The sequence below is a fragment of the Oncorhynchus keta genome, chromosome 21 (assembly GCF_023373465.1).
Source record: "Oncorhynchus keta strain PuntledgeMale-10-30-2019 chromosome 21, Oket_V2, whole genome shotgun sequence".
Taxonomy (NCBI): Eukaryota; Metazoa; Chordata; class Actinopteri; order Salmoniformes; family Salmonidae; genus Oncorhynchus; species Oncorhynchus keta.
Window position 1 is genome coordinate 50,968,269 of NC_068441.1, and position 144,179 is coordinate 51,112,447.

Below are 144,179 nucleotides of genomic sequence, written 5' to 3' on the forward strand. Positions count from 1 at the left end.
AGACTCTCACTGGAGATCCTCTCAAGCTCTGTCAAGTTGGATGGGGAGTGTTGCTGCACAGCTATCTTCAGGTCTCTCAATAGATGTTTGAATTGGGTTCAAGTCCTGGCTCTGGTTGAGACACTCAAGGACATCCAGAGACTTGTCTCGAAGCCACTCCTGTGTTGTCTTGGCTGTGTGCTTAGGGTCGTTGTCCTGTTGGAAGGTGAACCATCACCCCATACTGAGGTCCTGAGAGCTCTGGAGCAGGTTTTCATCAAAGATCTCTCTGTAAGTTGCTCTGTTCATCTTTCCCTCGATCCTGACTAGTCTCCTAGTAGCTGCTGCTGAAAAACATCCCCACAGCATGATGCTGCCACTATCATTCTTCACCGTAGGGATGGTGACAGGTCTCCCCAAATGTGATGCTTGGCATTCGATCCAAAGAGTTCAACTTTGGTTTCATCAGACTAGAGAATCTTGTTTCACGTGGTTTGAGAGTCTTTAGGTGCCTTTTGGCAAACTCCAAGCGGGCTGTCATGTATCTTCTACTGTGGAGTGGCTTCTGTTCGGCCACTCTACCATAAAGGCCTGGTTGGTGGAGTGATGCAGAGATGGTTGTCCTTCTGTAAGATTCTCCCATCCCCACAGAGGAACTCTGGAGCTCCTTCAATGTTCAATGTTTTGGTACCCTTCCCCAGATCTGTGACTCAACACAATCCGGTCTCGGAGCTCTATGGACAATTCCTTCAACCTCACGGCTTGGTTTTTGCTCTGACATGCACTGTCTGTTACATCTGCCCCTGCCACACGCCACACCCTCTACTTCTCATCCTGTATCTCCTTAACCTGCTGCCACTCCCCCAGTGCTCTCTCCCTCCCTCTGTGTGTATGTGGTTGTGTGAGCGGAGACAGGTGTGCTGGAGACAGAGCAGATCCCCACCAGCTGCAACCTTTTCCATAATCAAGACCTCTAAAAAAATACTCAGCCCTGCCACTTCCACGCTGCCAGATCGTAATCTCTGCTCAGTCAGTCTACGTTTCAAGCCATTTGTTCATGTATAGAGCTTGCTATCCTGTTGTGCCTGTGTTCCCTAGCCCGACGCTTCTTTTCTCTCCATTACAGTTCCATCCGCTCTGCCTCTGGTCCCTATCAGCAGTCCCTCGTCTCGTCAGTCCTGCTTCTCTGCCCTCGACCCCTGCTCTACGGCTTCCTTGGATTCCGCTCCGGACCTGCTCACGCTGCCCTCACAGGGGAACCTGTTTTCGCTTTGTCATTACGGGTACATTGATAAGAAAAAAATATTTATTTAATACATTTTTTTAATAAGGCTGTAACATAACAAAATGTGGGAAAAGTAAAGGGGTCTGAATTCTTTCATTGTGCACTGTACAGTCTTCTATCCAATAACTTGCCTGCCACTGTAATCTGTCAGCTTTCTATGCATATTGATGAACCATTAGCCACTGTTACCACCAAAGACCATGTGACTTCTGCCTACACATGGAATACTATGTCATGTCATTCTGGGCACAGATTACTTCCCTTATAAGCACCTCCCTCCCTCCCTCGCTCGCTCTCCCTCTTTCTCTCTATCTCTCCCTCTTTCTCTCCCTCTCTCCCTCTTTCTCTCTCTCTCTCCCTCTTTCTCTCTATCTCTCCCTCTCTCCCTCTTTCTCTCTATCTCTCCCTCTCTCCCTCTTTCTCTCTATCTTTATCTCTCTCTCTCCCTCTTTCTCTCCCTCTATCTCTCCCTCTCTCCCTCTTTCTCTCTATCTTTATCTCTCTCTCTCCCTCTTTCTCTCTCTCTCTCTCTACTCCCTGCTCCCTCCATTCCCCCTCTCTCCTTGCTCCCTCCATTCCCCCTCTCTCCTTGCTCCCTCCATTCCCCCTCTCTCCCTGCTCCCTCCATTCCCCCTCTCCCCTGCTCCCTCCATTCCCCCCCCCTCCCTGCTCCCTCCATCCCCCCTCTCTCCCTGCTCCCTCCATTCCCCCTCTCTCCCTGCTCCCTCCATTCCCCCTCTCTCCCTGCTCCCTCCATTCCCCCTCTCTCCCTGCTCCCTCCATTCCCCCTCTCTCCTTGCTCCCTCCATTCCCCCTCTCTCCCTGCTCCCTCCATTCCCCCTCTCTCCCTGCTCCCTCCATTCCCCCTCTCTCCCTGCTCCCTCCATTCCCCCTCTCTCCCTGCTCCCTCCATTCCCCCTCTCTCCCTGCTCCCTCCATTCCCCCTCTCTCCCTGCTCCCTCCATTCCCCCTCTCTCCCTGCTCCCTCCATTCCCCCTCTCTCCCTGCTCCCTCCATTCCCCCTCTCTCCCTGCTCCCTCCATTCCCCCTCTCTCCCTGCTCCTCTCTGTGCTCCCAGTTCCCCACCTCCCTTCAGTGTTTTGTGTTCCATTTTTATGAGGTCATGATGAAATATTAATAAGGGGGACAAGCATCTTAACTGAGATGTCCTGGGGAGGCTATTTAACTACTGATGGGGTTAATAATGTTTTGCGGTGCAAAACACACTGTACATATATTTGGGATACATTATGATTTGTAGCAGAACCCCTCAAACGCAATAAGTTACATCAGGGGCAATGATCAGATATTAAATGTAGCCTTAATGTACACCATGTGGCTATAATCTGCTACACATGAGATTTGGGACAATTAAGACAAATTATCAGATGTCCATGGCCTATTTCTGTCCTAATATACTGAACCTATAGCTTTGTCTGAGTATGTACATGTTATATAGTCATATAGTTAGAATTGATAACTTCACTATATGCTTAGAATAGCTTCCATCCAAGAAGTCCTCATGTTTGTAACATTTCTTCCAATACAGTGTTATAAGCCCCCTTTTCCCTATTGGGAATGACAGAATGGAAGAACTATTCCCTGTTGGGATTGACAGAATGGAAGAACTATTCCCTGTTGGGATTGACAGAATGGAAGAACTATTCCCTATTGGGATTGACAGAATGGAAGAACTTTTCCCTGTTGGGAATGACAGAATGGAAGAACTATTCCCTATTGGGAATGACAGAATGGAAGAACTATTCCCTATTGGGAATGACAGAATGGAAGAACTATTCCCTATTGGGATTGACAGAATGGAAGAACTTTTCCCTGTTGGGAATGACAGAATGGAAGAACTATTCCCTATTGGGAATGACAGAATGGAAGAACTATTCCCTATTGGGAATGACAGAATGGAAGAACTATTCCCTGTTGGGAATGACAGAATGGAAGAACTATTCCCTATTGGGAATGACAGAATGGAAGAACTATTCCCTATTGGGATTGACAGAATGGAAGAACTTTTCCCTGTTGGGAATGACAGAATGGAAGAACTATTCCCTATTGGGAATGACAGAATGGAAGAACTATTCCCTGTTGGGATTGACAGAATGGAAGAACTATTCCCTATTGGGATTGACAGAATGGAAGAACTTTTCCCTGTTGGGATTGACAGAATGGAAGAACTTTTCCCTGTTGGGAATGACAGAATAGTAGACCTTTTCCCTGTTGGGAATGACAGAATGGAAGAACTATTCCCTATTGGGAATGACAGAATGGAAGAACTATTCCCTGTTGGGATTGACAGAATGGAAGAACTTTTCCCTGTTGGGAATGACAGAATGGAAGAACTATTCCCTATTGGGAATGACAGAATGGAAGAACTATTCCCTATTGGGATTGACAGAATGGAAGAACTATTCCCTGTTGGGAATGACAGAATGGAAGAACTATTCCCTATTGGGAATGACAGAATGGAAGAACTATTCCCTATTGGGATTGACAGAATGGAAGAACTTTTCCCTGTTGGGATTGACAGAATGGAAGAACTTTTCCCTGTTGGGAATGACAGAATAGAAGACCTTTTCCCTGTTGGGAATGACAGAATAGAAGACCTTTTCCCTGTTGGGATTGACAGAATGGAAGAACTTTTCCCTGTTGGGAATGACAGAATGGAAGAACTAGAATGACAGAATGGAAGAACTTTTATTGGGATTGACAGAATGGAAGAACTATTCCCTGTTGGGAATGACAGAATGGAAGAACTTTTCCCTGTTGGGATTGACAGAATGGAAGAACTTTTCCCTGTTGGGAATGACAGAATAGTAGACCTTTTCCCTGTTGGGAATGACAGAATAGAATACCTTTTCCCTGTTGGGATTGACAGAATGGAAGAACTTTTCCCTGTTGGGAATGACAGAATAGAAGACCTTTTCCCTATTGGGAATAACAGAATAGTAGACCTTTTCCCTGTTGGGAATGACAGAATAGTAGACCTTTTCCCTGTTGGGAATGACAGAATGGAAGAACTTTTCCCTATTGGGAATGACAGAATATAAGTAATTTTCCAAATAGGGCACTACTTAGGGAATATGGTGCAATTTGGCACACAAACATAGTTTTTTCCCTTAATACCTCCAACTAAAAAAATACCAAAATAAGCAAATAGGATTTGAAGCCTGGCAAACTGGAATACTCTCTGGGAGTCTCCCTGGTCACTTTTCATTAGACACACTCTGATGGATTGCCCCCAACGTTCACAGTGTCATACTGAAAGACCTGCCATTCTTATTATTCTCTTGCTCCAGTTATTATACTATATTCTCTACATATCTCTTTCCCAGTCCCAGATAGTGCCTTTCATGTAAATTAACATTTAGTACAACCTCAGAAAATATCCCTATACCAAGATCACGGATGGGCAACTTCGATGGGGGACGCAAAAAAAAAACGAAACTCATCATGCGCAACCACAGTGGCTCATGGGTATTTAAAATGTTTATTTTTTTATTTTTTTTATGTGTTGGTCTACCGGCCTACAAAAGCAGGCATGCGGCCCGTGAGTTGCCCATCTCTGACCTAGATGATATGAACAAAACGGACCCTGATTATATATGACCGATACTGTAACTAGAATGTTAAAAAATACAGGCTCTATCTTCAATTACATTACATTATAATGTAATCTAGAATAAGAAAATGAATTATCACAGTGTATCACTATGGTATAGCACACCCAGTAGCCTATGTCAAACTACAGGCAGTACCCAGCTGTAGGGTATGCATCACACTATAAAAAAAGAGTTCAGAGAACATACCAAATTATTGCAGATTGCATTGCATTACTTTGAACCACATACGGAGTTCTTGACACTCCCATCAGAATTCCCATCAGACACCAGAAAATATTCATTTTTACTGTATAGTCCTCACATGTGCTAATCAATGTCCACTGGCTACACGTTAATAACACAGCCTAGCTAGCAAGAAACACATCACAGCACCAAAACAAATAGACACCAGATCAAATCTAAGTTTATTTTTCTCGTGTATACAGATTTTCAGATGCTATGCCTGATCTATTCAATCAAATTCTATTCTACTCTATTTTGTGTTAGGCTATTCTAGGCTAATCATGTTCGTGTGTGGGTCACTGAGGTAGCTTTCTGGAATTATACGCATATTTCTCAATCCACTACCTGTATGTGGACAATTTAACGCAATATGTATTGAATTCAAAACAATATACATTTAGTTGAGAATGTAAACATTATATTTTAGAGCGGGTGAAGTAATGGATGTTGATATCAAAAACCAAACAATTGAAAGCAAAATGTATAGAATTGTTTAAAAAAATCATTTTAAAGCGAGAGCAAAACTCTATGAAAATCTATTCAATAGGATTGGTTGCTGGGAAAGTTTAACCGAAAACGATTTTTGCATTCGTTTTCAAATATTTTTTTTGTAACATTTGTCATAGAGTTTTGCTTTCGCTTTAAAATGATTTGCTTACAAGTTATTGGGTTTTGCTTTTGATGTCTTATTTTTGTTTACAATTCTATACATTTAGTTTTCAATTGTTTGGTTTTTGATTTCAACATCCATTACTTCACCTGCTCGAAAATACAATGTTTACATTCTCAACTTTATTTTTCATGTTCACGATTTATTTTATTTCGACTTGAATCCATACGGCGTGATATTGACCCCATACACAGTGAATTTGAGAAGGTTGTAAATAAATGAAGAGAGAATGTGGAGGCGGAGTAATTCGAGGCGCTGCCCACCATCCGTCCCTCCCTCTTCAGACCGGGGGACGGGAATTCATTCCTACAGGCTCTCTTCTCAGACAGAGCTCAAAGACCTCGCTAGCAGACACTTAGTGTGCGCATCGGGGAGAGAGAGCGGGATAAATGGCTGTAATTATACCTCTCTAGTTGATCCGGAAGGTTGTTTTTGCCACCTAGCTCGTCATGTGATTGCCCCTGGCTTCATATGCTTCGGTTTTTTTGTTGTAAACTTGATTTCCAGCCCAGCAGTAGCCTACATACCATCGCAGAGAAGCCAAGTAGGACTTGTAATCTAATACCAGTGGCGCGTTTTTTAGTAGGTTGGGGCTGTTGCTTTCCAAAAAGGTGGTGGACCCGACACAAGCCTCGTGTGGAGACTGTCACTTTAACTCAAGGTCCAAGGAAAAAGGCAACAGCCGAACGCAAGTAGACCTGACACCTTTGTTTTTTTTAGTCGGAGACGTCCCGAGAAGGAGTGTCTCACTCCCAAACCAGTCTGTTCCCGTAGTGATCTTTTCAATCCCGCTACAAAGAAGAGGATTTCAAGGAATATAATATATGCGCAGATTAAAAGGTCAGTTTCCGATATAAGGGCTTTATATTTTTAAAATATCTTATCTTGTCTTCTATGTGACATTTGATTCTTGGATCCACTGATCGAGTCTGCCTGCTCCGTCAGTGAAAGTGTTCCATTTCAGGATAAAAATACTTTCAAGGAGATGGAGAGAGTGATAATTATTCCCCTCCCCTCTATGGATACAAATATGAGGGTACGGGCAACACACGACTGCGTTTGATATATATATATATACACACACGCCATTTAGCTTGCCAAACGAGCATGGATCGGGCAAGTGTCTCAGTGTAGCGACCTACTTCGTGCCATTAGCTACAGAATGGCAAACTTGCCAAAGTCATGAGCAGAGATCTGGCTAGCGATCCAGCGTTGTCCGAGCTGGGTCCTCCTCGGCAGTGACCTAATCATTCCGAGCCTTCTGCCTGCTGTTAGCTCGCTTCTATTTCAGACTTGTTTTGCCCCTTTGCAGCTGCTGGTGTCAGTCAAGTCGCTGCTGGTCGTTTCCTGGCTTTCAAAACGGGACTAAAAACAGGTGCATTGCAAGTAGATATGTGGTGACTGTTCGATATGGTGTTCGCTAGCTAATAACATGAATTGACTTTCTTTATTTCACCTAATATCATGGGTTTCGGGCAGTGCTTGACTTGGACAGGAGCTCACAGGAGCTTGAGTACTGGCACCTAAAATGTTCTACTGCTTGAGCTCCTGTTCCTCGAATAGAATATTAGCTCAAATGTATCGTGGAGCTCCGGAATACCGGAACCTATTTTAGTCCAAATCAGGCACTGGTTTCGTGGGTGAATTGGCTAGTTAATGTTTTTTAAAGCTATTGACATCACTTGCAAGGAATGTACAGAGAGATCTGCAAGGGCTATAGCGAGAACTGTGTTGTGTCAACATTATTACAATGGTTTGCTACTTTTCAGGGCCTACCTTGCAAATGGTCTGAGGTGTTGTTGTTGTTGAATAGTTTATTAGATCACATTACAGTCACCAGAACTTATCTAATGTTGGATAGGCTGGGTCTCTAGACTTATTGCTTATTTTCTCTTATAGGTAGAACATATAGATGGGTTTTGTTGAATAAAGCCTACTGGTTGATGTTACCCAATGTTGTTACACGGTTGCCTCTGACATGCTGAAAACATGATTTATCTAGCTCGATCCAATTCCACATTATGACAGGCTAGTGGGAGGCAGTAGCTATTTCTTTCATGTAGGTTTACAGCTGTTACATTGCCTTGCGTTACGCGAGAGCGAGCCCCTTTTGAAACCACCCAATTTAGTAACATTGTATCAAAAAATGACAATACATCTTATTACGTTCATCACCGCTCTGTAAAGTCATACCGCAATGTTACAATGTAGCGCAATTATCTCGCTACAGCTTGGCTATACTGTTTGATTTACAGGGAAAATAACACTGGTGTACGATTGTTTCAATGGTAAGAGTGTGTTGTAATGTTACCGTGGGATGTGTTTTAATATTTTACTCACGTACCAGTTCTCCATGGAGACGTTTGAAACCTTCCAGTTGGGGGATATCTATATTATTTCTATTGACCTAACGCAAAATGCTTTCTCTCAGTCTGAGGCTGAACGTACAGCAGGGAAACATTTATGGAGGATATCAAATACACGTTCATTCTGTTTTTTTTATTTTTTTTACTATTTTTAAATATTGTCTTGATAACCTCACACTGTTGTAAGTGGATAAACTATAATTTGTTTGCTTTTCAAGGCATTGGTGTGGGAGCGTAGGCTGCTATTTTTAGGTTCCTTCTCAGAAGTGTCCCCCCCCCAAGGTGCACTTAAACACTTAGGAAGAGCAATTGATTTGTGTTTTCACTGAACCCAATAGACACCCAATAGATCAGTGTGTGTGTTTGTTTAGTGTTCTGATTCATGAGGGAATCATTCACATTTTATCATAGCTATTTAGATACTGTTTAAGTCCATCAACCTTGGCTACTGGCCTGCTAGGAGTGGCATTGCATTCTGAAGCCTAAACTGTTTCTAATAATGAACAACAATGGCCCATATCGAGAGACAAGAGCTTTATACAATTATGTCTCAGCGTGTCCTATTTTCAAAAGTGTTGTTTAAAAAAAATTGGTTTGTGGCTCTCTACTTTCGGTGGTTTCACTATTGGAGCCTATATATATATATATATATATAAATAAATAAAATGATTTGGCTTGGCCAATCATTTCTATGCCTTCACTATTTCATGAAGCAACAGTGCTGTAGTTTTGTTCTGTAATTATACAATCCTTAAGTGCTTATAGTATAAACATGGAATTCCTTCTGGAAACTGAAAACAATATATGCGTCCCGAATGAAGCCTTATTACCTATGTAGTGCATTACACCCTTAGAAAAAAAATGTGCAATCTAGAACCTAAAAGGGTTCTTTCGGCTGTCCCCATAGGAGAACCCTTTGAAGATCCCTTTTTGGTTCCCAGGAGAACTCTTTTGGGTTCCATGTAAAACCCCTTTCACAGAGGGTTCTACATGGAACCCAAAGGGATTGTACCTGGAACCAAAAAGGGTTATCCTATGGGGATAGTCGAAGAACCCCTTTTGAATATGTTTTTTTTTCTAGGAGTGTACTTTTGACCAGGGCCCATAGAGGGCCCATAGAGGGCCCATAGAGGGCCCATAGAGGGCTCTGGTCAAAAGTAGCGCACGATGTATGAGCGCATAGGTTGCCGTTTGGGTTGCAGAAATGTCATGTTTGCACACAGCATAGACTAGTAATATAGTAGTAATATATGCCATTTAGCAGACGCTTTTATCCAAAGCGACTTACAGTCATGTGTGCATACATTCTACGTATGGGTGGTCCCGGGAATCGAACCCACTACCCTGGCGTTACAAGCGCCATGCTCTACCAACTGAGCTACAGTAGGACCAGTAGTACCACCTCTCCATGACCTAATACATCATGGAGTACCACCTCTCCATGACCCTAATACATCATGTAGTAATATAGTAGTACCACTTCTCCCTTACCCTAATACATCATGTAGTAATATAGTAGTACCACCTCTACATTACCCTAATACATCATATAGTACCACCTCTCCATGACCCTAAGACATCATGTAGTAATATAGTAGTACCACTTCTCCCTTACCCTAATACATCATGTAGTAATATAGTAGTACCACCTCTCCATGACCCTAAAACATCATGTAATAATATAGTAGTACCACCTCTCCATGACCCTAAAACATCATCCACCTCTCCATGACCCTAATACATCATGTAGTAATATAGTACCACCTCTCCATGACCCTAAGACATCATGTAGTAATATAGTAGTACCACTTCTCCCTACATTACATCATGTAGTAATATAGTAGTACCACCTCTCCATACCCTAATACATCATGTAGTAATATAGTAGTACCACCTCATTACCAATACCATAAGACATCATGACCCTAAGACATCATGTAGTAATATAGTAGTACCACTTCTCCCTTACCCTAATACATCATGTAGTAATATAGTAGTACCACCTCTACATTACCCTAATACATCATATAGTACCACCTCTCCATGACCCTAAGACATCATGTAGTAATATAGTAGTACCACTTCTCCCTTACCCTAATACATCATGTAATAATATAGTAGTACCACCTCTCCATGACCCTAAAACATCATGTAATAATATAGTAGTACCACCTCTCCATGACCCTAATACATCATGTAGTAATATAGTAGTACCACCTCTACATTACCCTAATACATCATATAGTACCACCTCTCCATGACCCTAAGACATCATGTAGTAATATAGTAGTACCACTTCTCCCTTACCCTAATACATCATGTAGTAATATAGTAGTACCACCTCTCCATGACCCTAATACATCATGTAGTAATATAGTAGTACCACCTCTCCATGACCCTAAGACATCATGTAGTAATATAGTAGTACCACTTCTCCCTTACCCTAATACATCATGTAGTAATATAGTAGTACCACCTCTACATTACCCTAATACATCATATAGTACCACCTCTCCATGACCCTAAGACATCATGTAGTAATATAGTAGTACCACTTCTCCCTTACCCTAATACATCATGTAGTAATATAGTAGTACCACCTCTCCATGACCCTAATACATCATGTAGTAATATAGTAGTACCACCTCTCCATGACCCTAATACATCATGTAGTAATATAGTAGTACCACCTCTCCATGACCCTAATACATCATGTAGTAATATAGTAGTACCACCTCTCCATTAGCCTAATACATCATGAAGGTGTTTATCATTATAATCGTGTGAACATGACAGAGTACTTCCATGGACTCTTCGGTTCAGTGTTGATTCATAATTGTAGTGCTCTCAGGTGAACCTTGTCACAGGGGTTTGAACTCTCTCTGTTTGTGTACAAGTGTGTGTACGTCTTTGTGTCTGTGTGTTTGTGTGTCTCATGGGGTAACGATGAATACCCATACTCACACTACAGACACTCAGGACCCTGGTCTAAAGTAGTGCACTATAAAGGGAATAGGGTGCCATAGTCCTACTGACCCTGGTCTAAAGTAGTGCACTATAAAGGGAATAGGGTGCCAGAGTCCTATTGACCCTGGTCTAAAGTAGTGCACTATAAAGGGAATAGGGTGCCAGAGTCCTACTGACCCTGGTCTAAAGTAGTGCACTATAAAGGGAATAGGGTGCCAGAGTCCTACTGACCCTGGTCTAAAGTAGTGCACTATAAAGGGAATAGGGTGCCAGAGTCCTACTGACCCTGGTCTAAAGTAGTGCACTATAAAGGGAATAGGGTGCCAGAGTCCTACTGACCCTGGTCTAAAGTAGTGCACTATAAAGGGAATAGGGTGCCAGAGTCCTACTGACCCTGGTCTAAAGTAGTGCACTATAAAGGGAATAGGGTGCCAGAGTCCTACTGACCCTGGTCTAAAGTAGTGCACTATAAAGGGAATAGGGTGCCAGAGTCCTACTGACCCTGGTCTAAAGTAGTGCACTATAAAGGGAATAGGGTGCCATTTGAATGCAGGCCTTTGTCTGCATCAGCACACAGGACGGTATAGTAGTTCCCACTTCAGCTGGAGCGTTGGAGCCTAACCTACATACTCTGATGGTTGTAAATAACCTGCGGTGGGGTTGTCTTAAAGGCTATGGGCAAGGTTTGGGAGGGAGCCGTGATGATCAGTCAGGGGTGCTGCACTGAAGCACTAGAAAGCAACAAAGGTATACACGTTACACACTTTTTAAAAAAAATAATTAAAATGGTTAAAGTCTGTATTGTAAAATATATGTTCTCGTTGACTTAGGCTTCCTGCTTAGGCCTAAATAAAGGCAAAATAAAAAGGTTATTTGGGGGTTATTTTGTTTGCTGTTCCTCCTAGAACTACAAAGTGTTTTGTTTTTTTACCTACAAGGACAAGCTGATTATGGTTCTTGGTAGGCATAACTTTGGTATTGGGTCCAAAAGGAATATCTAAAGTTCTATGCTGGAATTGTATAGAATGTTAGAATGTCTCTTTAGAAGAAAACGACATTCTGATTCATCTGCCTTCGAGGTCTCTCCTGAGATGAGACTCCCTGTTGAAACTTAGCTGGTTCTCAAATGGTGCACAGATAGACTTGTTTTACAAGGCCTGATGGAAGCATTGTGTGGTTTACTTTGTTTCTACTGTAGGCTAAAACGTTGATGTTTTTTCTGTCGCTTCTAATCGATATTCCTTCGAAGGCTTTTAATTTTTTACCTTAGCTTATTCAATACCTTTCAAAATGTTCATGGTTAATGTAGTTGTATAGGCAGACTAGTCACAAAGGCGGGATAGATATTGGCTGAAAACACAGCATTAGTTAGCCTGGACTTCCAGACAGTGTGCATTGTAGCAGTAGAAGTAGAGCTACTGAACCACTGTTGACACTTTAATCTGACAGAGGACATTCTCTCTCTCTCTCTCCCACGGATCATAAATGTGGATGAAGCATTTTCACAGTCTTTGGTTTCTCTTGTTTTCATGAATCATCCCACATCTTTATAGAATAAGAAACCAGGGCTCCAGACTGTAGTCACATTTTCCCTGTGCAAGTTACATTTTTACAAATGCTATAGCTTGTTGAAGCACAAAACTCTGAATTACAGCCAACACTCAAACCAACATTTGGCAGGAAACAATTAGACCTGGTCTAGCAACTAAACCTCCACATAGTATCTGTAAGAATTGTCAGGTTGTTAGAGCTGTGTTATTCTCCTCTGTTGTTGTTGTGTCTTTGTGTAACGTCCTGATTGTGTGTTTAGGAGTCATTACAACCATGTTATCCTATATTATCTGATCTCATCATTCTCTCTACAGATAATCCTCCGTCACTAATATTCTTAACTGAGAGCAGCTTTTAGCCCCGAGCCGCTCTGTCCGCAGTGAGAAGCAGTAGCTCGACAGTAGTAGTATAGTGAGATGCTTCGTTCTCCAGCACTGCACAGCCAGTGGATAGAGGTGCTCTTTGACATCTGTGAATGGTCATTTTTGGAGAAGTGTGTGTGTGTGTGTGTGTGTGTGTGTGTGTGTGTGTGTGTGTGTGTGTGTGTGTGTGTGTGTGTGTGTGTGTGTGTGTGTGTGTGTGTGTTGTGATCTAGGTGAGAGGAGGTGGGTTTCGGGTAGCAAGAGGGTAGTTGTGTGTGATTCTGAGCCTGATGTTGTAAGAAACACATTGTTTAGGTCTAGGGGCTCTTATGTTTACTACTAGTGAAGGTAGCCAAGTGAATGGCCCGTTTTTACAATTGTAAAACTAGGCTTAGTTCTAAATCAATCGAGTAACAGCACACTGAGTTATCCAATCATTGTCTGCCCATATGCGGCAGGTAGCCTATTGGTTAGAGCGTTGGTCCAGTAACCCGAAAGGTTGCTAGAACGAATCACCAAGCTGACAAGTTAAAAATCTGTTAACCCACTGTTCCTAGGCCGTCATCGTAAATAAGAATTTGTTCTTTAACTGACTTGCCCAGTTAAATAAATAAAGGAGGAGTTTACATAGTCGGAAATGAACCAGAGCATCACATTGATAATTAACTGAAACTCCCCTATATCCGGTAGCCTAGCCTATAGTAGATGAAAGAGTTCTGATAATAGCCTATATCCGGTAGCCTATAGTAGATGAAAGAGTTCTGATAATAGCCTATATGAGGTCAGATATTGTTTCCAGGGTGATCGTTTCATGTTGTGTTCAACATGAAAGGGTGCCTGCTATGTAAGGAGTGGATCCCAAAATGGCACCCTATTCCCTATATAGTGCACTACTTCCCTATGGACCCTGGTCAAATGAAATGCACTGAATGGCAATTTGGGATGCAGGCAAGGTGACTCTGGGTGAGGCTATCATTAGTACAGCTACATTAACACAACACCACTGGGACAACTTTATTACCCTGAATGGTTTCAATGGTTAGCCATTTTAACATCATGGAACCCTTTGTGTTTTGGGGTGGGGTACCATCAGTAACTTACTGGTTAGCTATTTTAACATCATGGAACCCTTTGTGTTTTGGGGTGGGGTACCATCAGTAACTTACTGGTTAGCCATTTTAACATCATGGAACTCTTTGTGTTTTGGGGTGGGGTACCATCAGTAACTTACTGGTTAGCCATTTTAACATCATGGAACTCTTTGTGTTTTGGGTGGGTACTATCAGTAACTTACTGGTTAGCTATTTTAACATCATGGAACCCTTTGTGTTTTGGGGTGGGGTACCATCAGTAACTTACTGGTTAGCCATTTTAACATCATGGAACTCTTTGTGTTTTGGGGTGGGGTACCATCAGTAACTTACTGGTTAGCCATTTTAACATCATGGAACCCTTTGTGTTTTGGGGTGGGGTACCATCAGTAACTTACTGGTTAGCCATTTTAACATCATGGAACTCTTTGTGTTTTGGGTGGGTACTATCAGTAACTTACTGGTTAGCCATTTTAACATCATGGAACCCTTTGTGTTTTGGGGTGGGGTACCATCAGTAACTTACTGGTTAGCCATTTTCACATCATGGAACCCTTTGTGTTTTGGGTGGGTACTATCAGTAACTTACTGGTTAGCCATTTTAACATCATAGAACCCTTTGTGTTTTGGGTGGGTACTATCAGTAACTTACTGGTTAGCTATTTTAACATCATGGAACCCTTTGTGTTTTGGGTGGGTACTATCAGTAACTTACTGGTTAGCCATTTTAACATCATGGAACCCTTTGTGTTTTGGGTGGGGTACTATCAGTAACTTACAGGTTAGCCATTTTAACATCATGGAACCCTTTGTGTTTTGGGGTGGGTACTATCAGTAACTTACTGGTTAGCCATTTTAACATCATGGAACCCTTTGTGTTTTGGGGTGGGGTACTATCAGTAACTTACAGGTTAGCCATTTTAACATCATGGAACCCTTTGTGTTTTGGGTGGGTACTATCAGTAACTTACTGGTTAGCCATTTTAACATCATGGAACCTTTTGTGTTTTGGGTGGGTACTATCAGTAACTTACTGGTTAGCCAGTTTAACATCATGGAACCCTTTGTGTTTTGGGTGGGTACTATCCGTAACTTACTGGTTAGCCATTTTAACATCATGGAACCCTTTGTGTTTTGGGGTGGGTACTATCAGTAACTTACTGGTTAGCCATTTTAACATCATGGAACCCTTTGTGTTTTGGGTGGGTACTATCAGTAACTTACTGGTTAGCCATTTTAACATCATGGAACCCTTTGTGTTTTGGGTGGGTACTATCAGTAACTTACTGGTTAGCCATTTTAACATCATGGAACCCTTTGTGTTTTGGGTGGGTACTATCAGTAACTTACTGGTTAGCTATTTTAACATCATGTAACCCTTTGTGTTTTGGGGTGGGGTACCATCAGTAACTTACAGGTTAGCCATTTTAACATCATGGAACCCTTTGTGTTTTGGGTGGGTACTATCAGTAACTTACTGGTTAGCCATTTTAACATCATGGAACTCTTTGTGTTTTGGGTGGGTACTATCAGTAACTTACTGGTTAGCCATTTTAACATCATGGAACCCTTTGTGTTTTGGGGTGGGTACTATCAGTAACTTACTGGTTAGCCATTTTAACATCATGGAACCCTTTGTGTTTTGGGTGGGTACTATCAGTAACTTACTGGTTAGCCATTTTAACATCATGGAACCCTTTGTGTTTTGGGTGGGTACTATCAGTAACTTACTGGTTAGCCATTTTAACATCATGGAACCCTTTGTGTTTTGGGTGGGGTACTATCAGTAACTTATTGGTTAGCCATTTTGTTGCTACATCTGGTTTGTTTTTGTGATCCTTTTTCATTCTTGTACAGTGATGCCAAATTAAAAGTTGAAGTTCCGTTCTGTTCTATTATGGTACTAAGGTAGAGGACTCGGTTGTATATAGGTCTGTCTCACAGCATAGATTTGATCTCAATGAGAATAACCTGTATAACTAAAGGTTAAATGAAGTATGGAGGACATTTTTATTTATTTATCTAGACAAGTCAGTTAAGAACAAATTCTTATTTTACAATGGCTGCCTACACCCGGCCAAACCCGGACGACGCTGAGCCAATTGTACGCCGCCCTATGGGAGTCCCGATCACGGTTGGTTGTGATACAGCCCGGGATCGAACCAGGGTCTGTAGTGACACCTCTAGCACTGAGATGCAGTGCTTTGGACCGCTGCGACACTTGGGCTGTTGGGTATTTACAGCACACAACTGTTAGCCTATATGACAGGAGTTGTTGAACTAGAGCTAACCTGTTTGATGGAGACAAACAATGACATCTTCCACCTGGCTATTGGTATTGAAGCCATGATTTTCTGGAATGTGTCTTAAATAACACCCTATTCCCTATATAGTGCACTACTTTTGACCAGGGCCCATAGGGAAGTAGTGTACAATGTAGGGAATAGGGGGCCATTTGGTGTGTTGTCTCTGTCAATAGAGCGGTCCAGAGGGGAAGCAGAAAACATGGCTATGCTACTTCTCACAGTTAAACAGCACAGCTCTGTTTTCACACTGACCAGTGTCTTTACACTTAAATAGAGGACATTGTTCCTGGTTGGAGGGTTTTACTTTACTCACTCACTCATCGTCACCCCACAATACACACACACAGGCTATGCATGCATGGACAGGCATGCATATATGCACACACACACACAAACACACACACACCCTCTACTAGTTCAAACACACACACACACAGCCTTTAAGTAAAGGCTTTCTGTCACACATTTCACAAGGCTGCAGGAATGTAAGCACTGGGAGCACAGAGAGACTCAGTGTCCCCCATTTTTTTTTTGTTGTTGTCTCAGTTGAAAGAGCTAGTGATGGTGAGACAGAATGGGCCCTGTGTTTTACTGTGAAGCCCATCGTCACTGAACACCAACGACAACACGCATTCCTTCAATCAGAACGTTAACAGTCACAATGCCGCCAGCGATGACTAACCCAATGGCGTCACACAGCGTCAGGTTAAGGGCTTGCCTCGCTTTGCCGTTGGAAAGACAGGAATTAATTGTCTGATTGATTTTCATCGGGCGTGGTAAGGAGGTTGGTATATTGGTCTAATGTGTAAATCTTAGAAAAAATACTAAAGTGGTTCTATGTAGCCTACACTACCAACCATTTATGAAAAGACAGAAAACATTCAAAGAAGGTAATCAATCAGTTTATTTGTCACGTGCGCCGAATACAACAGGTGTAGGTAGACCAGACCTTACAGTGAAATGCTTACATACAGGCTCTAACCAATAGTACAAAAAAGGTATTAGGGCTAGGGGGGTTTGGAGGCCAGGGCTAGGGGGGTTTGGAGGCCAGGGCTAGGGGGGTTTGGAGGGCAGTGCGAGGGGGGTTTGGAGGCCAGGGCTACGCGCCAGGGTTTGGAGGGCAGTTTGCGTGCGAGGGGGGGTTTGGAGGCCAGGGCTAGGAGGGTTTGGAGGGCAGCGCCAGGGCTAGGGGAGTTTCAGAGGGGGTTTGGAGGGCAGCGCCAGGGCTGCTCGGGGTTTGGAGGGGGCTAGTTTCAGTGCTAGGGGGTTTGGAGGGCAGTGCTAGGGGGGTTTGGAGGGCAGGGCTAGGGCTAGGGGGCTTTAGAGGCCTGTGATGTTTTATCTATTTCTAACATATGGCTTATTGACCATCCAGGAAACAACTGTTTCTAAGCTGGTATAGAGAGGGGGAGCACCAGCTAAGACATCTGTAGTCGGTTCAGATATGTTAACCAGCTAGATGCTATCTGTAGTCGGTTCAGATATGTTAACCAGCTAGATGCTATCTGTAGTCGGTTCAGATATGTTAACCAGCTAGATGCTATCTGTAGTCGGTTCAGATATGTTAACCAGCTAGATGCTATCTGTAGTCGGTTCAGATATGTTAACCAGCTAGATGCTATCTGTAGTCGGTTCATCTAACCAGCTAGATGCTATCTGTAGTCGGTTCATCTAACCAGCTAGATGCTATCTGTAGTCGGTTCATCTAACCAGCTCGATGCTATCTGAACCCGGTTCAGGTTGTGGCATTTGCCAGTTCCAGCAAACCAGGTGTGTCTGCATTAAAACGCCGGCTTCTCCACTTCCACTGAAACCACGTCATGCCTTGACTTGTGATATTTTTCTGAAGTGAAGGCTAACATGTTTTTTTCCCCCCTAGGTCCTTGTGGAAGATAGCTTAGCAGCCTAGCAGCACTCACAGACTGGCATTCTCCTTGAGGCAAGACCTTGGAAATGTACAGCTTTGGGAAAACAAAAAAAATACTTTCAAAGAAATATGATTGAGTTTTCAAAGTAGACAGTTTGTTTTGTGTTTTCTGAGAGGGAGAGGAAGAGGAAGAGAGAGAGAGGTCACAACACTCAAGGGAGTGATTGAAAAAGCTTCTTCCACTTTTACCAATACAAAAGTGGTTATCTCCACCCTGCTACCACGAAAACACTTTCCCCCCTACAACCGTAAACAGATAGCACCTTACTGGTGAATGCAAGCATTTCCCGTGACTGTGGCCCATCACTCCACCCTGGACTTGGACAGCCTTTATGACCAGGTCCATCTTTACAGGGCAGCAGTTCCCACCTGTGCCAAGACCCTGAAGGACATCACCCTCAACCGCAGACCCAGCACTTCACACAGGAGCAACGACACCCCTCCCAGACTGGAGAGACCCCCAAACGCTTCACCGTCTGGTAGTCCGACCAACTAATCTGGATTTGGCGGATTCCAGGCAAACTCTACCTGCCAAAATGCATAGTGCCAACTGTAAAGTTTGGTGGAGGAGGACTAATGGTCTGGGACTGTTTTTCATGGTTCGAGTTAGGCCACTTTAGTTCCAGTGAAGGGAAATCTTAATGCTACCACATACAATGACATTCTAAACAAGTCTGTGCTTCCAATTTTGTGGCAACAGTTTGGGGAAGGCCCTTTCCTATTTCAACATGACAATGTCCCCGTGCACAAAGCAAGGTCCATACAGAAATGGTTTGTCGAGATCTCTGTGGAATAACTTGACTAGCTTGTACAGATCCCTGATCTCAACCCCATCTAACACCTTCGGAATGAATTGGAATGCCGACTGCGAGCCAGACCTAATCAGTGCCCAACCTCACTAATGCTCTTTTGACGAAATGGAAGCAAGTTCCCGCAGCAATGTTCCAACATTAGTGGAAATCCTTCCCAGAAGAGTGGATGCTGTTATAGCAGCAAAGGGGGGACCAACTCCATATTATTGTCCATGATTTTGATGTGCAGGTGTCCACATATTTTTGGTAATGTGGTGTTTTTGACCGATCAGCTTCCCTGTCAAATGTAATAATTTTAGTTAGACTACCTAAGACAACCTAATAAAAACAACATTGACCACCGGTTTGATGAAGATAGCACAAACCTGAGAAAGGATTTGAGTAACTTATCCAACCATAAACACCCTAAACATCCGATCGAACATCTCCGGAGAGACCTGAAAATAGCTTTGCAGCAATGCTCCCCATCCAACCTGACAGAACTTGAGAGAATGTGCAGAGAAGAATGGGAGAAACTCTCCCCAAATACAAGTGTGCCAAGCTTGTAGAGTCATACCTAAGAAGACTCGATGCTGTATTCGCTGCCAAAGGTGCTTCAACAAAGTACTGAGTGAAGGCTCTGAATACTTATGGAAATGTCATATTACAATTTTTAGCAAAAAGAAGTCGATGTCTGAGTAATTTCCAGTGTATAAATCAATGAATTGGCGAGCGCACTGGGACAGTCTGCCGCACCCGGGCACTGGGACAGTCTGCCGCACCCGGGCACTGGGACAGTCTGCCGCACCCGGGCACTGGGACAGTCTGCCGCACCCGGGCACTGGGACAGTCTGCCGCACCCGGGCACTGGGACAGTCTGCCGCATTCAGGCACTGGGACAGTCTACCGCACCCGGGCACTGGAACAGTCCGCACCCGGGCACTGGGACAGTCTGCCGCACCCGGGCACTGGGACAGTCTGCCGCATCCGGCCACTGGGTCAGTCTGCCGCACCCGGGCACTGGGACAGTCTGCCGCACCCGGGCACTGGGACAGTCTGCCGCATTCAGGCACTGGGACAGTCTACCGCACCCGGGCACTGGAACAGTCTACCGCACCCGGGCACTGGGACAGTCTGCCGCACCCGGGCACTGGGACAGTCTGCCGCACCCGGGCACTGGGTCAGTCTGCCGCACCCGGGCACTGGGACAGTCTGCCGCACCCGGGCACTGGGACAGTCTGCCGCACCCGGGCACTGGGACAGTCTGCCGCACCCGGGCACTGGGACAGTCTGCCGCACCCGGGCACTGGGACAGTCTGCCGCACCCGGGCACTGGGACAGTCTGCCGCACCCACTGGGACAGTCTGGCATTCGGGCACTGGGACAGTCTACCGCACCCGGGCACTGGAACAGTCTGCCGCACCCGGGCACTGGGACAGTCTGCCGCACCCGGGCACTGGGACAGTCTGCCGCATCCGGCCACTGGGTCAGTCTGGGGACAGTCTGCCGCACCCGGGCACTGGGACAGTCTGCCGCACCCGGGCACTGGGACAGTCTGCCGCACCCGGGCACTGGGACAGTCTGCCGCACCCGGGCACTGGGACAGTCTGCCGCACCCGGGCACTGGGACAGTCTGCCGCACCCGGGCACTGGGACAGTCTGCCGCACCCGGCCTCTCCCTAGTAGACTTTGAAGTCAAATGTCTACTGTTTGCTGTTTCTGTCCTCAACCAAGGAGGGCCTACAGCAGCACCAAGATCTTCTGCACAAATTATGTTAAAATAATGGTGTTCCAAAAAAAGGTCCAGTTGCCCAGGTCCAGAAATGCAAAATTCCACCTAGACACCGTTGCCCTAGAGCACACAAAAAACTATACCTACCTTAGCCTAAACATCAGCGCCACATTTAACTTCCACAAATCTGTGAACGATCTGAGAGACAAGGCATCAAAAGGAACATACAATTAGGATCTGGCTAAAAGTACAGGAACACCGGCAGGTGCAATTAGGATCTGGCTAAAAGTACAGGAACACCGGCAGGTGCAATTAGGATCTGGCTAAAAGTACAGGAACACCGGCAGGTGCAATTAGGATCTGGCTAAAAGTACAGGAACACCGGCAGGTGCAATTAGGATATGGCTAAAAGTACAGGAACACCGGCAGGTGCAATTAGGATCTGGCTAAATGTACAGGAACACCGGCAGGTGCAATTAGGATCTGGCTAAAAGTACAGGAACACCGGCAGGTGCAATTAGGATCTGGCTAAAAGTACAGGAACACCGGCAGGTGCAATTAGGATCTGGCTAAAAGTACAGGAACACCGGCAGGTGCAATTAGGATCTGGCTAAAAGTACAGGAACACCGGCAGGTGCAATTAGGATCTGGCTAAAAGTACAGGAACACCGGCAGGTGCAATTAGGATCTGGCTAAAAGTACAGGAACACCGGCAGGTGCAATTAGGATCTGGCTAAAAGTACTTGAATCAGTTGTAGAACTCATTGCCTTTATATGGTTGTGACGTCTGGGGTCCGCTCACCAACCAAGAATTCACCAAATGGGACAAATACCAAATTGAGACTTGCTTGCAGAATTCTGCAAACAATATCCTCAGTGTACAACGTAAAACACAAAATAATGCATGGAGAGAAGAATTAGGCCGATAAACGCTACTTGTCAAAATCCAGAAAAGAGACGTTAAATTCGCTAACCACCTAAAAGGAAGCGATTTCCCCAACCTTCCAACGATGCCATCACGTACAGAGAAATTAACCTGGCGAAGAGCCTCCTAAGCAAGCTGGTCCTGGGGCTCTGTTACAAACACAAACACACCCCACAGAGCCCAAGGACAGCAGCACAATTACACCCAATCAAATCATGAGAAAACAAAAAGACAATTACTTGACACATTGGAAAGAATTAACAAATAAACTGAGCAAACTAGAATGCTATTTGTCCCTAAACAGAGAGTACACAGTGGCAGAATACCTGACCACTGTGACTGACCCAAACTTAAGGAAAGCTTTGACTATGTACAGACTCAGTGAGCATAGCCTTGCTATTGAGAAAGGCCGCCGAAGGCAGACATGGCTCTCAAGAGAAGACAGGCTATGGGCTCACTGCCCACAAAATGAGGTGGAAACTGAGCTGCACTTCCTAACCTCCTGCCAAATGTATGACCATATTAGAGAGACATATTTCCCTCAGATTTCACAGACCCACAAAGAATTTGAAAACGAGAGAGAGAGAGAGAGCCTTTGAAGTTTCAGTAATCCATCCATTCGTAGACTCAGATGTTTTTCTCCAGGCCTCTTCACTCTTCCATGTCCAAAACCTTTCCTCTTGATTTGTTTTTAGACCTTGATATTGGATAGTACTAACACAGAACTGTTGTTTTTAGACCTTGGTATTGGATAGTACTAACACAGAACTGTTGTTTTTAGACCTTGATATTGGATAGTACCAACACAGAACTGTTGTTTTTAGACCTTGGTATTGGATAGTACCAACACAGAACTGTTGTTTTTAGACCTTGATATTGGATAGTACTAACACAGAACTGTTGTTTTTAGACCTTGATATTGGATAGTACCAACACAGAACTGTTGTTTTTATAGTTATTTTAGCAGAAAGCCTCCCACCTGGTTGGTTTACATGTGCTGTTTTTAATCTATATTATATATTTTTTTAGATGGCTTTGATTAGGCAGGTCAAAAATATATGATTTACAATGACGACCTGTCAAGGTCAAGAGGCTGTGGGGCAGGGGTGCCAGTGATGCCAGGGGAGCTAGTGATGCCAGGGGAGCCAGTGATGCCAGGGGAGCCAGTGATGCCAGGGGAGCCAGTGATGCCAGGGGAGCCAGTGATGCCAGGGGAGCCAGTGATGCCAGGGGAGCCAGTGATGCCAGGGGAGCCAGTGATGCCAGGAGAGCCAGTGATGCCAGGAGAGCCAGTGATGCCAGGGGAGCCAGGGATGGGAGGAGAGGGTAGATGGGAGGAGAGGGTAGATGGGAAGAGGGGTAGATGGGAGGAGAGGGTAGGGAAGAGGGGTAGATGGGAGGAGAGGGTAGATGGGAGGAGAGGGTAGATGGAAGGAGATGGGGAAGAGGGTAGATGGGAGGAGAGGGTAGATGGGAGGAGAGGGTAGATGGGAGGAGAGGGTAGATGGGAGGAGAGGGTAGATTGGAGGAGAGGGTAGATGGGAGGAGAGGGTAGATTGGAGGAGAGGGGGAGAGGGTAGATGGGAGGAGAGGGTAGATGGGAGGAGAGGGTAGATGGGAGGAGAGGGTAGATGGGAGGAGAGGGTAGATGGGAGGAGAGGGTAGATTGGAGGAGAGGGTAGATTGGAGGAGAGGGTAGATGGGAGGAGAGGGGGAGAGGGTAGATGGGAGGAGAGGGTAGATGGGAGGAGAGGGTAGACTGTCGCCTGGGCCGGCCAGGCTGGGGTGGGCTGGTTTCTTGTACAGTATTATGTCTCTGATAAGAGAGTAAGAAGAGGATTTTACAGACCTGGAGCCTGGGGAAACAGTGATGTATAATCACCCTGCCATCTGTCCTTGCTCAATGGTTGTGACAGCCAGGCTGAGGAACTTGTAACACCTACACCAGCATTCTGTATGGCAAGCAGGTAAGGGACCGGAAGCTATGCAGATTGTCTGATACAGTGATAGGTTAGGCCACACGTAGAAATTTGGTCATGGTGTAAGTATTGTGAAATCATAGTTGTCCTATGATTACAGCTATTGCTGCAGGACGCAGCGTTGTTCTCGGTCATGCTGGTCATGTAAGGAAATTCAATATCTTAAAGGATTGAAAGAATTTCAGCAGTGAGCTGCTCCAGATTTGAGTTGATCAGGGTTTAGCAGGGTGTATCATTGTTGTAGATGTGAGGTTAGCTTGGGTTTAGCAGGGTGTACCAATGTTCTAGTGAGGTTAGCTTGGGTTTAGCAGGGTGTACCAATGTTCTAGTGAGGTTAGCTTGGGTTTAACAGGGTGTGTCAGTGTTCTAGTGAGGTTAGCATGGGTTTAGCAGGGTGTATCAGTGTTCTAGATGTGAGGCTAGCTCTGGTTTAGCAGGGTGTATCAGTGTTCTTGTGAGGTTAGCATGGGTTTAGCAGGGTGTATCAGTGTTCTAGTGAGTTTAGCTAGGGTTTAGCAGGGTGTATCAGTGTTCTTGTGAGGTTATCTCTGGTTTAGCAGGGTGTATCAGTGTTCTAGTGAGGTTAGCTAGGGTTTAGCAGGGTGTATCAGTGTTCTAGTGAGGTTAGCATGGGTTTAGCAGGGTGTATCAGTGTTCTAGTGAGTTTAGCAGGGTGTATCAGTGATCTAGATGTGAGGTTATCTCTGGTTTAGCAGGGTGTATCAGTGTTCTAGTGAGGTTAGCTAGGGTTTAGTAGGGGGTACCAGTGTTCTAGTGAGGTTAACTACGGTTTAGCAGGGTGTATCAGGGTGCTTTAGCCAGCCGTAGGGGCGTTGTCTGGGGGGTAGTGGTGCTTGGCGGGAGGCTGTGCCTGCTGTGACAGAAGAGGCCAGCTGTCAACCAACTGTCTCCTACCAACTGTGTGTGTGTCTGTGTGTGGTCAAAGGACCACCAGCCATGCCCTCAATGCTGAGACAGACAGACAGCTGGGGGCAGTTGGCAGGACACACAAACACACACACACACACACACACACACACACACACACACATATATATGTGGGGATGTAACAGTTTGTTCACTCTTTCAAGATTGTATTTTTTTCAAATTCGGTCCTACTATCGGAATGTAATTATTGATTAGATGGATCATTTGATTAGCTCCTAGGCCTACAACATTTCAAATCAAATTGTATTTGTCACATGCGTGGAATACAACAGGTGTAGATAACGATAACAGGTGTTATTGTGAAATGCTTAACCAACAAAGCAGTTAAAGAAATGGAGTTAAGAAAATATTGACTAAATCAACTAAAGTGAAAAAAATAAATCATTCTAAAATAAAATGACAAAACAATGACGAGGCTATATACACGGGGTACCGGTGCCAAGTCAATGTGCCGGGGTACAGATTAGTCAAGGTAATTTGTAAAGTGATTATGCATTGATGATAAACAGGTGGTGGGGGGGGGCATTTGATGAATTGTTCAGCAGTCTTATGGCTTGAGGGTCACTGTTAAGGAGCCTTTTGGTCCAAGACTTGGCGCTCCGTTAAAACTTGCCTTGCGGTAGCAGAGAACAGTGCATACTGGAGTCTTTGACAATATTTTGTGTCATCCTCTGACACCGCCTGGTATAGAGGTCCTGGATGTTAGGATGCTTGGCCTCAGTGATGTACTGGACCGTATCCACTACCCTCTGTAGTGCCTTATGGTCAGATGCAGAGCAGTTGCCATACCAGGCGGTGATGCAACTGATCAGGATGTCCTCGATGGTGCAGCTGTAGAACATTTTGAGGATCTGGGGACCCATGCCAAATTTTTTCAGTCTCCCGAGGGGGAAAAGGTGTTGTTGTCCCCTCTTCACAACTGTCTTGGTGTGTTTGGACCATGATAGTTTGTTGGTGATGTGGTCACCAAGGAACTTGAAACTCTCGACCCGCTCCACTTCAGCCCTGCCGATGTTAATGGGGGCCTGTTCTGCCCTCCTTTTCCTGTAGTCCACAATCAGCTCCTTTGTCTTGATCACGTTGAGGTAGAGGTTGTTGTCCTGGCACCACACTGCCAGGTATCTGACCTCCTCCCTCATCGTTGTTGGTGATCAGGCCTACCACTGTTGGGTCGTCAGGAAACTTAATGATGATGTTGGAGTCTACTGTAACTAGCGGATCCTAGCTAATCCTAGATACTGTGTCTAGCTGATCCTAGATACTCATATCTCACATTGAGGAGATCTAGATGACTGTATGTCTGTAGTCATGGCAGCCGTCATATCTCAGATTGATGAGATCTAGATGACTGTATGTCTGTAGTCATGGCAGCCGTCATATCTCACATTGATGAGATCTAGATGACTGTATGTCTGTTGTCATGGCAACCGTCATATCTCACATCGATGAGATCTAGATGACTGTATGTCTGTTGTCATGGCAACCGTCATATCTCACATCGATGAGATCTAGATGACTGTATGTCTGTTGTCATGGCAACCGTCATATCTCACATCGAGGAGATCTAGATGACTGTATGTCTGTTGTCATGGCAACCGTCATATCTCACATTGAGGAGATCTAGATGACTGTATGTCTGTTGTCATGGCAGCCGTCATATCGTCTCAATGGAGAAACAAATCAGCTGAAATGGCCATTTTTCTTCCGTTGCCTTGGCGCTCTGGAATATTGCATTTTTGATATGTACTGCAGCCTATTTCAACAAGAATCATTTTAACAATGCTTTTTTCTTCCCATTGCTTGAATATTACATTGACGATATGTAACATTGAAGGCGTTGAATAAGGCATTTTTCTTTCCATTGTCTTTATAGAATATTCCATTGATGAGATCTAGCCTATTCTAGTGTTGTCTGTGTGTATTATTCAAGGATTTGGTCCTGCTTAGACCCTCCACCCTATTCAAGGTTGTCACGAATTAGCCTAAACTAAACAGCTCAGTGGATATCCCTAGTGGTCCTAGTCCTGTAATCTTCAGAAACTTGACCGTTGGGCAGCATCATGTTTATTTTAAGCCTTGTTACATGTCTAAATTACACACTAAAAATGAGGGTTCCTCAAAAGGGTTCTTTGGAAGGGTGATGCTTCTATGAGTAACCGTACTGACCCTAAAGAACCCTCGGAGCCCTTCAATGGTTCTTTGGAAGGGTGATGCTTCTATGTGTAACCGTACTGACCCTAAAGAACCCTCGGAGCCCTTCAAGGGTTCTTTGGAAGGGTGATGCTTCTATGACTAACCGTACTGACCCTAAAGAACCCTCGGAGCCCTTCAATGGTTCTTTGGAAGGGTGATGCTTCTATGAGTAACCGTACTGACCCTAAAGAACCCTCGGAGCCCTTCAATGGTTCTTTGGAAGGGTGATGCTTCTATGACTAACCGTACTGACCCTAAAGAACCCTCGGAGCCCTTCAATGGTTCTTTGGAAGGGTGATGCTTCTATGAGTAACCGTACTGACCCTAAAGAACCTCGAACTTTGGAAGGGTGATGCTTCTATGACTAACCGTACTGAGAACCCTTTCAAGGGTTCTTTGGAAGGGTGATGCTTCTATGACTAACCGTACTGACCCTAAAGAACCCTAGCCCTTCAATGGTTCTTTGGAAGGGTGATGCTTCTATGACTAACGTGACCCTAAAGAACCCTAGCCCTTCAATGGTTCTTTGAAGGGGTGATGCCCTTCTATGACTAACCGTACTGACCCTTCCCTTCAATGGTTCTTTGGAAGGGTGATAACCGTACTCCCTAAAGAACCCTTGAGTGATGAGTAACCATACTGACCCTAAAGAACCCTCGAGCCCTTCAATGGGTTCTTTGGAAGTATGCTTCTATGACTAACCGTACTGACCCTAAATGGTTCTTTGGAAGGGTGATGCCCTAACGGAGCCCTTCAATGGTTCTTTGGAAGGGTGATGCCCTTCTAAGGTGATGTAAACCGACCCTAAAGAACCCTTGACCCTTCAAAGAACCCTTGACCCTAAAGAGCCCTTCAATGGTTCTTTGGAAGGGTGATGCTTCTATGAGTAACCGTACTGACCCTAAAGAACCCTTGGAGCCCTTCAATGGTTCTTTGAACAGTTCAATGGTTCTTTGGAAAAGGGTTATTTCCTTTTTCTTTGGAGTGATAATTCAAATGTTCAATGGTTCTTTGGTGGGTGATACCCTAAAGAACTATTTTCTTTGGGCTGTAACCGGTTTGGAGCTTCATTCAAAAAAAGTGGATCTAATCTGTTATTCACATGTTATTACATGTTATATGTGATCATGGCCAGTGTCTTGTGAAACACTCTTGTATGGCCTTGTGTCAATTGACAACGGTTGTGTCAGTAATAATAATATAATAATATATGCCATTTAGCATCTCAATTCTCTCCTGATTCAACATGTTAACAAACACAATATTAAAACCTAGGGAATTTTAACTATATATTATGGCTATTAAAACAGAATAAAAAAAAAACCCGTATGGTTCTAAAAAGAATGTTTGTGATTGAGAAACGGTCTTTTATAGAACTATTCTCAATAAAGTTTCTATATAAACCATAAAAAGGGTTCTATATAGCCCCAAAAAGGGTTGTAACCATAATGGAACCCTTTTTTGGTCCTATGTAGAACCTTTTTTAATGGTTCTTTATAGAACCTTAGGAAACGGTTATTTTATAGAACCATGCAGGTTTTCATTTAGAACACTATGATCATGGTTCTTTATACAGTGTATTCTGAAAGTATTCAGACCCCTTGACTTTTTTTCCACATTTTGTTACGTTACAACCTTACTCTAAAATGTATATTTGATAAATGTTTTCCCTAATCATTCTACACACAATACCCCATAATGACGAAGCGAAAACAGGTTTTTAGAAATGTTTGCTAATTTATTAAATAGAAAAAATAGAAATACCTTAATTACGTAAGTAATCAGACCCTTTTCTATGAGACTCGAAATTGAGCTCAGGTGCATCCTGTCTCCATTGATCATCCTTGAGATGTTTCTACAACTTGATTGGAGTCCACCTGTGGTAAATTCAATTGATTGGACATGATTTGGAAAGGCACACACCTGTCTATATAAGGTCCCACAGTTGACAGTGCATGTCAGAGCAAAAATCAAGCCATGACGTTGAAGGAATTATCCATAGAGCTCCGAGACAGGATTGTGTCGAGGAAGGGTACTAAAACATTTATGCAGCATTGAAGGTCCCCATGCCCACAGTGATCTCCATCATGATTCAATGGAAGAAGTTTGGAACCACCAAGACTTCCTAGAGCTGGCTGCCCGGCCAAACTAAGCAATCGGAGGAGAAGGGCCTTGGTCAGGGAGGTGACCAAGAACCCGATGGTCACTCTGACAGAGCTCCAAAGTTCATCTGTGGAGATAGGAGAACCTTTCAGAAGGACAACCATCTCTGCAGCACTCCACCAATCAGGCCTTTGTGGTAGAGTGGCAAGATGGAAGCCACTCCTCAGTAAAAGGCACAAGACTGCCCGCTTGGAGTGTGCCAAAAGGTACCTAAAGGCTCTCAGACCACGAGAAACATGATTCTCTAGTCTGATAAAACCAAGATTGAACTCTTTGGCCAGAATGACAAGCATCATGTCTGTAGGAAGCCTGGCACCATCCCTATGGTGAAGTATGGTGGTGGCAGCATCATGCTGTGGGGATGTTTTTCAGCGGCAGGTACTGGGAGACTAGTCAGGATCAAGGGAAAGATGAACAGAGCAAAGTACAGAGAGATCCTTGATGAAAACCTGCTCCAGAGCTTTCATAACCTTAGACAGGATGTCACCAAGCACACAGCAAAGACGATGCAGGAGTGGCGTCGTGACACTGAAGCATGGTGGTGGCAGCATCATGCCGTGGGGATGTTTTTTTCTGAATGTCTCTGAATGTCCTTGAGTGGCCCAGCTGGAACCCGGACTTGAAACCAATTCAACATCTCTGGAGAGACCTGAAAATAGCTGTGCAGCAACGCTACCCATTCAACCTGACAGAGCTTTAGAGGCTCTGCAGAGAAGAATGGGAGAAACTCTCCAAATACAGTTGTGCCAAGCTCCTAGCATCATAACTAAGAAGCCTTGAGGCTGTAATCACTGCCGAAGGTGCTTCAACAAAGTACAAGGGGTCTGAAAACTCATGTAAATGTCATATTTTCGTTTTTTTATTAAATCTGTTTTTGCTTTGCTTAACTATGGGTATTGTGTGTAGATTGATGTGGGGAAAAAAACAAAACAATTGAATACATTTTAGAGTAAGGTTGCAACGTAATAAAATGTTGGAAAAAGTCAAGGGGTCCGAATGCTTTCCGAATGCACTCTAGAACCTTCACGAACGTCTCCTTATAGGCTAGTACCAAAACGGGTTCCGCTATGGTTACATGCCAAAGAACGCTCGTTTGGCACAGTGTCGAACCATTCGTTTTTTTTTGGTGTGTAGGATGTGTATACATATAGCCTAGCCCGCGCTAGCTGTCAAGGTTAAACACAGTAAAAACCCTAACGTTGCTCTTGGTTGCTGTACATATACATTAGGCTAGCCCTGTCTGCTCCTATTTGATTGAAGTTCGCTAGAATCCCCAACGTTGCTCTTGGTTGCTGTACATATACATTAGGCTAGCCCTGTGTGCTCCTATTTGATCGAAGTTCGCTAGAATCCCCAACGTTGCTCTTGGTTGCTGTACATTTACATTAGGCTAGCCCTGTGTGCTCCTATTTGATCGAAGTTCGCTAGAATCCCCAACGTTGCTCTTGGTTGCTGTACATATACATGAGCCCTGTGTGCTCCTATTTGATCGCGCTAGAATCCCCAACGTTGCTCTTGGTTGCTGTACATATACATTAGGCTAGCCCTGTGTGCTCCTATTTGAATCCCCAACGTTGCTCTTGGTTGCTGTACATATACATTAGGCTAGCCCTGTGTGCTCCTATTTGATCGAAGTTCGCTAGAATCCCCAACGTTGCTCTTGGTTGCTGTACATATACATTAGGCTAGCCCTGTGTGCTCCTATTTGATTGAAGTTCGCTAGAATCCCCAACGTTGCTCTTGGTTGCTGTACATATACATTAGGCTAGCCCTGTGTGCTCCTATTTGATCGAAGTTCGCTAGAATCCCCAACGTTGCTCTTGGTTGCTGTACATATACATTAGGCTAGCCCTGTGTGCTCCTATTTGATTGAAGTTCGCTAGAATCCCCAACGTTGCTCTTGGTTGCTGTACATATACATTAGGCTAGCCCTGTGTGCTCCTATTTGATTGAAGTTCGCTAGAATCCCCAACGTTGCTCTTGGTTGCTGTACATATACATTAGGCTAGCTAGCCCTGTTTGATCGAGTGCTCCCCAACGTTGCTCTTGGTTTGATTGAAGTTCGCTAGAATCCCCAACGTTGCTCTTGGTTGCTGTACATATACATTAGGCTAGCCCTGTGTGCTCCTATTTGATTGAAGTTCGCTAGAATCCCCAACGTTGCTCTTGGTTGCTGTACATATACATTAGGCTAGCCCTGTGTGCTCCTATTTGATTGAAGTTCGCTAGAATCCCCAACGTTGCTCTTGGTTGCTGTACATATACATTAGGCTAGCCCTGTGTGCTCCTATTTGATTGAAGTTCGCTAGAATCCCCAACGTTGCTCTTGGTTGCTGTACATATACATTAGGCTAGCCCTGTGTGCTCCTATTTGATTGAAGTTCGCTAGAATCCCCAACGTTGCTCTTGGTTGCTGTACATATACATTAGGCTAGCCCTGTGTGCTCCTATTTGATCGAAGTTCGCTAGAATCCTCAACACTGTTCACGGCTGCTTTTTCATCATCATCACCCCCCCACATGTTTAAATTAACATTGGCACACAGCCTGCTGTGTAGGATCCTCCTCTTTGTCTAGTTAGATAAGATACAACCCCGCCAGCCCTGCGTGTGTTCTCCTATTTATCTAGTATCTGTACCCCTCTACTGTGCTCCTGGCTCTTCTTCCTGTATCACAAACCAATGTCTTCCTCTCTCTGTGCAGGAGTCAGTCAGTCCTATGCTCTGCTCCTAACTGTGGGTGTCAGTCTGTGTCACAGTATCTCTTCATGTTTAAAGTTAAGATCCACATAGCCTGTGTCCTCCTATTTGTCTAGTGCCACCCTGCCTTTGGCTCCCAGGTCCTACTCTGCTCGTGTGTGTCAGGCTGTGTAACAGTATCTCCACTACGTGCTCATGAGAGGCCCATCTCAGGGAGAACTAGACATGAAGTATTCTAATTTCTGCTAAATGTAATTATCCGTAGCTACCTTACCATTCTGAGGGTTTTATTCTGCTAAATGTACATATCCACAGCTCCCTTCCCATTCTGAGGGCTTTCTTCAGCTAAATGTAAATATCCACAGCTCCCTTCCCATTCTGAGGGCTTTCTTCAGCTAAATGTAAATATCCACAGCTCCCTTCCCATTCTGAGGGCTTTCAGTAAATATCTAGCTCCTTCCCAATGTAAATATCCACAGCTCCCTTCCCATTCTGAGGGCTTTCTTCAGCTAAATGTACATATCCACAGCTCCCTTCCCATTCTGAGGGCTTTCTTCAGCTAAATGTAAATATCCACAGCTCCCTTCCCATTCTGAGGGCTTTCTTCAGCTAAATGTAAATATCCACAGCTCCCTTCCCATTCTGAGGGCTTTCTTCAGCTAAATGTAAATATCCACAGCTCCCTTCCCATTCTGAGGGCTTTCTTCAGCTAAATGTAAATATCCACAGCTCCCTTCCCATTCTGAGGGCTTTCTTCAGCTAAATGTAAATATCCACAGCTCCCTTCCCATTCTGAGGGCTTTCTTCAGCTAAATGTAAATATCCACAGCTCCCTTCCCATTCTGAGGGTTTTAACAATCGTTGCATTGTTTCCTCCTTCCATGCCTTGTTTTGTTCCTTCTATTTTCTTCTCCTGCAGCGTTGCAGTGATATAATTCCAGAGATTTGAAGAGGAGAGTGATCATCAGCAGAGAGAGAGAGAAACACACGCTACTTCACAACCGCCCCATGAGCCCTATAATTGTGGCAGAGAGAGTAGTGAAAAAGCTGACTGCTGGTTTTAGTCCAGCTTTAATCAAAGCGAACACGTGTTTGGTTGTGTTCTCAGTTCTCCAACTCGATTCCCAAGACTGTTTCCCACACTTCATTTTTCTTTGCCTCAAATTAAAACCTAATTTGAGTGTCTTAAAGTGAAAGGCCTGGGTAGACTCTTTCACATTGATGGCCTAAACCACTAATGGAGACTCAACCCGAGGGCCTATGAGAAGTGGAACAAAACGTGAAGTATGACCTCAGCATGTTGGACTGTTTGATCCAACATTAAAACATGTTTTGATTGTTGGAAACCACATTTTTCATTCCTGGGTAGCCTTTTGTTTTTTTTTGCCTATATCAACATTCAAAAACCTCATGTATAAGAAATCAAACATGTACTGGCCCTACTAGGACCTATACTAAATACCAATACATCTACTGGCCCTACTAGGACCTATATTAAATACCAATACATGTACTGGCCCTACTAGGACCTATATTAAATACCAATACATGTACTGGCCCTACTAGGACCTATATTAAATACCAATACATCTACTGGCCCTACTAGGACCTATATTAAATACCAATACATGTACTGGCCCTACTAGGACCTATATTAAATACCAATACATCTACTGATCCTACTATGACCTATATTAAATACCAATACATCTACTGGCCCTACTAGGACCTATATTAAATACCAATACATCTACTGGCCCTACTAGGACCTATATTAAATACCAATACATCTACTGGCCCTACTAGGACCTATATTAAATACCAATACATGTACTGGCCCTACTAGGACCTATATTAAATACCAATACATGTACTGGCCCTACTAGGACCTATATTAAATACCAATACATCTACTGGCCCTACTAGGACCTATATTAAATACCAATACATCTACTGGCCCTACTATGACCTATTGTCACGCCTTGGTCTTAGTATTTTGTGTTTTCTTTATTATTTGGTCAGGCCAGGGTGTGACATGGGTTTATGTTGTTGTATTTCGTATTGGGGTTTTTGTATTATTGGGATTGCGGCTGAGTAGGGGTGTTGTATAGGCTTGGCTGCCTGAGGCGGTTCTCAATCAGAGTCAGGTGATTCTCGTTGTCTCTGATGGGGAACCGTATTTAGGTAGCCTGGTTTCGCTTTGTATTTCGTGGGTGATTGTTCCTGTCTCTGTGTAGTTTCACCAGATAGGCTGTAATTAGGTTTCACGTTCCGTTTGTTGTTTTGTATTTTGTATCGTTATTTCATGTGTCACTTTTTTCTATTAAAGTCATGAGTAACCACCACGCTGCATTTCGGTCCGACTCTCTTTAGACAAACGAAGAACGCCGTTACACCTATATTAAATACCAATACATGTACTGGCCCTACTAGGACCCATATTAAATACCAATACATGTACTGGCCCTACTAGGACCTATATTAAATACCAATACATGTACTGGCCCTACTAGGACCCATATTAAATACCAATACATGTACTGGCCCTACTAGGACCTATATTAAATACCAATACATCTACTGATCCTACTAGGACCTATATTCAATACCAATACATCTACTGGCCCTACTAGGACCCATATTAAATACCAATACATCTACTGATCCTACTAGGACCTATATTAAATACCAATACATCTACTGATCCTACTAGGACCTATATTAAATACCAATACATCTACTGGCCCTACTAGGACCCATATTAAATACCAATACATCTACTGATCCTACTAGGACCTATATTCAATACCAATACATCTACTGGCCCTACTAGGACCTATATTAAATACCAATACATCTACTGGCCCTACTAGGACCTATATTAAATACCAATACATCTACTGATCCTACTAGGACCTATATTCAATACCAATACATCTACTGGCCCTACTAGGACCTATATTAAATACCAATACATCTACTGATCCTACTAGGACCTATATTAAATACCAATACATCTACTGGCCCTACTAGGACCTATATTCAATACCAATACATCTACTGGCCCTACTAGGACCTATATTCAATACCAATACATCTACTGGCCCTACTAGGACCTATATTAAATACCAATACATCTACTGATCCTACTAGGACCTATATTCAATACCAATACAAGTTTGTATATTTTGATCAAATATAGAAAACGTGTTTTCACTGTTTTATTTCCATCTCCAAAGGCTTTTGTTTAGATTTGATTACGCCCTGTCATATTACATTAGCCCAATAATAAAGTGTTTTAAACAAAGCTCAGAGGGGACCGGTGTGGGTTTACAAAACAGTAACACAACCCCTGCTCTTCTCTAAGACGATAATTTAATACATGTCCACTGCTAGTCTTCAGTAACACAAGCTGTCTAAACTTCATTCTATGAATCAAAAGTGTCCTATTTCATCTAGAGGTCAAGATGGCTGTCACATCCTATTGAATCTGGAGGTCAAGATGGCTGTCACATCCTATTTCATCTGGAGGTCAAGATGGCTGTCACATCCTATTTCATCTAGAGGTCAAGATGGCTGTCACATCCTATTTCATCTGGAGGTCAAGATGGCTGTCACACCCACATCTCAACTATCACCCTTACTTTCATATGCCCTGTCTTCAGGTTTTCAGTCCAGAAGGGATGAGAGGACCGGGCTATTGACACAGGGACCTGTAGTAACCTGTTTTCAGTCCAGAAGGGATGAGAGGACCGGGCTATTGACACAGGGACCTGTAGTAACATGTTTTCAGTCCAGAAGGGATGAGAGGACCGGGCTATTGACACAGGGACCTGTAGTAACATGTTTTCAGTCCAGAAGGGATGAGAGGACCGGGCTATTGACACAGGGACCTGTAGTAACCTGTTTTCAGTCCAGAAGGGATGAGAGGACCGGGCTATTGACACAGGAACCTGTAGTAACCTGTTTTCAGTCCAGAAGGGATGAGAGGACTGGGCTATTGACACAGGGATCTGTAGCAACCTCAGGTTATTTACAGGGCAGGTTGTTTAATCTCTTATATCAAAGCAGTAATTTTAGAAGGAGAAAACATATTTTCATTTCCCCTGTCTTCATGTTTTCACTCAGGAGGAATGATGTGACCGGGGTATTGATGTAGGGACCTAGGTATGTACAGGTCAGGTTGAATAAGGACCTGCTTGTTTACAGACCAGAGCAGGTCGAAGGTTGAATCTCCCATATCAAAGCCATGATTACAAGAAGAAAAATAACACTTTATTGATCCATTTTCTGAACAGTCTCTGTAACGTCTTCAGCTCTTTAACCCCCCCCTAAGACACAAAAACACACCCCCAACAGGTTGGAAACACAGTTTAGTGAGATGAGCAGCAGTTTCCATCAGATTCTGTTGTTGTTACAACAGTTATGTTGTTCCTATAGCCTAGTTTCATCGGTTCTACAGTTCCTCAGTTCTACAGTTCCGCCACCAACTGTGTTAATTTATTGTGTTTGTGTTCCAAGATTCGCTGCTTGGTCCATCCTCTCCCATTTTCTCCTTCATAATTCACAGACTCATTGGAGTGCTGCTAAGAATAGCTTGTTATTAAGTTTATTGGCATGGAGATACACACCACATTATGGTGCACACATGGTGGAAGGATGCTCTCATCCTACACCCTCCTATAGTATGCTCTGTAGAACTGGAAGGATGCTCTCCTCCTTCAGTATGCTCTGTAGAACTAGAATGATGCTCTCCTCCTTCAGTATGCTCTGTAGAACTAGATGGATGCTCTCCTTCAGTATGCTCTATAGAACTAGATGGATGCTCTCCTCCTTCAGTATGCTCTGTAGAACTAGATGGATGCTCTCCTTCAGTATGCTCTATAGAACTAGATGGATGCTCTCCTCCTTCAGTATGCTCTGTAGAACTAGATGGATGCTCTCCTTCAGTCCTTCAGTATGCTCTGTAGAACTAGATGGATGCTCTCCTTCAGTATGCTACATTATGCTCTCCTTCATAGAACTAGAATGATGCTCTCCTCCTACATTATGCTCTGTAGAACTAGAATGGATGCTCTCCTCCTACAGTATGCTCTCCTCCTTCAGTAGAACTAGAATGATGCTCTCCTCCTTCAGTATGCTCTATAGAACTAGATGGATGCTCTCCTCCTACAGTATGCTCCGTAGAACTAGAATGATGCTCTCCTCTCTGTAGAACTAGATGGATGCTCTCCTCCTTCAGTATGCTCTATAGAACTAGAATGATGCTCTCCTCCTTCACTCTATACCCTCCTACAGTATGCTCTGTAGAACTAGATGGATGAGTACTCTGTAGAACTAGATGGATGCTCTCCTCCTTCACAGAACTAGATATGCTCTCGTAGAACTAGAATGATGCTCTCCTCCTACAGTATGCTCTGTAGAACTAGAATGATGCTCTCCTCCTCTGTAGAACTAGTGGATGCTCTCCTCCTACACCCTCCTATCAGTAGAACTAACTAATGGATGCTCTCCTCCTACAGTATGCTCTGTAGAACTGGAAGGATGAACTAGAAAGATGCTCTCCTCCTATACAGAACTATGGATGCTCTCCTCCTTCAGTAGAACTAGAATGATGCTCTCCTACATCTATGCTCCGTAGAACAAGATGAAACCCTCCTACAGATGCTCTGTAGAACTAGAATCCTCCTCCTACACCCTCATATTCTCTAGAACTAGATGGATGAACTCTGTAGAATGATGCTCTCCTCCTACAGTATGCTCCGTAGATGCTAGTATGCTCCGTAAACTAGATGCTCTCCTCCTCCACAGTATGCTCCGTAGAACAAGAAGAATGCTCTCCTACATTATGTATGCCATAGAACTAAAATGATGCTCTCCTCCTACATTATGCTCCATAGAACAAGAATGATGCTCTCCTCCTACAGTATGCTCCGTAGAACTAGAATGATGCTCTCCTCCTACAGTATGCTCCGTAGAACTAGAATGATGCTCTCCTCCTACAGTATGCTCCGTAGAACTAGAATGATGCTCTCCTACAGTATGCTCCGTAGAACTAGAATGATGCTCTCCTCCTACATTATGCTCCGTAGAACTAGAATGATGCTCTCCTCCTACAGTATGCTCCGTAGAACTAGAATGATGCTCTCCTCCTACAGTATGCTCCGTAGAACTAGAATGGTGCTCTCCTCCTACAGTATGCTCCGTAGAACTAGAAAGATGCTCTCCTACAGTATGCTCCGTAGAACAAGAAAGATGCTCTCCTCCTACATTATTCTCCATAGAACAAGAATGATGCTCTCCTACAGTATGCTCCGTAGAGCTAAAAGGATGCTCTCCTCCTACAGTATGCTCCGTAGAACAAGAAGAATGCTCTCCTACAGTATGCTCCATAGAACTAAAATGATGCTCTCCTCCTACATTATTCTCCAAGAAAAATGATGCTCTCCTATGCCTAGAGCTATTATGCTGCTCCGTAGAACAAGAAGGATGCTCTCCTACAGTATGCTCCTTAGAACAAGAAAGATGCTCTCCTCCTACATTATGCTCCGTAGAACTAGAATGATGCTCTCCTACACCCTCCTACATTATGCTCCGTAGAACAAGAAAGATGCTCTCCTCCTACAGTATGCTCCGTAGAACTAGAATGATGCTCTCCTACAGTATGCTCCATAGAGTTAAAATTATGCTTTCCTCCTACAGTATGCTCCGTAGAACAAGAAGGATGCTCTCCTCCTACATTATGCTCCATAGAACTAAAATGATGCTCTCCTCCTACATTATGCTCCATAGAACTAAAATGATGCTCTCCTCCTACATTATGCTCCATAGAACCAGAAGGATGCTCTCCTCCTACATTATGCTCCATAGAACCAGAAGGATGCTCTCCTCCTACATTATGCTCCATAGAACTAAAATGATGCTCTCCTCCTACATTATGCTCCATAGAACCATAAGGATGCTCTCCTCCTACATTATGCTCCATAGAACCAGAAGGATGCTCTCCTCCTACATTATGCTCCATAGAACTAAAATGATGCTCTCCTCCTACATTATGCTCCATAGAACTAAAATGATGCTCTCCTCCTACATTATGCTCCATAGAACCAGAAGGATGCTCTCCTCCTACATTATGCTCCATAGAACCAGAAGGATGCTCTCCTCCTACATTATGCTCCATAGAACTAAAATGATGCTCTCCTCCTACATTATGCTCCATAGAACCATAAGGATGCTCTCCTCCTACATTATGCTCCATAGAACCAGAAGGATGCTCTCCTCCTACATTATGCTCCATAGAACTAAAATGATGCTCTCCTCCTACATTATGCTCCATAGAACTAAAATGATGCTCTCCTCCTACATTATGCTCCATAGAACCAGAAGGATGCTCTCCTCCTACATTATGCTCCATAGAACCAGAAGGATGCTCTCCTCCTACATTATGCTCCATAGAGCTAGAATTATAATTTAGCCTTCCCTGTTTGTTGTGTTCTAAAACCATGTCAGTTGTCCTGTGGAGTTAAGTGCTGATTTCCCTGCCACAGATTCAGTTTAGGCCGAGTTTTGTAAAATCTATTTTAGCTGGAGACTCTCCATTGAGCATGCTTTTTAGTCCAGGAGTAGAGTCTCAATCGGGATCTGGGAAACTATCCCTACATTCCCTTGAGGAGATGGTCTCTGTGGCCCTGTCACCAGTCTGCATAGCCTTCTGTCTTCCACATTCTCTCTCTTTGGCCCTGTCACCAGTCTGCATAGCCCTCTGTCTTCCACATTCTCTCTCTGTGGCCCTGTCACCAGTCTGCATAGCCCTCTGTCTTCCACATTCTCTCTCTGTGGCCCTGTCACCAGTCTGCATAGCCTTCTGTCTTCCACATTCTCTCTCTTTGGCCCTGTCACCAGTCTGCATAGCCCTCTGTCTTCCACATTCTCTCTCTGTGGCCCTGTCACCAGTCTGCATAGCCCTCTGTCTTCCACATTCTCTCTCTGTGGCCCTGTCACCAGTCTGCATAGCCTTCTGTCTTCCACATTCTCTCTCTGTGGCCCTGTCACCAGTCTGCATAGCCTTCTGTCTTCCACATTCTCTCTCTGTGGCCCTGTCACCAGTCTGCATAGCCTTCTGTCTTCCACATTCTCTCTCTGTGGCCCTGTCACCAGTCTGCATAGCCCTCTGTCTTCCACATTCTCTCTCTGTGGCCCTGTCACCAGTCTGCATAGCCCTCTGTCTTCCACATTCTCTCTCTGTGGTCCTGTTTTAGTCAGCCTCCCTTCCTCCCAGTCTTTCACATTCTCTCTCTGTGGTCCTCTCTGTGGTATCAGCTGTGTCTGGGTCTAGTGTTAATAGCAGAGGTATCAGCTGTGTCTGGGTCTAGTGTTAATAGCAGAGGTATCAGCTGTGTCTGGATTTAGTGGGGGACGTTGAAGGGCAAGTGTGTCGACTGGGCCCTTACAGGACAGGAGGGACCTTTCCCATTGGCTAGTAGAGGAATTCCACCAATGATATGATAGCTGCAGTCAGATATTCTCCAGTCAAACTGTCAGTAAACCTGCTTAGATTAGCATGGTAGCTACATAAACAGACAACCCAGGCAGATATTCTCCAGTCAGTCTGTCAGTAAACCTGCTTAGATTAGCATGGTAGCTACATAAACAGACAACCCTGGGTAGGTTGGCGGATGGGGTAGCTTGCCAAAATAGGCCTGTGGTGTCATCTCCTCCTCCTCTGGGACTACTAGGGTCCAGACTACCAGCCTGATATCCATAGAAACAGCATAGGCAATGTAGAGATGTCATGTTATGTTTAACTATATAGATGGAGTCTGTTGATGTTAGGTTTAGTGATAGAGATGGAGTCTGTTGGTGTTAGGTTTAGTGATAGAGATGGAGTCTGTTGGTGTTAGGTTTAGTGATAGAGATGGAGTCTGTTGATGTTAGGTTTAGTGATAGAGATGGAGTCTGTTGATGTTAGGTTTAGTGATAGAGTCTGTTGATGTTAGGTTTAGTGATAGAGATGGAGTCTGTTGGTGTTAGGTTTAGTGATAGAGATGGAGTCTGTTGATGTTAGGTTTAGTGATAGAGATGGAGTCTGTTGATGTTAGGTTTAGTGATAGAGATGGAGTCTGTTGATGTTAGGTTTAGTGATAGAGTCTGTTGATGTTAGGTTTAGTGATAGAGATGGAGTCTGTTGATGTTAGGTTTAGTGATAGAGTCTGTTGATGTTAGGTTTAGTGATAGAGATGGAGTCTGTTGGTGTTAGGTTTAGTGATAGAGATGGAGTCTGTTGATGTTAGGTTTAGTGATAGAGATGGAGTCTGTTGATGTTAGGTTTAGTGATAGAGTCTGTTGATGTTAGGTTTAGTGATAGAGATGGAGTCTGTTGATGTTAGGTTTAGTGATAGAGTCTGTTGATGTTAGGTTTAGTGATAGAGATGGAGTCTGTTGATGTTAGGTTTAGTGATAGAGTCTGTTGATGTTAGGTTTAGTGATAGAGATGGAGTCTGTTGATGTTAGGTTTAGTGATAGAGTCTGTTGATGTTAGGTTTAGTGATAGAGATGGAGTCTGTTGATGTTAGGTTTAGTGATAGAGTCTGTTGATGTTAGGTTTAGTGATAGAGATGGAGTCTGTTGATGTTAGGTTTAGTGATAGAGTCTGTTGATGTTAGGTTTAGTGATAGAGATGGAGTCTGTTGATGTTAGGTTTAGTGATAGAGTCTGTTGATGTTAGGTTTAGTGATAGAGATGGAGTCTGTTGATGTTAGGTTTAGTGATAGAGTCTGTTGATGTTAGGTTTAGTGATAGAGATGGAGTCTGTTGATGTTAGGTTTAGTGATAGAGTCTGTTGATGTTAGGTTTAGTGATAGAGATGGAGTCTGTTGATGTTAGGTTTAGTGATAGAGTCTGTTGATGTTAGGTTTAGTGATAGAGTCTGTTGATGTTAGGTTTAGTGATAGAGATGGAGTCTGTTGATGTTAGGTTTAGTGATAGAGTCTGTTGATGTTAGGTTTAGTTTGTTTCCTCCTTATAGAGTCTGTTGATGTTAGGTTTAGTGGATAGAGTCTGTTGATGTTAGGTTTAGTGATAGAGATGGAGTCTGTTGATGTTAGGTTTAGTGATAGAGTCTGTTGATGTTAGGTTTAGTGATAGAGATGGAGTCTGTTGATGTTAGGTTTAGTGATAGAGTCTGTGTGATGTTAGGTTTAGTGATAGAGATGGAGTCTGTTGATGTTAGGTTTAGTGATAGAGTCTGTTGATGTTAGGTTTTCAGTGATAGAGATGGAGTCTGTTGATGTTAGGTTTAGTGATAGAGTCTGTTGATGTTAGGTTTAGTGATAGAGATGGAGTCTGTTGATGTTAGGTTTAGTGATAGAGTCTGTTGATGTTAGGTTTAGTGATAGAGTCTGTTGATGTTGGAGGTTTAGTGATAGAGATGGAGTCTGTTGATGTTAGGTTTAGTGATAGTCTGTTGATGTTAGGTTTAGTGATAGAGATGGAGTCTGTTGATGTTAGGTTTAGTGATAGTCTGTTGATGTTAGGTTTAGTGATAGAGATGGAGTCTGTTGATGTTAGGTTTAGTGATAGAGTCTGTTGATGTTAGGTTTAGTGATAGAGTCTGTTGATGTTAGGTTTAGTGATAGAGTCTGTTGATGTTAGGTTTAGTGATAGAGTCTGTTGATGTTAGGTTTAGTGATAGAGATGGAGTCTGTTGGCGTCATGTTTCTAATATATTACCTCAGACGGTATACCATGTTTTTAATATATTACCTCTGTGTTTTATTTTGTTTCCTCCTTATTCATATACCAGGCTGGACCAGTACTTTTCATCTGTTATCAACTGGACCACCTGTGTTCATTACTTTATATAGTTTCCTCTGTGTTCATACTGTTATATAGGCTGGACCAAGGCTGTGTTCATACTGTTATATAGGCTGGACCAAGGCTGTGTTCATACTGTTATATAGGCTGGACCAAGGCTGTGTTCATACTGTTATATAGGCTGGACCAAGGCTGTGTTCATACTGTTATATAGGCTGGACCAAGGCTGTGTTCATACTGTTATATAGGCTGGACCAAGGCTGTGTTCATACTGTTATATAGGCTGGACCATGGCTGTGTTCATACTGTTATATAGGCTGGACCAAGGCTGTGTTCATACTGTTATATAGGCTGGACCAAGGCTGTGTTCATACTGTTATATAGGCTGGACCAAGGCTGTGTTCATACTGTTATATAGGCTGGACCAAGGCTGTGTTCATACTGTTATATAGGCTGGACCAAGGCTGTGTTCATACTGTTATATAGGCTGGACCAAGGCTGTGTTCATACTGTTATATAGGCTGGACCAAGGCTGTGTTCATACTGTTATATAGGCTGGACCAAGGCTGTGTTCAGGCTGGACTGTTATATAGGGCTGGACCAAGGCTGTGTTCATACTGTTATACAGGCTGGACCAAGGCTGTGTTCATACTGTTATATAGGCTGGACCAAGGCTGTGTTCATACTGTTATATAGGCTGGACCAAGGCTGTGTTCATACTGTTATACAGGCTGGACCAAGGCTGTGTTCATACTGTTATACAGGCTGGACCAAGGCTGTGTTCATACTGTTATATAGGCTGGACCAAGGCTGTGTTCATACTGTTATATAGGCTGTGTTCACCACCAGGCTGTGTTCATACTGTTATATAGGCTGGACCAAGGCTGTGTTATATAGGCTGGATGTGTTCACTGTTATATAGGCTGGACCAAGGCTGTGTTCATACTGTTATACAGGCTGGACCAAGGCTGTGTTCATACTGTTATATAGGCTGGACCAAGGCTGTGTTCATACTGTTATATAGGCTGGACCAAGGCTGTGTTCATACTGTTATATAGGCTGGACCAAGGCTGTGTTCATACTGTTATATAGGCTGGACCAAGGCTGTGTTCATACTGTTATATAGGCTGGACCAAGGCTGTGTTCATACTGTTATATAGGCTGGACCAAGGCTGTGTTCATACTGTTATACAGGCTGGACCAAGGCTGTGTTCATACTGTTATATAGGCTGGACCAAGGCTGTGTTCATACTGTTATATAGGCTGGACCAAGGCTGTGTTCATACTGTTATATAGGCTGGACCAAGGCTGTGTTCATACTGGACCAAGGCTTATACAGGCTGGACCAAGGCTGTGTTCATACTGTTATATAGGCTGGACCAAGGCTGTGTTCATACTGTTATATAGGCTGGACCAAGGCTGTGTTCATACTGTTATATAGGCTGGACCAAGGCTGTGTTCATACTGTTATATAGGCTGGACCAAGGCTGTGTTCATACTGTTATATAGGCTGGACCAAGGCTGTGTTCATACTGTTATATAGGCTGGACCAAGGCTGTGTTCATACTGTTATACAGGCTGGACCAAGGCTGTGTTCATACTGTTATATAGGCTGGACCAAGGCTGTGTTCATACTGTTATATAGGCTGGACCAAGGCTGTGTTCATACTGTTATATAGGCTGGACCAAGGCTGTGTTCATACTGTTATACAGGCTGGACCAAGGCTGTGTTCATACTGTTATATAGGCTGGACCAAGGCTGTGTTCATACTGTTATACAGGCTGGACCAAGGCTGTGTTCATACTGTTATACAGGCTGGACCAAGGCTGTGTTCATACTGTTATATAGGCTGGACCAAGGCTGTGTTCATACTGTTATATAGGCTGGACCAAGGCTGTGTTCATACTGTTATATAGGCTGGACCAAGGCTGTGTTCATACTGTTATATGGACCAAGGCTGGTTCATACTGTTATACAGGCTGGAAAGGCTGTGTTCATACTGTTATACAGGCTGGACCAAGGCTGTGTTCATACTGTTATACAGGCTGGACCAAGGCTGTGTTCATACTGTTATATAGGCTGGACCAAGGCTGTGTTCATACTGTTATACAGGCTGGACCAAGGCTGTGTTCATACTGTTATACAGGCTGGACCAAGGCTGTGTTCATACTGTTATATAGGCTGGACCAAGGCTGTGTTCATACTGTTATATAGGCTGGACCAAGGCTGTGTTCATACTGTTATATAGGCTGGACCAAGGCTGTGTTCATACTGTTATATAGGCTGGACCAAGGCTGTGTTCATACCAAGGCTGTGTTCATATAGGCTGGACCAGGCTGTGTTCATACTGTTATATAGGCTGGACCAAGGCTGTCATACTGTTATATAGGCTGGACCAAGGCTGTGTTCATACTGTTATATAGGCTGGACCAAGGCTGTGTTCATACTGTTATGGACCAGGCTGGACCATAGGCTGGCTGTGTTCATACTGTTATATAGGCTGGACCAAGGCTGTGTTCATACTGTTATATAGGCTGGACCAAGGCTGTGTTCATACTGTTATACAGGCTGGACCAAGGCTGTGTTCATACTGTTATATAGGCTGGACCAAGGCTGTGTTCATACTGTTATATAGGCTGGACCAAGGCTGTGTTCATACTGTTATACAGGCTGGACCAAGGCTGTGTTCATACTGTTATATAGGCTGGACCAAGGCTGGACCAAGGCTGTGTTCATACTGTTATATAGGCTGGACCAAGGCTGTGTTCATACTGTTATACAGGCTGGACCAAGGCTGTGGTCATACTGTTATATAGGCTGGACCAAGGCTGTGTTCATACTGTTATACAGGCTGGACCAAGGCTGTGTTCATACTGTTATATAGGCTGGACCAAGGCTGTGTTCATACTGTTATATAGGCTGGACCAAGGCTGTGTTCATACTGTTATATAGGCTGGACCAAGGCTGTGTTCATACTGTTATATAGGCTGGACCAAGGCTGTGTTCATACTGTTATACAGGCTGGACCAAGGCTGTGTTCATACTGTTATATGGACCATGGCTGTGTTCATACTGTTATAAGGCTGGACCAAGGCTGTGTTCATACTGTTATATAGGCTGGACCAAGGCTGTGTTCATACTGTTATATAGGCTGGACCAAGGCTGTGGTGATACTGTTATATAGGCTGGACCAAGGCTGTGTTCATACTGTTATACAGGCTGGACCATGGCTGTGTTCATACTGTTATATAGGCTGGACCAAGGCTGTGTTCATACTGTTATATAGGCTGGACCAAGGCTGTGTTCATACTGTTATATAGGCTGGACCAAGGCTGTGTTCATACTGTTATATAGGCTGGACCAAGGCTGTGTTCATACTGTTATATAGGCTGGACCAAGGCTGTGTTCATACTGTTATATAGGCTGGACCAAGGCTGTGTTCATACTGTTATATAGGCTGGACCAAGGCTGTGTTCATACTGTTATATAGGCTGGACCAAGGCTGTGTTACATACCAAGGCTGTTATACTGTTAGGCTGGACCAAGGCTGTGGTGATACTGTTATATAGGCTGGACCAAGGCTGTGTTCATACTGTTATATAGGCTGGACCAAGGCTGTGTTCATACTGTTATATAGGCTGGACCAAGGCTGTGTTCATACTGTTATACTGGACCAAGGCTGTATACAGGCTGGACCAAGGCTGTGTTCATACTGTTATACAGGCTGGACCAAGGCTGTGTTCATACTGTTATACAGGCTGGACCAAGGCTGTGTTCATACTGTTATATAGGCTGGACCAAGGCTGTGGTGATACTGTTATATAGGCTGGACCAAGGCTGTGTTCATACTGTTATATAGGCTGGACCAAGGCTGTGGTGATACTGTTATATAGGCTGGACCAAGGCTGTGTTCATACTGTTATATAGGCTGGACCAAGGCTGTGTTCATACTGTTATATAGGCTGGACCAAGGCTGTGTTCATACTGTTATACAGGCTGGACCAAGGCTGTGGTCATACTGTTATATAGGCTGGACCAAGGCTGTGTTCATACTGTTATATAGGCTGGACCAAGGCTGTGTTCATACTGTTATACAGGCTGGACCAAGGCTGTGTTCATACTGTTATACAGGCTGGACCAAGGCTGTGGTGATACTGTTATACAGGCTGGACCATGGCTGTGTTCATACTGTTATACAGGCTGGACCATGGCTGTGTTCATACTGTTATACAGGCTGGACCATGGCTGTGTTCATACTGTTATACAGGCTGGACCAAGGCTGTGTTCATACTGTTATACAGGCTGGACCAAGGCTGTGTTCATACTGTTATATAGGCTGGACCAAGGCTGTGTTCATACTGTTATATAGGCTGGACCAAGGCTGTGGTCATACTGTTATATAGGCTGGACCAAGGCTGTGTTCATACTGTTATACAGGCTGGACCAAGGCTGTGGTGATACTGTTATATAGGCTGGACCAAGGCTGTGGTCATAGTGTTATATAGGCTGGACCAAGGCTGTGGTGATACTGTTATATAGGCTGGACCAAGGCTGTGGTGATACTGTTATATAGGCTGGACCAAGGCTGTGTTCATACTGTTATATAGGCTGGACCAAGGCTGTGGTCATACTGTTATATAGGCTGGACCAAGGCTGTGGTGATACTGTTATATAGGCTGGACCAAGGCTGTGGTGATACTGTTATATAGGCTGGACCAAGGCTGTGTTCATACTGTTATATAGGCTGGACCAAGGCTGTGGTGATACTGTTATATAGGCTGGACCAAGGCTGTGGTCATACTGTTATATAGGCTGGACCAAGGCTGTGTTCATACTGTTATATAGGCTGGACCAAGGCTGTGGTGATACTGTTATACAGGCTGGACCAAGGCTGTGTTCATACTGTTATACAGGCTGGACCAAGGCTGTGTTCATACTGTTATATAGGCTGGACCAAGGCTGTGGTGATACTGTTATATAGGCTGGACCAAGGCTGTGGTGATACTGTTATATAGGCTGGACCAAGGCTGTGTTCATACTGTTATATAGGCTGGACCAAGGCTGTGGTGATACTGTTATATAGGCTGGACCAAGGCCCTCTATATGATGATCATGTTGGGGTAACACTATTGATAACCCTATAGGATCTCTGTATGGAACGGAAACCTATACATAGGATGGCAGAAAGATTAGCCTTGATGAACAAATTTAAATAAACAAACTTAACTGAAGCATTACATTTACATTTAAGTGGACCATTTTCATACGCTATATATGGACCAGAGCTGTTATATTGGACAAATTGGTGCTGTTATACACCAAGGCTTATGACAACCAGGCTGGAACAGCCACTTGCATCTAAATCTTGATCATGGGGGGAACACTATTGAACCTATAGGGTATGGAACGAGAAAAGCAGGAAGCCCTTTCAATCACGGGTCATAGACATGATGACCAATGCATTACAGTCCAGACCCACTAAATGCCCCTGCACAGGCCAATGTAACTAACCGTTTCCAGCTCCGATTCAGGCCTTTGGCTGAACCTGTATAGTGTACTACACCACTTAACCAGGCCTTATATGGCTCAGGAAGTGTACCATAATCTAACCTTTATTTAACTAGGCAAGTCAGTTGAGAATAAAAATCTTATTTACAATGACGGCTTACCGGGGGTTAACTGCCTTGTTCAGGGGCAGAATGACAGATTTTTTTTCTACCTTGTCAGCTCAGGGATTTGATCCAGCAACCTTTCGGTTACTGGCCCAACACTCTACCCACGAGGCTACCTGCAGTCCAAAGGGAATAAGGTTACCATTTCAGATGCAGCCGTTGAAACATTTTGAACGTTTTGGGGGAGGAGGGTGATCATCGATGCCTCTCTGACAACCTGACTGGGTCTTTTTTTAGCCGATCTTAGATGACACGGTCTCAGGGGTGTCTCGGTGACGGGTCGGCTGATCACGAGATGTGATGACGGACCGTTTACCCTCTGAATAGCCCTCCTCACTTCTCCGAGTGCTGAAAGGAACTCTTTATCTATCGGCCAGTCTACCGGAGAGGGAGAACCGTTCTGGCATGCGTCCCAAATGGCTCACTATACAGTGCACTACTTCTAACCAGAGCCCTTACTTCCCTATCAAGGCCCCTTGTCAAAAGTAGTGCACTATATCGGGAGAAGAGTGTGATTTGGGATGTGAATTTGAAGTCCCTGTTCCATCAGGCTGAATACTGGATGGACGTTCTGAATGAGGAGAAAGGGTTTGTACCTTCATGACCACAGACCTTCATGCTTGTCAATCAACAATGACAGGTGATCAGGGTCAGCCAGGGGATTCTGAATGTGGAATGCTGTATAGTTCCATCTTCGAGACATAGAGGTTTCACTGCAGTTATCGTGTATCTTTCAGCGACAGGAGAGGCTACTTCTTTTCAGGTTGTTCTCTTTAATAATAGGTATTATTATTCATTAGTAGTATTTGTCACTTTCTGCCGAAAATAACGTTGTTTTTTTTTTTGCTGGTATTTTCTTGAGGTCTGCACTGTTTTTGACCTGATGTGAAATGTAATATTTACAGTCCGTTGATTAGCTTAGAAACTGTGGCTACATGCAGTAAACTGGTGAACAGTGCTGATGAAACAACATGGTAATCTAGTGTTGTTTAGAAAGGACTCCAGTTATGTTTAACCTGAATCACTTTCTCCTCTCCTCTGGGGAGTGATCAACCCCCTAGAGCATCTGTCCCCTCTCTCTAACCTCTCCTTTCTCCTCTCCTCTGGGGAGTGATCAACCCCCTAAAGCATCTGTCCCCTCTCTCTAACCTCTCCTTTCTCCTCTCCTCTGAGGAGTGATCAAGCCCCTAGAGCATCTGTCCCTCTCTCTAACCTCTCTCCTTTCTCCTCTCCTATTGTTCCCTCTCCTCTCCACCTTTTTTCTCCTTTCCTTCCCCACCCCTCTCCGCCTCTCCATCCTTCTCCACCCCTCTCCCTTCCTCCCTCCCTCCCCTCCCTCCCTTTCTATCCCTCTCCAACCCCCCCTTTCCCTTCCTCTTTGTCAAATGTCTGCCCTGCTAGAGTTTCCCCGGTCAACAGTAAGTGCTGTTATTGTGAAGTGGAAACTTCTAGGAGCAACAACGGCTCAGCCACGAAGTGGTAGGCCACACAAGCTCACAGAACGGGACCGCCAAGTGCTGAAGCGCGTGAAAATCGTCCGTCCTCGGTTGCAACACTCACTTCTGAGTTCCAAACTGCCTCTGGAAGCAAAGTCCGCACCAGAACTGTTAGTCGAGAGTTTCATGAAATGGGTTTTCATGGCCGATGAGCTGTACACAAGCGAAAGATCATCATGCTCAATGCCAAGACTCTGGAACAGTGGAAACGTGTTCTCTTGAATGATCAATCACACTTCACCATCTGGCAGTCCGACGGTCAAATCTGGGTTTGGTGGATGCCATGAGAACGCCACCTGCCCCAATGCATAGTGCCAACTGTAAATTTTGGTGGAGGAGGAATAATGGTCTGGGGCTGTTTTTCATGGTTGGGTTTCAGTGAAGGGAAATCTTAATGCTACAGCATACAGTGATATTCTAGGGTTCCAACTTTGTGGCAACAGTTTTGGGAAGGCCCTTTCCTGTTTCAACCTGACAATGCACAAAGCGAGGTCCATACAGAAATGGTTTGTTGAAATCAGTGTGGAAGAACTTGACTGGCCTGCACAGAGCCCTGACCTCAACTCCATCTAACACCTTTGGGATTAATTGGCCGACTGTGACCCAGGCATAATCTCGCCAACATTAGTGCGCAAACTCACTAATGCTCTTGAGGCTGAATGGAACCAAGTCCCTGCAGCAATGTTCCAACATCTAGTGGAAAGTCTTCCCAGAAGAGTAGAGGCTGTTAGCAATGTTCCAACATCTAGTGGAAAGTCTTCCCAGAAGAGGGGAGGCTGTTATAGCAGCAAAGAGGGGAACAAATCCACATTTCCATGATTTTGGAATGAGATGTTATACGAGCACGTGTCCACATACTCTTGGTCTTGTAATCAATTAACATAAATATGGGTTGTATTTACAATGGTGTTTGTCCTTCACTGGTTTCCCTTTTCTTGTGGCAACAGGTCACAACTCTTGCTGCTGTGATTGCATGCTGCGTTATTTCGCCTAACAGCTATGAGAATTTATCAATGTTTGATTTGTTTTTCAAATTCTCTGTGGGAAATATGTGTCTCTAATATGGTCATACATTTAGCAGGAGGTTAGGAAGTGCAGCTCAGTTTCCACCTCATTTTGTGGGCAGTGAGCACATAGCCTGTCTTCTTATGAGAGCCATGTCTGCCTTCGGCGGCCTTTCTCAACAGCAAGGCTATGCTCACTGTATATTCAAAGCTTTCCTTAAGTTTGGGTCAGTCACAGTGGTCAGGTATTCTGCCACTGTGTACTCTCTGTTTAGGGCCAAACAGTTAGCATTCTAGTTTGCTCTGTTTTTTTGTTAATTATTTTCAATGTGTCAAGTAATTATGTTTTTGTTTTCACATGATTTGGTTGGGTCTAATTGTGTTGCTGTCCTGGAGCTCTGTGGGGTGTGTTTGTGAACAGAGCCCCAGGACCAGCTTGCTTAGGGGACTTTTCTCCAGGTCTCTCTCTCTAGGGAAATCAATAACTGTTTTATATACAGATATGGAGCTGTCCCCCCCCCTACACACAGACGCACACCCCCTCTAGCCTTCTTTTACACAGCCTCTCCTCATCAGTGTAGCTCTTTCTCTCTGTCTCTCTTCTGCCCTGAAAAGACCTGTATGAATAACAACTGTGAGTTCAGCTTACCAGCCCGGCCCCAGACAATGTTGGATGAGTGCATTCATCTCAGCACTCCCAGGAAAGGCTCCAGTTCAGCTGAGCTAGTATTGTTGCCTGACCCCGTCTCACTAGTCGGTCGGAGGGAGGCAGGGGCCCGGGACTTGCTGCCATTGGAGTGGCTGCTCCCTGCAGAGTGGATGATAGGCCTGTTCTGGCAGTTATGGTTTGGGGAATTCAAAGAGAGAAAGGGGGAGAGAGTGAGAGATGGTTAGGAAAAAGAGTGCTAGATAGATAGATAGATAGATAGATAGATAGATAGATAGATAGATAGATAGATAGATAGATAGATAGATAGATAGATAGATAGATAGATAGATAGATAGATAGGGGGAGACCGATATGAGAGAGAGAGTTAAATGCTTTTTTGCGTCCTCCTCCCCTCTTCTCCCCCTCTTCTCCTCCCCTTCTCCCCCTTCCTTGAGTTGAAAGTAGTTTCTTTCCTTTTGAATGTTAATATGATTATGTTGCTATACACCTGTGAACTGACGATACAGAATCTTGCACATCGTTGCCTGGAATGTTATTGACATTTGTGTAGACTAAAGAGAGTTAACCTAACTTGAGAGAGAGAATTACGACGGTTTTAAGTTGACGATTGTAAATATTGAACGGTCTAGCAGTTTTAAGAATGCTGGTATTTAAAGCCATGTCCTAGTGAATCCCTGTTTCTTCTCTTTCTACAGGTCTCAAAGGCTGACTTGACAATGGGATCTACAAACCACTGAAGTGGCTCTGACAAAAGAACAGGGGAAACAGGAGGAAAGTAGAGGAGAAAAGGAGAAAAACACTAAACAACAAAAGGAGAGTGGACTCTGAGAGAGAGAGAGAGAGAGAGAGAGAGAGAGAGCCCTTATTGAAAAGAAAAGAGGAGGTCGGCTCGGGGAGGATCAGCTTTGTCCATCGGTGTGGGGTTGGGGGTGCATGCTTGTCCTCTCCAGTGGGCTTCCTCCTTTGTGAGAGAGACAGAGTTAACAAAAGACAAAGAATGTGCAATAAACAGAGAGGAGAATGTCGACCGGCGGTGGAGGCTGGAGCGGGGATGCCTGGTCTGGGGAGGAGAACCAGTGTGGTACTACTACTGGCTCTCCTGGTAGCCATGGTCCAGGGACAGGTGGAGGTAATGGGGGACATGCTGCAGGATGGACCCGGGAAGCTGGAGGCCTCCATGCACTCCTCCATACTGTCAGACTTCCAGGAGGTGGAGGCCTTGAAGCCAGTGGCGGCTACAGTTTATCAGGCTGAAGTAGGAGCAGCAGAGGGGGAGTCAGGAATCCCCGACTCGTCTGCTGTGGTGGGCCGGGTGTTTCAGATGAAGGTCCCGTTGAAGACGGACCACACCAGCAACACTAAGGTGTGTGTGTGTGTGTGTGTGGTGGGGGAGGGGCCTGTTCAATTCTAAAATGTAATCCTATGTAATTTTTACCTGTTTTCAACACACAGAAAAATTCCTGTAGTAAAAGGACATAGCTTGTAGGCCCTAACTAGGTAACTATTTATCTGTCCATGTCTTTCCACGAGGGCCACAGACACTGGTCCCAGGGTGGCCACCCCACAGAAACTGGTCCAAACCGGTCGGGGGTTGATTGTGAAACATACCAACTGTTTGAAATGCACGAACCCAGCACTTATTCCAGCATTGTGTTGCCTAGTCCCATGATGGCTATCTGAGTCTCCCAGGCTGTGGGTGGAGTCCTATGTCCACAGGATCCTTTCTGCCCTGTCAAACGCATGTTAAAGGCCCTAGTACCAAACACCAAACCTTGAGCCCTTTGTGCATATGGGAAAATCCACCCTGACAGCCGGGCTAAAAGAATGCTAACACCAAGCACTTTTAGAAGAGAAGAGACACACACAGGGCGGGGTACAGCCGTTCATTTCCTCCACAATATTTACGCTAGAAAGTGATTATTTCTCACATCAAGTAGATGTCAGATCTAGGTTATGGTTGGTCTAATGGTAGTCTAATGCTGTAGAGTAAAGCCAACGTCAAGCAGATGTCAGATCTAGGTTGTGGGTGGTCTAATGGTAGTCTAATTATTTTTAGGGTGTCAAATCACAGATCCATGATAGAGTGTGTGTGTGTACACATTCATGCTTGCGTGCGTGTGACAAACACAAGTATTTGATTTAAACATGTCATATCTACACTGAATATACAAAACATTATGAACACCTGCTCTTTCCATGACTGACCAGGTGAAAGCTATGATCCCTCGGTGTAGATGAAGGGGAGGAGACAGGTTAAAGAAGGATTTTTAATCCATGAGACAGTTCAGATATGGATTCTGTATGTGTGCCATTCATATGGTGAATCGGCAAGACAAAAGATTGAAGTGCCTTTGAACAGGGTATGGTAGTACAGTGGCAAGAAAAAGTAGGTGAACCCTTTGGAATTACCTGGATTTCTACATAAATTAGTCATACATCTGATTCTAGAACATGTAGGCTCTATAGAAGTCTAGATGATTCTAAGGACATGTAGACTATAGAAGTCTAGATGATTCTAAGAACATGTAGGCTCTATAGAAGGCTAGATGAATCTAGAACATGTAGGCTTTAGAAGTCTAGATGATTCTAGAACATGTAGGCTCTATAGAAGTCTAGATGATTCTAGAACATGTAGGCTCTATAGAAGTCTAGATGATTCTAAGAACATGTAGGCTCTATAGAGGTCTAGATGATTCTAGAACATGTAGGCTCTATAGAAGTCTAGATGATTCTAGAACATGTAGACTATAGAAGTCTAGATGATTCTAAGAACATGTAGACTCTATAGAAGTCTAGATGATTCTAGAACATGTAGGCTCTATAGAAGTCTAGATGATTCTAAGAACATGTAGGCTCTATAGAAGTCTAGATTATTCTAGAGCAAGTAGGCTCTATAGACGTCTAGATGATTCTAAGAACATGTAGACTCTAGAAGTCTAGATGATTCTAAGAAAAATATAGGCTCTATAGAAGTCTCTAGGAACATCACCTCCACTCTGCTGATCCTCAACACTAGGGACCCACAAGGGTGCGTGCTCAGCCCCCTCCTGTACTCCGTTCACCCATGACTGCGTAGCCAAGCATGCCTCCAACTCAGTCATCAAGTTTGCAGGCGACACAACAGTAGTAGGCTTGATTACCAACGATGACGAGACAGCCTACAGGGAGGAGGTGAGGGCTCTGGTAGTGTGGTGCCTGGAAAACAACTTCTCACTCAACGTCAACAAAAAAAAGGAGATGATCGTGGACAGGAAACAGCAGATGGAGCACCCACCTATCTACATCGACGGTACCACAGTGGAAAAGGTGGAAAGATTCAAGTTCGTTGGCGTACACATTGACAAACTGAAATGGTCCACCCACACAGACAGTGTGGTGAAGAAGACGCAACAGAGCCTCTTCAACCTCAGGAGGCTAAAGAAATTTGGCTTGTAGGCTTAGACTAGAAATCACTGGCCACTTTAAGGAATGGAACACCAGTCACTTTAATAATGTTTAAATATCTTGCATGACTCATCTCATGTGTATATACTGTTTTCTATGCTTTTCTACTGTATCTTAGACCTTTCCGCTCTGACATCGCTCGTCCAGATGTATATAGTCTTAATTCATTCCTACTTAGATGTGTGTGTATTGGGTATATGTTGTGGAATTTGTTAGATATTACTTGTTGGATATCACTTCACTGTTGGAGCTAGAAGCATAAGCATTTCGCTACACCCGCAATAACATCTGTTAATCATGTGTTTATGACCAATAAAATTTGATTTGATTTCGATGATTCTGAGGAACATGTACAGTTGAAGTCGGAAGTTTACATACACTTAGGTTGGAGTCATTAAAACTTATTTTTCAACTACTCCACACATTTCTTGTTAATAACAAACTATAGTTTTGGCAAGTCGGTTAGGACATCTACTTTGTGCATGACACAAGTAATTTTTCCAACAATTGTTTACAGACAGATTAGTTCACTTATAATTCACTGCATCACAATTCCAGTGGGTCAGACGTTTACATACACTAAACAGCTTGGAGAATTCCAGAAAATGATGTCATGGCTTTAGCTTCTGATAGGCTTAATTGCCATCATTTCTGTCAATTGGAAGTGTGCCTGTGGATGTATTTCAAGGCCTACCTTCAGACTCACTGGCTCTTTGCTTGACATCATGGGAAAATCAAAATAAATCAGCCAAGACTTCAGAAAAAAAATTGTAGACCACAAGTCTGGCTCATCCTTGGGAGCGATTTCCAAAGGCCTGAAGGTACCACGTTCATCTGTACAAACAATAGTACGCAGGTATAAACATCATGGGACCACGCAGCCGTCATACCGCTCAGGAAGGAGACGCGATCCTTCTCAAATCAATCCCAGAACAACAGCAGAGGACCTTGTGCAGATGCTGGAGGAAACAGGCAAAACGAGTCCTATAACGACAAAGACCGCTCAGCAAGGAAGAAGCCACTGCTCCAAAACCGCCATAAAAAGGCCAGTCTACGGTTTGCAACTGCACATGGGGACAAAGATTATACGTTTTGGAGAAATGTCCTCTGGTCTGATGAAACAAAAATATAACTGTTTGGCCATAATGACCATCGTTATGTTTGGAAGAAAAAGGGAGAGGATTGCATGCCGAAGAACACCTTCGCAACCGTGAAGCAAGGGGATGGCAGCATCATGTTGTGGGGGTGCTTTGCTGCAGGAGGGACTGGTGCACTTCACAAAATAGATGGCATCATGATGGAAAATTGTGGATATATTGAAGCAACATCTCAAGACATCTGTCAGGAAGTTAAAGCTTGGTCACAAATGGGTCTTCCAAATGGACAATGACCACAAGCATACTTCCAAAGTTTTGGCAAAATGTCTTAAGGACAACAAAGTCAAGGTATTGGAGTGGCCATCACAAAGCCCTGACCTCAGTCCTATAGATTTTTTGGGGGGTCAGAACTGAAAAAGCATGTTGCGAGCAAGGAGACCTACAGACCTGACTCAGTTACATCAGCTCTGTCAGGAGGAATGGGACAAAATTCACCCAACTTATTGTGGGAATGTTGTGAAGGAACGTTTCACCCAAGTGAAACAAATAAAGGCAAAGCTACCAAATACGAATTGAGTGTAAACATCTGTAAACTTCTGACCCACTGGGAATGTGATGAATAATAAATAAAAGCTGAAATAAAATCCTTCTCTCTACTATTATTCTGACATTTCACATTCTTAAAATAAAGTGGTGATCCTAACTGACCTAATACAGGGGATTTTTACTGGGATTAAATGTCAGGAATTGTGAAAAACGTATTTGTTCAATGTATTTGGCTAAGGTGTATGTAAACTCCCGACTTCAAACTGTATGCTCTATAGAAATCTCTAGATGGTTCTAAGAACATGTAGGCTTCTAAGGCAAGGGGCGGCAGGTAGCCTAGTGGTTAAAGCATTGGGCCAACCGAAAGGTTGCTGGATCGTATCCCCGAGCTGACAAGGTAAAAATCTGTCGTTCTGCTCCTGAACAAGGCAGTTAACCCACTGTTCCCGCGTAGGCTGTCATTGTAAATAATATATTTTTTAACTTACTTATCTTAACTGACTTGCATAGTTAAATCAATTAAAAACTGTACTTCAGTATATTTAATTGTTGCAGTGCTTCTTTAGATTGCAAGGAATAGAACTGTTGTGAGGTTCTTGTTGTTTTCAGCCCCACTACAATACTAGATACAAACTGTTTCTGAATCTCCTTTTCAACTACTCGGAAAGATAGAGAGAAACACGTTCAGTCTGCTTGAATGTCCTGGCAAGTGGATCTGTTACAGTGAAATCAGCCTGTCTCTGATAAATGGAGAAAGATATCCCTGTTGTCTATACTTCCCCGGTGGTGCTCTACTCCCCTCCTCTCCAACGATGGCAACCAGGCAGCAGGACTCTATTATTCCTCTCTGTTTCCCTGAAACCCCTCTATTCGGACACACAAAGACTCACATTGAAACCTAATTAGGCTTGGCAGTGTGGCAGCAGAAAACTTCTATTAGTAGGATGGATGAAGGACCCAAGATAAAAATGGAACATTTGAGTTCTCTCAGTTCTCTGGTCAGATGTAGCCAAATCATTCCATCCAGAGTGGCTCGTACCAGTCAGAGTCCCTCACTCCCTCCGTCCGTCCTTCCATCCATTCTCATTTGTTAGGTTTTGATTCCCCTCTGCATAGAAACTAAGCTGGGTACCTACCACTGGTGTCATGAAGTTCAAACCAGTCTTGGTGAGACTCTTTAGGGTGCACTCTCAAGCTACTAATTTCTTTCCAGCTTTCAAATCGGAACATTCTTATCTTCTCCTCTACCCTGCAACTCTTACACTGGTCCTTAGTGCACTACTTTCTACTCTATTAGTGTACAAAGAAGGTAGTGCACTATGTTTCCTGTCAATATACCTGGTAAAATAATGGTTAATAAACAACTTTAAGCGTGGAGGGGCGTATAAAATCTCTGATTTTCCCCCAAATTCTGTTTTATATTTTCCCAAATAGTTTTCTCAGTTTTATTTTTTTTACCAAGTTTTAGATTTGGTTTTATTTGTCAAGTCTCAAAATTACAATTGTTCATAGCCAAATAATAGGATGTTCCGAGTCCATGTCAATGGTTAAATCACATTTGAATACCTTTTTTTAGGTCTGGAAGAACACAAACAAATTGGGCATCTGGCCCTTTTTAATTGGGCATCTGGTCCTTTTAATTGGGCATCTGGCCCTTTTTAATTGGGCATCTGGCCCTTTTAAATTGGGCATCTGGCCCTTTAATTGGGCATCTGGTCCTTTTAATTGGGCATCTGGCCCTTTAATTGGGCATCTGGCCCTTTAATTGGGCATCTGGCCCTTTAATTGGGCATCTGGCCCTTTTAATTGGGCATCTGGCCCTTTAATTGGGCATCTGGCCCTTTAATTGGGCATCTGGCCTTTTAATTGGGCATCTGATCCTTTTAATTGGGCATCTGGTCCTTTTAATTGGGCATCTGGCCCTTTAATTGGGCATCTGGTCCTTTTAATTGGGCATCTGGCCCTTTTTAATTGGGCATCTGGCCCTTTAATTGGGCATCTGGACCTTTTTAGTTGGGCGTCTGGCCCTTTTTAGTTGGGCATCTGGCCCTTTAATTGGGCATCTGGACCTTTTTTAGATGGGCGTCTGGCACTTTAATTGGGCATCTGGACGTTTTTAGTTGGGCATCTGAACCTTTTTAGTTGGGCGTCTGGCACTTTTTAGTTGGGCATCTGGCCCTTTAATTGGGCATCTGGCCCTTTTAATTTTTTTAATTGGGCATCTGGCCCTTTTTAATTGGGCATCTGGCCCTTTTTAATTGGGCATCTGGCCCTTTTTAATTGGGCATCTGGCCCTTTTTAATTGGGCATCTGGCCCTTTTTAATTGGGCATCTGGCCCTTTAATTGGGCATCTGGCCCTTTTATTGGGTGTTGAGTGAGTGAGGAATGTGTCGTCTAATGTGCCTGTCTTGTGATGGTGATATACTGCTGCTGCTCATTTCAAGTTTGCAAATAGCAGATACAAATGATATATTCCTCATGATAGCCTAGTGGTTAGAGCGTTGGACTCATAACCTAAAAGGCTGCTAGTTCAAACCCCCGAGCTGACATGGTACAAATCTGTCGTTCTGCCCCTGAACAGGCAGTTAACCCACTGTTCCAAGTCCGTCATTGAAAATAAGAATTTGTTCTTAACTGACTTGCCTAGTTAAATAAAGGTAAAATAAAAAATGTATACTTCTGTCTGGTAAGCTAAGTAACTTTGCAGTTAACATTTAATGAATCATGTGAGGAAATTCACACTTTGATTATCATGTCAACTGTCGACACTCAAATGTTGTGCACAAATGTGTCTTCATCCCTGTTAGTGAGCATTTTATCCTTTGCCAAGATAATCCATCCACCTGACAGGTGTGGCATATCAAGAAGCTGATTAAACAGCATGGTCATTACACAGGTGCACCTTGTACTGGGGACAATAAAAGGTCACTCTAAAATGTGCAGTTTTGCCACACAACACAATGCCATAGATGTTTCAAGTTTTGAGGGAGCTATTGGCATGCTGTCTGCAGTAATGTCCTCCAGAAATGTTGCCAGATAATTTAATGTTAATTTCTCCGGCTCCCAAGTGGGCTGGGCCTGGCTCCCAAGTGGGCTGGGCCTGGCTCCCAAGTGGGGTGGGCCTGGCTCCCAAGTGGGGTGGGCCTGGCTCCCAAGTGGGGTGGGCCTGGCTCCCAAGTGGGGGGGGGGCCTATGCCCACCCATGGCTGCACCCCTGCCCAGTCATCTGAAATCCATAGATTAGGGCCTAATGAATGTATTTCAATTGATTGATTTCCTGATATGAACTGTAACAGCAAAATATTAGAAATGGTTGCATGTTGCGTTTTACATTTTTGTTCAGTGTACTTTCACTGTGTGTATCCGTGTGCGTGTGTGTGTGTGTGTGCGTGCCTGTGTGTGTGTGTGTGTGTGTGTGTGTGTGTGTGTGTGTGTGTGTGTGTGTGTGTGTGTGTGTGTGTGTGTGTGTGTGTGTGTGTGTGTGTGTGTGTGTGTGTGTGTGTGTGTGTGTGTGTGTGTGTGTGTGTGTGTGTGTGTGTGTGTGTCCTTGAATGTTGTTGTGGTACACCTCCTTCCACTTACATCACAAAGGTAAGAACATCTGGTTCAATTCTTTATTTGTTGTTTATCTGCTCCATAGCTATTCGCCAATCTGTATTGGCACTGTGATGATGCAACCACTCTGAGAGAGAGAAGCATTTTATTTACACACACACACATACGCACTCTCTGTCTCTGTCTTTCTCTTAGAAGTCTCTTATTTACTGTACAGAACACAACAGACCAGAACAGAAAGAGTTTCACTGACAGTGAGTCATTCCTGAGGCGAAGCTGCATTAGTCTGTGGGTCTGACAGGATGGGTACACTGAAGGGGAGTTTAGTTTACTCCAGTCATCTTAGTTCACTCTGTGTTTGTGTCCCAAATGGCACCCTATTCCCTATATAGTGCACTACTTTGATCAAGAGCATATGAGCCCTGGTCAAAACTAGTGTAATAAATAGGGAATAGGGTGCCATTTGGGACGATATCAGTGACAGGGCCAGCTAGCAGAGAACAGGACACAGACCACTTATAACCCACTATTATTCTGTGTGTGCTATTCTGCAGACGTCAAGCTCTAACGTCTTCAATGTACTCAGTAGCTTTTCTTTCTCCTTCCCTATTATTCTTTCTCTCCTTTCTCCTTCCACATTGTCTTCCTCGCCCTTCTCCTTCCCTATTATTCTTCCTCTCCCTTCTCCTTCCACATTGTCTTCCTCTCCCTTCTCCTTCCCTAATATTCTTCCTCTCCCTTCTCCTTCCACATTGTCTTCCTCTCCCTTCTCCTTCCACATTGTCTTCCTCTCCCTTCTCCTTCCACATTGTCTTTCTCTCCCTTCTCCTTCCACATTGTCTTTCTCTCCCTTCTCCTTCCATTGTCTTTCTCTCCCTTCTCCTTCCATTGTCTTCCTCTCCCTTCTCCTTCCACATGGTCTTCCTCTCCCTTCTACTTCCAGTGTCTTCCTCTCCCCTCTCCTTCCATTGTCTTTCTCTCCCTTCTCCTTCCATTGTCTTCCTCTCCCTTCTCCTTCCATTGTCTTCCTCTCCCTTCTACTTCCATTGTCTTCCTCTCCCTTCTACTTCCATTGTCTTTCTCTTCGTCACTACAGGAGTTGAACTAATGCCAGCTTCTCCTCGTTCTCCTTCTGAATAACTATTTATTAGAGTATCTGCAAGCAAATGTTGTTGATTTACCCGAGGGGGAGAGAAACTAGAGTGAACTGGGGGCCTGTCTCTCTTTCTCATTCTGTCTCTCTTTCTCATTCTGTCGCTCTTTCTTTCTCTCTCTCTGTTTCTCTCTCCCTCTCTGTCTCTCTCTCAATTCAATTCAAGGAGCTTTATTGGCATGGGAAACATGTTTACATTGCCAAAGCAAGTTACACTTCGCTCGTCTCTGTCTCTCTCTCGTCTCTGTCTCTCTCTCTGTCTCTCTCTCTGTCTCTCTCTCTCTCTCTCTCTCTCTGTCTCTCTCTCTGTCTCTCTCTCGTCTCTCTCTCTCGTCTCTCTCTCTGTCTCTCTCTCGTCTCTGTCTCTCTCTCTGTCTCTCTCTCTGTCTCTCTCTCTCTCTCTCTCTCTCTCGTCTCTCTTTCGTTCCAATCTCTTTCGTTCTCTCTGGCTCCTCAGTAGTATAGCTGTGTGTGTGTGTGTGTGTGTGTGCGTGCGTGCGTGCGTGCGTGTGCGTGTGTGTGTGTGTGTGTGTGTGCGTGCGTGTGTGTGTGTGTGTGTGTGTGTGTGTGTGTGTGTGTGTGCGTGCGTGTGTGTGTGTGTGTGTGTGTGTGTGTGTGTGTGTGAGAATAGATCACTACATTTTAGTGACAAACCATATTTTTTTCTGAACTTGCCCTCACAGGGTGTTTTTATCATTCTGTGATTATTCAGTATTGACATCATCAGAATATTTCCAGACACAGCCTAGATATCATTTTCCATGATCCACAGTTTCCCACAGTGGAAAGTAAAACAAGAAAAGGCTGTATTCCAGGACAGAATACTATCACTCTACTGCTGAACAACACTAGAATACAGTGATATAAATGTTTAAAAGTTTCAAATGGGCTCGATTGGAGAGTGACTAGTCTCTCATAAACATCCGACTGTCTGCCTGCCTAGCTACCACTCTAACGGAGTCCCTCTCTTCCTCTCCTCTCCTCTCTTTCACTCACATTTTCCAGTGGAAAGAATCAGCTGTGCCAATAAAACGCCTCCCTCCCTCCCCTCCCTCCCTCCCTCCCTCCCTCCCTCCCTGTTTCAGCCTCTCTGTCCCTCCCTCCCTCCCTCCCTGTTTCAGCCTCTCTGTCCCTCCCTCCCTCCCTCCCTGTTTCAGCCTCTCTGTCCCACCCTCCCTCCCTCCCTGTTTCAGCCTCTCTGTCCCTCCCTCCCTGTTTCAGCCTGTTTCCCCTCCCTCCCTGTCCCTCCCTCCCTCTGTCCTCCCTCCCTCCCTCCCTGTTTCCCTCCCTCCCTCCCTCCCTCCCTGTTTCAGCCTCTCTGTCCCTCCCTCCCTCCCTCCCTGTTTCAGCCTCTCTGTCCCTCCCTCCCCCTCCCTCCCTCTCTGTCCCTCCCTCCCTCCCTCCCTGTTTCAGCCTCTCTGTCCCTCCCTCCCTCCCTCCCTGTTTCCCCTCCTGTCCCTCCCTCCCTCCCCCTCCCTCCCTCCCTCCTCCCTCCCCCTCCCTCCCTCCCTCCCTCCCCCTCCCTCCCTCCCTGTTTCAGCCTCTCTGTCCCTCCCTCCCTCCCTCCCTGTTTCAGCCTCTCTGTCCCTCCTCCCTCCCTCCCTGTTTCAGCCTCTCTGTCCCTCCCTCCCTCCCTCCCTCCCGGTTTCAGCCTCCCTCCCTCCCTCCCTCCCTCCCTGTTTCAGCCTCTCTGTCCCTCCCTCCCTCCCTCCCTGTTTCAGCCTCTCTGTCCCTCCCTCCCTCCCTCCCTGTTTCAGCCTCTCTGTCCCTCCCTCCCCCTGTTTCAGCCTCTCTGTCCCTCCTCCCTCCCTCCCTCCCTCCCCTCCCTCCCTCCCTCCCTCCCTCCCTCTCTCCTCCCTCCCTCCCTGTTTCAGCTTCTCTGTCCCACCCTCCCTCCCTCCCTCCCTGTTTCAGCCTCTCTGTCCCTCCCTCCCGGTTTCAGCCCTCTCTGTCCCTCCCTCCCTCCCTGTTTCAGCCTCCCCTCCCTCCCTCCCTCCCTCCCTCCCTCCCTCCCTCCCTCCCTCCCTCCCTCCCTCCCTCCCTCCCTGTTTCAGCCTCTCTGTCCCACCCTCCCTCCCTCCCTCCCTCCCTCCCTCCCTCCCTCTCCTAGCCTCTCTGTCCCCTGTCCCCCCTCCCTCCCTCCCTCCCTCCCTCCCTCCCCTCCCTCCCTCCCTCCCTCCCTCTCTGTCCCTCCCTCCCTCCCTCCCTCCCTGTTTCAGCCTCTCTGTCCCTCCCTCCCTCCCTCCCTCCCTCCCTCCCTCCCTGTTTCCCTCCCTCCCTGTCCCTCCCTCCCTCCCTCCCTCCCTCCCTCCCCCACCCTCCCTCCCTCCCTCCCTCCCTGTTTCAGCCTCTCTGTCCCACCCTCCCTCCCCCTCCCTCCCTCCCTCCCACCCTCCCTCCCTCCCTCCCTGTTTCAGCCTCTCTGTCCCACCCTCCCTCCCTCCCCCTCCCTCCCTCCCTCCCTCCCTCCCTGTTTCAGCCTCTCTGTCCCACCCTCCCGCTCTACATTTCAGTCCTTCACCAAATCATAACACATGCCCAGTCAGTCAGCCAGTCCTTCTCTCTTTCATATGAATGTTATCTGTTTGGCTGTCGACACGGCTGTGACCATGTGTGCCTTTTCCCTCCCTGGTGGCTACTGAATATCACATCTGTTATACCTAAATGATGGTGGTGTGGATTGATCGAGGGCTGAGGATATCATTAATGAAAACAGTTAAAGGATGTCTTAGATACTTAGATGTTGATTTGGCCCGATGCCTTGGGTGATAGGACCCCCCCCTCACTCATCCAGTTCTCGTCCCTCCATCCCTCTTTTTCCTCAGTCACGTCGTAGATTCCTCTTCTCCACATGCGGTGTTAGATATCAGAGAAGCTGACAGTCAGAGAAGCTAACAGTCAGAGAAGCTGATAGTCACAGTGGGTTTCGACGGTGGGTTTTGGGGCTACGAGCAGAAATCAGTACACTATTCATCAAACAGTTAGCGGAGGAGTCCCCAAATGGCACCCTATTCCCTATAGTGGGTGGCTGTGGGTCCTGGTCAGAGGTAGTGCACTATTATAGGGAATAGGGTGCCATCGGGGACACTATAGTTAGTGTCTTTGATGAGATTAACAACCCCCTGGTTTAATTAACTTCACTATTAAAGTGTGGAGAAAGGGGGGCAGAGCAGCTGCCTCCTGCTGTGTATTCATCATCGCACACACACACACACACACACACACACACACACACACACACTTCACAGACATCATCTCATCATCTCCTGGTGATATCAGCCAAAGGCTTTTGGATACATCACCTCTTTACCCATCACCATAGTTGTCAACGGCAACGGTAGGAGGTGGAGGAGTGTTAATGGGGGAAGTGTGTGTGTGTGTGTGTGTGTGTGTGTGTGTGTGTGTGTGTGTGTGTGTGTGTGTGTGTGTGTGTGTGTGTGTGTGTGTGTGTGTGTATTCGCCTGTCCATTTGTGTGTGTGTGTGTGTATGTATTCGCCTGTCCATTTGTGTGAGTGTGTGAGTGAGTGTGTATTCGCCTGTCCATTTGTGTGAGTGTGTGAGTGAGTGTGAGTGTGAGTGTGTATTCGCCTGTCCATTTGTGTGTGTCTAAAAGCAGGAGGCTGAGGGACTGAACGCTGTAAAAAGCCCAGCTGCTGTTTCTTGTCCCTGGTGATGGCTGTGTATTGGTTAGACCATTAATGATCCATCTTGGGAACGCTGGGCTCTACATAATTTATCAACTATACGATTTTTCATCCGCAAAATGAACTTGTTGTTTGGAGCTAGGAGGGAATCAGAGGAAGCATTAGTTGTTTTTTATTTTTATTTATTTGAATGCTTTGTCATTCCCCTGTGATATATTTCCCTGTCAGATTCCTGGAACGAATATAATATCTCTAAATGCCTAATTGGTTATGCTAAATTCTTGTGTTAAGCTGTATTAGACAATGTGCATCCCAAGTCTTATTTGTGATGTTATACTGTAGCTCAGGTACCATCTAAATAACATGCCTAGAGGTTTCATGCACAAATGGCTAAATTCAATATAGTCTTATTTGAATTGATTGTGTCTAAAACAGTCTGTGTCTTGTATATTTTATAGATGAGTTTGATGCCTCTGAAACATACTTCTAGAGAATAGTCTGTCCCCTGAGTTTGATGCCTCTGAAACATACTTCTAGAGAATAGTCTGTCCCCTGAGTTTGATGCCTCTGAAACATACTTCTAGAGAATAGTCTGTCCCCTGAGTTTGATGCCTCTGAAACATACTTCTAGAGAATAGTCTGTCCCCTGAGTTTGATGCCTCTGAAACATACTTCTAGAGAATAGTCTGTCCCCTGAGTTTGATGCCTCTGAAACATACTTCTAGAGAATAGTCTGTCCCCTGAGTTTGATGCCTCTGAAACATACTTCTAGAGAATAGTCTGTCCCCTGAGTTTGATGCCTCTGAAACCTTCTGAAACATTTGATGCCTCTCTAGAGAATAGTCTGTCCCCTGAGTTTGATGCCTCTGAAACATACTTCTAGAGAATAGTCTGTCCCCTGAGTTTGATGCCTCTGAAATACATAGTCTTCCCCTAGTTTGATGCCTCTGAATAGTAGTCTGTCCCCTGAGTTTGATGCCTCTGAAACATACTTCTAGAGAATAGTCTGTCCCCTTTGAGTTTGATGCCTCTGAAACATACTTCTAGAGAATAGTCTGTCCCCTGAGTTTGATGCCTCTGAAACATACTTCTAGAGAATAGTCTGTCCCCTGAGTTTGATGCCTCTGAAACATACTTCTAGAGAATAGTCTGTCCCCTGAGTTTGATGCCTCTGAAACATACTTCTAGAGAATAGTCTGTCCCCTGAGTTTGATGCCTCTGAAACATACTTCTAGAGAATAGTCTGTCCCCTGAGTTTGATGCCTCTGAAACATACTTCTAGAGAATAGTCTGTCCCCTGAGTTTGATGCCTCTGAAACATACTTCTAGAGAATAGTCTGTCCCCTGAGTTTGATGCCTCTGAAACATACTTCTAGAGAATAGTCTGTCCCCTGAGTTTGATGCCTCTGAAACATACTTCTAGAGAATAGTCTGTCCCCTGAGTTTGATGCCTCTGAAACATACTGTCCCCTAGAGAATAGTCTGTCCCCTGTTTGATGCCTCTGAAACATACTTCTAGAGTTTGATGCCTCTGAAACATACTTCTAGAGAATAGTCTGTTTGATGCCTCTGAAACATACTTCTAGAGTTTGATGCCTCTGAAACATACTTCTAGAGAATAGTCTGTCCCTTGAGTTTGATGCCTCTGAAACATACTTCTAGAGAATAGTCTGTCCCCTGAGTTTGATGCCTCTGAAACATACTTCTAGAGAATAGTCTGTCCCCTGAGTTTGATGCCTCTGAAACATACTTCTAGAGAATAGTCTGTCCCTTGAGTTTGATGCCTCTGAAAAATGTTCCCCTTTGTTCCCTTCTTTCTTACCAGTCAATGTTCATGGGACTTAAACCAGTAGTAGAACTAGGTTACTTACAGTAGATGTCGTAACCACACTGGTTATATGGAAGATATTTTATGTTCAGTTTTTTAATTGAATCGTGTTCTCTCTCACCTTTAAGTGTCAAGAAACCTAGATTTGCACGAATCGGAAAGTTGAAGTTGTGTTAATTAACAGCGTTGTACATTTTTAATGATTGCCTCAACATTTATAGATTTTGTTTTTGCACAATAGCTGTTTTAAAAAGATGTTAGTGCAAATCAATTGTTATCCGAATGTTATTTATGAACCAAAAAGATCAAAACAAGCCAAGATTCGATCTCTTATGTTCTTCTTCTTCTGTATCATAATGAATTGTAAACAGGTTGTATCATCAAAGACTGCTGTGGGTAGAACAGAAATGGTAAATGTAGTGGGCGTAAAATTATTATTTTGCTTGTTGTTGTTGTTGTTTTCTTGTATTCTAGCTTAAATTATTCATCAAAACAAGAGAGACTTATCAACTCTGTTTTATTTATTTTTTTATTTTTTCAGATCACTGAGTCTGGCAAGGAGACGCTACCAGCATGGCTACACTGGAAGAGCAACATCCTACAGGGTCTACCACTGGAGGAGGACAAGGGTGTCCACTACATCGCCGTCTCCACATCAAACGGCAGCCAGGACATCTTCTCCATCGAGGTGCACCCAGAGGAACATGTGGACCCGATCCAGCTAGCCATTCAGTCAGCATCCAACAATGAGGTCAAGCCGTTTGTCTGCGGCACAGAGGAACCGGTGACGGTACTCACAGTGATTCTGGACGCCGACCTCACCAAGATGAGCTCCAGGCAGAGGGTGGAGCTGCTGGGCAAAATGAAGAAGTTCTCTGGCGTGGAGCTCCAGCACATGAAGATACTTCCTGTGGTCAACAACAGATTGTTCGACATGACCGCCTTCATGGCCGGACCGGGAAATGCCAAAAAGGTGGTGGAGAACGGAGCCCTGTTATCCTGGAAGCTGGGCTGTTCCCTGGACCAGAGCAATGTCCCCAACATCAGCAGTGTCCAGGCGCCAGCGAAAGAAGGCACTATGTCTGCTCAGCTGGGATACCCTGTGGTCGGTTGGCACATCGCCAACAAGAAGCCTCATATCCCCAAACGGGTGAGGCGCCAGCTCAACAATACCCCTACCCCGGTTCTTGTTGTGCTTCCCCCAACGTCTGTTGTCGAGCCCCCTATTCGCATTGTACCCACGCTGTCGTCACCTGCCATCGCTGCCCCCACAGACAGCTCTGCCCCACCCATGAGAGGACCTGTGCCCTTGCCCATGAAGCCCACGATCCGTGTCAGAGACTCATATGCCCACACTCCCACTCAGGGTGCACCCCTGCCAACCAGAGTGATGGAGTCCACTAGTACCATCTCCATTGAACCCACTATGACCAGGCATACCGTTGTGGAAGCTACACCGACACTCCCTCCACCCACCACAGTTGCCACCAGAAAGCCAACCAAGAAACCAAAGAGACCGAAGACCACTCCGATGCCAAGGGAGTCCAAGACCACCACAGCCAAACCAGCCAGGCGCACCACCCCTTCGTCCATCGTGCCTGACCCAAGAAACGAGAAGCCAGATCTCCGCAACCCCATCGATCAGGTCAATGCCTTCGTGGGCACATACTTTGAAGTGAAGATCCCATCCGATACATTCTTTGACAAGGAGGACGGTACAACAGACAAACTAAGGTTGACCTTGAGGATGAACCACAACGAAGTTGTCGGGGATGACTCCTGGATACAGTTTAATAGCACAAGCCAGCTGCTATACGGTCTTCCAGACTCAAATCACGTTGGGAAGCATGAGTACTTCATGCAGGCCACCGATAAGGGTGGTCTGAACGCGATCGACGCCTTCGAGGTCCGTGTGAACCGCTGGGCATCCAACGATAAGTCCCCGGTCCTGTTCCAGGCCCGCTTACACGGAGAACCGCGCCTGGTGACCAATGACATCCACAAGAAGATTCTGCTCATCAAGAAGCTGGCGTACTCGTTCGGTGACCGCAACAGCAGCACGGTCACCCTGAGGAACATCACCAAGGGATCCATCGTGGTGGAGTGGACCAACAACAGCCTCCAGCAGAACCCTTGTCCCAAGGAGCAGATTCAGACCATGTCCAGGAGGATCTCTGATGCCCAGGGAAGGCCCTCCCAGACCTTCATCTCCGCCATGGAACCGGACTTCATACCCATCAGCATCAAGGTCAAAGGAACGGGTGCCTGCCGGACCTACATGTTTGTCCCGCCTGGTGAAATCACTATCCCTATCCCTCCAGCTGTCACGCCGGCACTGGGCACCGGACGCCAGAGCACAGACGACGTCTACCTCCACACAGTGATTCCGGCCGTGGTGGTGGCGGCCATCTTGCTGATCGCTGGCATCATCGCCATGATCTGCTACCGCAAGAAGCGCAAAGGAAAGCTGACCATTGAGGACCAGGCTACCTTCATCAAGAAGGGTGTGCCCATCATCTTCGCAGACGAGCTTGACGACTCCAAGCCGCCCCCGTCCTCCTCCATGCCGCTCATCCTGCAGGAGGAGAAACCCCCTCTTCCCCCACCGGAGTACCCTAACATGGCCAGTCCAGAGACCACCCCCCTGAACCAGGATCTTCTGGGTGAGTACACGGCTCTGAGGGACGAGGACCCCAACGCGCCCCCCTACCAGCCCCCGCCCCCCTTCACCGCACCCATGGAAGGTAAAGGATCTCGTCCAAAGAACATGACCCCTTACAGATCCCCACCACCTTACGTGCCACCCTAAGGGTTTAGCAGGCTCCTCCAGAGAAGGAGGAGGGAAGCAGGGGGACTTGTAACGGTCTCAATCCAGTGTCTGTTTGGAAATAAGGGGTGGGAGGAGGAGGACAAAGTGGGAACAAACTTTGGATTTTGGGTTGGGAGGGTTATGGGGTGATCTGATTGAATTCAAGTTATTGGAAAGATGGGAGGGAGGGAGAACTAGATGTTAGCCGCGGCGACAGTAGCCACAAAAAGGACACTATTCAGTCTGTCGTCTCATTGGCTACAGCTGAATGGCTAGTTTGGGAAGACCCGCCCCTTTGGTCCCAGCGCTTTTTTTTTCTCTGTTTGAAACTTAATGGGCTTTTGTTTTAATTTAGTTATTTGGTTCTGTTTAGTTAATTTTTTTTGGGGGGGGGGCTGACTTCAAACGACTTGCTTAATAAAACTATTTTTATGTTATTTTATCTTGAATAATACAAGAAGATAATAAACAAACACACTGCAGGCATACAATGTTTTTAATAGAGAGAGAGTTCTATGAATAAAAACAGAAACATCATAATCATGTGGATCTGCACCAGCCCTGCAGCTAGCCCTGCAGCTAGCCCTGAAGCTAACCCTGCAGCTAACCCTGCAGCTAGCCATGCAGCTAACCCTGCAGCTAGCCCTGCAGCTAACCCTGCAGCTAGCCCTGCAGCTAACTCTGCAACTAGCCCTGCAGCTAACCAGACAGACAACACAGTGGCTTGTTGGGCGGTGGGTCAGTGTTTTGAGTCAATAAGGTTTGCCTTTTAACACTAATTGTATATTTGTATCCTTATTCACACAATGTCTAGTCAAGATGATCATAACAAAGTTGGCCTAAAAAATCATTAGAAATGTAAAACGTTCTGTTTGTTTTATTACTTTTATTTTTAAATCCACTCTATATCTGGATGGTTCTGATAGATAGATAGATAGATAGATAGATAGATAGATAGATAGATAGATAGATAGATAGATAGATCTCTCCCTCGATCAGAAAGAAACGGTAAACCCAGCCCAGTCAGGACTAAACAAGCAAACATTACCGTTAGCTAATGTTAGCACGTACGGCAACCATGACAACTGTGATTCTACAACAGCCTGGCCCAGTTATTATCAGATGTGTAGTTTTGACTTGAAGCTCAAGGATTTTTACCTTGACTGGGTATCCCGAAGCCACCCAAAATCATTCAAGAGGGAAATACAATACACTATCCCCTTTTTATTATTATTATTATTTAAAATGGCTCCCTTATCCGAATATGATCATAACATTGACCATTTGAATGCCATGTTGCCTTTATGGTGATGCGATGAGTCTTCTGTATATAGCTATCGATCGGCCTGTTGAAATAATATTAAGTGTATTTATACTTCAAAAAATGTTTGTGTAAATCAGATATGGAAAAAGCCTCCTGCAGTTTATTTTAGACAAGGAGTAATTATTTTTTTATGTAGTGATGATGATGCTCTTGTTCTCACAGTTTATGCGGGAAACAATTCATTTGCTGTTGAGAGTGATTTTGAAGGTCCTGAAAGGGATACAATCTTTATTCACAACTCAAAGTTCATTAAGACGAGGAGAGGAGATGGAGAGGAGAGGAGAGGAGATGGAGAGGAGAGGAGAGGAGAGGAGAGGAGAGGAGAGGAGAGGAGAGATCTGAAGAACAAGATCACCAGAAAACACTGAACAAAATGGTGGATAAAATCTCTATCTAATTTTTTTACAAAGTTTTTGATACAGCCTCAAATTGTTAAAAAAAATAGATAAATAAATAAATAGTGTATTGCAATTCGTTCAATCTTAGCGTAGATAATTGATTCTTCAATATGTACCTTTTCTCATGGGTCACCTATTTCAAGTGATTTTTTTTGTTGTTGACATATTATCAAATGTATTATCATGTTTTTCCCCATTGAGTTTTGACTTTGAAAGTGACCCTTTGCAATAATGTAAGGTAATGTCCGGTGGAGGTGAGTGGTCAATGCAGGTTAGATGAGTGTACTACCAAAATGAGTGGTGATGAGAAAACCCACATAATGATGATGTACACGCATAATGATGATGATGTACACACATAATGATGATGTACACGCATAATGATGATGATGATGTACACACATAATGATGATGATGATGTACACGCTTAATGATGATGATGTACGCGCATAATGATGATGTACACGCATAATGATGATGATGTACCCACATAATGATGATGTACACGGTTAATGATGATGATGTACACGCATAATGATGATGATGTTCCTCCCCCCCAAAATGAGGATGATGATGTATCCATATGTAGTTCGTTTTTTGCAAGATACCAAGTGTTGCTTTTTTAGTGTGCATATATCATGAAAGCCAGTCTCCGTCTATCTACAGTATGTCCAGACAATTCGTCCTTCTTCACACGTTTGAAATTCTAATCCTCTGTACAATTATCGGAGGGGGATCATGATGTGTTACACTGGCACACTGCTGCTGCCATACCTTATAATATATAGCTTTATTTTTAGTGATGAGCTTCGGTTATAATCGGTTTTCTAATGCTTTCACTTACCCCTTGATGAGTCTACATGTCAATGTCAACAGAGGTTTCCGTAAAGATGTGTATCCATCATAGAGTTAGTTAGAGGACTCATCTTTGTATCTGTCCAATTACGGCATCTATGATAGCACAATTTTCATGCAAAAAAATGGGTTATATCCATGATGAGTTCTCTAACCATCTCTATGGGGTCCATCTGTCAGGTCTGACTGTCAGCCCTTTGAGACAATGACTCCTGTCACTACAGCTGGATAATAGTCGACTATACTGGTTTTATTAATCTGACTAGATAAACATTTCATCTGGAACCATGTTGTAAATCTCCTTTCCATCACACTCAGCACCATGAAATACAGATACAGTATCTTATTGGGTTAATATGTAAATAACTGGCTGACACCTCCTCTGCGTCTCCACACATCATCTAGTCACTTCTGCTGTTTGATTTTAGAAGGAAAACTGGTAGGTTTATATTGGTAGGTCCCAATTAGAGTTGGTAGTTACTAAAAGACAGAAAGGCGTAGTTTCTGATGACAGTTACAGACACTGATGCAGATTTTTGATTGAGATTCATAGATATGTAGACACCACAAGGACATTTTCTTTCAGGCCTTTGTTTGTTTGTTTGTTTGTTTATATATATATATATATATATATATATATATATATATATATGTGTGTGTGTGTGTGTGTGTGTGTGTGGCGTAGTCCTTCAGCATTAAGGTCACTAGACTAGCAAAGAATCAGGTTTAGTTATACTGAGTGAAATCTTAAATTACATATCCGTAACACAATTAAGCGTACATCTCCATTTGATTCCACAAGTAAGAGGATAACGATGGCGTGATGTATGTGAAAGCTTAACGGAGAAAACAACCAAAGATGTAAAAAGGTGAAATTTAGCAGTCATTCACTACAACTTGTTCAAATGCCTTGTTGACAGAATATCTTGTAAACTGTCGGTTACATTTCAGTATTTCAGATACATTTCAGATGTTAGCAACAGTATTGCAAAGGATATGGATTCAACAAAAACACATTGTTCTTTTAAATTAGAACCCGATAGCTGTCTCGAGGGACACGTTTTGTTTAAGCCGAGGGAGGAGTACACTCCAACCAATTAGGTTCGATAACGATTACAGATTAGCTGCCTTTCGGTTTAGGTACGGTTCTCGGACTGTAGAAAGGAATGATCATATCATAATGTCATCTGTATTATACCATTGTTCTGTTGATCTTTCATCGGCTTCCATTTTGGATTCTACTTTTGTCAGCTTCTATTTCTGCCAATTGGAAATTGAGGGATTGGCGTGTCAAATCAAATCAGCCTTAAATGCAGTTCTTATTCATACACAGCACTGACTGAAAGCTTCCTATGCTCTGAGGGGCAGATTGTACTATATTTTGTTGATCGCTGAAGAGAATATGTAGTCTTGATTTAGTTTTTACATTCATGAGTAAATGAGTCCTTACAACTGGAATGGTAATGGTAATAATAATTAGTAAAAGTATTGATGATGATTGTAATAATATGTTTATCATAATGGTTTCAGGGGGAACTTCTCTACTGTGTTTTGTCCTTCATTTTTATATGTCATTTTGTTAATGAAATACTTGTTTTCCCACCAACCAATGTGGTTCGCTAAACAAAATGGTTGCCAAACTACAGCGCAGTGAAAAGCAATGGGTTTGACTTAAAAACAAGTTGGCATATAATCAGACACACATTCAATTAACATGCTTCAAAACAAGAGGGAAGATGGACTGATAAGTCATAAATACACAGAGATGAAATGCAAAGAGAGTCAGAAAACCTGACCATTGTCCTTGACCGCAGCGAACTCACAACCTAGAAAAGAGGGTCGTTCTTACGTATGAATACTTGAGTAAAGAATGCATGGTTAAAAAAATAAATAATTTTTGTATTATTCTGTGTTTTAATAGCATTGTATTGTTTATGACACTAGACACTGTATGTTGAAATGTTGTATTAAAAAAATTTACCAAAAAAAACCAAGTGTTTCCATTCAACTCGTTACTGTGACTTTCCATCTCGTCGGTTGCTCTTCTACCGTAATGTTTCATCCTTGACAGACACTCTTCTCTGAACAGCCGTTCGGTACAAGGCTCACGACACGCATGTATATTAACTGCATGCAGGGTAGCTGGGGCAACAGGTGGCCCAGTGTTTAGAGTGGTGGACTAGTAACCGGAAGGTTGCAAGTTCAAATCCCCAAGCTGACAAGGTATACATCTGTCATTCTGCCCCTGAACAAGGCAGTTAACCCACTGTTCCTAGGCCGTTTCCTAGTTAAATAAAGGTAAAAAAAAAAAAGCTTTTGATACTCGGGAACTATCAGTCCATCCTTTACTAACCAATACCCATTATTGAATCCAAGACACTGTAGATGCAGCAGTATTTGTCGGGTTTTCGTGTTGTCCAGACATCCCTCTAAGCTACCTTTGTATAGCTAACATATTAGGAATTAGAAGGATTCATGTTCTCTGGCACAGAGGGTTGTGTGGGCAAGGTGATGGTGTCTTTCAACCTGAAAAGACTAGGAATATGTATGAAGATAAAGGCTGAGGGCTATGCCGTCTCTAACTGACAGTAAACCTTGACATTGATTTTGACAGCATTGTCTAGCAGCATAGAATAATGTTTATTTTTTAACAATGTTTTTTGTTCTGCTCTTGAGTGGTACCCTATCAACACTATTCTATACCCTTGTAGTGATCCCCTATCAACACTATTCTATACCCTTGTAGTGGTACCCTATCAACACTATTCTATACCCTTGTAGTGGTCTCCTATCAACACTATTCTATACCCTTGTAGTGATCCCCTATCAACACTATTCTATAGCCTTGTAGTGGTCCCCTATCAACACTATTCTATACCCTTGTAGTGGTCCCCTAACAACACTATTCTATACCCTTGTAGTGGTCTCCTATCAACACTATTCTATACCCTTGTAGTCATCTCCTATCAACACTATTCTATACCCTTGTAGTGGTCCCCTATCAACACTATTCTATACCCTTGTAGTGGTCCCCTATCAACACTATTCTATACCCATGTAGTCATCTCCTATCAACACTATTCTATACCCTTGTATGGTCTCCTATCAACCTTTTAGTGGTTTCCTATCAACACTATTCTATACCCTTGTAGTCATCTCCTATCAACACTATTCTATACCCTTGTAGTGGTACCCCATTAACACTATTCTATACCCTTGTAGTCATCTCCTATCAACACTATTCTATACCCTTGTAGTGGTCCCCTATCAACACTATTCTATACCCTTGTAGTGGTCCCCTATCAACACTATTCTATACCCTTGTAGTGGTCCCCTATCAACACTATTCTATACCCTTGTAGTGGTCTCCTATCAACACTATTCTATACCCTTGTAGTGGTACCCCATTAACACTATTCTATACCCTTGTAGTCATATCCTATCAACACTATTCTATACCCTTGTAGTGATCCCCTATCAACACTATTCTATACCCTTGTAGTGGTCCCCTATCAACACTATTCTATACCCTTGTAGTGGTCCCCTATCAACACTATTCTATACCCATGTAGTCATCTCCTATCAACACTATTCTATACCCTTTTAGTGGTTTCCTATCAACACTATTCTATACCCTTGTAGTCATCTCCTATCAACACTATTCTATACCCTTGTAGTGGTCTCCTATCAACACTATTCTATACCCTTGTAGTGGTCCCCTATCAACACTATTCTATACCCTTGTAGTCATATCCTATCAACACTATTCTATAACCTTGTAGTCATCTCCTATCAACACTATTCTATACCCTTGTAGTGATCTCCTATCAACACTATTCTATACCCTTGTAGTGATCCCCTAACAACACTATTCTATACCCTTGTAGTGGTCTCCTATCAACACTATTCTATACCCTTGTAGTCATCTCCTATCAACACTATTCTATACCCTTGTAGTCATCTCCTATCAACACTATTCTATACCCTTGTAGTGGTCTCCTATCAACACTATTCTATACCCTTGTAGTGGTCCCCTAACAACACTATTCTATACCTTTGTAGTGGTCCCCTATCAACACTATTCTATACCCTTGTAGTGGTCTCCTATCAACACTATTCTATACCCTTGTAGTGGTCCCCTAACAACACTATTCTATACCCTTGTAGTGGTCTCCTATCAACACTATTCTATACCCATGTAGTGGTCTCCTATCAACACTATTCTATACCCATGTAGTGGTCTCCTATCAACACTATTCTATACCCTTGTAGTGGTCCCCCATCAACACTATTCTATACCCATGTAGTGGTCTCCTATCAACAGTATTCTATACCCATGTAGTGGTCTCCTATCAACACTATTCTATACCCTTGTAGTGATCCCCTATCAACAATATTCTATACCCTTGTAGTGGTCTCCTATCAACACTATTCTATACCCTTGTAGTCATCTCCTATCAACACTATTCTATACCCTTGTAGTGGTCTCCTATCAACACTATTCTATACCCTTGTAGTGGTCTCCTATCAACACTATTCTATACCCTTGTAGTCATCTCCTATCAACACTATTCTATACCCTTGTAGTGGTCTTCTATCAACACTATTCTATACCCTTGTAGTCATCTCCTATCAACACTATTCTATACCCTTGTAGTGGTCTCCTATCAACACTATTCTATAGCCTTGTAGTGGTCCCCTATCAACACTATTCTATACCCTTGTAGTGGTACCCTATCAACAATATTCTATACCCTTGTAGTGGTCTCCTATCAACACTATTCTATACCCTTGTAGTGGTCTCCTATCAACACTATTCTGTACCCTTGTAGTCATCTCCTATCAACACTATTCTATACCCTTGTAGTGGTCTCCTATCAACACTATTCTATACCCTTGTAGTGGTCTCCTATCAACACTATTCTATACCCTTGTAGTGGTCTCCTATCAACACTATTCTATACCCTTGTAGTGGTCTCCTAACAACACTATTCTATACCCTTGTAGTGGTCTCCTATCAACACTATTCTATACCCTTGTAGTCATCTCCTATCAACACTATTCTATACCCTTGTAGTGGTCTCCTATCAACACTATTCTATAGCCTTGTAGTGGTCCCCTATCAACACTATTCTATACCCTTGTAGTGGTACCCTAACAACACTATTCTATACCCTTGTAGTGGTCTCCTATCAACACTATTCTATACCCTTGTAGTCATCTCCTATCAACACTATTCTATACCCTTGTAGTGGTACCCTAACAACACTATTCTATACCCTTGTAGTGATCCCCTAACAACACTATTCTATACCCTTGTAGTGATCCCCTATCAACACTATTCTATACCCTTGTAGTGGTACCCTAACAACACTATTCTATACCCTTGTAGTGGTCCCCTATCAACACTATTCTATACCCTTGTAGTGGTCCCCTAACAACACTATTCTATACCCTTGTAGTGGTCCCCTAACAACACTCTATATTAACTATGTCTTTCCGTGAATCCTTGATTCCCATCTCCTCGCCTCCTTCGCCATCATATTGGTGGAGGAAGTCCAAGGTCCCTCCCTTCTGGACTTCTCCAATGCGTTTTGAGAGGGCGACAGGGAGTAAGGGATGTGTGGAATCGGAGAAAGATGAATTTACTGTATAAATAGCCAGGGATCCTGGCTAACCAATATTCTACATCACACTGACAGATAATATGTCTTGCATCCCAAATGGCACCCTATTCCCTATATTACATTACATTTTGTCTAAGGGCTCTGGTCTAAAGTAGTGCTCTGTATAGGGAGTAGGGTGTCATTTATTGTTCATCCAGAATAGACTGAGAACCGAAGACGTCCCCTGGAGTGTAACGATGCTATGTGTATCTTATCAATTCACACCTTAAACACACACACCTCCCAGACACCTCACACACACACACATACACACACACACACACACACACACACCTCACACACACACCTCCCAGACACCTCACACATACACACACACCTCCCAGACACCTCACACACACACACATACACACACGCACACCTCCCAGACACCTCACACACACACACATACACACACACACACACACACACACACACACACACACACACACACACACACACATACACACCTCCCAGATACCTCACACACACACCTCCCAGACACATACACACACCTCCCAGACACACCTCCCAGACATCTCACACACATACACACACGCACATCTCCCAGGCATCTCACACACACACCAAACACAATCCTCAAACACTTCACAGACACATCATACACACACACCTCATACACACACACATGACTCACACAAGCTTCAAGTTCCTTGATGTCCACATCACCAACAAACTAACATGGTCTAAGCATACCAAGACAGTTGTGAAGAGGGCACGACAAAACATATTGCCCCTCAGGAGACTGAAAAGATTTGGCATGGGTCCTCAGATCCTCAAAAGGTTATACAGCTGCACCATCGAGAGCATCCTGACTGGTTGCATCACTGCTTGGTATGGCAACTGCTCGGCCTCTGACCGCAAGGCACTACAGAGGGTAGTGCGTACGGCCCAGTACATCACTGTGGCCAAGCTTCCTGCCACCCAGAACCTCTATACCAAGCGGTGTCAGGGGTAAGCCCTAAAAATAGTCAAAGACACCAGCCACCCCAGTCATAGACTGTTCTCTCTGCTACTGCACGGCAAGCAGTACCGGAGCGCCAAGTCTAGGACCAAGAGGCTTCTAAACAGCTTCTACCCCCAAGACTCCTGAACAGCTAATCAAATGGCTACCCAGACTATTTGCATTGCTCTTTTACACTGCTGCTACTCTCTGTCATTATCAATGCATAGTCACTTCAATAACTCGACCTACATGTACATATTGCCTCAATGACCTTGACTCACCGGTGCCCCCTCACATTGACTCTGTATATAGCCTCGCTATTGTTATTTTACTGCTGCTCTTTAATTATTTGTTACTTTTATTTCTTATACATACATTTAATTAAAAAAATTAAAAAACTGCATTGTTGGTTAAGGGCTTGTAAGTAAGCATTTCACTGTAAGGTCTACTACACCTGTTGGTTAAGGGCTTGTAAATCAGCATTTCACAGTAAGGTCTACTACACCTGTTGGTTAAGGGCTTGTAAATCAGCATTTCACTGTAAGGTCTACTACATCTGTTGGTTAAGGGCTTGTAAATCAGCATTTCACAGTAAGGTCTACTACACCTGTTGGTTAAGGGCTTGTAAATCAGCATTTCACAGTAAGGTCTACTACACCTGTTGGTTAAGGCCTAGAAAGTAAGCATTTCACAGTAAGGTCTACTACACCTGTTGGTTAAGGGCTTGTAAATCAGCATTTCACTGTAAGGTCTACTACACCTGTTGGTTAACCTCTTGGGTCGACCCGGGACGCATGCGTCCCATCTAGACATCTGGAAATGCAAATGCGCTACGCTAAATGCTAATTGCACTCGTTAAAACTCAAACGTTCATTAAAACACACATGCAGGGTACTGAATTAAAGCTACACTCGTTGTGAATCCAGCCAACAAGTCAGATTTTTAAAATGCTTTTCGGCGAAAGTATGAGAAGCTATTATCTGATAGCATGCAACACCCCAAAAGACCCGCAGGGGACGTAAACAAAATAATTAGCATAGTCGGCGCTACACAAAACGCAGAAATGAAATATAAAACTTCATTACCTTTGACAATCTTCTTTGTTGGCACTCCTAGATGTCCCATAAACATCACTATTGGGTCTTTTTTTCGATTAAATCGGTCCATATATAGCCTAGATATTGATCTATGAAGACTGTGTGATCAAGGAAAAAAATAGCGTTTTATAACGCAACGTAATTTTTTAAAATAAAAAAAGTCGACGATAAACTTTCACAAAACACTTCGAAATACTTTTGTAATGCAACTTTAGGTATTAGTAAACGTTAATAATCTATCAAATTGATCACGAGGCGATGTATATTCAATAGCTCGACGTCTTCAAATCATGTTCAGACATTTCTACTCCAAAACATCCTGTCGGAGACAGGAGGAAATGGGCTGTCTCTTCTTCGTTTGACCAAGAAACAAAGCCTAGGCAATTGACAAGACTGGTGACATCGTGTGGAAGCTGTAGGAATTGCAATCTCGGCTCCAGGTAATGTGGTTTCCATTCAACAATACATACAAGTGGCGCATTGATATATTTTCCAATTTTCAGTGATCAGATTTTCCTGCGCTTTTCGATGAAACGCACGTTCTGTTATAGTCACAGCCGTGATTCAACCAGTTTTAAAAACGTCTGAGTGTTTTCTATCCACACATACTAATCATATGCATATACTATATTCCTGGCATTAGTAGCAGGGCGCTGAAATGTTGCGCAATTTTTAACAGAATGTTTGAAAGAGTAGGGGGTAGGAGTAACAGGTTTTAAGGGCTTCTAAGTCAGCATTTCACTGTAAGTTCTACTACACCTGTTGGTTAAGGACTTGTGAGTCAGCATTTCACTGTAAGGTCTACTACACCTGTTGTATTCGACACATGTGACTAATGAAGTTTGATTTAATTTATAATAAAATAGAGACTTCACAGGTGCATTGCACTTGGTAACGTCCCAAATGACACCCTAATCCCTTTATAGTGCACAACTTTCGACCAGGGCCTATAGAGGGCCCATAGAGCTCTGGTCAAAAGTATTGCACTACCTATGGGATTCCCTATTGGCCCTGGTCAATAGTATTGCACTACCTATGGTATTCCCTATTGGCCCTGATCAAAAGTAGTGCACTACCTATGGGATTCCCTATTGGCCCTGGTCAAAAGTAGTGCACTACCTATGGGATTCCCTATTGGTCCTGGTCAAAAGTAGTGCACTACCTATGGGATTCCCTATTGGCCCTGGTCAAAAGTAGTGCACTACCTATGGGATTCCCTATTGGCCCTGGTCAAAAGTAGTGCACTACCTATGGGGTTCCCTATTGGTCCTGGTCAAAAGTAGTGCACTACCTATGGGATTCCCTATTGGCCCTGGTCTAAAGTAGTGCACTACCTATGGGATTCCCTATTGGCCCTGGTCAAAAGTAGTGCACTACCTATGGGATTCCCTATTGGCCCTGGTCAAAAGTAGTGCACTACCTATGGGATTCCCTATTGGCCCTGGTCAAAAGTAGTGCACTACCTATTGGATTCCCTATTGGCCCTGGTCAAAAGTAGTGCACAACCTATGGGATTCCCTATTGGTCCTGGTCAAAAGTAGCGCACTATAAAGGGAATAGGGTGTCATTTGGGACGTACTCCCTGTCTTCTATTTTTTTTAAAATGTGTAAACAACAATAACAGTTTTTTTTTCATGATATGTTTGCCACATTCTCCCTATACTGGGATGAGTTTACTATGCTCTACTATGCCCTGTTTCAAACCCAGTTGACTTTGGTTCTAAGAGGTAGGTGTCACGTTCTGACCTTTATTTTGTATTTTGTTGTTTGTTTGTTTGTTTTGTATTTATTTAGGATGGTCAGAGCGTGAGTTGGGTGGGCAGTCTATCTTTGTTTTGTATTTATTTAGGATGGTCAGAGCGTGAGTTGGGTGGGCAGTCTATGATTGTTTTGTATTTATTTAGTATGGTCAGAGCGTGAGTTGGGTGGGCAGTCTATGTTTGTTTTTCTATGATTTGGGGATTTCTATGTTTCGGCCTAGTATGGTTCTCAATCAGAGGCAGGTGTCATTAGTTGTCTCTGATTGAGAATCATACTTAGGTAGCCTGGGTTGCACTGTTTGTTTGTGGGTGATTGTCAATGTTAGTGGCTTGTGTCAGCACAGGTCTCATTTGTAGTTTCACGGTCATTTTTGTTACTCTTTTGTATAGTGTTGCAGTGTTCAGTTTTCTCTTTATTAAAATTCACTATGAACACATACCACGCCGCGTATTGGTCCTCTGATCCTACCTCTCCTCTTCAGATGAAGAGGAGGAAGACCGTGACAGTAGGTCTAGCCTACAGATGTCAGATATTTATTTCAGACAGTTTGCTTCAGCAGGAAAATAATCCTGCAGCAACAGGAAACGTGAATTATTGTGACGGATTATAATGATACATTTTTCATGAAGGGGAAAAAAATGTGGAAATGACGATCCTTTATAAACTTCACACACTACAAGTTTTACAGTTCCTGCATTGCGAAACAGTTCTGCAACATGGTGATCAAATTAAGATTCTACATCTGTAGTAGGAGGTATTACAACGTGAAAAGTACTACAGCAATACAGATATCCCTTTCCTGTTCTGCATCTATGCTGTCAATAAAGCTTGATTCGCTGTGAAAAAAAAGATGAACAATAAAATGGTTAATATATTTGGCATTGGTGCAGTAAGCCATTTTGCTCTCATTTGTAAACTATATTCAATATACCGTATGTTAAATTATCAGTATTAGGTTGTGGTGGTGACGAATTCTCAAATACGTATTTTTTTATTGCCTCGCCTAGACTGACACACACACACACACACACACGTCACAGACTAATTATTATGATTGAGCTGTGTGTCTAAGCATTTCAATTTGAATTGTATGTGAGCAGAATGTCTATACTGACTATAATGTGCATTGGCTTTCTGTCCCTCCTTAGACACTGTCTCTGTGTAGCTAGACTGAGAGCCCCGAAGAAAGGCACTGCTATTTGTTTAGATAACATTGTATGTTTCTTTCACACCTAAATGGAGATGCAGTGAAAATCATGTCGAGAACGTGACAAGGATTTTGCATGTAAAATTATTACATTTTCACTTCTCATCTCTTTCCTTTCATGCCACTTTAATAACATGAGAATAGGCTACCGCAGAGGTTGGTGAAATGTGTACAGGGAAAGTCATTGACAGTGCTCAAAATGTTAGAGAGAGAGAGAGCACTGTCATCACCCGATCTCTCTCAAGCTCTTTTCAGCATATCCTGTTTCACCTTGGCTCTCATAAAGGACAATATCGTGTCGTCAGTCAGTGAAACAGTCATCCGGTCAATGAAACAGTCATTCAGTCAGCGAAACAGTCATCCAGTCAATGAAACAGTCAGTCAGTCAGTGAAACAGTCAGTCAGTCAGTGAAACAGTCATTCAGTCAGTGAAACAGTCAGTCAGTCAGTGAAACAGTCAGTCAGTCAGTGAAACAGTCATTCAGTCAGTGAAACAGTCATCCGGTCAATGAAACGGTCATTCGGTCAGTGAAACAGTCAGTCAGTCCGCAAAACAGTCATTTGGTCAGTGAAACAGTCAGTCAGTCAGTGAAACAGTCATTCAGTCAATAAAACAGTCATTCAGTCAATAAAACAGTCATTCGGTCATTGAAATAATAGGTCAGTGAAACAGTCAGTCAGTGAAACAGTCAGTCACACTGAGATGTCCTTGACCTAGGGCAGTCTTGAAACAGTCGGTCAGAGTGAAACAGTCAGTCACACAGATGTCCTTGACCTAGGGCAGTCTTAAGAGAGAGAGAGAGTGGGAGGGAAGTGGTTTTCATCAGTCTGTCCATCAGTAACTCACTGGACAGGAGAGTGTCTGTGACGGCTGGGGGTCCTATGTGCTAAAATGAGAGAGAGAAAAAAAGATTCCCATGCTAATAAAGCCCCTTAAATTGAAATTGAATTGAAGGAGTGAGAGGCAACAGGCCACAGAAAGTTTCCACATTGTGCTTGTCTTTCCTTCAAAGAGAGAGTGGTATAAAGAAGTCATTGTAGACTTGGCAGATATTATCTTCAAGGTCTTGACACCTCCCTGTTGTTCCCATGTTCCGGTCCCCCTCCCATCTCCTCCTCCTTCCTCCTTTTGAACTAACTTACATTGTTCATATACAATCCCAGCATCCCAAATGGCACCCTCTTCCCTATTTATAGAGGAAATAGTATGGAGGACCATTTAGGAAGCAGCTATTATCATCCCCGGCTTCCCATCAGCTGATTAATCCTGTCTCTCCTCCCAGGTACATTTTCCCCAGGTCCTTGTTATTATTAAAATATAATGTGTTCTTAGTTAGTTACCAAATAAATAAAGGGTTCATAATGGATACCATTCTTTTTCAAATACACTGAACAAAAATATAAACTCAACATGTAAAGTGTTGGTCCCATGTTTCATGAGCTGAAATAAAAGATCCCAGAAATGTTCCGTACGCACAAAAAGCCTATTTGTTTCTAATGTTGTGCACACGTTTGTTTACATCCCTGTTAGTGAGAATTTCTCCCTTGCCAATGATAATCCATCCACCTGACAGGTGTGGCATATCAAGAAGCTGACTAAACAGCAGGGTCATTACACAGGTGCACCTTGTGCTGGGGACAATAAAAGGCCACTCTAAAATGAGCAGTTTTGTAACACAACACAATGCCACAGATGTCTCAAGTTTTGAGGGTGCATGCAATTGGCATGCTGACAGCAGGAATGTCCACCAGAGCTCTTTCTCTACCATAAGCCGCCTCCAATGTCATTCTGGAGAATATGGCAGTACTTCCAACCGGCCTCACAACCACAGACCACAGACCACGTGTATGGTGTTGTGTTGGCGAGCGGTTTGCTAATGTCAACGTTGTGAACAGAGTGCCCCATGGTGGCGGTGGGGTCATAGTATGAGAAGGCATATGCTACGGACATTGAACACAATTGCATTTTATTGATGGCAATTTGAATGCACAAAAAACCCATGATGAGATCCTGAGGCCCACTCTGACCAACATCTGTATTTACAGAAATCCATAGATTAGGGCCTAATGCATTTATAGTGAGCTAATGCATGTACACACTACATGATCAAGAGTATGTGGACACGTGCTCGTATAACATCTCATTCCAAAATCATGGAAATTTGGATTTGTTCCCCTCTTTGCTGCTATAACAGCCTCCCCTCTTCTGGGAAGACTTTCCACTAGATGTTGGAACATTGCTGCAGGGACTTGGTTCCATTCAGCCACAAGAGCATTAGTGAGGTCGGGCATTGATGTTGGGGGATTAGGCCTGGCTCGCAGTCGGCATTCCAATTAATCCCAAAGGTGTTCGATGGGGTTGAGGTCAGGGCTCTGGGCAGGCCAGTCAAGTTCTTCCACACTGACCTCGACAAACCATTTCTGTATGGACCTTGCTTTGTGTATGTGGGCATTGTCATGCTGAAATAGGATAGGGCCTTCCCCAAATTTTTGCCACAAAGTTGGAATCACAGAATCGTCTAGAATGACATGTTGGAGCGTTAAGCATTAAGATTTCACTGGAACTAAGGGGCCTAGCCCGAACAATGAAAAACAGCCCCAGACCAATATTCCTCCTCCACCAAACTTTATAGTTGACACTAAGCATTGGGTCAGGTAGCGTTCTCCTGGTATCCGCCAAACCCAGATTCGTCCGTCGAACTGCCAGACGGTGAACCACCGTGATTCATCACTCCAGAGAACGCGTTTCCACTGCTCCAGAGTCCAATGGCAGCAAGCTTTACACCCCTCCAGTCGACGCGTGTCATTGCGCATGGTGATCTTAGGCTTGTGTGCGGCTGCTCGGCCATGGAAACCCATTTCACGAAGCTCCTGACAAACAGTCATTGTGCTGATGTTGCTTCCAGAGGCATTTTTGAACTTTTTAGTGAATGTTGCAACCGAGGACAGACAATGTTTACATGCTTCAGCACTCAGCGGTCCCATTCGGTGAGCTTGTGTGGCCTACCACTGCGCAGCTGAGCCGTTGTTGCTCCTAGACGTTTCCACTTACAGTTGACCACAGCAAATGTAGCAGCGCAGACATTTGACAAACTGACTTGTTGGAAAGGTGGCATCCTATGACGGTGCCACGTTGAAAGTCATTGAGCTTGTCAGTAAGGCCATTCTACTCCCATTATACTTTGTCTATGGAGTTTGCATGGCCGCTTGCTCTATTTTAAACACCTGTCAGCAACGGGTTTGGTTGAAATAGCCGAATCCACTAATTTGAAAGGATGTCCACATACTTTTGTACATACAGTGTACCTTTCATAATATTTATCCTTAATGTTATTAGCCTTCCTCCTCTTTCTCTCTCAAGATTGCAGCATGTCAAGTTGTTTGTCTGTGACCAGTAGTTTTTAACCTATTCATTTACGTTGGAGAAAATCTATACTTTCCTTGTTAGGGCAACAACCTCTCCCTCAACATGATCAAGACAAAGCAGATGATGGTGGACTACAGGAAAAAGAGGACAGAGCATTCCCCCATTCTCATCGAGGGGGCTGCAGTGGAGCAGGTCGAGAACTTCAACTTCCTAACTAACATGGTCCAAGCACACCAAGACAGTCGTGAAGAGGGCTTGACAAAACCTATTCCCCCTCAGGAGACTGAAAAGATTTACCATGGGTGCTCAGATCCTCAAAAGGTTCTACTGCTGCACCATCGAGAGCATCTGGTTGCTTCACTGCCTGGTATAGCAACTGCTCGGCCTCTGACCGCAAGGCACTACAGAGGATAGTGCGAACGGCCCAGTACATCACTGAGGTCAAGCTTCCTGCCATCCAGGACCTCTATCCCAGGCGGTGTCAGAGGAAGGTCATAACAATTGTCAAAGACTCCAGCCACCCCAGTCTTAGACTGTTCTCTTTGCTACCGCAAGCGATACCGGAGCACCAAGTCAAGGTCCAAGAGGCTTCTAAACAGCTTCTACCCCCAAGCCATAAGACTCCTGAACATTTAGTCAAATAGCTACCCAGACTATTTGCAGTGACACATTGACTCTATACCGGTACCCCCCCTGTATATAGTCTCGTTATTGTTATTTCACTGCTGCTCTTTAATTACTTGTTATTTCTTCGCTTATTCTTATCTCATTTTTTTAAACTGCTTTGTTGGTTAAGGGCTTGTGAGTCAGCATTTCACTGTAAGGTCTACTACACCTGTTGGTTAAGGGCTTGTAAGTAAGCATTTCACTGTAAGGTCTACTACACCTGTTGGTTAGGGGCTTGTAAGTAAGCATTTCACTGTAAGGTTTTATTTGGCGCATGTGACCAATAAAAGTTGATTTGATTTAGTGCAAACTATTTCATTTTACTAGTGTAAAGATCGTGGGTCTCCCTCAACTCAGGTAAAAAAATATATGTATATATTGCTATTTTCACTTCCCTACTGAAAGTTGACCAATGTAACCCTCTTAGGTCTCTCTTTATATAACGTTGTGGTGTCTCTCTTGCCGTGATGTGTGTTTTGTCCTATATTTAAATATTTTTAAATCCCAGTCCCCGTCCCCACAGGAGGCCTTTTACCTTTTGGTAGGCCGTCATTATAAATCATATATAATCATTTGTTCTTAACTGACTCCGCTAGTTAAATAAAGGTTCAATCAAACAAAACCATTTTAAAACTTCTCTCTTTGGCTGACCTGGGCTCTATCCTCTGCTTTCCCTCCGTGGCGTCATGTCCAAGCTGTTGCTCTTCACCTGGCTGTCAGCTCCAATCCCCAACCAGTTCTCTCAATCAACCCACATCTCCAATCTACTCATAAAAAAAACACTCACGTACAGACTCATACATACACACAGTCCATCTCTCCCCTTACCTTTACTTGGCCTCTATTACTTACATCTTCTCAGAAAAAAAAGACAATTTTCGTGGTATTGTTTTGCGCACCGACTTTACTGAACTCTGGAGAAAACTAACATTGTTGCTGGGTGAGTACATCTGACAATGTGCTCTGACCTCCATTAGACATTGTGTCTGCGGGAACTAGCTTTTTTTCTCCACTCGAGTCCACTCGTCCAAGTGCCGATGCATTTGTGTCATGATGTGAAAAGTACACACTTGTGTCACTAACAAAGTCTAATGGTTTTAAATTATTGTTTTGTATTGTCTGGAAACTCACTTGTAGAATTCGCTTGCAGTAGGTCTCTTAAAAAAGAGAAGCCGTGCAAGGTTATTAAACAGAGGTGCCTAGTTCTTCTTCTTTTGTTTTAGATCAGGTAACGTGCAACCTAACCCTGGCCCTGATATGCAGTGTCTCCAAACCCCCTCGGATTTTAAATCTAGATCTGGTTTTGGTATTTTTCATTTAAATGTACGCAGCTTTTGTGTGTAAAATTGATGGGGTTTAGGATTTGGGCTAAATAAACTGATGCTGATGTAATTGTGTTGTCTGAAACCTGGCTCAAGCGAGTCTGTTCTTAATAAGGATATTTGTTGTGTATTGCGCTCGTTGTGTATTGTGCTCGATGAACTCGATTGCACATTGCAACTAATGCACTGATCGAGTTTAGAAAGGTGGGGTTGTGGCTATAAATGTAAAGACTAAATTCCTTGCAAAGTCTGAAACTATTTGTAAACAGTTGGAATTTCTTGCTTTGAATCTTGCGGTTTCAAAGGGTCTCTCTATAACTGTGATTGGCTGTTATAGACCCCCCTCTGCTCTCTATAACTGTGACTGGCTGTTATAGACCCCCCTCTGCTCTCTATAACTGTGATTGGCTGTTATAGACCCCCCTCTGCTCTCTATAACTGTGATTGGCTGTTATAGACCCCCCTCTGCTCTCTATAACTGTGATTGGCTGTTATAGACCCCCTCTGCTCTCTATAACTGTGATTGGTTGTTATAGACACCCCCTCTGCTCTCTATAACTGTGATTGGCTGTTATAGACACCCCTCTGCTCTCTATAACTGTGATTGGTTGTTATAGACCCCCTCTGCTCTCTATAACTGTGATTGGCTGTTATAGACCCCCTCTGCTCTCTATAACTGTGATTGGCTGTTATAGACCCCCTCTGCTCTCTATAACTGTGATTGGCTGTTATAGACCCCCTCTGCTCTCTATAACTGTGATTGGCTGTTATAGACCCCCTCTGCTCTCTATAACTGTGATTGGCTGTTATAGACCCCCTCTGCTCTCTATAACTGTGATTGGCTGTTATAGACCCCCTCTGCTCTCTATAACTGTGATTGGCTGTTATAGACCCCCTCTGCTCTCTATAACTGTGATTGGCTGTTATAGACCCCCTCTGCTCTCTATAACTGTGATTGGCTGTTATAGACCCCCTCTGCTCTCTATAACTGTGATTGGCTGTTATAGACCCCCTCTGCTCTCTATAACTGTGACTGGCTGTTATAGACCCCCCTCTGCTCTCTATAACTGTGACTGGCTGTTATAGACCCCCCTCTGCTCTCTATAACTGTGATTGGCTGTTATAGACCCCCTCTGCTCTCTATAACTGTGATTGGCTGTTATAGACCCCCTCTGCTCTCTATAACTGTGATTGGCTGTTATAGACCCCCCTCTGCTCTCTATAACTGTGATTGGCTGTTATAGACCCCCCTCTGCTCTCTATAACTGTGATTGGCTGTTATAGACCCCCCTCTGCTCTCTATAACTGTGATTGGCTGTTATAGACCCCCTCTGCTCTCTATAACTGTGATTGGCTGTTATAGACCCCCTCTGTCTCTCTATAACTGTGATTGGCTGTTATAGACCCCCTCTGACTCTCTATAACTGTGATTGGCTGTTATAAACACCCCCATCTGTTCTCTATAACTGTGATTGGCTGTTATAGACACCCCCTCTGCTCTCTATAACTGTGATTGGTTGTTATAGACACCCCCCTCTGCTCTCTATAACTGTGATTGGTTGTTATAGACACCCCCCTCTGCTCTCTATAACTGTGATTGGCTGTTAAATAGACACCCCCCACATCTGTTCTCTATAACTGTGATTGGTTGTTATAGACACCCCCCTCTGCTCTCTATAACTGTGATTGGTTGTTATAGACACCCCCCTCTGCTCTCTATAACTGTGATTGGTTGTTATAGACACCCCCCTCTGCTCTCTATAACTGTGATTGGTCGTTATAGACACCCCCCTCTGCTCTCTATAACTGTGATTGGTTGTTATAGACACCCCCCTCTGCTCTCTATAACTGTGATTGGTCGTTATAGACACCCCCCTCTGCTCTCTATAACTGTGATTGGTCGTTATAGACACCCCCCTCTGCTCTCTATAACTGTGATTGGTCGTTATAGACACCCCCCTCTGCTCTCTATAACTGTGATTGGTCTTTATAGACACCCCCCTCTGCTCTCTAAAGCTGTGATTGGCTGTTATATACCCCCCTGTACATTTTCTTCTTCTCTGATGCACCTTATGTCTAAACGTCTTTACAGTGAAATTATCTTGATTGGTGATCTCAACTGGTGTTGGTTAAAGCAGGTGTCTGATGTATTGTAAATCTATGAATCAGTTGATTAACTCACCCACCTGACCAAATCTCAAGCGTCCAGAGAAGTATACCCTTCTTGATTTGCTATTGATACATTTTCCACATAAATATTCTGCGGTTTAATTGACCATTGTGCTGTTGTTGCTGGTAGAAATACTAAGGTTCCTAAGACAAACCAAAGCTTTATTCGTAAGATACATTTTAAGAGTTTTAATTTCTTTCATGAATTGTTTTATTTTGAGTGGAGCAAGATTGAGCTTATTCCTGATGTGGAAACTGACTGGAAATTATTTCGTTATGTTTATTACCCCAAATAGTAGGCAGCAACTACTCTTCCTAAGGTCCAGCGAAATTAAGGCAGTTCTAACATTTAAAAAACTTTACTTTACATTCATGACGGATTTCGCGGCACGCTGTGGGGCGGCGGGTAGCCTAGTGGTTGGGGGATTTGAACTTGCAGCCTTTTAGTTATTAGTCCAACTCTCTAACCACTAGGCTACCCTGTCACCCCAGGCTGTCATTAAAAATGTGTTCTTAACTGACTTGCCTAGTTAAATAAAAGTTTTTAAAAAGTTTGTGCCCTCAAGCCCCTACTCCACTACCACATACATACAACACAGAGGTAAAAGGGCAGGATAATCCATGAGCTGTCTTGCATTATTCACGAACGTAATCTAGCCTGGGCTAAAGCAAGAAAATCATGTTCTGATGCTGATTGGCTTCTTTTTAGGCAGTTACGAAATAACGGTTCTTCTCTTCTCAGGAAGGCCAAGTCTGAATATTTTATGTCTGTTACCACTGATAACCTGAATGATCCTAGAAAGTTTTAGAGGGCTATTAAGTCTGTCTGGTAACAGTAATGTTATTGAAATACCACCATGCATATTGAAGGACTCTTGCTGTATATGACAAAACTGAAATGCTGAATTGTTTCAATGAGCAATTTGTATCATCTGGTAGGCTGTTTGATACAGTGTCCTCTGTTTCTGTGCAACCCTGTGTGGATGAACCAGTGAGAGCTGGTCAAACTTTTAGCCGTTTACCATTCTCAGTGTAGCAGGGAATAATGCACTGAAATCCTTAGATCAGAAAAAGGCTGCAGGTCCTGCAATTTCTGTAACGGTTTTCGTCTGCTGAAGGAGAAGAGGACCAAGGTGCAGCGTGGTAAGTGTTCATTTTAATAAACAAAATAAACTGAACACTGAAGTGACAAAAAAATTATAAATAGCGAAAACGAAACAGTTCTGTAAGAAATACGCACAAAACAGAAAATAATCACCCACAACCAAAATGGGGAAAACAGGCTGCCTAAGTATGATTCTCAATCAGAGACAACCAGGCTGCCTAAGTATGATTCTCAATCAGAGACAACCAGGCTGCCTAAGTATGATTCTCAATCAGAGACAACCAGGCTGCCTAAGTATGATTCTCAATCAGAGACAACCAGGCTGCCTAAGTATGATTCTCAATCAGAGACAACCAGGCTGCCTAAGTATGATTCTCAATCAGAGACAACCAGGCTGCCTAAGTATGATTCTCAATCAGAGACAACCAGGCTGCCTAAGTATGATTCTCAATCAGAGACAACCAGGCTGCCTAAGTATGATTCTCAATCAGAGACAACCAGGCTGCCTAAGTATGATTCTCAATCAGAGACAACCAGGCTGCCTAAGTATGATTCTCAATCAGAGACAACCAGGCTGCCTAAGTATGATTCTCAATCAGAGACAACCAGGCTGCCTAAGTATGATTCTCAATCAGAGACAACCAGGCTGCCTAAGTATGATTCTCAATCAGAGACAACCAGGCTGCCTAAGTATGATTCTCAATCAGAGACAACCAGGCTGCCTAAGTATGATTCTCAATCAGAGACAACCAGGCTGCCTAAGTATGATTCTCAATCAGAGACAACCAGGCTGCCTAAGTATGATTCTCAATCAGAGACAACCAGGCTGCCTAAGTATGATTCTCAATCAGAGACAACCAGGCTGCCTAAGTATGATTCTCAGAGACAACCAGGCTGCCTAGTAGACAATCAGAGACAGGCTGCCTAAGTATGATTCTCAATCAGAGACAACCAGGCTGCCTAAGTATGATTCTCAATCAGAGACAACCAGGCTGCCTAAGTATGATTCTCAATCAGAGACAACCAGGCTGCCTAAGTATGATTCTCAATCAGAGACAACCAGGCTGCCTAAGTATGATTCTCAATCAGAGACAACCAGGCTGCCTAAGTATGATTCTCAATCAGAGACAACCAGGCTGCCTAAGTATGATTCTCAATCAGAGACAACCAGGCTGCCTAAGTATGATTCTCAATCAGAGACAACCAGGCTGCCTAAGTATGATTCTCAATCAGAGACAACCAGGCTGCCTAAGTATGATTCTCAATCAGAGACAACCAGGCTGCCTAAGTATGATTCTCAATCAGAGACAACCAGGCTGCCTAAGTATGATTCTCAATCAGAGACAACCAGGCTGCCTAAGTATGATTCTCAATCAGAGACAACCAGGCTGCCTAAGTATGATTCTCAATCAGAGATTCTCAATCAGACCAGGCTGCCTAAGTATGATTCTCAATCAGAGACAACCAGGCTGCCCAAGTATTATTCTCAATCAGAGACAACCAGGCTGCCCAAGTATGATTCTCAATCAGAGACAACCAGGCTGCCCAAGTATGATTCTCAATCAGAGACAACCAGGCTGCCTAAGTATGATTCTCAATCAGAGACAACCAGGCTGCCCAAGTATGATTCTCAATCAGAGACAACCAGGCTGCCTAAGTATGATTCTCAATCAGAGACAACCAGGCTGCCTAAGTATGATTCTCAATCAGAGACAACCAGGCTGCCTAAGTATGATTCTCAATCAGAGACAACCAGGCTGCCCAAGTATGATTCTCAATCAGAGACAACCAGGCTGCCTAAGTATGATTCTCAATCAGAGACAACCAGGCTGCCTAAGTATGATTCTCAATCAGAGACAACCAGGCTGCCTAAGTATGATTCTCAATCAGAGACAACCAGGCTGCCTAAGTATGATTCTCAATCAGAGACAACCAGGCTGCCTAAGTATGATTCTCAATCAGAGACAACCAGGCTGCCTAAGTATGATTCTCAATCAGAGACAACCAGGCTGCCTAAGTATGATTCTCAATCAGAGACAACCAGGCTGCCTAAGTATGATTCTCAATCAGAGACAACCAGGCTGCCTAAGTATGATTCTCAATCAGAGACAACCAGGCTGCCCAAGTATGATTCTCAATCAGAGACAACCAGGCTACCTAAGTATGATTCTCAATCAGAGACAACCAGGCTGCCTAAGTATGATTCTCAATCAGGCTAGACAATCAGAGACAACAGGCTGCCTAAGTATGATTCTCAATCAGAGACAACCAGGCTGCCTAAGTATGATTCTCAATCAGAGACAACCAGGCTGCCTAATTATGATTCTCAATCAGAGACAACCAGGCTGCCTAAGTATGATTCTCAATCAGAGACAACCAGGCTGCCTAAGTATGATTCTCAATCAGAGACAACCAGGCTGCCCAAGTAAGATTCTCAATCAGAGACAACCAGGCTGCCCAAGTATGATTCTCAATCAGAGACAACCAGGCTGCCTAAGTATGATTCTCAATCAGAGACAACCAGGCTGCCTAAGTATGATTCTCAATCAGAGACAACCAGGCTGCCTAAGTATGATTCTCAATCAGAGACAACCAGGCTGCCTAAGTATGATTCTCAATCAGAGACAACCAGGCTGCCTAAGTATGATTCTCAATCAGAGACAACCAGGCTGCCTAAGTATGATTCTCAATCAGAGACAACCAGGCTGCCTAAGTATAATTCTCAATCAGAGACAACGATCGACAGCTGTCTCTGATTGAGAACCATACCAGGCCAAACACAGAGATACAACATAGAAAAAAAATAACATAGACTACCCACCCCAACTCACGCCCTGACCAAACTAACACTAAGACATAAAAAAGGAACTAAGGTCAGAACGTGACAATTTCCTGATCACTGCTTCTTAAAACTGCCAACTGATTTCATAGCTGAACCACTTACATATCTGTTCAATCTAACCCCGGGGTGTAATGAAATTCCAAGGATCTTGAAATCACCATTTGTCCTACCACTTTTAAATGGGTGAGATCCAACTCTTATAAATCATTATAGGCCAATCTCAAAGCTATATCTCATGGTGAAAATACTTGAAACCCTTCTTAGTAAAAAACTAAAATACCAACTCTATTTCATCAATGTACCAATGGGTCTTCAGCAAGAAGCATATCACAATTACAACAGCCATGAAGGTTTTAAATTATATCACCTGAGCCATTGACAAAAAAAACAGCACTGTCTCACTTTTTATTGATCTCTCTAAGGCTTTTATACAGTTGATCACACAGTACTGAGGCAGAGATTATTGAGCATAGTTCTTTCAGAGCGTGCAGTTGCATGTTGTTTTTTGCACTATTGGTTAGAGCCTGTAAGTAAACATTTCACCTGTTGTATTCGGCGCACGTGACAAATAAACTTTGATTGGATTTGATTTGCTAACTATCTGTCTGATAGAACTCAGTGCACTCAATTTGATGGGCTCATGTCTGTTAAATTGTCTGTTTGTAATTCTGTGCCCCAGGGCTCTGTACTTGGTCCCCTCTTATTCACGATTCATGTAAATAATTTAGTCAAAAATGCGTAACTTCCCTTTTATGCTGATAATACTGTTATGCATTTCACGGTAAGGTCTACACTTGTTGTATTCGGCGCATGTGACAAATATACGTTGATTTGATGTATTGTTGTGCCTCGTCTCTCACAAAAGCTTTCCAGAACTTGCAAACTGCTTTTTATACTGTTCAACATACCTTGTGTCAATTGAAAATCATCCACAATGCTGACAAAACTAAACTAATATGGTTTTCTAAAGCAAGAAATAGACCTATGAACCTTTCACCTTAGGGCAATGACATTGAGGTTGTAACCTCATATACATATCTTGGAATTTTAATTATTGACGGCCTCTTCAATTGCATATTCAACAACTTACAAAAAAATGTAAGCTGAAGTTGGAATTTTATTTGAGGAATATTTTGGGAAGGCATGTTTTTTCTTTTGAAGCCAGAAGAAGGCTAGTAATCAGCTACATTTATGCCTTTACTAGACTATGGGGATATGTTATATATGAATGCTTCTGTTCAGTGTTTGTGATCAATTGACACCATTTTCCAATATTCATTGAAATTTATTTAAGACTGCAAAACCCTTACGCACCACTGCACTTTGTATAACAGGGTTGGCTGGCCTTCTCTAGTCACTCGTAGGCTCAGTCACTGGTATACTTTTATTTACAAAACCATTTTGTGTTAACTACCATTTTATTTGGGCATTTTTATTGTTCAGAAATGTGGTGGGTACTCTCTTCGTTCGCTGGACTTTATCCTGCTAACTGTTCCAAATGTCCGAACTGAATTTGGTAAAAGGGCTTTTATTTACTCTGCGCCATCGTCTTGGAACACCTTACAAAATACTTTTAAACTGGAAGAATTTGTCCTGATTGGTGTTTTTAAATCACTGATGAAGGATTTTTAGACTGATTCCTTGACTTGTCAATGTTTTTAATTCACGTTTTATACTCCTGTGATTTCTATGGTTTTTACTAGATGACTTGTAAGTTTTTCATGTTGTCTGTCTGTAATTGTGTAATGACTTGGTGCTGCCTATCTTGGCTGGCCAGGACGCTCTTGAAAAATAGATTTCAAATCTCAATGAGCACTTCCTGGTGAAATAAAGGTTAAAAAAATTAAGTAATAATAATAATTCGTTCCTCGCTTTCAACCGTTAAATGAAATACGTTTAGTTGTCCTTATCTTCATCATTCTAATGACATCCATTCATAATATAGCACTAGAATTAGATGCAGAAGGCTTTCTTCGCCAAGATGAAATGGTCATGGATCTTAATAAATAACTGCTGTAACCTAACGCCATCACGTGTTCACTCTTCTTTCAAACTACCCGTGAGTTCTATTGGCTGCTGTATTTCATAACATTCAGCATAAAATAATGTCCAGCAAGCTATTCTAGTCTAGCTTTTCCTGCATAGGATTCCAAAAGCCAAAGGGTGTTTTCTGAGGAGAGGCCAGCGGAGCACAGGTGCGTGCGTGCATATTGCGCAAGAGACAGAGGTTTATTATGCATAACCCATCATCAATTAGCTAATATAAGGCTAATACTCAATTGAATGTATTACCTGAAAGAGGTAGACGAGGATATATATACTATACTATAGGGCTAGATATCAATCTAGAACAGGATTATCTATTTTGGATGAAATTGAAATGGATTTGGTAGAGAGAGAGACTGCGAGAGACACGACACCAGTAAACAAAAATATCTGGTCCATTGCATTACTCAGACCTGTTGACCCAACTCAATAAGTGGCCTGTTACCAACCTGTGTCTTATGTTCTGGTTGAGGTGTTCTCCTCATTAAACTACTGGCTGGTTGAGGTGTTCTCCTCATAATACTACTGGCTGGTTGAGGTGTTCTCCTCATTAAACTACTGGCTGGTTGAGGTGTTCTCCTCATTAAACTACTGGCTGGTTGAGGTGTTCTCCTCATTAAACTACTGGCTGGTTGAGGTGTTCTCCTCATAATACTACTGGCTGGTTGAGGTGTTCTCCTCATAATACTACTGTCTGGTTGAGGTGTTCTCCTCATAATACTACTGGCTGGTTGAGGTGTTCTCCTCATTAAACTACTGTCTGGTTGAGGTGTTCTCCTCATAATACTACTGGCTGGTTGAGGTGTTCTCCTCATAATACTACTGTCTGGTTGAGGTGTTCTCCTCATTAAACTACTGTCTGGTTGAGGTGTTCCTCTCATTAAACAGTAACTAGTGTATTCTGGTAGTTGTGCCATTTTAGCTAACCCTAGCCGGCAGGTGTTACTACAATATGCTACAGTCATGTCCGCAAAACACTGCAGTGTAAACTACAGTCATTTATGCAAAAACACTACAGTGAATACTATATTATACCACAGTCATGTCCAAAAATCACTACATTGAATACCATAGTATATAAATATAGAAATACTGCAGTATTTAGACCATAGTATATAGTATATATTATAGTCAATGAACTAATCACTGATCATAATCTTGATGTGATTGGCCTGACTGAAACATGGCTTAAGCCTGATGAATTTACTGTTTTAAATGAGGCCTCACCTCCTGGCTACACTAGTGACCATATCCCCGTGCATCCCGCAAAGGCAGAGGTGTTGCTAACATTTACGATAGCAAATGTCAATTTACAAAAAAAAAAAAATGACGTTTTCGTCTTTTGAGCTTCTAGTCATGAAATCTATGCAGCCTACTCAATCACTTTTTATAGCTACTGTTTACAGGCCTCCTGGGCCATATACAGCGTTTCTCACTGAGTTCCCTGAATTCCTATCGGACCTTGTAGTCATAGCAGATAATATTCTAATCTTTGGTGACTTTAATATTCACATGGAAAAGTCCACAGACCCACTCAAAAGGCTTTCGGAGCCATCATCGACTCAGTGGGTTTTGTCCAACATGTCTCTGGACCCACTCACTGTCACAGTCATACGCTGGACCTAGTTTTGTCCCATGGAATAAATGTTGTGGATCTTAATGTTTTCCTCATAATCCTGGACTATCGGACCACCATTTTATTACGTTTGCAATTGCAACAAATAATCTGCTCAGACCCCAACCAAGGACCATCAAAAGTCGTGCTATAAATTCACAGACAACACAAAGATTCCTTGATGCCCTTCCAGACTCCCTCTGCCTACCCAAGGACGCCAGAGGACAAAAATCAGTTAACCACCTAACTGAGGATCTCAATTTAATCTTGCGCAATACCATAGATGCAGTTGCACCCCTAAAAACTAAAAACATTTCTCATAAGAAACTAGCTCCCTGGTACACAGAAAATACCCGAGCTCTGAAGCAAGCTTCCAGAAAATTGGAACGGAAATGGCGCCACACTAAACTGGAAGTCTTCCGACTAGCTTGGAAAGACGGTACCATGCAGTACCGAAGAGCCCTTACTGCTGCTCGATCATCCTATTTTTCTAACTTAATTGAGGAAAATAAGAACAATCCGAAATTCCTTTTTGATACTGTCGCAAAGCTAACTAAAAAGCAGCATTCCCCAAGAGAGGATGACTTTCACTTTAGCAGTGATAAATTCATGAACTTCTTTGAGGAAAATATTATGATTATTAGAAAGCAAATTACGGACTCCTCTTTAAACCTGCGTATTCCTCCAAACCTCAGTTGGCCTGAGTCTGCACAACTCTGCCAGGACCTAGGATCAAGAGAGACGCTCAAGTGTTTTAGTACTATATCTCTTGACACAATGATGAAAATAATCATGGCCTCTAAACCTTCAAGCTGCATACTGGACCCTATTCCAACTAAACTACTGAAAGAGCTGCTTCCTGTGCTTGGCCCTCCTATGTTGAACATAATAAATGGCTCTCTATCCACTGGATGTGTACCAAACTCACTAAAAGTGGCAGTAATAAAGCCTCTCTTGAAAAAGCCAAACCTTGACCCAGAAAATATAAAAAACTATCGGCCTATATCGAATCTTCCATTCCTCTCAAAATTTTTAGAGAAGGCTGTTGCGCAGCAACTCACTGCTTTCCTGAAGACAAACAATGTATACGAAATGCTTCAGTCTGGTTTTAGACCCCATCATAGCACTGAGACGGCACTTGTGACGGTGGTAAATTACATTTTAATGGCATCGGACCGAGGCTCTGCATCTGTCCTTGTGCTCCTAGACCTTAGTGCTGCTTTTGATACCATCGATCACCACATTCTTTTGGAGAGATTGGAAACCCAAATTGGTCTACACGGACATGTTCTCGCCTGGTTTAGATCTTATATGTCGGAAAGATATCAGTTTGTCTCTGTGAATGGTTTGTCCTCTGACAAATCAACTGTACATTTCGGTGTTCCTCAAGGTTCCGTTTTAGGACCACTATTGTTTTCACTATACATTTTACCTCTTGGGGATGTTATTCGAAAACATAATGTTAACTTTCACTGCTATGCGGATGACACACAGCTGTACATTTCAATGAAACATGGTGAAGCCCCAAAATTGCCCTCGCTAGAAGCATGTGTTTCAGACATAAGGAAGTGGATGGCTGCAAACTTTCTACTATTAAACTCGGACAAAACAGAGATGCTTGTTCTAGGTCCCAAGAAACAAAGAGATCTTCTGTTGAATCTGACAATTAATCTTAATGGTTGTACAGTCGTCTCAAATAAAACTGTGAAGGACCTCGGCGTTACTCTGGACCCTGATCTCTCTTTTGAAGAACATATCAAGTCCATTTCGAGGACAGCTTTTTTCCATCTACGTAATATTGCAAAAATCAGAAACTTTCTGTCCAAAAATGATGCAGAAAAATTTATCCATGCTTTTGTCACTTCTAGGTTAGACTACTGCAATGCTCTACTTTCCGGCTACCCGGATAAAGCACTAAATAAACTTCAGTTAGTGCTAAATACGGCTGCTAGAATCCTGACTAGAACCAAAAAATTTGATCATATTACTCCAGTGCTAGCCTCTCTACACTGGCTTCCTGTCAAAGCAAGGGCTGATTTTAAGGTTTTACTGCTAACCTACAAAGCATTATATGGGCTTGCTCCTACCTATCTCTCTGATTTGGTCCTGCCGTACATACCTACACGTACGCTACGGTCACAAGACGCAGGCCTCCTAATTGTCCCTAGAATTTCTAAGCAAACAGCTGGAGGCAGGGCTTTCTCCTATAGAGCTCCATTTTTATAATATAATAATATATATATAATATATGTTATGGAACGGTCTGCCTACCCATGTCAGAGACGCAAACTCGGTCTCAACCTTTAAGTCTTTACTGAAGACTCATCTCTTCAGTGGGTCATATGATTGAGTGTAGTCTGGCCCAGGAGTGGGAAGGTGAACGGAAAGGCTCTGGAGCAACGAACCGCCCTTGCTGTCTCTGCCTGGCTGGTTCCCCTCTTTCCACTGGGATTCGCTGCCTCTAACCCTATTACAGGGGCTGAGTCACTGGCTTACTGGGGCTCTCTCATGCCGTCCCTGCAGGGGGTGCGTCACCTGAGTGGGTTGATTCACTGTTGTGGTCATCCTGTCTGGGTTGGCTACACCCCCCTTGGGCTGTGCCGTGGCGGAGATCTTTGTGGGCTATACTCAGCCTTGTCTCAGGATGGTAAGTTGGTGGTTGAAGATATCCCTCTAGTGGTGTGGGGGCTGTGCTTTGGCAGAGTGGGTGGGGTTATATCCTTCCTGTTTGGCCCTGTCCGGGGTGTCCTCGGATGGGGCCACAGTGTCTCCTGTCCCCTCCTGTCTCAGCCTCCAGTATTTATGCTGCAGTACTTTGTGTCGGGGGGCTAGGGTCAGTTTGTTATATCTGGAGTACTTCTCCTGTCCTATTCGGTGTCCTGTGTGAATTTAAGTGTGCGTTCTCTAATTCTCTCCTTCTTTCTTTCTCTCTCTCGGAGGACCTGAGCTCTAGGACCATGCCCCAGGACTACCTGACATGACGACTCCTTGCTGTCCCCAGTCCACCTGGCCATGCTGCTGTTCCAGTTTCAACTGACCTGAGCCCTAGGAACATGCCCCAGGACTACCTGACATGATGACTCCTTGCTGTCCCCAGTCCACCTGGCCATGCTGCTGCTCCAGTTTCAACTGTTCTGCCTTACTATTATTCGACCATGCTGGTCATTTATGAACATTTGAACATCTTGGCCATGTTCTGTTATAATCTCCACCCGGCACAGCCAGAACAGGACGGGCCACCCCACATAGCCTGGTTCCTCTCTAGGTTTCTTCCTAGGTTTTGGCCTTTCTAGGGAGTTTTTCCTAGCCACCGTGCTTCTACACCTGCATTGCTTGCTGTTTGGGGTTTTAGGCTGGGTTTCTTTACAGCACTTTGAGATATCAGCTGATGTACGAAGGGCTATATAAATCAATTTGATTTGATTTGATTTAGTATACTAAAGTATTTTTTCACGTGTGTAAACTTTACAACAACGCTATGTCACATTCCATTTACGTCAAATTATGTAAACTTTACGTGCTGTGTACATTATGTTCTGTGTATGTTCCATTCTGTGTGTGTGTTCCATTCTGTGTGTGTTCCATTCTTCATGTGTTCCATTCATTCAAATTCTGTGTGCTTTACGTTCTTGGTCAGTAGCCGTGAACTATGAAATTGACTACAGTCCTATACAGTGGCTAGCGAAAGTATTCACCCCCTTGGCATTTTACCTATTTTGTTGCCTTACATCATGGAATTAAAATTGATTGTTGGGGGGTTTGTATCACTTGATTTACACAACATGCCTACCACTTTGAAGATGCAAAATATTTTTTTATTGTGAAACAAAAAGAATTAAGACAAAAAACAGAGTACTTGAACGTGCATAACTATTCACCACCCCCCCTCCCGAGACATTGAAATGTTTCCCCTTAAACCACTCGAGTGTTGCTTTAGCAGTATGCTTAGAGCCATTGTCCTGCTGGAAGGTGAACCTCCATCCCATTCTCAAATCTCTGGAAGACTGAAAAAGGTTACCCTTGAGATTTTCTCAGTATTTCGTGCCATCCATCATTCTTTCAATTCTGACCAGTTTCCCAGTCCCTGCCAATGAAGAAAATCCCCACAGCATGATGCTGCCACCACCATGCTTTACTGTGGGGATGGTATTCTCGGGGTGATGAGAGGTGTTGGGTTTGCACCAGACATAGCATTTTCCTTGATGGCCAAAAAGCTCAATTTTAGTCTCATCTGACCAGAGTATCTACTTTCATATGTTTGGGGAGTCTCCCACATGCCTTTTGGTGAACACCAAATGTGTTTGCTTATTTTTTTCTTTAAGCAATGGATTTTCCCAGGCCACGCTTCTGTAAAGCCCAGCTCTGTGGAGTGTAGGGCTTAAAGTGGTCCGATGGACAAATGCTCCAGCTTTGTAGCTCCTTCAGGGTTATCTCTGGTACCTTTGTTACCTCTCTGATTAATGCCCTCCTTGACCGATCCATGAGTTTTGGTGAGCGACCCTCTCATTGGCAGGTTTGTTGTGGTGCCATATTCTTTCAAATTTTGAACAATGGTTTTAATGGTGCTCCGTGGGGGGTTCTAAGTTTTGCATATTTTTTTTTTATAACCCAACCCTGATCTGTACTTATCCACAACTTTGTCCCTGACCTGTATGGAGAGCTCCTTGGTCTTTGAAGTGCTGCTTGCTTGGTGGTGCACCTTTGCTTAGTTAGGGGTGTTGCAGACTCTGGGGGCCTTTTCAGAACAGGTGTATATATACTGAGATTATGTGACAGATCATGCGACACTTAGATTGCACACAATTTTAAATTACATATGTAATGCAACAAAATACGGAAAAAACGCTAAGGGAGATGAATTATGTTGCATATTTTTTTTACATATTTTTCCTCGCATATCTTTTAAAACATTTTGCTAAACCTCAACTTCTAAATACTCTCCTGCAACCCGCCTCACCCAATATAGCGCGGATCAGCTTTTTCTTCTAAAGTATTTATGTTTACTTCGGATCCGGAACCCCTCAACTGAAGCTCGCCAGCTAACTACCAGCTATCAGTCAGCAAACCATTGCTAGTGGTCTTCAGCTAACCGGTCATCAGCTAACCTTTAGCTCGGAAAGCTCTCGCCAGTTCGAACAACGCGACTCTAACCAGAGCATAACTGACCTATTATTTTTTTACCCCCGGATTCCCACCAGATTCCCACCGCAAACGGAACATTTTCAGCTGGATCTTCACAACTAGCTAACTAGCTAACTGCAACCCCGGATGATTACTCCTGGCTAGCGTTTCCACCCACTTAGCCTGAAGCTAGCCCGGCCAGAGCTCCTGTGCTACCACCGAAGCATACTCCTGGGCTACAATATCCGGACCCACGACCGGTCTATGGATGTCACCGCATGAAGAGGCATAAACAGACTCACCCCATTGCGACGTCTAACTTTCTAGCCCTTGCTTTTCGATTTTTAATTTGTTTATACCTTCCGGTAACCTGCCTCACCCAATGTGATACGGAATCGCTATTATTTTAAATTTTTAGAACACACTCAAGAACCTCCAGAAGCTAACCAGCTATTTAGTCATTGTTAGCCACTAGGGCTTTTACATTTTACCTTCTGCACAGCCAGCCAGTTTTTTTTACCTGGATAATACTCGCCAGTCCCATCCACCGCTGCCCCCTGGACACTGATCACTTGGCTACATAACTGATGCATGCTGGACTGTCCATTAATCACGGTACTCCATTCTGCTTGTTTATGTTTTATCTGTCAGCCCCAGCCACACTCAGGCTCTGTGTGTAGTTAATCCGACCCTCCCTGCCTAGTCAATGCCATTTTACCTGCTGTTGTTGTGCTGGCTGATTTGCTGTTGTTGGCTCACCTACTGTTTTAGCTACTGTTTTAGCTAGCTCTCCCAATTCAACACCTGTGATTACTGTATGTCTAGCTGTATGTCTCTCTCAAAAATGTCATTATGCCTTGTATACTGTTGTTCAGGTTAGTTATCATTGTTTTAGTTTACAATGGAGCCCCTAGTTCCACTCTTCATACCCCTGATACCTCCTTTGTCCCACCTCCCACACATGCGGTGACCTCACCCATTACAACCAGCATGTCCAGTGATACAACCTCTCTCATCATCACCCAGTGCCTGGACTTACCTCCACTGTACCCGCACGCCACCATACCCCTGTCTGCGCATTATGCCCTGAATATATTCTACCATGCCCAGAAATCTGCTCCTTTTATTCTCTGTCCCCAACGCTCTAGGCGACCAGTTTTGATAGCCTATAGCCGCACCCTCATTCTACTCCTCCTCTGTTCCGCGGGTGATGTGGAGGTAAACCCAGGCCCTGCATGTCCCCAGGCACCCTCATTTGTTGACTTCTGTGATCGAAAAAGCCTTGGTTTCATGAATGTCAACATCAGAAGCATCCTCCCTAAGTTTGTTTTACTCACTGCTTTAGCACACTCTGCTAACCCTGATGTCCTTGCCGTGTCTGAATCCTGGCTCAGGAAGGCCACCAAAAATTCTGAGATTTCCATACCCAACTATAACATTTTCCGTCAAGATAGAACTGCCAAAGGGGGAGGAGTTGCAGTCTACTGCAGAGAGCCTGCAAAGTAATGTCATACTTTCCAGGTCCATACCCAAACAGTTCGAACTACTAATTTTGAAAATTACTCTCTCCAGAAATAAGTCTCTCACTGTTGCCGCCTGCTACCGACCCCCCTCAGCTCCCAGCTGTGCCCTGGACACCATTTGTGAATTGATCGCCCCCCATCTAGCTTCAGAGTTTGTTCTGTTAGGTGACCTAAACTGGGATATGCTTAACACCCCGGCAGTCCTACAATCTAAGCTAGATGCCCTCAATCTCACACAAATCATCAAGGAACCCACCAGGTACAACCCTAAATCTGCAAACAAGGGCACCCTCATAGACGTCATCCTGACCAACTGGCCCTCCAAATACTCCTCCGCTGTCTTCAACCAGGATCTCAGCGATCACTGCCTCATTGCCTGTATCCGCTACGGAGCCGCATTCAAACGACCACCCCTCATCACTGTCAAACGCTCCCTAAAATACTTCTGTGAGCAGGCCTTTCTAATCGACCTGGCCCGGGTATCCTGGAAGGACATTGGCCTCATCCCGTCAGTTGAGGATGCCTGGTCATTCTTTAAAAGTAACTTCCTCACCATTTTAGATAAGCATGCTCCGTTCAAAAAATGCAGAACTAAGAACAGATATAGCCCTTGGTTCACTCCAGACCTGACTGCCCTCGACCAGCACAAAAACATCATGTGGCGGACTGCAATAGCATCGAATAGTCCCCGCGATATGCAACTGTTCAGGGAAGTCAGGAACCAATACACGCAGTCAGTCAGGGAAGCTAAGGCCAGCTTCTTCAGGCAGAAATTTGCATCCTGTAGCTCCAACTCCAAAAAGTTCTGGGATACTGTGAAGTCCATGGAGAACAAGAGCACCTCCTCCCAGCTGCCCACTGCACTGAGGCAAGGTAACACGGTCACCACCGATAAATCCATGATTATCGAAAACTTCAACAAGCATTTCTCAACAGCTGGCCATGCCTTCCTCCTGGCTACTCCAACCTAGGCCAACAGCTCCGCCCCTCCCGCAGCTACTCGCCCAAGCCTCTCAGGTTCTCCTTTACCCAAATCCAGATAGCAGATGTTCTGAAAGAGCTGCAAAACCTGGACCCGTACAAATCAGCTGGGCTTGACAATCTGGACCCTCTATTTCTGAAACTATCCGCCGCCATTGTCGCAACCCCTATTACCAGCCTGTTCAACCTCTCTTTCATATCGTCTGAGATCCCCAAGGATTGAAAAGCTGCCGCAGTCATCCCCCTCTTCAAAGGGGGAGACACCCTGGACCCAAACTGTTACAGACCTATATCCATCCTGCCCTGCCTATCTAAGGTCTTCGAAAGCCAAGTCAACAAACAGGTCACTGACCATCTCGAATCCCACAGTACCTTCTCCGCTGTGCAATCTGGTTTACGAGCCGGTCACGGGTGCACCTCAGCCACGCTTAAGGGACTAAACGATATCATAACCGCCATCGATAAAAGACAGTACTGTGCAGCCGTCTTCATCGACCTTGCCAAGGCTTTCGACTCTGTCAATCACCAGATTCTTATCGGCAGACTCAGTAGCCTCGGTTTTTCGGATGACTGCCTTGCCTGGTTCACCAACTACTTTGCAGACAAGAGTTCAGTGTGTCAAATCGGAGGGCATGCTGTCCGGTCCTCTGGCAGTCTCTATGGGGGTGCCACAGGGTTCAATCCTCGGGCCGACTCTTTTCTCTGTATATATCAATGATGTTGCTCTTGCTGCGGGCGATTCCCTGATCCACCTCTACGCAGACGACACCATTCTATATACATCCGGCCCGTCCTTGGACACTGTGCTATCTAACCTCCAAACGAGCTTCAATGCCATACAACACTCCTTCCGTGGCTTCCAACTGCTCTTAAGCGCTAGTAAAACCAAATGCATGCTTTTCAACCGTTCGCTGCATGCACCCGCACGCCTGACCAGCATCACCACCCTGGATGGTTCCGACCTTGAATATGTGGACATCTATAAGTACCTAGGTGACTGGCTAGACTGTAAACTCTCCTTCCAGACTCATATCAAACATCTCCAATCGAAAATTAAATCTAGAGTTGTCTTTCTATTCCGCAACAAAGCCTCCTTCACTCACGCCTCCAAACTTACCCTAGTAAAACTGACTATCCTACCGATCCTCGACTTCGGCGATGTCATCTACAAAATTGCTTCCAACACTCTACTCAGCAAACTGGTGAGTCACAGTGCCATCCGTTTTGTCACTAAAGCACCTTATACCACCCACCACTGCGACCTGTATGCTCTAGTCGGCTGGCCCTCGCTACATATTCGTCGCCAGACCCACTGGCTCCAGGTCATCTACAAGTCCATGCTAGGTAAAGCTCCGCCTTATCTCAGTTCACTGGTCACGATGGCAACACCCATCTGTAGCACGCGCTCCAGCAGGTGTATCTCATTGATCATCCCTAAAGCTGACACCTCATTTGGCCGCCTTTTGTTCCAGTTCTCTGCTGCCTGTGACTGGAACGAATTGCAAAAATCGCTGAAGTTGGAGACTTCTCCCTCACCAACTTCAAACATCTGCTATCTGAGCAGCTAACCGATCGCTGCAGCTGTACATAGTCTATCGGTAAAAGCCCACCCATTTTTACCTACCTCATCCCCATACTGTTTTTATTTATTTATTTTTCTGCTCTTTTGCACACCAATATCTCTACCTGTACATGACCATCTGGTCATTTATCACTCCAGTGTTAATCTGCAAAATTATAATTATTCGCCTACCTCCTCATGCCTTTTACACCCTTTTTTTTTATTTTTTTCCTACTGTGTTATTAACTTGTTAATTGTTTACTCCATGTGTAACTCTGTGTTGTCTGTTCACACTGCTATGCTTTATCTTGGCCAGGTCGCAGTTGCAAATGAGAACTTGTTCTCAACTAGCCTACCTGGTTAAATAAAGGTGAAATAAAAAAATAAAAAAATTGGCTTTCTCACTAGACTCCTATCATCCCTGACAAAGGCAGCTGCAGAAAGGTCTGCTAGCTGAACTACTGTTTAATGAATTCAATAAATGTAAAGACTAAGCGTGTGTACCCTCTACATCGATGGTCTCTCTTCTGTATATTCACACCTCTTCACACCGTACGGTCTCATCACACCATACAGTCTCATCACACCAGAGGTGGATCCAATATTCTACAGTTCACCTACAGTATATATGATAGACAGGATTATTATTCTACAAACCTGTGCTGTCTTGTATGGAAGGCCATACATATATGTTGATCAAATGTAATCTCTCGGTACCTGACTGTATTTGTAAATGCTATCCCGTTGACATTTCAGAAAGCCAGGCAACATATTGTTTTGCAGCCCTGAAGTGTGTGTGTGTGTGTGTGTGTGTGTGTGTGTGTGTGTGTGTGTGTGTGTGTGTGTGTGTGTGTGTGTGTGTGTGTGTGTGTGTGTGTGTGCTTATATAGTCTGATCAGCAGCTGAAGGAGTGTGTAGAGTTGTGACTGCTTGTAGCATACCAATGCTATCGTCATGTCAGATGTACTAGTCTGTCAATGCAGAGGGTCTGTGGGCACATGGACAGATAAAGCTCTAAAGTTCTAAAACTGAAACGCACTCCAGGTTGGAAATCTAAGAGGAGAATCAAGGTGTTAGTCCCAAATGTCACAATTTCCCCTTTAAAGTACACTACTTTGTATACCAGGGCTCATAGGGTAGTATAAAGGGAAAAGAGTGTTATTTTTTTGCAATTACCCATTTTGTGTGACATTTAGCTGTTGACGCAGATTGGCACTCAAGATTCTATAGCATAGCTAGCGAGATGTCTGAACTGTCAAGAGTACTAAGAGAAACTACTGAAAGGCTAGCTGGTTGTCATTCCACACATTGTTTCAGGAGTGATGTCATACCTATCTATCAACCAGCATGTGTTCCATGGCCCATGGATTATGTGCAGTCATTGCAGCCAAAGTGCGAAAAAAAAACCACTAGCCACCAGCTCCTGTAAAGACATCGATGTAGGGCCATTACAGCCACCAGCTCCTGTAAAGACATCGATGTAGGGCCATTACAGCCACCAGCTCCTGTAAAGACATCGATGTAGGGCCATTACAGCCACCAGCTCCTGTAAAGACATCGATGTAGGGCCATTACAGCCACTAGCTCCTGTAAAGACATCGATGTAGGGCCATTACAGCCACCAGCTCCTGTAAAGACATCGATGTAGGGCCATTACAGCCACCAGCTCCTGTAAAGACATCGATGTAGGGCCATTACAGCCACCAGCTCCTGTAAAGACATCGATGTAGGGCCATTACAGCCACTAGCTCCTGTAAAGACATCGATGTAGGGCCATTACAGCCACCAGCTCCTGTAAAGACATCGATGTAGGGCCATTACAGCCACTAGCTCCTGTAAAGACATCGATGTAGGGCCATTACAGCCACTAGCTCCTGTAAAGACATCGATGTAGGGCCATTACAGCCACTAGCTCCTGTAAAGACATCGATGAAGGGCCATTACAGCCACTAGCTCCTGTAAAGACATCGATGTAGGGCCATTACAGCCACTAGCTCCTGTAAAGACATCGATGTAGGGCCATTACAGCCACTAGCTCCTGTAAAGACATCGATGTAGGGCCATTACAGCCACTAGCTCCTGTAAAGACATCGATGAAGGGCCATTACAGCCACTAGCTCCTGTAAAGACATCGATGTAGGGCCATTACAGCCACTAGCTCCTGTAAAGACATCGATGTAGGGCCATTACAGCCACCAGCTCCTGTAAAGACATCGATGTAGGGCCATTACAGCCACTAGCTCCTGTAAAGACATCGATGTAGGGCCATTACAGCCACTAGCTCCTGTAAAGACATCGATGTAGGGCCATTACAGCCACTAGCTCCTGTAAAGACATCGATGTAGGGCCATTACAGCCACTAGCTCCTGTAAAGACATCGATGTAGGGCCATTACAGCCACCAGCTCCTGTAAAGACATCGATGTAGGGCCATTACAGCCACTAGCTCCTGTAAAGACATCGATGTAGGGCCATTACAGCCACCAGCTCCTGTAAAGACATCGATGTAGGGCCATTACAGCCACTAGCTCCTGTAAAGACATCGATGAAGGGCCATTACAGCCACCAGCTCCTGTAAAGACATCGATGTAGGGCCATTACAGCCACTAGCTCCTGTAAAGACATCGATGTAGGGCCATTACAGCCACCAGCTCCTGTAAAGACATCGATGTAGGGCCATTACAGCCACTAGCTCCTGTAAAGACATTGATGTAGGGCCATTACAGCAACTAGCTCCTGTAAAGACATCGATGTAGGCCATTACAGCCACCAGCTCCTGTAAAGACATCGATGTAGGGCCATTACAGCCACTAGCTCCTGTAAAGACATCGATGTAGGGCCATTACAGCCACTAGCTCCTGTAAAGACATCGATGTAGGGCCATTACAGCCACTAGCTCCTGTAAAGACATCGATGTAGGGCCATTACAGCCACTAGCTCCTGTAAAGACATCGATGTAGGGCCATTACAGCCACCAGCTCCTGTAAAGACATCGATGTAGGGCCATTACAGCCACTAGCTCCTGTAAAGACATCGATGTAGGGCCATTACAGCCACCAGCTCCTGTAAAGATATCGATGTAGGGCCATTACAGCCACTAGCTCCTGTAAAGACATCGATGAAGGGCCATTACAGCCACTAGCTCCTGTAAAGACATCGATGTAGGGCCATTACAGCCACTAGCTCCTGTAAAAACATCGATGTAGGGCCATTACAGCCACTAGCTCCTGTAAAAACATCGATGTAGCGCCATTACAGCCACTAGCTCCTGTAAAAACATTGATGTAGGGCCATTACAGCCACCAGCTCCTGTAAAAACATCAATGTAGGGCCATTACAGCCACTAGCTCCTGTAAAGACATCGATGTAGGGCCAGTAGTAACCATGGCGCCGGAGAAGAAGGCTAACATTTTACGCGTCCCCAAACGATTGTGTTTTTGTGTGTTTTTTATTTGTGTTGTTTGTAACTTATTTTTGAACTTATTTTGTACATAATGTATTTTGTAGCGTTTCGTATGACCAAAAATAACTTCTGGACATCAGGACTGCGATTACTCACCACGGACTGGCAGAATCCTTTTTTTCCTTTAAAGAGTCCGACGAGCCTGACGCAAACGACATACTGCTTTCTCAGGAACAGGCCCAGATCCCCGTGATTCTGAGAATTTGTAGGCGATCCAATAAACCCCCACTTCCTTCCATTCTGCTAGCAAACGTGCAATCTTTGGAGAATAATATCGGTGACCTACGCGGAAGATTAATCTACCAACGGGACATTCAAAACTGTAATATCTTATGCTTCACGGAGTCGTGGCTGAACGGTGACACTATCAACATGGTTATACTCTGTACCGGCAGGATAGAACAGCAGCGTCTGGTAAGACAAGGGGAGGAGGACTATGAATTTTTGTAAATAACAGCTGGTGCACGATATCTAAAGAAGTCTCGAGCTATTGTTCGCCTGAGGTAGAGTATCTCATGATAAGTTGTAGACCACACTATTTACCGAGAGAGTTTTCATCTGAATTCTTTGTAGCTGTTTACATACCACCACAGTCAAATCAAATCAAAAGTATTTGTCACATACACATGGTTAGCAGATGTTAATGCGAGTGTAGCGAAATGCTTGTGCTTCTAGTTCCGACAATGCAGTAATAACCAACAACTAATCCAGCTAACAATTCCAAAACTACTACCTTATAGACACAAGTGTAAGGGGATAAAGAATATGTACATAAATATACATGAATGAGTGATGGTACAGAGCGGCATAGGCAAGATACAGTAGATGGTATTGAGTTCAGTATATACATATGAGATGAGTATGTAAACAAAGTGGCATAGTTAAAGTGGCTAATGATACATGTATTACATAAGGATGCAGTCGATGATATAGAGTACAGTATATACGTATGCATATGAGATGAATAATGTAGGGTATGTAACATTATATTAGGTAGCATTGTTTAAAGTGGCTAGTGATATATTTTACATCATTTCCCATCAATTCCCATTATTAAAGTGGCTGGAGTTGAGTCAGTGTGTTGGCAGCAGCCACTCAATGTTAGTGGTGGCTGTTTAACAGTCTGATGGCCTTGAGATAGAAGCTGTTTTTCAGTCTCTCGGTCCCAGCTTTGATGCACCTGTACTGACCTCGCCTTCTGGATGATAGCGGGGTGAACAGGCAGTGGCTCGGGTGGTTGTTGTCCTTGATGATCTTTATGGCCTTCCTGTGACATCGGGTGGTGTAGGTGTCCTGGAGGGCAGGTAGTTTGCCCCCGGTGATGCGTTGTGCAGACGTCACTACCCTCTGGAGAGCCTTACGGTTGTGGGCGGAGCAGTTGCCGTACCAGGCGGTGAGACAGCCCGACAGGATGCTCTCGATTGTGCATCTGTAGAAGTTTGTGAGTGCTTTTGGTGACAAGCCAAATTTTTTCAGCCTCCTGAGGTTGAAGAGGCGCTGCTGCGCCTTCTTCACGACGCTGTCAGTGTGAAAAACAGTTTCTATCTCAAGGCCATCAGACTGTTAAACAGCCACCACTAACATTGAGTGGCTGCTGCCAACACACTGTCATTGACACTGACCCAACTCCAGCCACTTTAATAATGGGAATTGATGGGAAATTATGTAAATATATCACTAGCCATTTTAAACAATGCTACCTTATATAATGTTACTTACCCTACATTATTCATCTCATATGCATACGTATATACTGTACTCTATATCATCGACTGCATCCTTATGTAATACATGTATCACTAGCCACTTTAACTATGCCACTTTGTTTACTTTGTCTACATACTCCTCTCATATGTATATACTGTACTCGATACCATCTACTGTATGCTGCCCTGTACCATCACTCATTCATATATCCTTATGTACATATTCTTTATCCCCTTACACTGTGTATAAGACAGTAGTTTTGGAATTGTTAGTTAGATTACTTGTTGGTTATCACTGCATTGTCGGAACTAGAAGCACAAGCATTTCGCTACACTCGCATTAACATCTGCTAACCATGTGTATGTGACAAATAAAATTTGATTTGATTTGAAGGTTGCAAGTTCAAACACCCCGAGCTGACAAGGTACAAATCTGTCGTTCTTTCCCTGAACAGGCAGTTAACCCACTGTTCCTAGGCCGTCATTGAAAATAAGAATGTGTTCTTAACTGACTTGCCTAGTTAAATAAAGGTTAAAAAAATAAATAAAAAATAAGCAAACAAGAAAACGCTCACCCGGAAGGTGCGCTCCTAGTAGTAGGGGACTTTAATGCAGGGAAACTTAAATTACTTTTACAAAATGTCTTATCAGCATGTTAAATGTGCAACCAGAGGGGGAAAATACTCTAGACCACCTTTAAAAAGTGGTTAGATAAAGCAGATGCTAAGCTACAGGACTGTTTTTCTAGTACAGACTGGAATATGTTCCAGGATTCCTCCGATGGCATTGAGGAGTACAACACATCAGTCACTGGCTTCCTCAATAAGTACATTGAAGACGTTGTCCCTACAATGACCGTACGTACATACCCCAACCAGAAGCCATGGATTACAGGCAACGTCCGTGCTGAGCTAAAGGCTAGAGCTGCCTCATTCAAGGAGCGGGACTCTAACCCGGAAGCTTATAAAATCCCTCCGACGACCCATCAAACAAGCAAAGCATCAATACAGGACTGAGATCCAATCGTACTACTCCGGCTCTGACGCTTGTCGGATGTGGCAGGGCTTGCAAACCATTACAGAGGGAAGCACAGCCGAGAGCTGGCCAGTGACATGAGCCTGCCAGATGAGCTAAACTACTATGCTCGTTTCGAGGCAAATAACACTGAAACATGCATGAGAGCATCAGCTGTTCCAAAGACTGTGTGATCACGTTCTCCGCAGCCGATGTGAGTAAGATCTTTAAACAGGTTAACATTCACAAGTCCGCAGGGCCATACGGATTACCAGGACGTGTACTGCGAGCATGCTCTGAACAAATGGCAAGTGTCTTCACTGACATTTTCAACCTCTCCCTGTCCAAGTCTGTAATACCAACATGTTTTAAACAGACCCCCATAGTGCCTGTGACCAAGAACACTAAGGTAACCTGCCTAAATGACTACCGACCCGTAACACTCACATCTGTGCCCATGAAGTGCTTTGAAAGGCTGGTCATGTTTCACATCAACACCATTATCCCAGAAACCCTGGACCCACTCCAATTTGCATACCGCCCCAAATGATCCACAGATGATGCAATCTCTAATGCACTCCACACTGCCCTTTCCCACCTGGACAAAAGGAACACCTATGTGAGAAAGCTATTCATTGACTACACCTCAGTGTTCAACACCATAGTGCCCTCAAAGCACATCACTAATCTAAGGACCCTGAGACTAAACACCTCCCTCTGCAACTGGGGCTGCCTCCAGGTGGTAAGGGTATGTAACAACACATCTGACACACTGATCATCAACACTGGGGCCCCTCAGGGGTGCGTGCTCAGTCCCCTCTTGTACTCCCTGTTCACCCATGACTGCACAGCCAGGCACTACTCCAACACCGTCATTAAATGTGCCGATGACACAATAGTGGTAGACCTGATCACCGACAACGACGAGACAGCCTATAGGGAGGAGGTCAGACACCTCGCCGTTTGGTGCCAGGGCAACAACCTCTCCCTCAACATGATCAAGACAAAGCAGATGACGGTGGACTACAGGAAAAAGAGGACAGAACATTCCCCCATTCTCATCGACGGGGCTGCAATGGAGCAGGTTGAGAGCTTCAAGTTCCTTGGTGTCCACATCACCAACAAACTAACAAGGTCTAAGAACACCAAGACAGTCGTGAAGAGGGCACGACAAAACATATTGCCCCTCAGGAGACTGAAAAGATTTGGTATCCTCAAATCCTCAAAAGGTTCTACTGCTGCACCATTGAGAGCATCATGACTGGTTGCATCACTGCCTGGTATGGCAACTGCTCAGCCTCCAACCGCAAGGCACTACGGAGGGTAGTGCAAACGGCCCAGTACATCACTGGGACCAAGTTTCCTGCGTTCCAGGATCGCTATACCAGGCGGTGTCAGAGTAATACTCCAGCCACCCTAGTTATAGACCGTTCTCTCTGCTACCACACGACAAGCAGTACCGAAGCACCAAGTCTATGCCCACGAGTCTTCTGAACAGCTTCTACCCCCAACCCCCAACATCTAATCAAATTGCTACCCAGACTATTTGCATTGTCCCCCCCTCTCTTTACACCGCTGCTACTCTCTTATCATCTATGCATAGTCACTTTAAAAACTCTACCTACATGTACATATTACCTAAACTAACTGGTGCCCCCTGCACATTGACTCTATACCGGTACCCCCCTGTATATAGTCTCATTTTGTTATTTTATTGCTGCTCTTTAATTACTTGTTACTTTAATTTCTTGTTCTTATCCATATTTTTTTTAAACTGCGTTGTTGGTTAGGGGCTCGTAACTAAGCATTTCACTGTAAGGTCTACCTCACCTGTTGTCGTCGGTGCATGTGACTTATACAATTTGATTTGATTACAGCCACTAGCTCCTGTAAAGACATTGATGTTCGGCCATTCAGCTACTGGTGAATAAAAAAGACAACATCAGCTGTCCTATCCTAAAGACATTGATGTGACGTTACATGGTAGATCACCCTACTACAGTATAGTTCCCCCAGGGGATCTGTGTGAGTCCAAGGCACTGAGATAGATATCAAAGAGACTGCAGTTATCCCCTGATCTCTCCTGCAGCTTTCCAGAGACCAGCTACATGCTGTGACGAGTGACTGCAGTGAAAGCTGAGACAGAGGAAGGTTCTGTCTCTACCTTAAAATGTGTCCTTTCCTCATCTCTCTTATCTGAAAGAACTTGACCAGGACCGATGTGCTTCCACCATATTGTTTTCACCTGTCGCTGTCAAGTACTTTCAAATCAGTGTAGGAGAGGAGAGGAGAGGAGAGGAGGGTGGAGACCAGTTGAAAGTAGCAGGAGCAGTTGCATGCTGTGAAGCTTGACTGCAGTTACAGCTCCCATATGGTGTGTGTTTCAGCTCTAATACACGAGAGTCTTTGACAGTGACAGCACATACAAAGACAGGCTCTACCATAAGCCATCTGTGGACTGGTCTCTCCACGACAGGTAAGAAAGTCTAGACTAGCTCCTATATGGGGAGGTCGGTCAACAGACCTCCAGCAAGTTCATCTATCCGGTTTTGTTTCAGTGCATTTCCCTTTAGCACATTAGAGAGGCAAAGTGTGAACAGAAGTGTTAACCTTTTACGGCATTGGGCTAAACCAGGGTCACACTGAGTGTTTCTGGGTAGTCTGAATACTTTGAAACCAAAGTATACAGCTCCCACACATGGTTACACATGTACCATTTCAGAGAAATCGTTGAAATGTATTCAATTTTGAGTTATCATCCCAATATTACACTTTATATACATCACAGAAGACTGGAATATAACAAAACTGTTTGACAAAGAAACACCGGATTTTCAGCGTTTTATTTTTTTATTGATGTTAATTAATTATGAAATGATTAGAAATATTAATAATATTGCACCCATGAGGCCACTAGGTCATTTGACTGCAGGAAATGGCTACAGAGTTCGAAACAGACTACACATTGGAGCCAATGATTAAAGCTGGAGTGACTGGAGTCCCTACTAAAATCTCTGTATAGATGTAGGATCTTAATTTGATCAACCGGTTGCATGAGAACTTTCCTGCAATGCAGGATTATTTTTTTAAACTTTTGAGGTTTAAAAAGGTTTCTGAAGTTTGACATTTCCACTAAAATTTCAGACTTGATTTTCCCTTATGAACAATGTATCAACCCCTACAAAAATGTTATTTAATTATAATACACATGTCCTGTTGCTTCAGGATTATTTTCTTGCTGTAGCAAACTGGCTCAAATGAAGATCATACATCTGTATGTGTCTGCAGACATAAAACTTAAAATAGACACAGTCTCAAATAGTAGCGTGTTCCTTCTAATAGTTTTTATCGTCAGTATGAAACTGCTAGCCTTTGGCTGCCAACAGCTGATAACTGGGAAAACACAGTCAATAACTTTGGGAGTACAGACCCCAAGAAATTGTCCGATCACCCTCTAGTGGCGAAAGATATGACGAAAATGCACAGTCAAAGAGGAAAATAATTATTCTGTCTAGGAAGTTTTTTGGGGGGTTTGAAATTGAGGCAGATTAAGACAAAATCAGCATGGCAGAGTGTGTAATGATAACACAGGATATGAAGAAATTGATTCAAATGCTGGAATTAAACAAACTACGCAAATGAGCAAAAGCTCTATTTGAGGCCTGGCTCAAATAGAAGTTTGTCTCCAATAAGCGCCTGTTACTGTACATCCTGGGGTGACAGGTAGCCTAGTGGTTAGAGCATTGGACTTGTATCCGAAATCTCATAAGATCGAATCCCCGAGCTGACAAGGTAAAAATCTGTTGTTCTGCCCCTGAACAAGGCAGTTAGTCCACTGTTCCTAGACCAGTTAACCCACTGTTCCTAGACCAGTTAACCCACTGTTCTTAGGCCTTCAGTGAAAATAAGAGTTTTTTCTTAACTGACTTGCCTTGTTAAATAAAACTGTCCAGTGATTTAAGCAAATAAACACCTGGGCTATTAAATGAAATCTTACATAATATGAAAAGAGTCTTAGTTCTACTACTCTTCACTCTTCAAGTGATAATTTACTCTGAAAACTGAAGGTTCACTATCTCCAGTACATGGCTAGACCGGTGATGTTGTGCTGTTCAGACGTCTATATTAAGAGAGAGCCTCAGAGATACAACCAATTAGATGAAGTTGTCCTGATATGAACATCGTAGTAGTACATGGTCAGACTGATGGCAGTGATGTTGTGTCCCATCCAGTGCTTCTGTTGCATGGAGAGAAGGTAAATAGTAAGAACACTCTCCTCCGAGTCTATCAATGCCCTGATCATCCCCTGTTGTGCTGTCAACCTGTGGTAAAATATAAATAAATAAATAAATATTAAAAGACTATAAAATATCCCAAAACTAGAAATGTTGGTTTAGGTAAGTGTCTACGAAGTGATAAGTTACTCTGAAAACAAAGTCGGAAGACTAAAAGATAAAAAAAAAAATATCCTGTCGTATCAACATGTTGAGGATTTTGATGGTGAAGTGATTTGCTGTTGCGTTTATCTTTGTAAGATGGAGAGAAGGAGGGTGATAATTGCAACAACAACCAACCAAGAAGACTCTCCGGGTCAACAGTTAAAACGACCCAGATCTCTCCACCGCCCTTCCTTCCAGCAATATTGAACATTCCTTTGCTTCTACATTTCAGTGGTCAATTGGTCGCCATGGCAGTGTGGTGGACCGACGTGGGCCAGTTCACTGGGAATCCAGGATGGATCAATATCTCTGCTTGTGTCAAGCAGACATGATGTTGGAGAAGTGGGAGTTAGGAGACATATTGACACCTGTCTTTATCACTCTGTGTATAACTGACTCCTCAATGTGGTATGCACACACACACACACACACACACACACACACACACACACACACACACACACACACACACACACACACACACACACACACACACACACACACACACACACACACACACACACACACACACACACACACACACACACACGAAGAGAGACACACATACGCAGGCACACACACATGTAACAGTATAATGTTAGACCGTCCCCCCGCCCATACCCGGGCGCGAACCAGGGACCCTCTGCGCACATCAACAACAGTCACCCTCGAAGCGTCGTTAGCCATCGCTCCACAAAAACCGCATCCCATGCAGAGCAAAGGGGAACTACTACTTCAAGGTCTCAGAGCAAGTGACGTCACCGATTGAAACGCTATTTAGCACGCACCGCTAACTAAGCTAGCCGTATCACATCCGTTACACACACACACAGAGAGAGACACACACACACACGCAGGCACACACGCAGGCACACACACACACACACACACACACACACACAGAAACATGCACACATGCAGGCACACACACACAGGCACAGACACACACACACGTGTGCACGTGCACACACGCACCATTTTAATTGTGTCATTTAGATTCCCCATTGTTGATAAGAAGTGCTGTAGCTATCTCTTATCTCATATATACACTGAGTATACAAAACATTAGGAACACCGGCTCTTCCATGACATAGACTGACCAGGGGATGTCATGGAGCGAGCGGTCGCATCCGCACTTCGGTCCGCAGCTAGTATAACTTTTCATTACATTTCATTATAGTACAACGGTTTGATTTGTCTAATCTTAGCAATTTCTTCTTAGCTAGCTACATAGCCGTCTTTGTATCAAAGATAATTGCGTAATTATCGTATTTCGTCGTCCTAACGTAGTCTACACTGCTATCTGCCCAGCAGCTAGCCAGCTAGCAAACGTCCACCGTCTACCGAATAGCAGCACTGTAGAAACTATTACACTCAACTGAACGACTTGATTAGTGTAGTGTTAGCTAGCTACATAGTTGTCTTTGCTGTCTTCGTATCCAAGATAATTGTGTAGTTTAGAGTGTGTAGTCTTAGAGTGATTATCTTAATTTACCGAGGTTAGCTAGCCAGCTATTTGTCGTCCTTAACGTAGGAGACACTGCTAGCTAGCCAACAGCTAGCCAACGTCTACCGAATAGAACTTCCGCACTCAACAACCCGGTCGCATTCCGCTTCGCTCCACAGGTAGTATCACATTTTCATTTCATCTCATTACAGCACAACGGTTTGATTTGTTTGATCGTAGCTAGCTACATAGCTAGCTACATAGCCGTCTTTGTATCAAAGATAATTGTGTAGTCTAGAGCGATTTTCTAGGTTAGCTAGCCAGCTATTGTCGTTCTTTTAACGCAACGTAACGTAATCAACACTGCTAGCTAGCCAGCTAGCCCCCGAATAGCAGCACTGTAGAAACTATTACACTCAACGGAACGACTTGATTAGTGTAGTGTCAACAACGCAGCCACTGCCAGCTAGCCTACAAAGTCAACAACGCAGCCACTGCCAGCTAGCCTACTTCAGCAGTACTGTATCATTTTAATCATTTTAGTCAATAAGATTCTTGCTACGTAAGCTTAACTTTCTGAACATTCAAGACGTGTAGTCCACTTGTCATTCCAATCTCCTTGCATTAGCGTAGCCTCTTCTGTACCCTGTCAACTATGTGTCTGTCTATCCCTGTTCTCTCCTCTCTGCACAGACCATACAAACGCTCCACACCGCGTGGCCGCGCCACCCTAATCTGGTGGTCCCAGCGCGCACGACCCACGTGGAGTTCCAGGTCTCCGGTAGCCTCTGGAACTGCCGATCTGCGGCCAACAAGGCAGAGTTCATCTCAGCCTATGCCTCCCTCCAGTACCTCGACTTCTTGGCACTGACGGAAACATGGATCACCACAGATAACACTGCTACTCCTACTGCTCTCTCTTCGTCCGCCCACGTGTTCTCGCACACCCCGAGAGCTTCTGGTCAGCGGGGTGGTGGCACCGGGATCCTCATCTCTCCCAAGTGGTCATTCTCTCTTTCTCCCCTTACCCATCTGTCTATCACCTCCTTTGAATTCCATGCTGTCACAGTTACCAGCCCTTTCAAGCTTAACATCCTTATCATTTATCGCCCTCCAGGTCCCCTCGGAGAGTTCATCAATGAGCTTGATGCCTTGATAAGCTCCTTTCCTGAGGACGGCTCACCTCTCACAGTTCTGGGCGACTTTAACCTCCCCACGTCTACCTTTGACTCATTCCTCTCTGCCTCCTTCTTTCCACTCCTCTCCTCTTTTGACCTCACCCTTTCACCTCCCCCCTACTCACAAGGCAGGCAATACGCTCAACCTCATCTTTACTAGATGCTGTTCTTCCACTAACCTCATTGCAACTCCCTCCAAGTCTCCGACCACTACCTTGTATCCTTTTCCCTCTCGCTCTCATCCAACACTTCCCACACTGCCCCTACTCGGATGGTATCGCGCCGTCCCAACCTTCGCTCTCTCTCCCCGCTACTCTCTCCTCTTCCATCCTATCATCTCTTCCCTCTGCTCAAACCTTCTCCAACCTATCTCCTGATTCTGCCTCCTCAACCCTCCTCTCCTCCCTTTCTGCATCCTTTGACTCTCTATGTCCCCTATCCTCCAGGCCGGCTCGGTCCTCCCCTCCCGCTCCGTGGCTCGACGACTCATTGCGAGCTCACAGAACAGGGCTCCGGGCAGCCGAGCGGAAATGGAGGAAAACTCGCCTCCCTGCGGACCTGGCATCCTTTCACTCCCTCCTCTCTACATTTTCCTCCTCTGTCTCTGCTGCTAAAGCCACTTTCTACCACGCTAAATTCCAAGCATCTGCCTCTAACCCTAGGAAGCTCTTTGCCACCTTCTCCTCCCTCCTGAATCCTCCTCCCCCTCCCCCCTCCTCCCTCTCTGCAGATGACTTCGTCAACCATTTTGATGGTTGACGACATCCGAAGGTCGACGACATCCGATCCTCGTTTGCTAAGTCAAACGACACCGCTGGTTCTGCTCACACTGCCCTACCCTGTGCTCTGACCTCTTTCTCCCCTCTCTCTCCAGATGAAATCTCGCGTCTTGTGACGGCCGGCCGCCCAACAACCCGCCCGCTTGACCCTATCCCCTCCTCTCTTCTCCAGACCATTTCCGGAGACCTTCTCCCTTACCTCACCTCGCTCATCAACTCATCCCTGACCGCTGGCTACGTCCCTTCCGTCTTCAAGAGAGCGAGAGTTGCACCCCTTCTGAAAAAACCTACACTCGATCCCTCCGATGTCAACAACTACAGACCAGTATCCCTTCTTTCTTTTCTCTCCAAAACTCTTGAACGTGCCGTCCTTGGCCAGCTCTCCCGCTATCTCTCTCAGAATGACCTTCTTGATCCAAATCAGTCAGGTTTCAAGACTAGTCATTCAACTGAGACTGCTCTTCTCTGTATCACGGGGGCGCTCCGCACTGCTAAAGCTAACTCTCTCTCCTCTGCTCTCATCCTTCTAGACCTATCGGCTGCCTTCGATACTGTGAACCATCAGATCCTCCTCTCCACCCTCTCCGAGTTGGGCATCTCCGGCGCGGCCCACGCTTGGATTGCGTCCTACCTGACAGGTCGCTCCTACCAGGTGGCGTGGCGAGAATCTGTCTCCTCACCACGCGCTCTCACCACTGGTGTCCCCCAGGGCTCTGTTCTAGGCCCTCTCCTATTCTCGCTATACACCAAGTCACTTGGCTCTGTCATAACCTCACATGGTCTCTCCTATCATTGCTATGCAGACGACACACAATTAATCTTCTCTTTTCCCCCTTCTGATGACCAGGTGGCGAATCGCATCTCTGCATGTCTGGCAGACATATCAGTGTGGATGACGGATCACCACCTCAAGCTGAACCTCGGCAAGACAGAGCTGCTCTTCCTCCCGGGGAAGGACTGCCCGTTCCATGATCTCGCCATCACGGTTGACAACTCCATTGTGTCCTCCTCCCAGAGCGCTAAGAACCTTGGCGTGATCCTGGACAACACCCTGTCGTTCTCAACTAACATCAAGGCGGTGGCCCGTTCCTGTAGGTTCATGCTCTACAACATCCGCAGAGTACGACCCTGCCTCACACAGGAAGCGGCGCAGGTCCTAATCCAGGCACTTGTCATCTCCCGTCTGGATTACTGCAACTCGCTGTTGGCTGGGCTCCCTGCCTGTGCCATTAAACCCCTACAACTCATCCAGAACGCCGCAGCCCGTCTGGTGTTCAACCTTCCCAAGTTCTCTCACGTCACCCCGCTCCTCCGCTCTCTCCACTGGCTTCCAGTTGAAGCTCGCATCCGCTACAAGACCATGGTGCTTGCCTACGGAGCTGTGAGGGGAACGGCACCTCAGTACCTCCAGGCTCTGATCAGGCCCTACACCCAAACAAGGGCAATGCGTTCATCCACCTCTGGCCTGCTCGCCTCCCTACCACTGAGGAAGTACAGTTCCCGCTCAGCCCAGTCAAAACTGTTCGCTGCTCTGGCCCCCAGTGGTGGAACAAACTCCCTCACGACGCCAGGACAGCGGAGTCAACCACCACCTTCCGGAGACACCTGAAACCCCACCTCTTTAAGGAATACCTAGGATAGGATAAAGTAATCCTTCTCACCCCCCCCCGCTTAAAAGATTTAGATGCACTATTGTAAAGTGGCTGTTCCACTGGATGTCATAAGGTGAATGCACCAATTTGTAAGTCGCTCTGGATAAGAGCGTCTGCTAAATGACTTCAATGTAAATGTAAATGTGATATGATCCCTTATTGAGGTCACCTGTTAAATCCACTTTATGGTAGATTGAGGGGAAGAGACAGGTTAAAGAAGGATTTTTAAGCCTTAAAACGTTTTGGGGAATGGGGGGGAAGTATTGAGTAGCTTGACTCTGGGCACCTGACAAATCAGGTGCCCAGAGTAAACTGCCTGCTGCTCAGGCCCAGAAGCTAGAATATGCAAATAATTAGTAGATTTGGATAGAAAGCACTCTAAAGTTTCCAAAACTGTTAAAATAATATCTGTGAGTATAACAGAACTCATATGGAACTCATATGAGAGAAATCCAACCAGGAAGTGGGAAATCTGAGGTTTGTAGTTTTTTTAAGTGATTGCCTATCCAATATACCGTGTCTATGGGGTCAGATTGCACTTCCTAAGGCTTCCAGTAGATGTCATTCTTTAGAACGTTGTTTCAGGCTTCTACTGTGAAAGGGGAGCGAAAAAGAGCTGTGTGACTCAGCGGTCTGGCAGAATGCCTTTAGCTAAGTCTCGCGTGCGGCCGTGAGCGCGAGCTCCGTTCCCTTTCATTTCTAAAGACAAAGGAATTGTCCGGTTGGAATATTATTGAAGATTAATGATAAAAACATCCTAAAGATTGATTATATACATCGTTTGACATGTTTCTATCAACTGCAATTAAACTTTTTTGACTTTTCGTCTGGACTTAGTGCCCGCGCCTTGTGCATTTGGAATACTGGACTAAACGAGTGAACAAAAAGGAGGTATTTGGACATAAAGTTGAACTTTATTGAACAAAAAAAACATTTTTTGTCTAACATGGAGACCTGGGAGTGCCATCAGATGAAGATCATCAAAGGTAAGTGATTAATTTTAATGCTATTTCTGTCTTTTGTGACACCTCTCTTAGGTTGGAAAATGGCTGTATGGCTGTAAGGTCTATTGTAAATGTGTGTTATTGTAGCTTCACAATTTTTTTGTGCAAAAATATATACAAAAACACACAACTTTAAGCTACATTTTCATTTAACAGAGGTAATAAACCATCCATTGTTTAGCACAGTAATTGATAAAACAGGACCATGTTTGCAAAACAAGCATGTTTCTGAGTGTCAATATTACACAGGTAAGAGAATAGTTACAGAAGTCAGGAATGGAGACAGGCTCTATATACAGTTGAAGTCGGAAGTTTACATACTCTTAGGTTGGAGTCATTAAAACTTGTTTTTCAACTACTCCACAAATTTCATGTTAGCAAACTATAGTTTTGGCAAGTCGGTTAGGACATCTACTTTGTGTATGACACAAGTCATTTTTATAACAATTGTTTACAGACAGATTATTTCACTTATCATTCACTGTATCACAATTCCAGTGGGTCAGAAGTTTACATACAGTAAGTTGACTGTGCCTTTAAACAGCTTGGAAAATTCCAGAAAATTATGTCATGGCTTTAGAAGCTTCTGATAGGCTAATTGACATCATTTAAGTCAATTGGAGGTGTACCTGTGGATGTATTTCAAGGCCAACCTTCAAACTCAGTGCCTCTTTGATTGAAAATCAAAAGAAATCAGAAAAACAATTGTACAACTCCACGTGTCTGGTTCATCCTTGGGAGTTTCCAAACACCTGAAGGTACCACGTTCATCTGTATAAACAATAGTATGCAAGTATAAACACCATGTGACCATACAGCTGTCTCCCAGAGATGAACGTACTTTGGTGCGAAAAGTGCAAATCAATCCCAGAACAACAGCAAAGGACCTTGTGAAGATGTTGGAGGAAACAGGTACAAAAGTATCTATATCCGCAGTAAAACGAGTCATATATCGACATAACCTGAAAGGCCGCTCAGCAAGGAAGAAGCCACTGCTCCAAACCACCATAAAAAAGCCAGATTACGGTTTGCAACTGCACATGGGGACAAAGATTGTACTTTTTGGAGAAATGTCCGCTGGTCTGATGAAACAAAATGGAAATGTTTGGCCATAATGACCATCGTTATGTTTGGAGGAAAAAGGGGATACTTGCAAGCCGAAGAACACCATCCTAACCGTGAAGCAAGGGGTGGCAGCCTCATGTTGTGGGGGTGCTTTGCTGCAGGAGGGACTGGTGCACTTCACAGAATAGATGGCGTCATGAGGATGGGAAAATTACGTGGATATATTGAAGCAACATCTCAAGACATCAGTCAGGAAGTTAAAGCTTGGTCGCAAATGGGTCTTCCAAATGGACAATGACCCCAAGCATACTTCCAAAGTTGTGGCAAAATGGCTCAAGGACAACAAAGTCAATGTATTGGAGTGGCCATCACAAAGCCCTCACCTCAATCCTATAGCTCAATTGTGGGCAGAACTGAAAAAGTGTGTGCGAGCAAGGAGACCTACAAACCTGACTCAGTTACACCAGCTCTGTCAGGAGGAATGGGCCAAAATTCAATCTAACCTATTGTAGGAAGCTTGTGGAAGGCTTCCCGAAACGTTTGACTTAAGTTGAACAATTTAAAGGCAATGCTACTAATTACTAATTGAGTGTATGTACACTTCTGACCAACTGGGAATGTGATGAAACAAATAAAAGCTGAAATAAATCATTTTCTCAACTATTATTCTGACATTTCACATTCTTAAAATAAAGTAGTAATCATAACGGACCTAAGACAGGGATTTTGAGTTTACATTTATTTGATTAAGGTGTATGTAAACTTCCGACTTCAACTGTACCTCTAACCTCTATAGATGAGTGACTTTGTCCAACACACCACTACCTACTGACCAACAAAATGACATGTATTGCTAAATAAAAAGGTTTAAAGAAATACAGACATGCACCACATTACTACAATAAAAAACATCTCGCTCAATCAAGTTTGATTGCCTTGTAAAAATAAAAGCAAAGCAAGTTTTAATGTAATTAGAACAAACTTATGGTATGGGAATAGGATTAGTGTGGTGTGTGAAGAACCCAATACTTTAACTTCAATGTGGTACAAATCACATTATTGTGGAAGCACCTCCTCTAAGAGTGTGAATGAGGATGTTTGACAAGGTTTGTACAATAGACCAACATAGCTACTCTGGTAGGTTAAAGATGTGTGCTGGAAAACCTTGGTAGAGCGTGGGTGGAGAAAGCACTGTGGACATCATGTGAATTTCCTTTCTTTTTAAGATTCGTTCCAACGTATATTTCTGACTTAAAAACAATGTTTTTTGTTTGAAATAAGAGTCAAGAGGCGCCAGCTCTGGCTGGTGGTCTGAAACCTTTAATCTGGTTGTCTAATTATAGTATTTAGTCCCACTCAAATCACCTAAGGCTGCTGCCATGAAGTTTTATATGAAAAAACACCTTCAACGAAGGCAGAGATGAACACAGAACACGAGTTAGTGTCTCAATGCAGTGACAGAGGCTGCTTATTTATTTCTAGTTGGTTGTATTTTAAAATGTTAGACAGTGGAATGACGTGATGGTGGCAAGGATAAAACTGAGAGGTCATGTTCTCAGAATATAAGATAGTAATGGTGTATACACATTTCATGGGGACGTTGTCGGAACATTGTCCAGTTTTGTGTTTGGTTGAAAGTTGTTGGAATGTTCTCCTAAAGGAATTTTCTCCAAACTTTAACAACAAATTATGATAAAAAAAAAAAAATAAGGTTAGACAGTTAATGATGTGATGAGGGCAGGAATAAAACGGTGCTTCGTCCCAATTGGCACCATGTTCCCTAACATGGGACACTACTTTTGACCAGAGCCATAGGGTGCTGATAAAAAGTAGTGCACTACATAGGAAATAGGGAGCCATTTGGGGCGTAAGCTGTCTGTCAGCTACAATAGATATGCTTATTGTAACTCCAAACTAATGAGGAGAGACAGTAGAGACACTAATTAGTAATAATTTGAAACACCACCTTGAGGAATGAGTCTAAATCTAAATGTTGCCTATAGTCCTCTCTGCCTTCAAGGAACCGGTCGAGCTAACCGATGGTGGCAGAGCATCAAGTTGGGCTGGCATGTGACTTTGTGCAAATGCTGCAGCGAGAAACCCCCCAAGGTACGTACAATGCTATACCAGCTCTTTACAGATGAAAACTTTTGGGCCAGAATTAGGTTCTGTAACTTTTTTTATGACCTTGTCGTTGGGGAAAATGTGGAATTGATTGTGTAAGTGAGTTAATATTTTCTGTTAACCTAGGACCATAATACCTATACTGGAGGTTCTCTGCAGACCTAGAAGTAGTAAGATCTACATGTATACTGGAGGTTCTCTGCAGACCTAGAAGTAGTAAGATCTACATGTATACTGGAGGTTCTCTGCAGACCTAGAAGTAGTAAGATCTACATGTATACTGGAGGTTCTCTGCAGACCTAGAAGTAGTAAGATCTACATGTATACTGGAGGTTCTCTGCAGACCTAGAAGTAGTAAGATCTACATGTATACTGGAGGTTCTCTGCAGACCTAGAAGTAGTAAGATCTACATGTATACTGGAGGTTCTCTGCAGACCTAGAAGTAGTAAGATCTACATGTATACTGGAGGTTCTCTGCAGACCTAGAAGTAGTAAGATCTACATGTATACTGGAGGTTCTCTGCAGACCTAGAAGTAGTAAGATCTACATGTATACTGGAGGTTCTCTGCAGACCTAGAAGTAGTAAGATCTACAATACAAGTCAAAAGTTTGGACACACCTACTAATTCAAGGGGTTTTATTTGTACTATTTTCTACATTGTAGAATAATAGTGAAGACATCAAAACTACAAAACGCATTAAGGAAATAATTTGCACAAATGAACTTTTAACAAGACACCCCTGTTAATTGAAATGCAGTCCAGGTGACGACCTAATGAAGCTGGTTGAGAGAATGCCAATATTTTGCAAAGCTGACATCATGGCTACTTTAAAGGATCTCAAATATATTTTGATTTCTTTAACACTTTTCTGGTAAATACATGATTCTATACATGTGAAATAGTATTTGCCCCCGTTCTGATTTCTTATTTTATTTGCAAATGTGTATGTTTAAGATGAAACAAATTTAAATATTACACAAAGATAACGCATGAACCTCCCTTTTGAAGGTCACGCCCCAGCATCTCAATCGGATTCAAGTCCGGACTTTGACTAGGCCACTCCAAAACCTTCATTTGTTTTTTTTTAAGCCATTCAGAGGTAAACTTGCTGGTGTGTTTTGGATCATTGTCCTGCTGCAGATCTGAAGTGCACTTCAGCTTGAGTTCACAAACTGAAGGCCGGAATTTCTCCTTCAGGATTTTTTGGTAGAGAGCAGAATCCATGGTTCCATCAATCACAGCCAGTCGTTCAGGTCCTGAAGCAACAAAGCAGCCCCAGACCATCACACTACCACCACCATGCTGACCCCAGACCATCACACTACCACCACCATGCTGACCCCAGACCATCACACCACCACCACCATGCTGACCCCAGACCATCACACTACCACCACCATGCCCCAGACCATCACACTACCACCACCATGCTGACCCCATCCCATCACACCACCACCACCATGCTGACCCCAGACCATCACACCACCACCACCATGCTGACCCCAGACCATCACACTACCACCACCATGCTGACCCCAGACCATCACACCACCACCACCATGCTGACCCCAGACCATCACACCACCACCACCATGCTGACCCCAGACCATCACACCACCACCACCATGCTGACCCCAGACCATCACACTACCACCACCATGCTGACCCCAGACCATCACACCACCACCACCATGCTGACCCCAGACCATCACACTACCACCACCATGCTGACCCCAGACCATCACACCACCACCACCATGCTGACCCCAGACCATCACACCACCACCACCATGCTGACCCCAGACCATCACACCACCACCACCATGCTGACCCCAGACCATCACACCACCACCACCATGCTGACCCCAGACCATCACACCACCACCACCATGCTGACCCCAGACCATCACACCACCACCACCATGCTGACCCCAGACCATCACACCACCACCACCATGCTGACCCCAGACCATCACACTACCACCACCATGCTGACCCCAGACCATCACACCACCACCATGCTGACCCCAGACCATCACACCACCACCACCATGCTGACCCCAGACCATCACACCACCACCACCATGCTGACCCCAGACCATCACACCACCACCACCATGCTGACCCCAGACCATCACACCACCACCACCATGCTGACCCCAGACCATCACACCACCACCACCATGCTGACCCCAGACCATCACACTACCACCACCATGCTGACCCCAGACCATCACACCACCACCATGCTGACCCCAGACCATCACACCACCACCACCATGCTGACCCCAGACCATCACACTACCACCACCATGCTGACCCCAGACCATCACACCACCACCACCATGCTGACCCCAGACCATCACACTACCACCACCATGCTGACCCCAGACCATCACACTACCACCACCATGCTGACCCCAGACCATCACACTACCACCACCATGCTGACCCCAGACCATCACACCACCACCACCATGCTGACCCCAGACCATCACACCACCACCACCATGCTGACCCCAGACCATCACACTACCACCACCATGCTGACCCCAGACCATCACACTACCACCACCATGCTGACCCCAGACCATCACACCACCACCACCATGCTGACCAGACCATCACACTACCACCACCATGCTGACCCCAGACCATCACACTACCACCACCATGCTGACCCCAGACCATCACACCACCACCACCATGCTGACCCCAGACCATCACACTACCACCACCATGCTGACCCCAGACCATCACACTACCACCACCATGCTGACCCCAGACCATCACACCACCACCACCATGCTGACCCCAGACCATCACACTACCACCACCATGCTGACCCCAGACCATCACACTACCACCACCATGCTGACCCCAGACCATCACACCACCACCACCATGCTGGCCCCAGACCATCACACTACCACCACCATGCTGGCCCCAGACCATCACACTACCACCACCATGCTGACTCCAGACCATCACACTACCACCACCATGCTGACCCCAGACCATCACACTACCACCACCATGCTGACCCCAGACCATCACACCACCACCACCATGCTGACCCCAGACCATCACACACCACCACCATGCTGACCCCAGACCATCACACTACCACCACCATGCTGACCCCAGACCATCACACTACCACCACCATGCTGACCCCAGACCATCACACTACCACCACCATGCTGACCCCAGACCATCACACCACCACCACCATGCTGACCCCAGACCATCACACCACCACCACCATGCTGACCCCAGACCATCACACTACCACCACCATGCTGACCCCAGACCATCACACCACCACCACCATGCTGACCCCAGACCATCACACTACCACCACCATGCTGACCCCAGACCATCACACTACCACCACCATGCTGACCCCAGACCATCACACCACCACCACCATGCTGACCCCAGACCATCACACCACCACCATGCTGACCCCAGACCATCACACTACCACCACCATGCTGACCCCAGACCATCACACCACCACCACCATGCTGACCCCAGACCATCACACTACCACCACCATGCTGACCCCAGACCATCACACTACCACCATGCTGACCCCAGACCATCACACTACCACCATGCTGACCCCAGACCATCACACTACCACCACCATGCTGACCCCAGACCATCACACCACCACCATGCTGACCCCAGACCATCACACTACCACCACCATGCTGACCCCAGACCATCACACCACCACCATGCTGACCCCAGACCATCACACCACCACCATGCTGACCCCAGACCATCACACCACCACCATGCTGACCCCAGACCATCACACCACCACCATGCTGACCCCAGACCATCACACCACCACCATGCTGACCCCAGACCATCACACCACCACCATGCTGACCCCAGACCATCACACTACCACCACCATGCTGACCCCAGACCATCACACCACCACCACCATGCTGACCCCAGACCATCACACCACCACCACCATATTTGACTGTTGGTATGATGTTCTTTTTTCTGAAATGCTGTGTTACTTTTAAACCAGATGTAATGGGATGCACACCTTACAAAAAGTCAAACTTTTGCCTCGTCAGAATATTTTCCCAGAAGTCTTGGGGATCATCAAGATTTTTTTTGTTGCCAAAAGTGAGACGAGCCTTTATGTTATTTTTGGTCAGCAGTGGTTTTCACCTTGGAACTCTGCCATGGATGCCATTTTTGCCCAATCTCTTTCTTATGGTTGAGTGGTTGAGTCATGAACACTGACCTTAACTGAGGCCAGTGAGGCCTGCAGTTCTTTAGATGTTATTGTAGGTTATTTTGTGACTTCTTTGATGAGTCGTCGCTGTGCTCTTGGGGTAATGTTGGTAGGCCGGCCACTCCTGGGAAGGTTCACCACTGATCTAAATGTTCTCCATTTGTGGATAATGTCTCTCACCGTTCGCTGGAGTCCCAAAGCTTTAGAAATGGCTTTGTAACCCTTTCCAGACTGATAGATGTCAATTACTTTATTTCTCATCTGTTCCTGAATTTCTTTGGATCGCGGCATGATGTCTTGCTTTTTGAGATCTTTTGGCCTACTTCACTTTGTCAGACAGGTTCTACTTAAGTGATTTCTTGATTCAACAGGTCTGGCAGTAATCAGGCCTGGGTGTGGCTAGTGAAATTGAACATAAGCTTTCTAAAAAATGTTATTAACCACAGTAAATTAATGATTTAACAAGGGGGAGCAATTACTTTGTCACATAGGGCCATGAAGGTTCAGATAGTTTTTTCCCTTAATAAATATAATTATCACTTAAAAACTGAATTTTGTGTTGACTTGGGTTATCTTTGTGTAATATTACAATTTGTTTGATCTGAAACATTTAAGAGTGACAAATGTGCAAAAAAATAGGTAATCAGGAAGGGGGCAAATACTTTTTCACAGCACTGTGTCACGTTCGTCATAGTGAGGAGACCAAAGCGCAGCGTCATTACAATACATTCTTCTTTAATGAAAACGAAGAACACTTAAACAAACTACACAGAACAAAACAAACGTGAAGCTATATATATATATATATATATATGACTGCTGACATGCAACTAACCATAGACAATAACCCACAAACTATCCAAGGCATATGGCTTCCTGAATATGGTCCCCAATCAGAGACAACGATAAACAGCTGCCTCTGATTGAGAACCACTCCAGACAGCCATAAACATAATAACACCTAGACTGGAAAAAACCCATAAACATACAAAAACCCTAGACATGACAAAAACACATATCACCCTCGTCACACCCTGACCTAACCAAAATGATAAGGAAAACAAACTAAGGTCAGGGCGTGACACACTGTATGTGTTATTTCATAGTTTTGGTGTCTTCAGTATTATTCTGCAATGTAGAAAATAGTAAAAATAAAGAAAACCCTTGAATGAGTAGGTGTGTCCAAACTTTTGACTGGTACTGTATGTGTATAATTGATGTTCTCTGTGGGGGGGTAGTAAGACCTATACTGGGTGTTGATTATTTAATTGTAAGTCACTCTTGATAAGAGCATCTGCTAAATGACTAAAATGCAAATGTGAAGTAAGATAATATCATATCTGCATCTTTCCCAGACGTATAAACGCCATCTTTATTTTAATTTTTGTTGTAATCATCATCTTCATGGTCGTGTGTTGTGTAACTGAGTTGACTAATCCACAATTAAACCTTTCAGAAATGCCAATAAAAATGTATTTTATAGAGTCATAACTTTTAAATCAGTGACAGGAAGACTTGTTATGCAAAATGGAGGTTGGGAAATTCCAATCATTTGCTCAAAGGCTTTTAATTAGAAAACAATAAGTCAAAGCCTACTTCTAAATAGAAAACAAAAAATCTAAGGCCCACTTCTTATTCCAAAAACAACGAATCAAAGGCCCACTCCTAATTCTAAAAACAAAAACAACGAATCAAAGGCCCACTCCTAATTCTAAAAACAAAAACAACGAATCAAAGGCCCACTCCTAATTCTAAAAACAAAAACAACGAATCAAAGGCCCACTCCTAATTTTAAAAACAAAAACAACGAATCAAAGGCCCACTCCTAATTCCAAAAACAAAAACAACGAATCAAAGGCCCACTCCTAATTCTAAAAACAAAAACAACGAATCAAAGGCCCACTCCTAATTCTAAAAACAAAAACAACGAATCAAAGGCCCACTCCTAATTCTAAAAACAAAAACAACGAATCAAAGGCCCACTCCTAATTCTAAAAACAAAAACAACGAATCAAAGGCCCACTCCTAATTCTAAAAACAAAAACAACGAATCAAAGGCCCACTCCTAATTCCAAAAAACAACAAAATGGCATCCTCTCCACTTGGTTTACTATGAAGCTGCACACTACTTATGTGAGGTGAGAAGGGGAACATGCACAGCTGATTACATCGCCGTAAAATACAGTATATTCGATACAATTCACAATGCACCCATTGTGCTGCCATAAGTAAGATGGAAATTGCCTTTCTTTTTTGTTATTCTACGGACTTGTGACTCATGCAATGAGCTACAATGAGTCAAACCTATAGCCAGAAGCAAGGCATAGTGCCAATGGAGATGCACCAGCGACTACATTGAGCAGTACAGTAATAATGCTTGGGAGTCCTTAAAGGATCTGGGGATAACTCCGTGCTCCCTCCCTATCTCTGTCACTCTCCCCAGCTAACAACAAATGTCATGACAACTTTAAAGAACGTTCCTTTAAGAGTCTCAATAGGTCATTACTAAACCCGCACGGAATCAACGCAAGCAAACTTTCGATGAAAATCAGCAGAAATTGAAATACAATGCATAGGATTCTAAAGCAAAAGATAAGTGGCCAGGTGATAGCAAAATTAAATCAAATTGAACTGTTGTTGAATTTTACGTTATTTTCACCCATTTTCCATAGATTGTTTTTCAATCCCTGAAAAATGTAGCCAGCGGTTCAGCCCACTCTCCTCACCGTAAGCCCCTCCCCTGTGTGAGTGAGAGATCACGAATGACAGCTCTGTGAACCAACCAATGACAGCTGTCAGAGGAGAATATCTAACAACAACAAAAAATGTCCAGATTTTACAGCAGAGGAGCTGAGGAGTAAACACTTAGCGACCAGAATAACAGTCAGGCACAGGGCCAGGAAGATTCCAGCTATCCAAGGATGGAGGAGTACTTCTCTGCAAAGTCTGTCAGCATTCAATCGACAACATACAGTGGCTTGCGAAAGTATTCACCCCTCTTGGCATTTTTCCTATGTTCTTGCCTTTACAACCTGGATTTAAAATGATTTTTTGGGGGGTTTGTGTCATTTGATTTACACAACATGCCTACCACTTTGAAGTTGCAAAATATGTTTTTATTGTAAAACAATAAACAAACAAGAAATAAGACCAAAAAAAGACAACTTGAGCGTGCATAACTAAAATATTCCTATTCATGAAAATCACAAGTGAAATATATTGAGACACAGTTTAGCCTTTTGTTAATCACCCTGTCATCTCAGATTTTCAAAATATGCTTTACAGACAAAAATAGACAAGCATTTGTGTAAGTTTATTGATAGCCTAGCATAGGCTAGCAGCAGGTAACTTGGTCATGGAAATCAGAAAAGCAATCAAATTAAATTGTTTACCTTTGATGAGCTTCAGATGTTTTCACTCACGAGACTCCCAGTTAGATAGCCAATGTTCCTTTTTTCCAAAAATATTATTTTTGTAGGTGAAATAGCTCTGTTTGTTCTTCACGTTTGATTAGCTCCATAATATCGGCAGAAACATGGCAAACGTTGTTTATAATCAACCTCAAGGTGTTTTTCAAATATCTATTCGATAATATATCAACCGGGACTCGTGACTTCTTAGAGAGAAACAATGGCCGCATTTGTCCTTTACGCACCAAATACTCTGAGAGACTTCAGCTGACCACTGACGCAATGATGACGTTCAGGCTCATTTTTCAAAATAAAAGCCTGAAACGATGTATTGTGACACTAGACACATTAGGGAAGCCATAGAAAATGGAATCTGGTTGATATCCCATTCACTGCTCAATAGGGACGCATAGGAACGCAGAGCTTTCTCAATCAGAGTCCCTTCCTGTTTGGATTTTTCTCAGGCTTTCACCTGCAACATCAGTTCTGTTATACTCACAGACAATATTTTTACAGTTTTGGAAACTTTAGAGTGTTTTCTATCCCAAGCTGTCAATTAAAATCATATTCTAGTATCTTGTCCTGACAAAATATCCCGTCTACTACGGGAACGTTATTTTTCCAAAATTGAAAATACTGCCCCCTAGTCACAAAAGGTTTTAAGTCATACCACAGATTCTAAAGTGGATTGAGGTCTAGGCTTTTAAATGTTTCCCTTTACACCACTCGAGTGTTGCTTTAGCAGTATGCTTTGGGTCATTGTCCTGCTGGAAGGTGAACCTCCGTCCCAGTCTCAAATCTCTGGAAGACCAACAGGTTTCCCTCAAGAATTTCCCTCTATTTAGAGCATTCCATCATTCCTTCAATTCTGACCAGTTTCGCAGTCCCTGCAGTCCCCGCTTCACTGTGGGGATAGTGTTCTTGGGGTGATGAGAGGTGTTGGGTTTGCGCCAGACATAGCGTTTTCCTTGATGGCCAAAAAAGCTCAATTTTAGTCTCATCTGACCAGAGTACATTCTTTCACATGTTTGAGGAGTCTCCCACATGTATTTTGGTGAACACCAAACGTGTTCGCTTATTTGTTTCTTTAAACAATGGCTTTTTTTGGCCACTCTTCTGTAAAGCCCAGCTCTGTGGAGTGTAAGGCTTAAAGTGGTCCTATGGACAGATACTCCAATCTCCGCTGTGGAGCTTTGCAGCTCCTTCAGGGTTATCTTTGGTCTCTTTGTTGTCTCTCTGATTAATGCCCTCCTTGCCTGGTCATTGAGTTTTGGTGGGCAGCCCTCTCTTGGCAGGTTTGTTGTGGTACCATATTCTTTCTATTTTCTAATAATGGATTTAATGGTGCTCTGTCGGATTTTCATAGTTTCTGATATTGTTTTATAACCCAACCCTGATCTGCAATTCTCCACAACTTTTAAAAGCTTGAGATCCAACATAACTACTGCAGTAGGTCAAAGCTGTGTACTGGAAAACCTTGGTAGAGCATGGGTGGAGTAGGCATTGTGGAGTTCATGTGAATTTCCTTTCTTTATCTTTTTAGGATTCAGACCAATGCCTATTTCTGACTTTTAAATATCATTTTTTTGTCAAGAGGCGTTAGCTCTGGCTGTTGGTCTGAAACCTTTAATCTGGTTGTCTTATTATAGTATTTAGTCCCACTCAAATCACCTAAGGCTGCTGCCATGAAGTTTTATATGAAAAAACACCTTCAACGAAGGTAGAGATGAACACAGAACACGAGTTAGTGTCTCAATGCAGTGACAGAGGCTGCTTATTTATTTCTAGTTGGTTGTATTTTAAAATGTTAGACAGTGGAATGACGTGATGGTGGCAAGGATAAAACTGAGCTGTCATGTTCTCAGAATATAAGATATTCATGTTGTACACATTTCATGGGGACGTTGTCAGAACATTGTCCAGTTTTGTGTTTGGTTGAAAGTTGAAGGAATGTTCTCCTAACTAACACCAAAACATGCTTAAAAAAAGGTTCTCAAAAGATTTTTGCTAACATATGTTCTCCTTCTAATGGAAAACTAGACACTCAAACATTCAGGGAACTCTCTCTCTCTCTCTCTCTCTCTCTCTCTCTCTCTCTCTCTCTCTCTCTCTCTCTCAAGGGCTTCATTGGCATGGAAAACATATTTTAACATTGTCAAAGCAAATGAAGTAGATAATAAACAATAAACATGAACAGTTAACATGGTGTTTGTTCTTCACTGGTTGACCTTTTCATGTGGCAACAGGTCACAAATCTTGCTGCTGTGATGGCACTGTGGTATTTCACCCAGTAGATATGGGAGTTTATCAAATTTGGGTTTGTTTTTTAATTCTTCGTGGATCTGTGTAATCTGAGGGAAATCGGTGTCTCTATGGTCATACATTTGGCAGGAGGTTAGGAAGTGCAGCTCAGTTTCCACCTCATTTTGTGGGCAGTGAGCACATAGCCTGTCTTCTCTTGAGAGCCAAGTCTGCCTACGGCGGCCTTTCTCAATATTAAAGCTATGCTCACTGAGTCTGTACATAGTGAAAGCTTTCCTTCAGTTTGGGTCAGTCACAGTGGTCAGGTATTCTGCCACTGTATACTCTCTGTTTAGGGCCAACTAGCATTCTAGTTTGCTCTGTTTATTGGTTAATTATTTCAAATGTGTTAAGTAATTGTCTTTTTGTTTTCTCATGATTTGGTTGGGTCTAATTGTGTTGCTGTCCTTGGGCTCTGTGGGGTGTGTTTGTGTTTGTGAACAGAGCCCCAGGACCAGCTTGCTTAGGAGACTCTTCTCCTGTTTCATCTCTCTGTAGGTGATGGCTTTGTCATGGAAGGTTTGAGAATTGCTTCCTTTTAGGTGGTTGTAGAATTTAACGGCTCTATTCTGGATTTTGATAATTAGCAGGTATCGACCTAATTCTGCTCTGCATGCATTATTTGGTGTTTTACATTGTACACTGAGGATATTTTTGCATAATTCTGTATGCAGAGTCTACATTTGATGTTTGTCCCATTTTGTGAATTATTGCTTGGTGAGCGGACCCCAGACCTCACAACCATAAAGGGCAATGAGTTCTATAACTGATTCAAGTATTTTTTTTTGCTAGTTTTGAAGTTACCTGTGGTGCTGATTTTCAGGCAGAGGTATGTATCGTGTTTTTTGTGTGCTCTAGGGCAACAGAGTCTAGATGTAATTTGTCTGCGTCTCCGTTAACGAAGCATTCGTTATGGCTGGCTGGGGAAAGGAACATGGAGCAGAAGACAAGGAGCAGAATGCTGTTTGAAAACGTCAAGCTGATACCTTGGCCTTCAGCCTTCTGATGATTTTGTTGGGCGACTGGACCATTATTTTATTTTCCACCTCATTGTTGTTTGTGTTACGTGGATTTTATAATGTCGTATGTTTCTCCCCCAACACCACTTTTCAGACCCTCAAGCCAAATTGAGCCAAATACTTTTTTGAAATTGGCAAAGCATGAGAAGACTTTGCCTTTGTTTTGGTTGTTTGTCAATTAGGTTGTGCAGGGTGAATACATGGTCTGTCGTACGGTAATGTGTTTTACTGAGGAAATCTACGAGTCTTCTGTTAATGACAATGCAGATGATTTTCCCAAGGTTGCTGTTGACTCCCATCTCTCTCTCTCTCTCTGTCCCTCTCTCTCAGCCTCACACTCTCTTTCGCCCCCTCTCTTGCTCCCCCTCTCTCTTCCTCCTTCTCCCTCTACTGAATACCTCACCGTAGCATAATGAGAGGAGTGACGGGTAATCTAATATGGAAATTAATATTCATGAGCTCAATCACATGACTACCTCACTGATACGGCGGTAGGCTAGAGTAAATGTATATTTATACTTCCTGATATATCACCTCTTACTCTTGATCCCTCCCATGCTTCCTGATACACCACCTCTTACTCTTGGTCCCTCCCATGCTTCCTGATACACCACCTCTTACTCTTGGTCCCTCCCATACTTCCTGATACACCACCTCTTACTCTTGGTCCCTCCCATACTTCCTGATACACCACCTCTTACTCTTGGTCCCTCCCATACTTCCTGATACAACACCTCTTACTCTTGGTCCCTCCCATACACCACCTCTCACTCTTGGTCCCTCCCATACTCCCTGATACACCACCTCTTACTCTTGGTCCCTCCCATACACCACCTCTTACTCTTGGTCCCATCCCATACTTCCTGATACACCACCTCTTACTCTTGGTCTCTCCCATACTTCCTGATACACCACCTCTTACTCTTGGTCCCTCCCATACATCACCTCTTACTCTTGGTCCCTACCATACTTCCTGATACATCACCTCTTACTCTTGGTCCCTCCCATACTTCCTGATACACCACCTCTTACTCTTGGTCCCTCCCATACTTCCTGATACACCACCTCTTACTCTTGGTCCCTACCATACATCACCTCTTACTCTTGGTCCCTCCCATACATCACCTCTTACTCTTGGTCCCTCCCATACTTCCTGATACACCACCTCTTACTCTTGGTCCCTCCCATACTTCCTGATACATCACCTCTTACTCTTGGTCCTCCCATACTCCCTGATACACCACCTCTTACTCTTGGTCCCTCAACTTACTTCCTGATAAACCACCTCTTACTCTTGGTCCCTCCCATACTTCCTGATACATCACCTCTTACTCTTGGTCCCTCCCATACTTCCTGATACACCACCTCTTACTCTTGGTCCCTCACATACTTCCTGATACACCACCTCTTACTCTTGGTCCCTACCATACATCACTTCTTACTCTTGGTCCCTCCCATACTTCCTGATACACCACCTCTTACTCTTGGTCCCTCCCATACTTGCTGATACACCACCTCTTACTCTTGGTCCCTCCCATACTTCCTGATACATCAGCTCTTACTCTTGGTCCCTCCCATACATCACCTCTTACTCTTGGTCCCTACCATACTTCCTGATACATCACCTCTTACTCTTGGTCCCTCCCATACTTCCTGATACACCACCTCTTACTCTTGGTCCCTCCCATACTTCCTGATACACCACCTCTTACTCTTGGTCCCTCCCATACTTCCTGATACACCACCTCTTACTCTTGGTCCCTACCATACATAACCTCTTACTCTTGGTCCCTCCCATACATCACCTCTTACTCTTGGTCCCTCCCATACTTCCTGATACACCACCTCTTACTCTTGGTCCCTCCCATACTTCCTGATACACCACCTCTTACTCTTGGTCCCTCCCATACTTCCTGATACACCACCTCTTACTCTTGGTCCCTCCCATACATCACCTCTTACTCTTGGTCCCTCCCATACATCACCTCTTACTCTTGGTCCCTCCCATGCTTCCTGATACACCACCTCTTACTCTTGGTCCCTCCTGTACATCACCTCTTACTCTTGGTCCCTCCCATACACCACCTCTTACTCTTGGTCTCTCCCATACTTCCTGATACATCACCTCTTACTCTTGGTCTCTCCCATACTTCCTGATACATCACCTCTTACTCTTGGTCTCTCCCATACTTCCTGATACATCACCTCTTACTCTTGGTCCCTCCCATACATCACCTCGTACTCTTGGTCCCTCCCATAAATCACCTCTTACTCTTGGTCCCTCCCATACTTCCTGATACACCACCTTTTACTCTTGGTCTCTCCCATACTTCCTGATACACCACCTCTTACTCTTGGTCCCTCCCATACTTCCTGATACACCACCTTTTACTCTTGGTCCCTCCCATGCTTCCTGATACACCACCTCTTACTCTTGGTCCCTCCCATGCTTCCTGATACACCACCTCTTACTCTTGGTCCCTCCCATACTTCCTGATACACCACCTCTTACTCTTGGTCCCTCCCATACTTCCTGATACACCACCTCTTACTCTTGGTCCCTCCCATACTTCCTGATACACCACCTCTTACTCTTGGTCCCTCCCATACTTCCTGTTTGTAATGCAGATAGGGTAGGAGTTGAGATGTGGGTGTATTGTAGATTGTTTTCTCTGTTACATAGGACAGGAAGGGTCTTGACCTTTTTTTATCCAATTAAAAGTCCCTTTCTCACTTTTCCTCTTCTCTCTAACCTTCATTCTCTTCTTGTCCGCTAACCTTCATTCTCATCTTGTCCTCTAACCTTCATTCTCTTCTTGTCCTCTAACCTTCATTCTCTTCTTGTCCTCTAACCTTCATTCTCATCTTGTCCTCTATCCTTCATTCTCATCTTGTCCTCTAACCTTCATTCTCATCTTGTCCTCTAACCTTCATTCTCATCTTGTCCTCTAACCTTCATTCTCATCTTGTCCTCTAACCTTCATTCTCTTCTTGTCCTCTAACCTTCATTCTCTTCTTCTTCTCCTCTAACATTCATTCTCTTCTTCTTCTCCTCTCTAACATTCATTCTCTTCTTCTTCTCCTCTCTAACATTCATTCTCTTCTTCTTCTCCTCTAACATTCATTCTCTTCTTCTTCTCCTCTCTAACATTCATTCTCTTCTTCTTCTCTAACATTCATTCTCTTCTTCTTCTCCTCTCTAACATTCATTCTCTTCTTCTTCTCCTCTAACATTCATTATCTTCCTTCTCTCCTCTCTAACATTCATCTTCTTCTTCTCTCTAACATTCATTCTCTTCTTCTCCTTTCTAACATTCATTGTCTTCTTCTCCTCTCTAACATTCATTCTCTTCTTCTTCTCCTCTCTAACATTCATTCTCTTCTTCTCCTCTAACATTCATTCTTCTCTTCTTCTTCTTCCTCTCTAACATTCATTCTCTTCTTCTTCTCCTCTAACATTCATTATCTTCTTCTCCTCTCTAACATTCATTCTCTTTCTTTCATTCTCTTCTTCTCTAAACATTCATCCTCTTCTTCTTCTCCTCTAACATTCATTATCTTCCTTCTCTCCTCTCTAACATTCATCCTCTTCTTCTTCTCCTCTAACATTCATTATCTTCCTTCTCTCCTCTCTAACATTCATCCTCTTCTTCTTCTTCTCCTCTAACCTTCATTCTCTTCTTCTTTCTCCAGCTCTAGTTTTTTTGTGGCCTCTCTCAACTTCTTATCTTTTTGGGCCTCCTGCCCACTCCACTCCTCCTCTCCTTCTCCTCCCTTCTTCTCCTCCCCTCCCAATCCATTAGCTTGTTCGTCACTAGAAGAGTCTGCCGAATTGCTGGAAAATCTTTAATTAACTTTCCAGCTCCAGAGATTTCTCACCCACTCCCTCATGTTCTCTCATTCTCAACAGAGACGCATCACATTCTTCCCACACTTTCCCACTCTCTATTCCGTGCTGAACATTTGTGCTCTAAAATGGCGCTTGGCACATGTTGGCACCGTAGCATATGCTTATCAGCTGTTAGAGAAGATTTTTTTTCTTCTTTCCCACAGCCAATCAGATCCCTCCTTTACTACACACAAGGCCCTTGTGGAGGTGTGTCTGCTTCCCATGATGTACTACTGAGTTGTACTGTCTTCCCGAACAAACTTTGTCTGCAGATAAGATATGTCTTGGAATCCTCCTAACCCCTGGTATGTTCTGTTATTGGCACGTTCTTCACAACCTCAAATCTTTTTTGTTTTTCTTTAGACGGGGCTGTCTTTACAAACTTCATTTTTTTGGACAGATTGAAAATAAAGCTATTTTCTGGAATCTTAACCCGATTTAAGCCGTTGTTCTGTCTCAGCCTGTATATCTCTGTACTCTTCTCCTATAGCCTACAGAGAGATGGTATCTATGGGACACACCTATGAACATTCATAACTGCCTTATGAGCTTATGCATATTGTATTATAATGCACGGCACAGGCTGTAATACACGCAGCTCCTCTGTGTCCTCCAGAGAGACGGCCTCAGATCGCTCCGTTTCCACCAAAGTCCTCAGCACTCTGCTACATTAAGATATATATTTGAATAATTGATTGTGTGTTCGTTGCTATATACATTTATTACATGGATAAGTAGCCTAATGCTAAGTGTTCATTAAGATTTTATTGGTTCAGCTTTTCATTTATATATTTTTTTAAACGAAGGAGAAGCATAGAAAGTGTTAAGGTCATGGTTAACTGTATCTAAATATACTCTGTCACAATTATGTTTTGGTGTCTCTGCGATTTCCCTGTCAAACGGATTATTTCTGTAGCAGAGGTTCAAAAGGGCTGACAGGACACATTCAGGGAGGCAGACCAGTGGCGTTAACTGATTTGTACGGTTGATTTTAAAAAGATGAATTTTCCCATGGCACGCCGTTGATCTCTTAATACATTTTGACCATCCGTTTGGCCCATATTCTTAATCTGCGAAATGTCTATCTGCTGAACTGACATTTGCTGAATCTATTCTTGTGATTTTCTTATTGCTCAATTTGATGAGGATAGAACTCCTAGATCTTATGACCATATTGTATGAGTTGTCCCTGTGATAAAAACAATCATCCATTAATAATAATGTCGTTGCTTTTTTAAATAACATTTCAGAATCTTCTTCTCGGTTACATTTGGATTTACTGTAAAAATACACTGTTTTACTACCACACTGGGATCACAACCACACTGGGATCACAACAACACTGGATCACTACCACACTGGGATCACTACCACACTGGGATCACTACATCACTACCACACTGGGATCACTACCACACTGGGATCACAACCACACTGGGATCACTACCACACTGTGATCACTACCACACTGGGATCACAACCACACTGGGATCACAACCACACTGGGATCACTACCACACTGGGATCACTACCACACTGGGATCACAACCACACTGGGATCACTACCACACTGGGATCACTACCACACTGGGATCACTACCACACTGGGATCACAACCACACTGGGATCACTACCACACTGGGATCACTACCACACTGGGATCACTACCACACTGTGATTACTGCCACACTGGGATCACTACCACACTGGGATCACTACCACACTGGGATCACTACCACACTGGGATCACTACCACACTGTGATTACTGCCACACTGGGCTCACTACCACACTGGGATCACTACCACACTGTGATTACTGCCCCACTGGGATCAGTGTCAGACTGGGATCAATGCCCGACTGGGATCAGTGTCAGACTGGGATCACTGCCCGACTGGGATCACTGCCCGACTGGGATCACTGTCAGACTGGGATCACTGCCCGACTGGGATCACTGTCAGACTGGGATCACTGCCTGACTGGGATCACTGCCCGACTGGGATCACTGTCAGACTGGGATCACTGTCAGACTGGGATCACTGTCAGACTGGGATCACTGCCCGACTGGGATCACTGCCCGACTGGGATCACTGTCAGACTGGGATCACTGCCCGACTGGGATCACTGTCAGACTGGGATCACTGCCCGACTGGGATCACTGCCGGACTGGGATCACTGCCGGACTGGGATCACTGTCAGACTGGGATCACTGTCAGACTGGGATCACTGCCAGACTGGGATCACTACCCGACTGGGATCAGTGTCGGACTGGGATCACTGCCCGACTGGGATCAGTGTAAGACTGGG

At 44.1% G+C, this 144,179-nt stretch overlaps 1 protein-coding gene across 2 annotated transcripts; it reads left to right on the forward strand.

Moving 5' to 3' along the window:
- The first annotated feature begins 6,091 nt into the window (after positions 1–6,091).
- Positions 6,092–73,798, forward strand: dag1 (dystroglycan 1). Of its 2 annotated transcripts, none has more exons than XM_052474147.1 (3): positions 6,092–6,631; positions 52,141–52,808; positions 67,256–73,798. In XM_052474147.1, the coding sequence occupies exons 2-3, from the start codon at positions 52,443–52,445 to the stop codon at positions 69,521–69,523; spliced, it is 2,634 nt and encodes an 877-aa protein (XP_052330107.1). In that variant the 5' UTR covers positions 6,092–6,631; positions 52,141–52,442; the 3' UTR covers positions 69,524–73,798. The 2 variants fall into 2 exon arrangements, with proteins under 2 accessions (XP_052330107.1, XP_052330108.1); XM_052474148.1 differs by lacking the exon at positions 6,092–6,631 and adding an exon at positions 6,896–7,166.
- The last annotated feature ends 70,381 nt before the right edge of the window (positions 73,799–144,179 follow it).

What these genes read in the sequence shown, in the direction of transcription:
- dag1 (XM_052474147.1), top strand. Translation starts at nt 52,443, where the DNA reads ATGTGCAATAAACAGAGAGGAGAATGTCGACCGGCGGTGGAGGCTGGA. An exon ending in ACCACACCAGCAACACTAAG is followed by an intron (nt 52,809 to 67,255) that starts GTGTGTGTGTGT and finishes TTATTTTTTCAG; the next exon opens with ATCACTGAGTCTGGCAAGGA.